At 40.2% G+C, this 144,179-nt stretch overlaps 1 protein-coding gene across 1 annotated transcript; it reads right to left on the minus strand.

The window, feature by feature from the left end:
* Nucleotides 1-6,602: 6,602 nt before the first annotated feature.
* On the minus strand, nt 6,603-80,511 carry LOC124605257 (kinesin heavy chain). The gene is made up of 19 exons (XM_047136817.1): nt 79,992-80,511; nt 67,982-68,069; nt 57,799-58,026; nt 55,625-55,768; nt 53,542-53,666; nt 53,192-53,445; nt 48,955-49,141; nt 44,806-45,051; nt 39,237-39,443; nt 33,125-33,271; nt 26,573-26,713; nt 25,261-25,429; nt 24,986-25,160; nt 24,536-24,637; nt 22,509-22,641; nt 16,968-17,156; nt 15,703-15,838; nt 14,843-14,998; nt 6,603-7,036 (listed from the first exon to the last, which is right to left on the minus strand). The coding sequence occupies exons 1-19, from the start codon at nt 80,148-80,150 to the stop codon at nt 7,020-7,022; spliced, it is 3,003 nt and encodes a 1,000-aa protein (XP_046992773.1). The 5' UTR covers nt 80,151-80,511; the 3' UTR covers nt 6,603-7,019.
* Between the last annotated feature and the right edge of the window lie 63,668 nt (nt 80,512-144,179).

A 144,179-nucleotide genomic window follows, 5' to 3' on the forward strand; every position in this document is an offset into this window, starting at 1 on the left:
GGTGGTGGGCAGGGGGGGGGGGGTCGTAGGTTGTGTGTGTATCTATGACAGATTGTAGTTAAAAGAGAAGCTAACATGGCTGCAAATTTGGTTTAAAATATGACAGGGATTCCATCAGTCTCCTGCTTTGTTCATTTGAAGGAGTTTCAGCTGTTTTGCAAAGCCACTGATTCTAATACCTACATCACTCATCTTTGCAGTGGTGCAACTATTAAATTGGGACAATATCCATGGATTATCCTCTGTAAACAAACATTTGAGAACATGAGTGCAGCATTTCTACTTTTGCTTTGCTACCCTCAATTTCTGTTCCTGTCTTGTCCAAGAAATGTCTGGGGACCAAGTTTGCTGCAAACATCCTGGCCTCTCGTGTGATTTTTCCGGATCACTATTCCAACCCTCATACAATAAGATACCTGCAGCAGTTATTGCAAACAGTTCATTGAAAACACTTTGAACGTTATCATTTGGGCTCCATTAAAGCCATCTCGTCAGATGGCACTTAGAAGATGATGAGACCTAAGTCAGACAGATCACTCAGTGGATGTGACAGCTGTCACAAGAATTACTTGCTGCAGGCTTTCAAGACATTGTCAAACAGTGGGATCAGTCTGACATTAACATCCTAGTACACACACTAGAGAAAAATTCTATCTACCAGAAGTGTGCCTTGTAATGTTGAAAGTCTTATGAAGATCTCTCAATTGGTAAAAAGAGTGTCTCAGTGTTCACATCTCTGTGAGGGGACCTCCAAGTGGGAGGAGACCATGAGAAAAAGACTGAAAAACTAGCAAATGGGTAACATTCTAGAGTCTGAGTACAGAATGTTTGGTCTGATTGTGTTATGGAAGCCACTAAATCTGGAAAGAGATATGCAAATGCTTGATTTTGATAATAATGTGAATCAATTGAGTGCAATAGAAAGACTATAAGGGATTCTGGTCATATGAATATATCTAACTACAGCAGCAGAAAATGTTATAACAGGAGCACAATTTGTTATGGATAGGAAGATACAGCAGAGTATATTACTATGAACAATCAGTAATAGGATAATGCATATCAGTACTGGCAGCAAACCAACACCAATACAAGACAGTTCACGCCCACATGCTGACATTACAACCAGAAGACAAAGAGGTAGAGTATAAGGATACTGAATGAGTAACTCGATACCTAAAGGAAAATTAAAGTCTAATAATCATGGGGGATTGTAACATTAGAGTTAGGGAAAGAAGAGAATAATATAAGCTTGTTATTACAAAAGGAGAAGTGAGTTCTACAATAAAGGTGACCTAACAAAAATTAATAATACTGTTCACTAATCACAAGTGGTGGTGGTATACATGGAAAAAGCATGGACACACCAGAAGTTACTGACTGGATTGAATCATCACAAGAGCTTCTAAATTCAAATACTGGGTTATATGTAAGAGTGGTGATGAAAACTAGAGTTCTGCTAGATGACCATCAGTTTGACTTCAGAAAAAGGTAAGGGGCCACAGAAGCACTTATAATGTTGAACTTGATAAAACAGACAGAAATCAAGTCACTTTTATAGGATTAGCCAGCTTAGAAAAAAATGATACAAGACATTTGAAATTTTTGTGACAATAGTTTAAAGCTATAGGGAAAGGTCGGTAATGCACAATAGTACAAGAACCAAGAGAGAACAACAAGAATAAGACCAGGTGAGGAGTACTCTGATTTTTAAAAAAAAAAAAAAACACACACACCTGCAACTTGAGGCTCATTCCATTAATGGAATCAAACCAGACATTCTTTGATCCCCAGCACATACAAAAACATTTCCCTCCGTACTTTCATTTATTCCTGTCCGTTGCTCAGATAACAAAGAAACAACTTTTCCTTTACTTACAAAACTGCTTTTAATTTTTTCCTTGTGTGTTATCTAGAATATTATACAATTAATTTAATAATTTTCTATCTGCTGCCAGTCACTTGTAACAACAAATCTCTTATAAAGTTATTGTAGCTTGCAGTACATCCTAAGATTTATTTGTTTATTCTTTATCTATCCATTGATTGATTAATTTTATTGCAATAGTGGTGCGAGTTTTTGCTTTAGTAATTATATGGACCATGAAGCAAACTAGACGAATCCCTAGCAAGCATCCGTTGGGTGAGATGTAGCTTGAGTACCACACGCACTTGAAGCCAAAGTGGCATGGTGTTACATTGCTAAGATATATTAAATGTGATATATGCAAAACGCTCAACTGAGAAAGTGCTTAGGACAGTAGTCATGAGGTGGTCTATTAGTGAATAATAATTTATACTGTGAATGTTCAAAATCCAAGGCAGACTCATGTCAGCCAACAGAGGGCACTCGAGCTATGAGAGTCAATGTACTTTGGTTGAATCCAGAATTAATGTCGCACAGTCACCAGGATAAACTATGAGTGAAGTTCAGAATCTGTGTTTCTGTAAATAATACGAATGCCCAACACTAACAAAATTTTCAGGTAAATCACAAAGCCTATCTTCTGTAGAGATCAGTGAAAGCTTAGACAAAAATTCTAATGCTAGTGGCACATACACAGAGAGGTGTGGGTGCGTGCTGTGTTCTGAGCATTAAAAATTTACTTTGATAGCACTTCTGCCTTTAGACTGTTGTGTTTACTATAACCTCTTTCCTTTGGTGTATTTCCCCCTTGGACTGAAAATGTCCCGCTCACAGTAATGGACACCAATGACAGCACTTATTAAAAAATACAGTATCGGCACAGTCAATTATGCGATACTGAATTTTCAATAACGATACTGTTTTATTTAATACCTGTTGTTCTGTGGAAACAGATTCATATGGACCCCTGTGATGCCAATACCTGAATAACCAATATCTTGTGCAATTAAAGCCAAGTTAATTGCCTTTGATTTCAAAATTTGAGGGAGAAGAGCAAAATACAAGGGAAATGAATTGTGCTTTCATCTGTTGCTCTAAATGAATATTTTTCCCACCTCTTTTTCAAGGACTTACAGTACCCAAATGAAGTTCACAATATATCAACAATGCAATGGTCATAATTTCCTTTTTTTTTAATAAAAAGTTCCACTGATACATTTTTTACACAAATTAATGGCAAAAATACATTTTATTAAAATTACAAATCATTTGAAAAGGGGAAGCAATAAACAGAAGTCACAAGTTAATGCAGGAGTCTTTTTAAAAATCTAAGTACCAATTAAGCCAGTTATAATGTTTCTGTTGAAACACAGTCAGCAAGTCAGCCACAGACTGACAAGATATTAATTTTTACTAAATCCATATATTTAGTCAACTTAAATTGCACATTTCTTGATCACTACACATTTATTTTTGAAATGCACTAACTTATAACATTACAGTGAAGCTTTAGATTTAATGGACATAATTTATCAGTTTCAAGTGAAAAACAATATTTTTGAATTGAAATCTTCATTACATTCCATTAAAAACAGTGCACAATTTTGTTGGCAACCCTGCACATGTGTATCTTGTGTAATGGAAGCACAATGTGCGTCCTAAATAATAAACAATGCCATGAGTAGTAAAGCTTATTGCAGGTTCTCAGTACAAATAAATCACACAAACAGCACAGTTAAACATTTACCATTTACACATTCCAGCTCATAAATAATTCCACGGGTACACACATGCAGCAATATGTCAACTTCTCAATAATAAATTAATAAAACAATTTCGAATTTCATCATGCATTTTATAGTAAGACACCTGTAAGTCTTCAATGCATAAACAATTTATTTTACACCTGATCAAACAAAATATATATAAATCAATGATGTATTTGTAGATATACATCACGCATTCCATGTAAATACGCATAAGAAAATTACAGCACAACTCAACCATACATTTCTTTTTAGAAAATAAAAAATGTATTGCATAACATTCTGCATAAAGCACACCGGAAGGTTCTCAACAAAGATACAGCTTCAAGATCATAGTGTTTATATACAGTAAATCCTTCCCCGGGACAACCAAGAAAGGTTATTTGCACAATAAATTAAGAACATATCACAAACTATATGAGATTACACTAATAACATAAATAAAGCACAATAATCACTAATACCTCATAGCTAAAGTATTGCAATGTAATGTATCCCACAACCCAGTTGTGAAGATAGTACGTAGACTTTGATGTAATTACCTAAAATACTAACACAAACCAAAATATTGCATAGCTGTATGCACACCAACAGCACAACCAACTAGTGGGTCATTAAAACATCTAATTAAAAATGGGAAGATTTCATCATCTGCTCCAATGGGCCTTATTAACGTACCAGCAGCAATGCAGCTTGTAACAATTGATGAAAATAGATGCTGATGATTTCCTTAATAGTTGTTCGCTCACAAGACTAGACCTTTTTAAGAATATCTGCATATTAATTACGTTTAACAAGACCTGTAATAAACAACAGGTCTTTCTTGACTGAATGAAATTAGTTCACTGACTAAATTTAATCCTAAGCATTTCAGTAACATGTGATCTCAAACATTCCAAATATAAACTGACTGACACATGAATTTTTTTTTCCTTCTGTTAAAAAGTTTCAAACAACCCATCATTGAGGAAATCGCTACAAATGAAAATAAATATGACAAAAAATTAACAATTTGAGCTATAAACAATTTCCTCATGGCCTGTTGCTTGAAATGGCTTATTTTAGACAGTATTAACTGAATTCCTAAATGTGAAAATTTCAGACGATAACTGTCTGATGATGGTATCTGTTATACACCTTGTAAAAGATGATTAAAGGGGAATGGTCTGAAAAGTTTGATAGATTCCATGGACTCTGCAGATACAACAACAGTGTGATTATGACAACCCCAATATACTTCTTAAACATAACATTACAATACTTGAGAACAGTATACTGGTTTACCTCAAAGATAGTAATGTTGGCCATTACTGAGATCACTTTTCTGAAATATACAACAAAAAATTAATTCTAAATTTTAACTGCATATATGAAATTGTGTCAGAAATTAAGTCCAAAGCTGCTCAGAATAATAAATAACAATTAGTCTGATAAATAACACTCTGAAGGGAAAAAAAACCACTTTAAATAAATATATTACCAAATCATAAATAAATACTATTTTGTATAATCTTATAACAGTACTGAATAAAATAAAGTTATGTTTGTCAAAAATTTACAGCAATGGTGTTTTGATAGACCTAGAAACAGAAGTGCGCATTCACAAACATATCTAAGTTTGTTCATCAAATAGTGTGCTACAAATTATGCGCGTGGAACTGGCTTAAGATGTTTTTCTCACAGTTGGAATGTACATACAAAGGAAATATTTCTGGAGTTCAAATCTATGACAAACTGGTGAATTACTGAATGGCTTATATCTCCAAAACTGCTGCAAAAGCTTTTAGGTACACTTCTGTGAGGGACATAATAAAAAGACAGTACTATTGGCCCAAACCAGGAGACAGATGCACAGTAACACAAACAAAACTTTAGCTGCACAACATATTGCATTCCACAATACCTATCCCCAGTCACAACTTAGCCCTTACAGAAGTGCTTATCAAAGCTTAGCATACATCTAAGCCAGCCTTCTGTTCCAGATGTAGCCTGCTTCCCACAAATGGGAGCTAATAAACAGTTCTCTGCAGCTTACTTGGACATTCTTATGAATGCCATGCTGAACCAAAGTGAGGCTTGTGGAATTTCAATCCATCCCTATACTTAATGTTTTTCTAAGAAGTAAAAATAATAAATTTTTGTGTAGCTGAAAAAAAAAAATGCAGATGACTACATCATCTACTGAGAATAGTATTTGTGTGTGGCTGCTATACTGATCTAACATTACACCTACAGTTAATGAATTAATTTGCTTTTTCTGCTTAAAAAAGCCAGGAACAAAATGGAAACATCTTTTATTACACAACTGCCCTCTCCTAACACTTAAAGAACTTGGTAGTACAGGAATATAAAATGAAGTGGGGCTGTCAGCACTAACGACAAATGCACAAATGCCAAGAATCTCAAACAGCGTGGCCACTGAATTAAAAACAAAACCATGTTAATCATACAAGTTTTAATAATTACAGCTATGACAAAGAACAAGCTGAAGTCACATTTTAAATGCACTTTTAATTTTATGGATACTGACTAGTTTGGAACTTTTGTCTTTATCTTCAAACTGACAGCTTTCATAATGAGGAATGTGTAAATGTTAAATTAGTTTTTGAAACTCCATGAAGCGTCTTACAATCAGCTGAAAACTGTGGCTTCAAGAGATTTAAAATATCACTATTTACATGTTTGCATATAAAATCTATAGGCACATCCTCGTCACAAAGGAAAGAATTGATGGATCACTTGGGTGACATATTGCATTAAATAAAATGCAGCATAATATACATGGCAAGATATTTTTATAGTCTTCTACAGCTGTAGTGCAAACATTCCCACTTCAAATTTGCACACGACCCCATTACAGCTCTTTTCCCTACTCTTTGGTTGCACGAAAGCCACAAAAAAAGCATAGCTGTAAATTGACACTGCATAAATATTACAGGAATACTAACCAACCAATTTTTTTTTTTTAAAAAAAAAGAATGTCATTTTGCTAATACTTTCCAATTTATACTGCACAGGCAGCATTAGTTCATGTTGTACACCAATGAAACCACAACACCAGCAACCTATGCACCAGGAACAATGTGTTTCATGATTTGCTTACAGCCAACTTGCTGCTTTGATTCTTGCAGCATCATGAATAACAAAACAAATGTACAACGTGAACTGATTTATGCTCATCAATGAAACTGGTGAACAAAGAAATAAAATGCTGATGACCTCTTCTTTTACATAAGCACCGAAGAATTAAAGAAGTACTGGTTACTTGTTACAACATTTGCGTGTTACATATTTCGGTGATTGATACTGTCCATTAATATTATTGAGTCATGTCAGGAATTAATTAAATCCTAATTTTCTTCTACAGCACCACAATGATTAGCTGTTCAGCTCTCATTCATTTCTGGAAAAAATTAAAGAAAATACTTACAAAACAGCAAAAAATATGAAAACACTAGAATATTACATGAAAGAATGGGACAGAACTACTGGCCAGTACTTCCGTAGAAAGCAAATTTTCACTACTGCCGATACACACACAGCAAAGTATGAAAGAACAAACAGCTTTAGTTGCAAAACTGGATTTTTATTTTATTTATCCCCCACTGACGTGTTTCGCCTTATGCAAGGCATCTTCACATTTGCTGGCAAAATATGGTGTTAAGCACATAGGACATCACGTGTACACATACCCCAGCAGGAAACCATCATGGACAGAATTTGAGAAACATTGTGCAGTGTCTGATACAGAAGATGATAAATACATGGCAAACCATGCCTAAAGCACATGAAAGCCGCAGCATGTAGCTGCTCTCGTCAATTAAAAAGGCCTCGTGCAGTGTTCTTGTCAGATATGTGGTGCTGTCCACAGGCACTAAAACAGGTTTAAACCTACATATAATGGAAAATCCAGGTTGGAATAATAACAACATTGAAAAGGATAGTTACTACTCACCATATAGTTCAGATGCTGAGTTGCAGATGGGCACAACTAAAAGACTGTCAAATAAAGCTTTTGGCCAAATAGTCGTTCATCAGAATAGACAACACACACGCATGCATGTGCGAAAACGCAACACTCACTCACTCTCTCTCTCTCTCTCTCTCTCTCTCTCTCTCTCTCTCTCTCTCACACACACACACACACACACACACACACACACACACACACACACACACAGTCTCCAGCCATGTCAGTCAGAGACTATGGTCTCGTGTGTGTGTGTGTGTGTGTGTGTGTGTGTGTGTGTGTGTGTGTGTGTGTGTGTGTGTGTGTGTTCTAATGATGGTTCATTGGTTTGGAGTGAAAGTGACTAAATTGCATGGTCATCAGTCCCTACATCTACATCTACATCCATACTCCGCAAGCCACCTGACGGTGTGTGGCGCAGGGTACCTTGAGTACCTCTATCGGTTCTCCCTTCTATTCCAGTCTCGTATTGTTCGTGGAAAGGAGGATTGTCAGTATGCTTCTGTTTGGGCTCTAATCTCTCTGATTTTATCCTCATGGTCTCTTCGCGAGATATACGTAGGAGGGAGCAATATATTGCTTGTCTCATCGGTGAAGGTATGTTCTCGAAACTTTAACAAAAGCCCGTACCGAGCTACTGAGCATCTCTTCTGCAGAGTCTTCCACTGGAGTTTATCTGTCATCTCTGTAATGCTTTCGCAATTACTAAATGATCCTGTAACGAAGCGCGCTGCTCTCCGTTGGATCTTCTCTATCTCTTTTATCAACCCTATCTGGTACGGATCCCACACTGCTGAGCAGTATTCAAGCAGTGGGCGAACAAGAGTACTGTAACCTACTTCGTTTTCGGAGTGCATTTCCTTAGGATTCTTCCAATGAATCTCAGTCTGGCATCTGCTTTACCGACGATTAATTTTATATGGTCATTCCATTTTAAATCACTCCTAATGCCTACTCCCAGATAATTTATGGAATTAACTGCTTCCAGTTGCTGACCTGCTATATTGTAGCTAAATGATGAAGGATCTTTCTTTCTTTCTATTCGCAGCACATTACACTTTTCTACATTCAGATTCAATTGCCATTACCCGCACCATGCGTCAATTCGTTGCAGATCCTCCTGCATTTCAGTACAATTTTCCATTGTTACAACCTCTCAATATACTACAGCATCATCCGCAAAAAAACCACAGTGAACTTCCGATGTTACCCACAAGGTCATTTATATGTACTGTGAACAGCAACAGTCCTACGACACTCCCCTGCGGCACACCTGAAATCACTCTTACTTCAGAAGACTTCTCTCCATTGAGAATGAGATGCTGCGTTCTGTTATCTAGGAACTCTTCAATCCAATCACACAATTGGTCTGATAGTCCATATGCTCTTACTTTGTTCATTAAACGACTGTGGGGAACTGTATCAAACGCCTTGCGGAAATCAAGAAACACGGCATCTACCTGTGAACCCGTGTCTATGGCCCTCTGAGTCTCGTTGACGAATAGCGCGAGCTGGGTTTCACACGACCATCTTTTTTGAAACCCATGCTGATTCCTACAGAGTAGATTTCTAGTCTCCAGAAAAGTCATTATACTCCAACATAATACGTGCTCCAAAATTCTACAACTGTTCGACTAACATAATACGTGCTCCAAAATTCTACAACTGTTCGACGTTAAAGATATAGGTCTATAGTTTTGCACATCTGTTCGACGACCCTTCTTGAAAACGGGGATGACCTGTGCCCTTTTCCAATCCTTTGGAACGCTACGCTCTTCTAGAGACCTACGGTACACCGCTGCAAGAAGGGGGCAAGTTCCTTCGCGTACTCTGTGTAAAATCGAACTGGTATCCCATCAGGTCCAGCAGCCTTTCCTCTTTTGAGTGATTTTAATTGTTTCTCTATCCCTCTGTCGTCTATTTCGATATCTACCATTTTGTCATCTGTACGACAATCATCCGTTAAGTGGCAAACCAGTAGTGGTTATCGCAGGAAGGAGGCGAAAGACAAAGCCTGGAAATCAAAAGTGTAACTAAAATAATAAAAAAACAGAGAAAAAACCCCGAAAAAGACAGCACAGACAAGTCATTAAAAGATCATTCATGACAAGGCATTAAAACCAAGAACCACGTCAGTCCTCTTGGAAGAGAGCTGTGGCAGTGATGTGGCTCTGTTGCTGTTCCCGTGTAGTGATTTGCGAAGATGGGGAGGGTGGGGGGGAGGGGGGAATTGAGCAGCGATTAAGTAGTGTGTCGGACCGAGACTCTAATTTGGGACCTTTGCCTTTCGCGGGCAAGTGGTCTACGTACTGAGCTACCCAAGCACGACCCGTCCTCACAGCTTCAATTCTGCCAGTACCTCGTCTCCTACCTTCCAAACTTCACAGTTTTAATCTGCCAGGAAGTTTCATATCAGCGCATACTCCACTGCAGAGTGAAAATCTCTCTCTAGTGATTACGTGCTTCATAAAGAAAGGTATGAAAGCGAAGAACATTCATGCCAATTTCCAGAATACACTGGGGGACTTTGCTCCTTCATATTCATTTGTTGGCAAGTGGACAAATGACAAATGGTTGGGAGAGCTTAGATGATGATCTGCACAGTGGTAGGCCAAGATGTGTCACTACTCCAGAAATCATTGCAAAAGTGCCCAAAATAGTCACGGAGGAGTGCCAATTAAAAAGTGTGTCAAATTGCTCATGCTTGCCAGATGTCATCTGAAAGCGTATATCACAGTTTAATTGAAGAATTAGAAATGAAACAGGCCAGGAGGAAACTCATTTTCACGATGGGATCAAGGCACTGGAACATCGCTGGACCAAGTGCATTAATCTATAAGAAGACTATATTGGAAAATAAAGTTTCAGTGATGCAAGTTATTTTTTTATGCCATTCCGAGAATGTTTCAAACCACCCTTGTAGAGAGGTGGAAAGGGTAGAGGCCAGGCTCTGCCACCAAGCAAGGGCTGCCAAGAGTCCTTGAGGGGGTGGGGGGCAGCAGGGGAGGGATGCCCCACCAACCTCTCAGGCGGTCAATGACACCAAAAAGCCCTACCTTGAAGGGATGAATAGCAACCACCTTTGCGGGCAAAACCTATCAGCAGATCAGCCACTTTGGCATTGTCTGCTAGCATCACAGGGCCTACTTGGCCAAAAGCTTTGTCCTGGCAGTCTTCTAGAAGTGCCTATCTGTGACTCAGCGTCTCCACTATAAGGTGAGTAGCAACTGTCCTTTTCAATATTCTCATTATTCAAGCCTACATAGATGTACCACATAGTAAATACGTAGGAGGTGCAGTTCCTCACACTACTGGCTGTGTAATGGCAGCACTGAAATTTCTGTTTCCTGGAGAGAAGTACTGGCTCTCAAAATTTTATAAATATTACATAAAGATATCTGGCATGAAATGGCTATTCAAAAAAATAAACCTTTTCTGTTGATAGCAAATATTAAAAACTTATGACTACCAAAGGCATACATCAGTATCATTCTGCATAATTTGACAAGCCATTTACAGTTTAATTATATGTCATTACTACAGTTTCACTTTAGACAACATGATATTGCAATGGAAGATAATTTAATGTAGAAACAGCAACATCTCATTCATTTTCATTCATCATTCAAATAAATACTTTTAACAATACATCTGTAAAATTAGTATGACACAAAAGAAATTATATTGTGTGCATTTCAAATCAGGTTACCATCATATTAATGTGCAAATGATTTATGACCTCTAACTGTGCTCTTGTTGTTGTGGTCTTCAGTCCTGAGATTGGTTCGATGCAGCTCTCCATGCTACTCTATCCTGTGCAAGCTGCTTCATCTCCCAGTACGTACTGCAGCCTACATCCTTCTGAATCTGCTTAGTGTATTCATCTCTTGGTCTCCTCCTACAATTTTTTCCCTCCACGCTGCCCTCCAGTACTAAATTGGTGATCCCTTGATGCCTCAGAACATGTCCTACCAACCGGTCCTTTCTTCTTGTCAAGTTGTGCCACAAACTCCTCTTTCCCCAATTCTATTCAATACCTCCTCATTAGTTATGTGATCTACCCATCTAATCTTCAGCATTCTTCTGTAGCACCACATTTCGAAAGCTTCTATTCTCTTCTTGTCCAAACTAGTTATCGTCCATGTTTCACTTCCATACATGGCTACACTCCATACAAATACTTTCAGAAACGACTTCCTGACACTTAAATCTATACTGGATGTTAACAAATTTCTCTTCTTCAGAAACTCTTTCCTTGCCATTGCCAGTCTACATTTTATATCCTCTCTACTTCGACAGTCATCAGTGATTTTGCTCCCCAAATAGCAAAACTCATTTACTACTTTAAGCGTCTCATTTCCTAATCTAATTCACCTGACTTAATTCGACTACACTCCATTATCCTCATTTTGCTTTTGTTGATGTTCATCTTATACCCTCCTTTCAATACACTGTCCATTCCGTTCAACTGCTCTTCCAAGTCCTTTGCTGTCTCTGGTAGAATTACAATGTCATCAGCAAACTTCAAGGTTTTTACTTCTTCTCCATGGATTTTAATACCTACTCCAAACTTTTCTTTTGTTTCCTTTATTGCTTGCTGTGCTCTTACCAGTCATCTATCTGGTGAATGGCCATTGCCAAGAACTTGGCCAAGACCACAGAGCTGACCATCGAGTGGTGTAACAAGCTGTTTAATACAACATACTCAATTACAATACTGCTTCATAGCCTGTGCCATATGGGTGCTCCTTAACAACAGCTTCACTTAACTATGTATCTGGGAGTTGTCCTTGCAACACATATTTTGTTCCCATAACCTTCATGGCCCCAGTTGCAACTAGCTCCCTGCTCCACACTCACCTCAACCCTCCCAAAGGAAATTAACTTCACTCCCCCTGCAACCACAGCATTTTCCCTGCAGTCTCCCCTTCCTCTGTTTTGTTACCCCTTCCCAACTCACTCCTCGGAGTCATTACCATAACTGATGCCCATGTTGCATTCCAATTCTGAGCATCTACTGCCTTTCTCACTCACATTCCCATCTCTCATACTTTTTGCCTCCCACCCAGCCACCCTTCTTCAACCCACTCTCTCCTCCTTGACTCCTTTTTTCTTTCTGGCAAAACTGTGTTGCCAGCACAGTATATTCAGCCAACACAATATAGTAAAGAGTGAGTGTGTGTGTGTGTGTGTGTGTGTGTGTGTGTGTGTGTGTGTGTGTGTGTGTGTGTGTGCTTTGAAAATGGTAGTTTTCAGGTCATCCTAAATTTTCAGTCTTGTCTACACTCCTGGAAATTGAAATAAGAACACCGTGAATTCATTGTCCCAGGAAGGGGAAACTTTATTGACACATTCCTGGGGTCAGATACATCACATGATCACACTGACAGAACCACAGGCACATAGACACAGGCAACAGAGCATGCACAATGTCGGCACTAGTACAGTGTATATCCACCTTTCGCAGCAATGCAGGCTGCTATTCTCCCATGGAGACGATCGTAGAGATGCTGGATGTAGTCCTGTGGAACGGCTTGCCATGCCATTTCCACCTGGCGCCTCAGTTGGACCAGCGTTCGTGCTGGACGTGCAGACCGCGTGAGACGACGCTTCATCCAGTCCCAAACATGCTCAATGGGGGACAGATCCGGAGATCTTGCTGGCCAGGGTAGTTGGCTTACACCTTCTAGAGCACGTTAGGTGGCACGGGATGCATGCGGACGTGCGTTGTCCTGTTGGAACAGCAAGTTTCCTTGCCAGTCTAGGAATGGTAGAACGATGGGTTCGATGACGGTTTGGATGTACCGTGCACTATTCAGTGTCCCCTCGACGATCACCAGTGGTGTACGGCCAGTGTAGGAGATCGCTCCCCACACCATGATGCCGGGTGTTGGCCCTGTGTGCCTCGGTCGTATGCAGTCCTGATTGTGGCGCTCACCTGCACGGCGCCAAACACGCATACGACCATCATTGGCACCAAGGCAGAAGCGACTCTCATCGCTGAAGACGACACGTCTCCATTCGTCCCTCCATTCACGCCTGTCGCGACACCACTGGAGGCGGGCTGCACGATGTTGGGGCGTGAGCGGAAGACGGCCTAACGGTGTGCGGGACCGTAGCCCAGCTTCATGGAGACGGTTGCGAATGGTCCTCGCCGATACCCCAGGAGCAACAGTGTCCCTAATTTGCTGGGAAATGGCGATGCGGTCCCCTACGGCACTGCATAGGATCCTACGGTCTTGGCGTGCATCCGTGCGTCGCTGCGGTACGGTCCCAGGTCGACGGGCACGTGCACCTTCCGCCGACCACTGGCGACAACATCGATGTACTGTGGAGACCTCACGCCCCACGTGTTGAGCAATTCGGCGGTACGTCCACCCGGCCTCCCGCATGCCCACTATACGCCCTCGCTCAAAGTCCGTCAACTGCACATACGGTTCACGTCCACGCTGTCGCGGCATGCTACCAGTGTTAAAGACTGCGATGGAGCTCCGTATGCCACGGCAAACTGGCTGACACTGACGGCGGCGGTGCACAAATGCTGCGCAGCTAGCGCCAGTCGACGGCCAACACCGCGGTTCCTGGTGTGTCCGCTGTGCTGTGCGTGTGATCATTGCTTGTACAGCCCTCTCACAGTGTCCGGAGCAAGTATGGTGGGTCTGACACACCAGTGTCAGTGTGTTCTTTTTTCCATTTCCAGGAGTGTATTTGTCTTTCGAGAACTCAACACCTCAACTAATTGACGAGTTGTTACCTTTGCTTTTATGTAGTGACACTCAAGAGTCTCATTAGGAAATTAACAATGGCCCAGAGCACCAAATATTATGCACTTACTGCAGTATGTTTGTAAGCATAAAATCCAAATCCTTAACACTTTGTATTAACCTGCAATGATTACTATGTACATGATGCACACCATTTTACTGACCACTTTAAAACATCTGATTTTGTGTTATCAAAGTTGTTTTTTAAGGTCTAACTGCATCGATATATTCGTCTCTGTTAGGCAGGTCTGCGGTTTACATTATGTGTTTCACATCAAGCAATGATGTCCTGGGATTTCTGAGTGAGTAAAAGTTTCTGTGACTTCTGAGTGAAGAGAAGTTTCCACCTCAGACAGATGCTGCTCTGCTGAACAAGAGAGAAGGTGGTAGGGATGGGGAGAGGGAGGGGGAAGGGGATGATGACAGGATTGGGCGGGTGGCAAAGGAGGGAAAGAACAGAATGTCAAATACTCACCTCTGTAGCCACCAGCCATAACTGCTTTCTTCTTGCGCATCTCATCGTCATTAATGAGTCTTGTAAGTGGCGAACCCTGTACAACACCGCCTCCTCGAATAGCAGCTGGGTTACCACTAAGATGTGTATGATGCTGACCAGCACGAATTGGTTTTGCTGTAATAATGGAAATATTCTATATTACCATACAGGAATAAAAAAATTAATAAGTTCTACAGTGAATTTAAATGCTTTCAAAAGAACCACTGTTCAAGATTAATTAATCTGAAAATAAATTTCCTCACATTTCTTATAAATACAAGCAGTTATACTGCTACAGGCACATTCCTTTAATGTGAGTCTGTTGATATAACAATGTTCTTAATATTTTATTTATTCTTCAAAATGAACAAATACATAAAGAATCCAGCGCACTACAGGAGATGCAAGTGTTTGTGTTTTGTGGAACATATTCATATTTTCGTTCTTAAACACTGAACACCATTTACTTTGTTTTTAATGCACTCCAATGAGTTGCTCATACAGCACAACAAGGAGTATTAACTTTCTAAACACAAAGTTAAGGAAAGGCTTGATACAATCCATGAGTAAAGAAAGTAGATGGCATCGTACAATCCAACAAGCCTGTGCGGCATTTTCTACATCAGTATGTGAAAATATAAGATCTGATAAAATGACACGACAAATGAAAAATTAAGTAAGAAATCCGAGTGAGTGAAGCTGTCATGTGTGTTCCTAACACCAATGGAAACAGTCACAAGAAATCAATTATGATGTAAATAATTTATCATTTAGCTTCCATTTTTATTTCCACCAGTTATGCATCAACCAAGTTATATGAACATTCAAACGAGACATACCAATCTGGGCACTGGGTCCGCGTCTTGCCAAGTTCTTCTGACGAACGGCTTCCTTTATACGGTCAACCTCGTACTGGTACCTCTTGCGGTCCTTCATAGCACCTTCCTTAGCATCCTTCAGTGCAGATTCTAGTGCCTGCAAGTAATTAATTTATTAAGATTACTCCCACCAGCTACTAAGTGAAGCTGCAATGGCTGCATAGTCGTTAAAGTACACTGAGCAACAATACTTAATAACAAATAATTTTCTTCATGGATTTATAAAATTTGTGAAAACATTGTTTAGGTATACAGTCATTCAAACCCCATAAACGGAAAGCTGATGAGGAAAACAGACAGGATGACAGTCCCTGGAAAGAAACATATCTATGAAATTTCTTACTGCAAATGACGATCTGTTGTCCTAAATTTCACAAATATAAAATGTTTCTAAAAAAACAGCAGAAGAAGCAGAGGTCAGTCTTTCGCAACTGAAGCCATTTTCATAATACTGTTACACTATCGTGTCATATATTCTGAAACCAAAATATTTCGTTTAAAGTTAGCTGAAATTTAGTCATGTCAGAGGGTTTGAAATGAATAATAAAAAAAAAAAAAAAAAAAAAAAAAAAAAAAAAAAAAAAAAAAAAACTATTTAATATGTGGTCTGTATCTCTATCAATATATATCAGTTAAGTGGTCAGAAATTACCTCAATTACTGAAGCTAATGAAACAGTCTTCTCTTCAAATCAATTAAAAAAACCTGAAATTAAGAAGTTCCAAACAAACTTCATTTACCTGCAGGACTGTATTTACTTAAAGTTATTCCATTACATAGAGCTTAAGGGAAGACAATGGACCAGTTACTTTGTAAATATGAGGAAGAGCCGCAATACTCCAAGGAACTACTTAACATGATGTGGCTAGCCGACTATCAGATGAATTAAAGCTAAATGACAGAACCACAATGTTGGCATTAATTTTATTCAACATAACAGTTTCCCTTCATAAGGAACAAACAATATAAAAATTATCATTCAACTAAAAAGATTTTTTTCTTTCTTCAGCATTCTGCCTTTTAATTAATTTTCCAGTATTTTACAGTTTCTTCTCAAAGAAAATTGTGAGGTGCCCATTATATCTGTACACAGATTACACTTGGCTGAAAGAAGAAACAAAAGTCGTGTGAACTTGAGAAGAAACTAATAAACTGAAGAGGAGCTACACTTGGGACCCATTCTACCACAATACCTAATCGAAAGATACTAAGATGAATATACAGTACCTTAACTCTTTCCATAGTAGCACGTAGCCTCTTTTCCAATTTAGGAAGTTCACACCGCAGGTCAGCATTATCCCTCACAAGCTGCTTATGTACTTTTGTAAGTTGATCAAGATTGTTTTCAAGGAAACTGATCTTCTGTTTCTGTGCAAGTGAACCACCATCATCTTCATTGTCTTCAGCATTTGCAGACTACAGAGAAAAGAACAATATTTATTAGTCACAAAACACTAATATATGATAAATCACAGACAGATTACCTCATAGGGGCACGCATAACCTGGTTCAAAATTACTTACAAGATAGAGCAAAATGCCAGAAGATTATTTGAAGAAACCTGTCACTATGATAGCCAACTTCAAGCAAATTCCTATACCACGAATCTGAATTATTTAATGAAAAAGCATATTCTAACTTTTTAACCATTTATTTACAGATGTACATAACAGCTGTAAGTATATACGCAAACATATTTTTGAAACTATCTCTCTAATTTTATACAAAATATTTGATCACAGAATTTTTAATTATTCATTGTTCCAGCACTCAATGTGATGATGATGATGATGATGATAATAATAATAATAATAATAATAATAATAAAAGATATCAAAAGAAAAAGTGTCTACAAATACACTAGTGCATTTTGGAACTAATTTTTCTGCAGTACGTTCTGGGGACCATTTCTGTTATCTTTTATTCCTTGTCTGAAGTTGATAATACAAATTGTCTTGGAATGTATTTAGTTTTCTATTTTTGTTTGTCAGAACACACAAGTATTTCCTTCTTAAGTACAACTTGGCAGATTCTTTGCTAGGCACGCAATGCCATTGCTTGAGCTATAATATGAAAGTGGCTGATTTAATGTTTGGAGCAGCCATACGTAACATTTTTGAAATTCCCTCTCATTTGATTCTCCGATAAACTGTTTGGTGGGAGAAGAGGAGGATGAGTATAAAGCTTTTGCACTGACAGAGGAACACCCAAGCTTACATGAATTGTGAAAGATGAATGACATAGTATTAGATCAAACAAATAATGGTGCATAGTTAGATAACTATGACATTACATGTTTTCTTACAAGCTGAAATTTAGACATTAATTTTCTGAATCCTATTGTTATAGGCTTTACTCATACGTACTTTGTTACCGTGACATGAAACAACTAGGATATTTACACTATACAGCAGCAGGTACCTCAAAAACTAACAGCACCAAAAACTATACCTTATGAAGAGCAAATATATTTAATTTGTGTGTGAACTGACAAATTAGATGGGCTAGATATTTTGCATTGTTGATCAACATGGACTCATAAACCTTATATGCAATTACAAACAGAAACATACCCAATTTGATCAGTGCTTGTAAAACCTAAGCAATTTACACCTATAATGGTATTTAAATCTGACAGGAGTTCACTTGTGATGATAATTCTCAAACTGCAAGCTTCCTGAACTTCTCTTTTATCCTATGAGCCCAAAGATTTCTACAGTATAACCCCACTTTTACGTTCCAGGAATTAACATTTTCTCGCCGTTTACAACATTTTTTTATCACTCCTGTGCAATTTCCTCTGTCCACAATGTTAATGCGCACCCGATTTTGCTTCAAGAAATTCAAAATCATCCTGCGATTTACACTTCATGAAAAAATGCTTGTGGAGAAAAAACTGACATAAAATGACAATGGCATGATGTTTGTCATCAAGTAGTGTTTACAAACATACATGATTAAGTTTCTTGACACCAGGGCACTCTACTCAGTGAATTTGACTGGTAAATTTGTAAAAGCTGGAACAATTCATGCCATATCTCCTGCCACTGGCGAGTGCTACTTGGCGTGGAGGCTGATGGGAGTAATTAGGTTTGGTCGAATAAAGATATTGTGACCAATCACAACCATTTCTAAACTGTCTCTACCGCATAAGTGCAGTTTTTTGATTGTTGTGATCTTCGTGACACCTTTATCGAACCATATTTAGCATGTTTCATTGTTTGGTCATTCGTAGCGCTAGTTGACACCTTCACTCACTTTGTGCTGCTCAAACGTTTTTGGTTTAAAAACAGCACCAATTGTGTATTTTTTCATCCTGAGCAAAACACGTCAGAGAATCTATCCTCATTGTCAAATGCAGTATTTACATATGTATTTTTTGTGATTTTACACACACAATGTGAGTGATAATTTGCGTGTGTGGTTTTCTACATAACTGAGGGGACACAGTTCCTGATAGCCTCAAAAGATGACTACAGTGCAAGTGATGCAGAACAACACATATGAATACACCACACGAAACACTTATGTAAATATTTGCACTTGACAATGAGAAAAAAATTCTCGAAATGCGTCATGCTCAAGTATGAAAAAGTACATAACTGGTGCTGTGTTTCATTATTTCAATAATGAATGACAACTGCAGGCTTTCCAAAATGTCAATTAACATGTATGAAATTAAATCCGACATTTCTGCTTCCCAGACAGTTATCAGTTCCAGTTACATAAATGGTTTTCATTAAATAAACCTTTATTAGATAAATGTACATAGGTGCAAAAATGCAAGGGGGTTATCTTATACATAACTTTTATGGGTTAAAACATTTCCTACATTTTCCCCAAGTCCCTTGCAAAGTGTAAAAGTGGGGTTTCACTGTATTTTCGCTTGCTGTAAAATGATGAAAACTAATATAAAATAGCTGATACTGTAGCTAGTAACAGTTCTTGGTAATGCTTTGAGTAGCAGTGATTGTGGAATAATTGATGAATCATAGAATATTTCATTTGCACCACAAGTGATCACAAACATGAGACATATAAAGACACTTCATGGAACAGCAGACACACTTTCCCTGCTATAGAGGGAGACATATAACACTAACAATGGCTGGCAGAAAATCTGGTTAAAGGACTGCGTGAAAAAGTAAAACAGGACAATGAAAAATTCACCAATGAGAAGCACACGCCATTAAAGGTAAGATGTGGAAAGTCTAGCAATATGGTATGTAGTTAATGCAACAGGACACTAATTTATTATATACTTTGCACACAACCGATAATCTATGCTTTCTTCTATACTTGAAAATTGTTTACTGTGATACAAATATACAAAAGTGTATTCAGCTAGTATTTAGGTGCAGTGGTGTACAGAGTAATAAAAGGGCACAGTAGTTTGTATAAAGCTACCCAAGGAGCAGTACCCCTCCCATAGTTCTGAATTATCAGCATCAATCTGTAAGTAAGAAAGACTATTACAAGATAATTATGAGATTTTATTCCTTTATAACAGAACAAGTAGTTTATTCTCAAAGAACATAACAGCAAACTTAGCTTATAGAATCCCAGAATTCAGAAAATACATCTTTGTTAGGCTGAGTTATTCTATCAGCTTGCCGTTGCATAAAGTTAATATACTGTATTGGTGAACAGGAATGGTTATTTTTAATCACTAACAGGATCAGGACTGATTAAGTTAAAAATCTTAAAATTTTTTGGAGTATTATGAGAAGGGTAGATCACAGATCATTGTGCTTGATCACAGAGTTTAATTCTTTGCGTGTTAGTGTCACTGTCTTTCTAATAAACTCAATAGAATGAAAAACCACTACAAGTTTCAAAAATTTTATTTTTAATTCAATGACTAGTTTCGGGCTAAGACCCTTTTTTAAATATACATAATGAAGTCTAATGTGTGATGCATATTTTCTGACATCTTTGGAAATGCCATTTTTGACTGTTACATTGATTTAAAAATGCCTTCACCCGACACTAGTCATTGTATTAAAAATAAAATATCTGCAATTTGCCCAGGTTTTTCATTCTACTGATAACAGAAGTTGCTGACTAAAGCTACTCCAGGATGTTGGAAGTTCACAAGTTTCTTATAACCTGTTCACATTCGCCACATTAAAACTTCTGTATGTTAAATGGAGACAATTACAACAGCACAGAACAAAACATGGCTGGCAAAAATATGAGGGTTGTCCATAAAGTAAGTTGTGTTTCTATTTCTATCTGCGACACTATTATAATTGCAGTTCCGAGTAAGTGCGGCAGTTACTCTGACTCAAGGAGAAGAAATGTATGTAAGTTTCAGATCGCTGCTGACTAGGTGTGCTTTGTAGTGCTTCTTTATAATGTCAGCCGTAATTGAAAATGCCGCCGCGTGTGAAATCAGATCTCCAATTCGTTTTCTAAACGCTAAGAAAGTTAAACCAATGGAAATTCATCAGCAAATCTGTGAGGTTTATGGACAAAACGCTATGAGTGATTCAATGGTTGGAAGATGGGTCAGACTGATCTGTGGTTACTGACCAACCGGTTCACACAACTGAAGAGAAGATTAAGCACAACTATAAGTTTACACTTAGTGCCCTCGCTATGGAAGTTCCGCAAATCTCACGATCATTAATTCATGAAATTGTTACTGCAAAACTGAACTTTCGAAAACTTGGCTCATGTTAGGTACCCAAAATTCTTAGTGAACAACACAACAACACAAAAAACAACAGGTGAGCAGTGTACTTCAGTTTTTGACACACTGCAATGAAGAAGGCAATGGTTTTCTTTCTCTGATATCATGGGGGATGAAACTTGGGTGCTGTAAAACACCCCTGGGGAGGAAAAAACACTGTCAATCAATGGAATGGATGCACACTTCATCCCCAACAAGGGTTAAGCCTAAGAAAATCTTGACACCTCGAAAAGTCATGCGCACCTATATTTTGTGACAGAAAAGACATTTTGCTGATTGATTTCTTGCCACAAGGCCAAACAATCAATGCACATGGTTACTGCGAGACCATTAAGAAATTGCGTTGCACAATACAGAACAAGTGCCGAGGATTACTGTCAAAAGGTGGTGTTTTTTTCCACGATAATGCCCGACCGCACATGGTGAATGTGACCAAACAATTCTTATGGGAATTTCACTGGGACACATTTGATCATCCTCCATACAGCCCGGACCTCGCTCCTAGCAACTTTCATCTCTTCTTACACCTAAAACCTGTCCTTTGTGTTCAGCACTTCAACGATGATAACGAGCTGAAAGAACACGTTACCACATGGTTGAATACACAGGCGGCAACCTTCTATGAAGAAGGCATACAAAAACTTGTGCCACGCTATGACAAGTGCCTACAAAATTTCGGAAGCACTGTAGAAAAGTAGTTTAATAGGTGTAGATTTTTGTACAATGAATCTCTTTTCTATATCTGTACATGTTTGTTTTATATAACCAAACAGAACTTACTTTGTGGACATATCTCGTAAATCAGAATAAATTATTTCTAGCAGGATAAAGAAAATGTGAACGATCCAGTAAATTTGAGTCAAGAAACCATGCTTTTTGGTGAAAGTGAAATAATGACTTAAGTCATAAAATAAATTTTGTTTGGTTGTTTGCTTGAAGTACTATTACTATTCAATATTTATTGGGGAGAGGTAATTGCCACAGTCACACAAACATTATTTGCTATGAAATATTTGATTTTAAACAACAAAAAATCTATTTATCTAAAATCTGGTAACACTTCTAAATCTTACCTTCTTGATGCGAGCCTGCAAATCTTGCACAAACAACTTCCTCAGGTTATGCAATGTCTGCAGTTCCTTCGCTACAGTGTCCTCAAGACCTTTAAGATCTTTTCGAGCCTGCTCTCGCCGTTCATTCGTAAGACTGTAAATTTGAGAAAATCATTTAACTTGCAACAACTGCTAAGAAGATTAGCTATACAACAGATTACTGCAAGGCACCACAGACAAGCAGATGAAATTTACACATGAAGTTGTTTAACAGTTTACTGTTTTATGACACTTCTGAGAATTAGGATTGTCACCTTCAAGCTATTGCAGTCACCGTTCTAATAGACTGAAAAAGACAAGTTTAATTCTCAAATAATTGTGATGATGAGACTGCTTCCCACATAATTAAATGCTACCTGCTATTGCTCAAATACCTAACCATGGATAATGAAAAGGACAGATTGTTACTTGCCACACAGGGAAGGCAATGAGTCACACACAGACACAATGAGAAAGACTACTAAACATTTAAGCTTTCAGCAAATCGGCCTTCCTCTCACTTAGGCCACAGCAGCCTGAGACAGTGGCTGTGTGCGTGTGCGTGCACGCGCGCTAATTCCAAAGAAGGCCTTGTGGCCAAAATCTTAAATGTTTAGCAGTCTTTTCATTGTGCGTGTCTGCAATTCAGTGCCTCCTCTATGTGGTGAGTAGGAGCCTATCCTTTTCATACTATTACTGTTATTCCGCCCTGTCCTTCCCACTGATTTCAACACAGGTTATCTGATTCATTAACTGTGTCCAAGCTGATTAAGAACAACATGAAACTTCCTGGCACATTAAAACTGTGTGCCAGACTGAAACTCAAACGCGGGACCTTTTCCTTTTGTGGCCAAGTGCTCTACCAGTTGAGCTACACAAGCACGACTTATGACCCGTCCTCACAGCCTTACTTCTGCCAGTACCTTGTCTTCTACCCTCCAGACTTCATAGAAGCTCTCCTACAAAACTTGCAAGACTAGCACTCCTGGAAGAAAGGATATTGTGGGGACATAGCCACAGCGCGGGGGTGTTCCCAGAATGAAATTTTCACTTTAATCTAACAGGAAGTTTCATATCAGTGCACACTCCGCTACAGAGTGAAAATTGCTTCCTGGAAGGACAACATGTTCTCAGTCACAGTGTTGTAACAATGATAGCCTAGAATGCTGAGGAAACTGTTGGTTTGTAAGAACTCATCAAGCTAAAAGTGGCCCCAAAAACCTGTCAAGCATTTTTACACATCTTTGAAACACATTTACATCCAATCAGATGAGCACAATTTTCACTACAAATATTCATAGAGAAAGAACAATAGACAGATTATGATTAAGGACAATTCACCAACACCAGGGGAACCAATCAAAACATATACAGAAAAAGATTTTAGGGAGCCAGTACAATGCTGTAAAACAAGCTGATCATAAAGAGTTGAGATATTCATATTTCTTAAAACACAGGGTTTTTCCTACTGACTGGTCATTTAGCATTAACAATAAATGAATGAAGAAAACATCCAAGGGTATACTACTAGCAGCAAAACAATGCAACAGAATTATTTAATGTTCCACGCAATGAAGCAGAAGCAACATCAGCCAACAGTTACTGATTTGACTGATGCAGCTGTACCTAATCTACATCTGTACTCTGCAAACCCTAGTGAGGTGTATGGCAGACGGTATGTCTCACTGTACCAATTATAAGGGTTTCTTCCTGTTCCATTCACATATGAAGTGTGGGAAGGATGATTGACTGAATGCCTCTGTGCATACAGTAATCATTCTAAGCTTATCCTCATGATCCCTATGGGAGCAATATGCAAGGAATATATTCCTGGAGCAATCATTTAAAGCCGGTTCTTGAAACTTTCTCAATAGACTTTCTCGGGATAGTTTACATCTCTCTTCAAGGATCTGCCAGTTAAGTTCCTTCAGTATATCTGTGACACACTCCCACAGATCTGTATGTGTTATTTCCCATACAGTCATCAAAAGAAAATCAATGATACGTACATAAGTTCCTGCAGCTTTTGGCTCTTTTCAGTCTCTTCTTGTTTCAGTTTCTCGTAGTCCTGCTGCATCTGCTGGTGTGCTAAGGTGAACTTCTGGTTTAAGCTGTAAATGGAAAGAAGAAAATTAATTATGATGATCGTATAATATTAGGTACAGATTTTTTTTGAAATGCACTTTGGTAGTATTGTAACGATTTACTAATTTTGTTAGCATTCAATGAAAACACAAAAGCACGCTCTATAACACACAGCAGTAAAAAAATAGTGGTACTGTGGTAACATTTATGGTAACCTTTGATACCACTTTTACCTTTAACACAGTGACTCCCCCTTCCCCTCTTTGTTACAGTACATTTATGCAAATTGTTACAGTACATTTATGCAAATTGTTACAGTACATTTATGCAAATTTAACATAAGCCAAATATGATGATCTTATGTATTCACTTACTCCTTGAGTTCATTTATTTGTGACTGCTTTTCCATTATCTCGTCTCTCAATGTTCCAACCTGCTTCTGGTGAGCATCCCGCAGTTGGTCCATTTGAGCTTCAAGTGCAACCCTCATTTTGTTTGCTTGTTCTTTTTCTTCTGCCTTCTCCTTGCTCGATACTGCATGCATTTGCTCTGTAATTCAATACATAGACAGATAAGTACATATGATGGCAGGGAAAATATTCTTTCTTAACTCAAGGGGCCTAAAAATGTCCAATTTTTAGCAACTTACCAGCTGCTTTCATTTTTGCACATTCCTCTCTCAATGCATCAACTTCTTCTTCAAGAGTGCGCTTCTTATTTTCAGCTTCCTGCATCGACTCCTGCAGTGTCTTCATCCTTGCTTCATGTTGAGAAATAAGCAGACGACATTCTGCCAGGTCTTTCTCGTATTCTGTTATCTGTTGTGGGGAATAGAAATAATGCAGATTAACCCCATAACACACATACTATTTGAAACTTTTACACTTCACTTTATCCACAAATATTCTATACTGTTGCAACTTATGAGTACACACAACAAACCAACCATGCTCTGCTATTGAGCTTACATTTAATACGGTCAGGTCTTTCTACCTCTGTTAAGTTTTAGTTTCACTTTATCCCACAACCCTTGTGGTATCATTGTCGTCGCCGTCATCATCTTTCTTGGCTGTTTTGATTTTGTAATTTAGTCATCTTCCAACGTCTGTTACTGATGCCTCTCTCTGAGACACACACACACACACACACACACACACACACACACACACACACACACAAACAAAGTTCTAATATTTTTATTACAGTCTGTTATGTCTTTACAAAGATAACTGGTTTCATTCATATCTGAATATGTTAGTGTCCACTATAATTGCAAAACAACCCATCAATCTTATTGCTGTGCACAACCTCTGTAAGTCACTAATTAGTCACTACAACGGATCAAGATGTTGAGAAATGAACAAAATCATTTTTGTAAAGACAAATGCACCAATAGACTGTAATAAAAGAACAGAGTAATAATTCAATTGGCACATATTTTTACCCAATTCACAAGTCAAGCTTTTGTATTTGTGTTAAGTAAATACTATTTCCAAGTGCTACACGAGTTTCCATTTACTTCTTTTTGTCATTCCACTCACTGAACCTCAATAAATTTAAAGTAAATTCCCATAACCAGTCAGTTCCCACTGCATTTTTTGATGCTAAAACTACAACTGAATGCTTGGCTCTCATTTCTTTGTTTAATGTTACCATTCCAAACCGCTGTTATTGTGGTAGATGATTCACATGTTCCAATCTCAAAACAAATTTTCACAGCTAAAAAAAAGTTAATTAAGAGAAAATTGTATACTGACTCAAATACCAAGCAACTGTCACATACTCTCCTCATTTCTTGCATAATGCTCATAAGTACTGAAAAACTTCAATTTGAATTTCAAAAATTTCCTGGCAATTTTGTGTGTTTAAACTATTCAACGGAATAAATCAGGTCACCTGCAAAAAGCCTTAGACCAATCTGATGTTTGGATGTAGCGTAATTTTATCATGCAATACCTTACCTTTTTGTTACAATCCATCTGATAGGTTTCTAGTCCTTGACAGCGCTGAACCAGATTTTTAACTTCAGATTTCATTTTCGAAATATACAATCGTGCAACAGTAAATTCCTCTTCTAACTTGCCATTGCTGTCTGCAGACACCTAAAAACATTTATTATGACACAGTTAATCACTTGAAACAGATACCAGAGTGAATATGAAATTAAATAAAACACTGATAGAAAAGATGATTCTACACTTTTAAACAATGGCCCATCTCATAAAAGTAAAAACAGGTTTCACTACCTGAACCTTTGTGACCTTAGTTTACTTGTTTCTCTGATCACGACACATGCCTAAATTTGTACAACTTAATAATAAATTAAGAAGCAGTTGGCTGCTTAACATATTGTATACAACTAGTTTGAAAGTTTACTTTGCAACGCAGATCAATATTAGATCAATGCACTTGTCAAGTACATCTACAGTTGACACAACCTCTTCATTGAACTCAGAAACACTTTCCAGCAACAATTTCTTTGGAGGAAAGGATAAGTGGAAGCAGGAACACATCACACCTGAAAAGCGAGGTAGATGAACCAAAATCCCATACTCAAAACCTGTTTTTCCAATTACAACATAGGTTTGCAAGCAGGTGCACTGTTTGTATAAATGAGGAATTTTTATCCTTCTCTTATTTTCTAATCCAGTACTGTTTTAGTCTTCGTGTGTAACCAACAAGAAGCACGCCTTTTGCAACCCATGACGTGCTGACCATAAACTTTTCAATAGACAAAATTAACAAAGGAAGGTGAAGTTAAGACTATGTTTCATTTCTTCTGGCATGAGGAAATAGAATCAGATCTCAAACACAACAACAAATCAGCACGAGTTGTTGAATGCTATTTGTAACAATCCAAACACTGCTGAAAAATTCATTTTTGCATTTGCTTTCAGTCTACATTCCACAAATGTGGCACCCACACCCACCAAAGCCTTCCTGTAATTAATTCTTCAAGTAAAGTATACTATACTCTCTCTCTCTCAATATTCCTATTGTGATAGCTATTTCTCACATTATAACTGTGATTCACACAATACCATATTGTGTATCTCATCGGTGTTTTCAAGTGTTGTTACAGTTGGGTGTGCTCTTTGTGTGGAACATATTCAAGAAATTTACAACCACATTTGACTTACGTTGTACATTTGTTAACTGTAGCATTTGAGAAACAAGACTTCTTACAAACTATAAAAAATAAATTACAACGGCATCAATGTTCTTTCTGTGCCTGGCAGGGAATTTTAACCTTGTCCTTTTATTGATGCACAAAATGCACTAAGTGGACAACAGTACTCAAAGAATATCTACCCAAAAGCTTTACAGTCCCTGCAAGCAGTGAGGGTTGAATACAATAAAGGAGGGAAAATAACAAGAAAAAGGTGAGTTTTTAGAACTAGTGTTCTTTATTCTGTCAAATATATTTACCACCACTGATGGAGGTTGTCCACAACTGTTTTACTCATTTATCACTGGCTAATGGCCAAGGGCTGAATCCAGTCGTGTAAGCAAAGGCATTTTTGAACAACTAGATCCGCCATTTAATAAAATGGTTTATGAAAGGCTCCTACATTTCCTTTTTAAATATTTTGAACCTGTTTAACGATTATTTACTGTGTTTTTATTATTGTCTATTAAACTAGTGGTGTGCATTTAGGTGCTCAGCCAACTCGTCATTCCCATTTTATTGCAACAACTTAATACCAGAAAGTAAACCAGTAATCAATCACATATACAAAACATGAAAAATCATTGTTACTATTCGCAAGGTTTTTTTCCTTTTTATTCCTCTATTATTTTCAATTTCCAACACTTTTCAAACCCATTGTTATTACTAATTATCTGTTTTGTTTACCTCATTTTATTATTCATTTCTAACCACCTCTCATCACCCTTCTTTTCAGTTTTTTCCTATTTTTCTCTGTCACATCAAGCTTCTTGTTTTTTTCCTCACATGTATTTCTGGTCAATTTTTCTCACTTTTGCATATCCCAAACCACACTCTAAATTATCAGACCTCAGAAATAAAATTTAACATAACTAAATTCCATCTATACCTGCCAGCTCACTATTGTAATATAGGTTTCTTTCTGTGTAACACTGCTATTACTGTGGACAATGTGAAGCCTCATAAAGGCAAGTGTCCACGAACTGGGTTAGTATGTTACAGTTCTGGTTTATGTACCCATCTGCCATTTAACAACTTCGATACGAGTGACAGAGGCCTCAATGATAAAGTACTACCACCGGCCGGAACATGTCATAAGTGTGATGCCCATACCCCAAATTACCAGCTATGCAAATTGGACATGATAGTGTTGTATACACAGGGGGCCACCTCTCATCATGCCAGGTCCTGGATGCCTACGATGATGGATGCAATCTGGCAACGTTTGTTCTCCTCTGAGCCCCCTACACACTAATACGTCCATCATAATGCTGTATAAATACATCCATCATAATGCTCTACACACAATCTGGACTGAAAACATGGCACAGTGCAACTCTTGTACCCAGTTCTGTCACTGCACCACTGGCTTCATGTTTTGCCTATGATGCCTCTTCAAGGGAAGCCACACCAACGATCACTTTGTTGACAAAGCCTTGATGGTCCATATGTTCTGGCACTGTCTGTCTTGAGTACTACTATTGTTGCAAACAATCCTATTTCCTGACACAAGATACATAAAAAGGCCTGAAGATCCTCGACAGGTGAGCAATCCATATACCTAGCTGTATGGGGCCACTGGGATCCTGCACAGTGTTGAGTACAGTCATCCAGAATCCATCAATTCCGTATCTGCCCAACACTAGTGGGATCCCTGTCAACGGAAGCAGCAATGTCGCAGAATCATAGTTCGCCACCTTGATAGGCCACAATCCTGCTGCTGTCTAATTCTGATCATATGCTTGTAGCCTCCTCTCCTTCCTACGTAATGCTTATCACAACATCTAACAACCAACCTACAACAGCAACAAAAATGATCAATTTTTGAAAATGTAAAATGTAATTGGATAGACAAAAAAATCTACTCATCAACGAGTGACAGGAGAACACACATATAAAAACATATTGAAATTTGCAAGCTTTTGGAGCTGATGGCTCCTCCTCCTGGCAGAAGAAAGAGGGCTGAAGGGAAAAGACTTGGCAAGGTTTATGCTTGGGGAGTGTTTGGAAAAGTCATCAAGAACCCCAAATTGAGGGAGACTTACCGTCCAGTTCTGCGTGACTTTTCCGATTTCTTAACTTCACCAAGTCCTTTTTCTTCAGCCCTCTTCCTTCTGCCATAAGAAGGAGCCACTGGCTCCAAAAGCTTGCAAATTTCAATACCTCTTCATAGGGGTGTTCTCCTTCCGCCACTTGGTGAGTGTATCCCGCAAGATTAAAATTTTAATTTTGATTGAGAAACTCACTACTTAACCTTTGCTTATATATAGAATAATGATGCTGTCACTCTTATGTACTTTGTGAGATGTGCTGAAATGTTAATCATTTGCATATCCAAGCATTCAGTACACATCATGCCCAGCTGACACTTGTTGCACGTAGCCTTCATGGCATTGCAATTTTCATTGCCAGCAGTGTATAAGCAACATCGGTGTGCTACTTTAATACTCTTTGCAGAACAAACAAGTCAATGTAGGTGCATACGTTACATTAATTAAGATGTCTTAATACAGGCAGATTCTACAAAAAAAAGTAGCATGGATGTGGAAGACAGATGGTGAAAGCAAATATACTTTCACTATCTCAAGTCATACAGGAATCAAATAACATAAGAAAATGGAGAAGAATACTCCAAACAGCAAACTGCTACTTTTAATCACTTCTAACTGCAGCAGTTCAAGAATAATTATGTTAGAATATGGAGAAGTCTTGTAGCACCCAAAGATCAGCACCACCCAAGTTTTTTGCTTTGCTTTTTTTATTTACTTTTTAGAGACAATATCCCAGTGAAATATTTTTGAGCTTCGATGTACCGGCTACATAAATTAGCTACTCCAGTTTCATATTACCTCACCTTTCAACAGCTGGTATAAAGAAACAACTTTAAAACCCAGCCAATCCACTTCTGTAACGAAATTATGTATCGTATAATCTTACATGAATAATGCTCGAACCCATATTATTTATCATCTTAGTACTGGAAGAATATCTGCCAGTTATGTATGCATCATTAGGAAACGGTAGTTTCAGAGAGACAGAATGACTGACCAATACTTATCTTCACAAGGTGAATTTCCTCGTACTACTGATAAACACACTAACCACTGAATGTGTGTTAACTGCACTGCCTTTTATACATGGATAAATACCACTAAACTGGCTGAGAGAATAACTGTCTTCCTTTGGGACACCCAGTACCTAGTTCCTCAGCATGCTCTGCAGCACAAGTCAAGTGACCCAAGTGCTTGCTGCACCAAGTAGATTGTTTAGTTCCTCCCACCTAAGTAATTTCCATTAACTCTTGAGCACTTAAGTAGTTTTCTTGAACTCTTGGGACTGGAACTTCCAAACAACCTCACATCCTGCCACCCTCCTGAATGCCTCCTTCAACATACCTCATCCCTTTTGGCTGATTTTCTTATTTACCGTATTTACTCGAATCTAAGCCGCACTTTTTTTCCGGTTTTTGTAGTCCAAAAAACCGCCTGCGGCTTAGATTCAAGTGCAAAGTAAGCGGAAGTTCTGAAAAATGTTGGTAGGTGCCGCCACAACTAACTTCTGTCGTTGAATATATGTAGCGCTACGCAGGCACAAAGACAAATACTGGCACCAAAACATCTGCGTCAGTAAATAAATAAAAAAAAGGTGGAAGACGAGCTTTTTTTTCTCCGCCCCGAGTTTCGACCACTGCATTTTCATACATTATCCAACGAAGTAAATACAAATTCCGTATTGTTCCTCTTCGAACGTAGCAGTATTTCAATGTACTACGAAAATCCGACTGGCAAGACTGTTTGGGATATTTGTCAATATGGCCTACTCTGCTTTCTGAGAAGAAATGGTTGCTAATAGGAACTTTTATGAATTGTGAATCACATGCAGTATTCTCTTCACCATAAGAATAATACGAATATAAACATTTTGCCATGTATTCTTTCGTGTTTGCTGCTATCTCATTTAAATCCTGTCCGCCTAATAAACTACGAAACTAGAGTGAGACAACAGCAGACGCGGAAGAATATACATACCATGTCATGTTTATATTCTTATTATTCTTATGCCTAATAGTGATACAGTCAAAAATGAAGCACGGCAATTGACTAGATTTTTAAATCTAAGATGACTAATTTCTATGCACAATGTAATGCACTAAAGAGGCGTCTGCAAAGATTTTCAAACGGAAAAAATTTTCGCTAAATTCTCGTTCAGAACATCTTCTATCATACGCAGTCTATTATTTGATTCTTGTTGATCATTATCAAAGAAACCAGCAGTGTAAGTAGCAACGAATAGCAGTCTCATGCCATTGTTTCGCTAATGAGACGATTCCTCTCTTTGTTTTTTTTTAATTGTAAGCGGCGGTAGCGTGCACAAAAGCAAGCCATGCCGCGAGCGGCGACAGGCCGTAAACCCTATTTTCAGAATGCGACAAACAATGCATGACACAGCACAGTAATGCATTTTCAGCTTTGAGTGACAGCAACACCTATAACAAAGAGAACTGCACTTGTCAGATCAAAGAAAAATAAGCAATCAATTCAAACCAGACGAAGCACGTGAAAAAGGAAGGGTACCCGTATAAATACGGATGGAGCGCCTGACGCATAACAACGGCTACCTGGTAAAGCTTAACTGCTAAGCTTACGACTCGAACCAAACTACTACAGCTGTATCGTCATGCATTCAACCTAAATTGTATCTAATATTACAATGGACCAAGTTTGTTTCGATTTGGAAGTGCGGCCTAAAACTTTTCTCTCCCCTTGAATTTCGAATCTCAGATTTCAGGTGTGGCTTAGATTCGGGAAAATTTTTTTTCCTCGATTTCGAGTCTCATTTTTCAGGTGCGGCTTAGGTTCGAGTGCGGCTTAAATTCGAGTAAATACGGTACTCAGTAATCTACTGTTACATTTCTTCCTTTTAATCTCTGTGTGTACACTTCACACTCTGTGGTTTATCCCAACCTCCTTTTCTGGTTCTCTTGTACTTCTTAGCAGCACTGTTCAGACGACTCTTACTCTGATGTCTTCCACTTTGTCTACAGGTCCCCTTGTTCTCAGTACTGGTGGGACCCCTCTCAATATTGAGTCTAAGTGGCCCGCCTCTCACTTCCAACCTTCCCTAACAAATTCCTCTTTCCTAATAGTTCCAGAAGACAATACTTTTTCAAAAAAATATTTGTATGTCTCAATAGACAGTAATTACAATCTCACACCTAAAGGTAAATATTAGCTGAATTGTTTCCTCATGGTTTAAAATTTTTCGCAAGTGAATTTTACTTTTTACATTATGAACTAGAAGTGCTTAACAATATAATACTAAATTCACCAACTTTAAAACAAACCTTCATATCATTATCACCTCCAATAGCAACACCAATTTCTCCTAGATCTTTCAACAGGTTGGTGAGCATTTCTGTTATGCGTTTCCTTTGGTGAGAGGACATATCTTTCAGTTGCTGAAGTTCTGATGATGTTGAGTTCAGCGCAGACTGAAAAAAAAAAAATATTTCAAATAGCAAGTGGTATTTTGTTACTGTATGTAGAGCAATGTACATTTCATAGTATATGTGTAATGAAGTATGATAAAATTACCCATTATATAGAAGTATGATAAAATACGCATATATATATATATATCTCTCTCTCTCTCTCTCTCTCACACACACACACACACACACACACACACACACACACACACACACACAGACAAAGGTGGCCCTGCTCCAATACAATACAATAACCAATCACTGCAAAAATGATTATGACTTGTTCTGACTGTTGCTTCAAGTAACTTTAAAGGTAATCCACGATATGTCTAACCTTGAATCAGAAATAACAGCCACCATACTAATCATAACGTTGCTGTTTCTGTGTATAAATAAAGCTGTACGTAGTAGATAACACAGAATTTTTCTGCTATACACAACACTACAAAGGCAGTTATGTACTATAATTAAGGATAAAGTATATGCGCGGAAGTATGGTTTTGAATAACTATTCCTGAAATATGTGCATGTTCGTGATCTTTTGTCAGAATGTACAACGAATTTTACCATTTGATGAAGATTAAAATATTCATCTAACAGCTATTTACAGTCCATATGAGGTACACCATAATATAAGCGAGTGATTAACAATCAATCTATCTGACTGCATGAAATTTAAACATTCGTGGTTTAAGATGAAACTTAAGAAATGTAGTTCTTATAGTTCTGCTGCTATTGCATTTTTAATGTCACTGTACCAGTAAGGGCAATGTACTAGAAGGCAATATTACGAAAATGGAAGAGGACATAGATGAAGAGGAAATGGGAGATATGATACTGTGTAAAGAGTTTGACAGAGCACTGAAACACCTAAGTCGAAACAAGGCCCTGGGAGTAGACTACTGACAGCTTTGGGAGAGCCAGCCGTAACAAAACTCTACCATCAGGAGAGCAAGATGTATGTGACAGGGAAAATGCCCTCAGACTTCAAGAACAATATAATAATTCCAATCCCAAAGAAAGTAAGTGTTGACAGCTGCAAAAACTACTGAACTATCAGTTTAATAAGTCCTGGTTGGGAAGGTAGTGAGATAGGGTTGTAGCCTCTCCCCAATATTATTAAATCTGTATATTGAGCAAGCAGTAAAGGAAACAAAAGAAAAGTTCGGAGTAGGTATTAAAATCTATTGAGAAGAAATAAAAACTTTGAGGTTCGCCGATGACATTGTAATTCTACCAGAGACAGCAAAGGACTTGGAACAGCAGTTGGACGAAATGGACAGTGTCTTGAAAGGAGGGTATAAGATGAACATCAACAAAAGCAAAACGAGGATAATGGAATGTAGTCGAATTAAGTCGGGTGATGCTGAGGGAATTAGATTAGGAAATGAGACGCTTAAAGTAGTAAAAGAGTTTTGCTATTTGGGGAGCCAAATAACTGATGACGGTCGAAGTAGAGAGAATATAAAATGTAGACTGGCAATGGCAAGGAAAGCGTTTCTGAAGAAGAAAAATTTGTTAACATCGCGTATAGATTTAAATGTCAGGAAGTCGTTTCTGAAAGTATTTGTATGGAGTGTAGCCATGTATGGAAGTGAAACATGGACGATAAATAGTTTGGACAAGAAGAGAATAGAAGCTTTCAAAATGTGGTGCGACAGAAGAATGCTGAAGATTAGATGGGCAGATCACATAACTAATGAGGAGGTATTGAATAGAATTGGGGAGACGAGGAGTCTGTGGCACAACTTGACTAGAAGAAGGGATTGGTTGGTAGGACATGTTCTGAGGCATCAAGGGATCACCAATTTAGTATTGGAGGGCAGTGTGGAGGGTAAAAATCATTGAGGGAGACCAAGAGATGAATACACTAAGCAGATTCAGAAGGATGTAGGCTGCAGTACGTACTGGGAGATGATGAAGCTTGCACAGGATAGAGTAGCATCAAACCAGTCTCAGGACTGAAGATCACAACAACAGCAATAGGTGTGTACTAAATTGCTACAACCGAAGGCCCTTTACTGTGACTTCATAAAGGCCGCTAGCTCAAAAATACTGTGCCCAGAGGTAAGTTGTTATTCCGAACTGGGATCCTCTGCCCCAATGCCAGCTGGATTGGGCTCAAAGGAACAAAGTTCTATAAGAGCCTGCAGTCTCCATTTTGAGAGAGAATGAAAGATGAGTAAAAAACAAAAAAAATTACAAGAATGAATGATAAGGGGCGGGCCACTGTCAGACCAATAGCAGGTCCGCATGTGGTCCACAGTTTGCACACCCTTGGTCTAGAACACAAATAATCTATTTACCCGATTATAAGATGAGGTTTTTTTCCCAAATTCGTCATTCGAAAAACACAAGTTTCTTCTTATACTTACAGACGAGACTACTACTGCTGAGGTAATTGTTTTTACAATGTTTAACAGATTAATACATGAGACGCCTTACATTTACAGATGTAGTTTTGGCCATAGAGCTTTTGTACAAATTTATTTTGAAGAGTTCAGAAGGGTAATGTTTAGCAAATAGTGTTTTCGTTTGAATAGGATCAAGATTTGTCCACATTTCACTCTCAACATTGTGGCAACTAAAATCGACCATACGGGAAGTATACACTATGGACTTCTACCTCTGCAAACTCTTCAAAACTTCGTGCAATGGTTTACTACAGTTAATGCTGCATAATAACTGCGTTGAACATCGAAACAAAATTAAGTCATTTATGGGGGGAAGGTATCAGTCAAGGAGACGTGTAAAAATCAAATTTTTGGGCCAAATAGTTTTTGTGAAATTGAATGATAAGTGTGTCAAAGCAGTGGGAACACCATGTGTCTGCACAGGCGATCAGTGCAGTGATGACAAAATCGCGCACAGCGCGGAATGCGGGGAGCACGTGTCTGCAGCAGCGAAAGGGTTAATGAAGAGACAAAGCACTAGAAATTTCAAAAAATTGCATTCAAACCAATATAATTCGTGAAGTAAGGCACTTCGATATTGCTTTTAAATAATGAAAATATTAACCACCGCATAAGGTTTGAACTCATAACCTTTCACGTAGAAGTCCAACACCTTAACCATTACGCTAATGCAGATCGCCTGCCTACAGAACACAGTGAGGAGTCTAACACGTTACGCAAAATACTGACAAACACTTTTGGTATGACTATGAATTACTAACGCTTCGTCGAAGTACAATAGGAAATAAACAATTACCGCTCTTCTTTAGTGCGAAAAAGCGGTTCGTGAGATTGATACAAACACCTTTCCTTCCTATCGCCTGAATTAGGAGTCTTATTGCTTGTTTGGTTTAATTAATTAATAGAATATGAAGCAATTGGTATAAAGAACGCTTTTTCCAAACTTTCTATAAAAGAAAGACATTGCTTTTGTTCTATTACTTTATTTATGACTGAATGTTTCTAATAATGAAGACACTCGTCCATGCTATGCACTGCAGTCGAGATCCGGCAATGTCGTTCTCTGTTCATTGGCTGACTGTGTTTTGTGACGTCAGATGCGCAGAACGAACCTAAACTCGGCCGCCAACATAAATGACGCGCACTTTAGCAGTAAAAAGCAGCTTGGGTGGCTGACTAGTGAGATAAGGATATCATATTAAACAAAGAGGGAATTATATCAAAATGTTAGCAGTCACAATCAAGCTACAGTGCCCATTACAAACAGTACTGCAAGGTGCTTAAAAATGTTATTAGGAAGACAAAGAGTATGTGGTACACAAATGGAATAGCTAACTGACAGGATAAAATTAAAACCACATGGTTAGTTACGAAGGAAGTGTCTGGTCAGCAGCACAAGGTCGACAATATAAAGTCAGTTCGTAGTAAAAATATTTCTGTTACTGATAAATCAGATATATGTGCAGTATTTAACAATCATTTTCTGAGCTTAGCTGGCAAATTAAATAAAAATTTAGTTTCTACAGGGAATCAAATAACACTCTTGGCAAATGCCTTTCCGAGATTGTTGTCTGAAATACTCCTCTATGATACAGACAAGGGGGAGACAGAGTCAAAACTAAATCACTGAAGACTAAGGACTACCATGTATATGAGGGAGCGTATAGCAGAATATTAAAGTGCTGTGCAGCACATGTTAGCCCTGTATTTAGCCATATTTATAATTTCTCCTTTAGGAATGGTCAGTTTCCCGAACGATTAAAGTACTCAGTAGTAAAGCCGCTTTATAAAAAGGGAGGGATAATGTAGACAATTTTAGACCTATTTCCATGCCATCAGTGTTTGTAAGAATAATTGATCATTTTATATCACACAATTTGCCATCAAATGTACAGTTCACCTTTAGAACTCGTTTAACAACTGAAAATGCTATTACCTCTTCTCTGTGAGGTATTGGACAGGTTAAACAAAAAGTTTCCAAAGCTAGGCACATTTTTTGATTTAACTAAGGAGTTTGATTGTATTGTTCACAAAATATTGCTCCAGAAGTTGGACCATTACGGAATACTGGGAGTAGCTCACAAATGGTTAACCTCTTACTTTAGCAACAGACAGCAAAAGGTCATTATTCACAATGTTGAGCATGGCTGTGATGTGGGGTCTGAGTGGGGTACAGTCAAATAGAGGCGCCCCAGGGATCAGTGCTGGAACCACTACTGTTCCTTATTTATGTAAATGATATACCCTCTAGTATTACGAGTAACTCCAAAATATTACTATTTGCTGATGACACTAGTATGTTGCGTGCAATATTGGGTCAGTTTCAAATAGTGCAGTTTATGACCTAAGGTCATGGCTTGTAGAAAATAAACTAAAGCTAAATCACAAGAAGACTCACTTTTTACAGTTTCTAACACGCAATTCAACAAAACCCAACATTTTAACTTCACAAAATGGGCATAGGATTAGTGAAACTGTACAGTTCAAATTTCTATGTGTTTAGATAGATAGTAAACTGCTGTGGAAAGACCACGTTCACATTCAGGATCTTGTTCGAAGACTTAATACTGCCATTTTAACTATTCAAACACTATCTGAAGTAAGTGACCATTCTACACAAAAACTAGTCTACTTGACTTATTTTCATTCACTTATGTCGTGTGGTATTGTATTTTGGGGTAACTCTTCCCATTCTAAAAGGATAGTTTTGGCTTAGAAACGAGCAGTTTGGGAAATAAGTAGTGTAACTTCGCAAACCTCTCGTCGAGCCCTGTTCAAAAGTCTGGGTATTTTGACATTGGTATACATGCCAGACTTGTGAACACACACACACACACACACACACACACACACACACGAAGAATAAACAGCTTTCACTCAGTTAACATGCGGCAAAAATCAAACCTGCATTTGGAATTGATGTAAACAATTTGTTTTTGTTTATTTTATTTCTCCTTGTATTATCAAAACATAGACAAGCAATAAATCGCATATGTTTAGAATAGGTGTAATGGTAACGTTTTAGGCACATACCTAACATCAATAAAAGTTTGTAGTTTTGATTAGCCAGAGTATGTTAAAAAATGAATTTTTCTCAAGGAGCCTCTTCAAAAATGGGGGTCTTATATTCAGGATTATCTTACACTCGGATAAATACAGTAAATATAGATTGTAGTAATAAAAACGAATTTCAATTTCTAAAAAAAATATTAGCCATATAGATTGTTTATCAAATGCATCTCAATTTGCGAAGTTATAAGATCATGTCAACATGCCAGACTCCTCAATGTAGGAAGCACTGCATTGTAATAATAATAATAATAATAATAATAATAATAATAATAAATAATGAATGATTGTTTGCAATCCAAAAAGATACCCAAATTTAATACTGACAAAGCACTTTAACTTTTTCCACAAAATAATCGTTGGCGTGAGTATCTGCAACTCCCTAACCATCCTTTTTGACAGTGAGAGATTAGAGTACTTGAACGATAATCCCAACTACGTTTTTATATCAATCAATGGAATTTGGGAAAGGAGGTGAAGTTTACCTGTTTCTGCATAAGTTCTTCTGTAAGGCTTTCATATTCCTTGTTTTTTGTTTCCACTTCTTGCGACTTTTGGTCATAATTAACTGCTAATTCTTCCAGAGCTTGAAGGACTTCTTTGACTTCTTCCTTTGCACTCTCGTTCTCCTGCTGGATCCGATTCATCTCTTGCTGGAGCAGTTCATAATCTCTCCTAGTTGATGCAATAAGCTGTAATGAATGAAGATATATTTGTCATGGCAATGCTATTACAAACAATGCAATGTTACTTGTTCATTTAGAGCAAATTTCAAACAATTACTGCAAATATTTGCCTCAAGATCATCATCACACTTCAGTTAACTTTCTTTAAAGTGTGGCAAACTAGAAAATTAGTGGAGGTGGATTTCTTTATAATACCACAAAATCAACATTTAACAATTTAGTTCAGTTTCTTGTGGCGTGAAACAGTGTTCTACACAATAACAATGAAATTTCACATATATTCCTTATTTACATGACACCACTAAAAATGAATGTGGTACATAGCATGGTATTTAAAAGAAAAATACATTTGTTAGTCACCAATGTTTGAGAGATTTCTAAATGCAGATCTACTGGACATATGTAGATTCACTTAAGCTGATTTATAATGACATGGATACTCCATGCCAATCTTGTTGCAAGTCTCCACACTACTGAAAACGGCAGTTATGCAATTTTTTGGAAATGCTTCACAGATGTGTAAGCACGGATGCAATTTTTTTTGAACACCCAATGAAATCCTTTCCTTAGTTCTGTTTAAGCAACATTACAGTTTGGATGTTTTGTGTTCTTCAAGATAATATATGTGGCATTAGTTAAAGTTTTAATTACCATTAGAGAAAAAAGTTATATAGTTAATTCTCCTTTTGTTTGCGGGTACAAGTCTGCAGGTCTCTTGCAAACTGAAATTCCCACACCACAGTAACATAAAACACAAGAGGGGCAGCCATTTAATAAAGCGGAGTATCGTAACCCCATTTTTTGCATCTGAGGGGGAAAGATGCTGCAACAATTGATACTGAGACCGTCGAACTGTACAGTAACAACGCATTATTGTACCCATTATTTTACCCAGGATTAATGAGGACACCACAGCTGTTTTAGTAAATATCACTGAAGAAAATATTCCAGCTAGCTGTATTTTTTGAGAAACTATTTATTTTACCATAACTAGTTTTGGGCATGAGCCCATCATCAGATGGTAGCGAGGCATTCTTGTGCAAATTAGAAAAGGATATATTAAATCTAGGATGGAATGTAACAATATTATGAAAACGGTAGTTGCTACTCACCATATAGCAGAAATGCTGAGTCACAGATAGGCATAACAGACTGTCACAGAATAAGCTTTAGGCCAATAAGGTCTTTGTCAAAAGTGGCTGCAACTTAACTTGTATGCCATATAAATGGTTGCACAGGCAGCCCTGCTTTAATGGGATAGGTGATGTTTGTGACATGACTGGAGTAGGTGGGTGTGGGAGGATGTATGGGACAGGTCTTGCATCAGGTTCTATTACAGGGATACGAGCCATGAGGTAAGGGGTTGGGAGCAGGGATTGTGTAAGGATGGACGAGTGTACTGTGTAGGTTCGTTGGCCAGCAGAATACAACTGTGGGAGAGGTGGGAAGGATAGTGGGCAGGACAGTTTTCATTTCAGAGCATGATGAGAGATGGTCAAAATCCTGGCAGAGAATGTAATTCAGATGCTTACGAGAGGAATGGTCCTCTATGGCCGGACGGTGAGACTTTGGGAGGTAATGGGTGACTGGAAAGATAAGGCATGAGAGATTTGTTTTTGACGAGGTTGGGAGGATAATTACGGTCTGTAAAGGCCTCAGCAAGACCCTCGGTATATTTCGAAAGGGACTGCTCGTTGCAGAGGATGAGACAACCACGAGAGGCTAGGCTGTGTGGAAGGGACTTCTCGATATGGAACGGGTGGCAGCTATTCAAGTGGAGGTACACCAGCAATACCTCCACACCACCTGCTGCTGCTGCTGTTGCTATGCCTATCTGCGACTCAGCATCTCTGCTATATGGTGAAATGGATAGATCTACTCACCACATAGCAGAGATGTCAGGTCGCAGACAGGCACAGCAAGAAGACTACTTAACATGTAAGCTTTTGGCGAAACACACTCACACTCACACACACGCCAAAATCACCATCTCAGACTGCCAAGATCATGTGTGTTTGAGTTGCATCTGCGTGCGCGTTTTATCCATTTCAGAAGGTCTTCTGGCCAAAAGCTTCCGTGTTTAGTAGTCGTTTTGCTGGGCCTACTTGCAGCTCAACATCTCCGCTATGTGGTGATGAAACTGTCATTATGCCACCCTGAAAAATCTGTTGTTTGTACAAATTTCACGTTGTTATGATCATGAGGAAAGGTTTTCATTTGTGCCTTACAGTCTTACAATACTATATTGTAATTAATAAACAAAATCCTTTACTCAAGAATGTAATGCTGTGAAGTTTGTACAAGAAATCCTCACTGCCATCTCACGATGGGCTCAGGCTCAAAACTAGTTACAGCAAAATAAATTATTTCTCAAAATGTGTGCCTGGTTGCAGTTTTATTTTCAGTGATATTTACAAAAGCACAACTTAATGGTTAGTGTTGCACGCAATTACAGTGACAAAGAACAAAGAGTCAGATCATCCCAGTGAAGGAAGTGAAGACCAGTCACAGATCAGTTTTCAACATTTTACATGGTATTTCAAACATGACAAATGTATTTGACCACCTGGTTCCACATCACCTCACATCCATCCAAAAACCCCACCAAACTGAAGTACCAGCTGAAATGTTACAGCTGTTCCAGACTAATCTGGACAACTTCTTTAGCCACATAAGTACCACGTACAAGTGCTTCAAGTACCATTATGATCCCAAGACAAAGGAGCAAAGCAAGCAGTGGAAATGTGAACTCGCCATCGAAGAAAGACCTCAATATTATCAGACAAAGTGATAATGAATGTTTTTTGGGGGGCTATCATAATGCGGAACTAACAGATTGTGCTCATAAGGGTGGCAAATTGTTGGAGGAGCATATGACAATCTCCCAACATGTTACTTTTGTTCCACGAAAATACCCCACTTTATTCTGCACAGGATGCAGACATACATTTTGCTTCTCAGAGCTAACAAATTTTGTCTCATCCCCAAGACTCTCAAGACATGACACCCAGCCACCATCTTCCTCTTTCCTCAGATGAAGGAACCATTATGTGGCAGGCAGAATATTTCCTCAATAGCCAGGATGAAGACTTACACAAACAATTTCTCCACCAAAGCAACCATGTAATTTCTCTTTGACTTGCATACTGACACAATTCCTCAAATGGCATAATGGTTAGCGATGTTAATAGTAGCTAGTCTGCTTTAACCTAGGGCATTTGAAAATGGGATTTATGTTGACATGATGGGAATTATACAAATTTTTAAAGTATCTATAATAATTACTTGTGTGTGTGTGTTTTAACAATTAAACACATTTATTGATTTATATGACAACTGACAGGAAAACCTCTCTCAGAGTAATAATGGCAAGAAAGTATAGTATCACCATTTTGCAGGCAGACCAACAAAGGGTGATTACGTGGGAGGGCGCAGGGCGGGGGGAGGGGGTAGAATTCCACAATTTCCGAGTCCAAAATACACTTTTCTGGGGTGAAAATAAACTATACCTCAGGTGAAAGCACATTTTTTGTCATGTTTAGTGACAACATAATTTATCTCGGATCTGTAAAACTTACAAATGCTTTGAATGTAAAGGTTTTATACACCAGTGTAGAACTTCTCTGCACTTTAGGAAACAAAACCCCGCAAAAAAACATGTTTTTGAAAGATCTCTGATGTGTGGCAATACGTACACTGCGTATTTCCTTGTTACGAAAGTGTAAATACAAACTTCGCTAAATACAGCATGGTAGCTTCCGATGAACTGAGATTGAGACTGCACTGCGCAGTGAGGTTTTGTCAACCAATCGTAGCCCATGTCATGTGGTCTTGCCAGCAAATGGAAAGCTGATATTCAAAGCTTATGACATGTGATGCCATTAGCCAAGCAACATCACTGTTAAGTAATGTGACTCAAAAACAGGAAAAGTTCATGGTTTAAATTAATATACCAAGGTGTAGTTAAGCATGGTCCTAAGAAACTAGCTTTAAGTGCAGCAGCTGAATATTTCTGACACGCATGACCATAAATAATTTCACTGCTGTGCACCAAACACTTCATGCATTGCCTGGCTGAATACATGTTCTGTGTAGTACTTTGATTTTTCCATACAAAAGCCCATTACATGTGAAACTGCTCACGAACTCACCTCGCCCTTTTTTTGAAGGATAATTATACCTTTTTGCCATCACTACTGCGTAATTTGTAATATACGAAAGAACTGAAATAAATATGAATAACCAAACTTAAAGTTTGGTCTTTTTTAGCATGTGTTATCATTTACGATATATCAAACACAAAGGTGCCAGAAAATGTTAAACAATGGCTCAAACAGGTGATTTTCTGGGCCTGAAATTTTTCTGAGTGGCTGGCCCACAAAGTGTTGGATTTCGAAAGGGTGTCAAATACTCTATGATTTAAGAAATTCATTGCACATTCTCGCACGAAACATAATTCATCTAGCATAAAAGGAAATATGCTTTGAAAATAACGTTCTTAAACCAACATTCACAATATTTTCCCATGGTCTGTTACAAATGTAAAATGTTCTGACGTAATGCTTATTGAAAGCAGTTTATTGTTACACAGTACTGCATAGTCTTTGCACTTAATGCCTCTGACACATTTTACTGTTGGCAGACGCTTGTGTTTGGATTGTGTATTGTGGTGGTAAATGGTGCATTTTCAGTGCAAAAAAAAGTTTTATTTTGGTGTTATTCTCATGTTTATGGTTTAGTGCTGCAGTATTATTCTGCAGTAGTAGGCCAAGTAAAATTCTTTGTTAGAGTATCAGTTCTTACTAGATAAATTTAAAAAAATGAACTGAAAACTGAAACAATGAAAAATTCTTTAATTGTAAAAGAATTCCAGGGTATTTCATGGATGAAAAACTGCCTTGTTTTCCCATGATTTCCTGGTTGTTAAGGGGTGTATAAACCCTGCAACAGATACCTTGAAGAACTGTAGATACCTCGGAATGTGGAGATTTTGGTAGAACAACATGAACTCATCAGCTAAACAGATTCAACTGCACTCCTCAAATAGACATAATGATACAAAAAAAGGGGTGGGGGGGGGGGGATGCCAAGGAAGTGATAACAGATCAATGGACATACGTTTTACTGAATAGGCTTACAAACAGCAACTAAAATGCTTGCTTTTATCTCAAGTAATCTATGTAGTAAAGCTCCACATTCTGGAACGTATATGACCTGAAAGAAACTAAAGAAAATTGCAGACCTAGTATGATTTCAATCAAAAAATGAGAGAAATTTTCAACTGCTAATGTCACTGGCCACAGGTAACCCTTTGACTGCAATCATTCTGAAGAAAGATTGCATTAAAGCAATTAACTGAAACTGTTACCTCCTCTTGTTCAAGCATCTGATCCTTTAACTTCTCTACAAGCTGACTCTGCTGGTTGATCTCTTCATCTTTTTCATCAAGTTGCTGGTACAGTTTCTCACGTTCCTCTTCCAATTTTTGCCTTTCTTCATTTGACAGGGATCCAATCATCACACCTCCACCTGGAGTTGCTGGCACTGGGCCCAAAACATCCTCTTTTTTAACCTCTATTGACTGAGTGATAGGTGTTGCAGCATCCAGAGGTTCCTAGAAAGAGACATTTTTTATACTAAATGTTCCAATGCAGAGTACTTTCATTTCTATACATCATCCCTTACTACCATTTAACTGTATGTAAACAAAAGCAATAGCTTGATAAATGCAATACAACTGAATTTTATATAATCCACAAAATTCGTGTATATAAATAGAGCCTTATAGTTTTAAATATAAATAATGTGAATGTAGCAAAACAATGTAAGTAAAATATTGTAGGAAATTAAAGTTAACTTCATTATGAAGAATCAATTGAATATGAATAAAAATGTGTTCTGAAACCAAATGCTGCATGAAAATAATTGCATTCTTTGTTATATCAAATGCTTAAAGTGTATTACGGACGGACACCACATTGTGAAACAGGGTTGATAGAAGGTAACAATCATCTACTGTCAGTTATCTGTGTTCACCATAACACTCAACTGAAACTCTGCTCCTCCAACCATATTACAACCCACGGAAATATCAACCCTAACCTCCATTTGGAACTGAAAAGCAAAATATATATGCTGCGTAAATCTGTGTGCCTTACAGAGCACTGGAAGACCTAAGTCAAACAAAGACATCTGGAGTAAGCAACATTGTCGGAATTATTAATATCCTTGGGAGAACATAACATGGCAAAACTATCCCACCCGATATATGAGACAAGCGTAATAACCTCTGACATCAACAGGAATATGATAATTCCTGTTTCAATGGTTGCACATGCTGACAGGCGTGAACACAACAGAATCACCAGTTTACTAAGTAATGACTGCAAAATACTGACACAAATTATTTACAGGAGATGAAAGGACTGCTACAAGCTGACCTCAGGACATTCAGTTCAGGCTCCAAAGAAAAGAAAGAAAAGAAGGAACATGAGAGAGAAATCTGATTCTACGACTTATCTTACAAGATAGACTGAAGAAAGGAAAAATCTACATTTTAGATTTAAAGATTTAAAAAATTTTTTTTATTTTGACCACTATACACATGGGAATTTTTAAGGTGGCAGGACTAACATGCAGGCAGTGAAGGGTTTTGTATGACATGTAGTGAGACCAGACAACAGTTATAACAATGACATCAAACGGAAGATGTAGTTGAAAAGGGAATGAGACAGCTCTGTGAGTGTTATTTAATCTGTACATTAAGCAAGAAGTAAAGGAAACCAAACAGAAATTTGGGAAAGAGCTTAAGAGTTCAGGGTGAAGAAACAAACACCCTGAGATTTACCTATGACATTTAAAGTCTATCAGAAGAGCCAAAGATGAGGAAGATTACTTGAACGGAATGGGTAGTGTCTTGAAATGAAATGGTAATACAAATATCAACTAAACTGAAACAAGGGTAACTCAATGCACTCAAACAGAATCAGGTGATGTTAAGAAAATTCTATTGGAAAATAGATGCTGAAAGTTGTAAACTGATAATGACTGAAGGTCTACAAAAGAATGCTGAAGATTAGATCGGTAAACAGATAATTAATGAAGATGTGCTTGTCCTGGGGAGAAAAGAAATATATAACATAAATGGAGTAAAAGAAGGAGATAGTTGAAAGGACAGATCCTGAGCACCATGGAATTGTCAATGAAGACACTTGCAAAGAATAGAGCAGCATCAAAGCAGACTTCAGACAGACCACAATAACAAATATGTTGTTGTCGTTGTTGTTGTGGTCTTCAGTCCTGAGACTGGTTTGATGCAGCTCTCCATACTACTCTATCCTGTGCAAGCTTCTTCATCTCCCAGTACCTACTGCAACTTACATCCTTCTGAATTTGCTTAGTGTATTCATCTCTTGGTCTCCCTCTACGATTTTTACCCTCCACACTGCCCTCCAATACTAAATTGGTGAGCCCTTGATGCCTCAACCCATGTCCTACCAACCGATCCCTTCTTCTAGTCAAGTTGTGCCACAAACTTCTCTTCTCCCCAAACCTATTCAATACCTCCTCATTAGTTACATGATCTACCCATCTAATCTTTAGCATTCTTCTGTAGCACCACATTTCAAAAGCTTCTATTCTGTTCTTGTCCAAACTATTTATCGTCCATGTTTCACTTCCATACATGGCTACATTCCATACAAATACTTTCAGAAATGACTTCCTGACAAATCTATACTCGATGTTAACAAATTTCTCTTCTTCAGAAATGCTGTCCTTGCCATTGCCAGTCTACATTTTATATCCTCTCTACTTCGACCATCATCAGTTATTTTGCTCCCCAAATAGCAAAATTCCTTTACTACTTTGAGTGTCTCATTTCCTAATCTAATTCCCTCAGCATCACCCGACTTCATTCGACTACATTCCATTATCCTCGTTTTGCTCTGCTAAGAAAACATTTGTTTTGCTTTGCTAACAAATATAACTTCTCCAAATCATGAACCCCAAAATACTCAGCTGCTGCTAAGACAAAGCTTCACACCTGACTCTTTTCATATTATTTTCCTCAATAACAATAACAATTTCATAACAGCTTTGGGGCAATACGTAGCTCTGACCTCTTCGAATTTCTTCATGTTCTGCAAATTGGGAATGAAGGTCTGATACCCTGATATTCTGCTGCTGTCAAACACTGGCACTATCATCATAACATTTGTGAGTGAGAATGGCACTTTGATGCCTAGGTATTAATGAAAGCAATGAATTGAGAAAACACCACCATCAATATTTATTATTTCACTATGCTTGCAACCTGTACCATAAATGATTTCCTGTCTAACATAGTAACAGTTACGTAACAACTATCATGTATGCATGAATGTTTAAACTCTATTCAGTTTCTGTAAATTTACAGTAATTTATACTACTTTAAAGACATATTTCCTCATGCATCAGTAACAGAACCAAGTGAGGTAAAGGCATTTATATTACAAAAAATTTAGCATCTCTCTCCCAAATCTCTTTTTTTTCCCCCTTCCCTCCATGTACCTATTAATCACCAAGTATTAAGTGAGTTGGTGTGAAAACAGCGCTACAGACTCTGCAATATTATTACATACTTCCAATCAGAGACAGACCACTCATATTATACAAGTCTGATCATCAGAACTATTCTTAATATATAAAAACTAAAGAACAAGTGGAAATAACTGACTTATACAGCTCATAATATTGATCATCTACACAAAAATTTCATTTCTTTGTAAAGCAGCAAAAATTATGTTTTTTCTCTTTGATTTGTCTAAACAAGGATATCATTCTTACAACTGTAACACACGACCCATTTTCTTCTCATCACACTACGAAAGAGAGAGGGTAGTGCCACTGATATTCACAATGATCATTTTGCTTCTTATTCTGCTGGTACTATTTATTGCCACACAGGAATCAAAAACCACCATTCAAAGTTTCATAAATGTTTGTGAGTAGCTATAAATTTGTTGCTGTTATCAGAGACAGGAGCCTTTTCCCCCTATTGCGTTGCTGTACATAATTTATTCAACCTAACTAGTGAAACTAAATAGAGTCTGTTTAAGGTCCAAGTGTTATCTGTGATGAGGTAAAATGTGACAACAGCATTTATATAACTATTTAAAACAAAGGGACGTGTTAAATTCAATAAGAAGTATTTCTATGGCTACCATGAAAAATTATAGTAACCTTTTGGTATAATACAAAGAAAACAGGAATACAACGGAGCCAACTCTCAGTAGAGAAAATTTAATATGAAAAAGAAATAAAAGCACTTCTGAACCCCATATAAAAGTAGTCTGATGTGGCAAGGGTAGACGAGTTGGAATTCAGTTATTAGGACTACAAAAAACAAATTTTACATACTTTTCAATACGTGACACTGAGTTACAGGAGATGTCTCAATCACTTAAATAAAACCACTGCAAGCAGCACACAAGAAAACACAAGGAAAAAAATCCACTATGCATTAATGCTCCATTACCTGCAAGTTCACCTGCTCATCTACGTTAACCGTTTCTCCCGAGCGCCACCTGCTGAGCTCCAATTCTAGTTTTTCCAGTTTCCCTTTCAGCCGTGCCACTTTCTCCTTCTCCTTCTCATAGCGTCGTTTCCATTCCTCAGCAGTTAACTCTTCATTCACACATACCACATTCTTTATAGTCTTTGCTCTAAAATAGTAATGGAAGAAAATCAGTAATTTAGTTGTACCTTAATTTAAAATCATTCTGTGACATTCGTATGCATCTTGGAACTGCCAGATGAATTTCTTTGCAAAAATACTTTCCTCTGAGTTGTAGTCCCAACAAATTATATCTCTATTTTCAGTTGTTTGAAACAATTCAGAAAAGTGAAATACATAATGATTTCCCCTTCATTGGAGACCACAGCTTCTGACATGTCTGAACAACAAGTTATGGTTGGAATATTACAACATATATGTGGTCATATGTGTTGGGGCAAGGTCCATGCCTGCCACAGCACTATTTTGGCTGTCCTTAGCATGGCATCATGTATGAAAGTGTGTCCACTGTGCATTCTGTTTCACCTTTGCACTTGATAATGACAATAACTCAGACTGTGATAGTGCGAAATAAATGACTAACGAAAACTTACATTCCAATGGTGAAATGGTGGGAAATTCATTAAAAAAGGTCATATTTTCAATCTATTAGTTCTCAATAACACAGCTCTTGTAGCTTTAGAGCCTTAACCCTAATTTCCTATCACTCCACAGAGGCCCATTTACACACTTTTATCCTCGTTATGGTTTTTCATTCATACAGTATATTTTCAAAATTATTTCTCCACCCTCATTTCCAAACTAATTTTCCTATGCACACCCAAATACTTACTTCCGACAACACATTTGTAGCTTGATTCTAATATTTTACACAAAAAACTGAAATTCTCAACAATACTTGAAAACAAGTTGTTGAATGAAAAAAGTATGAGAAACCACTGGAAACTTCTCTACAACTGAATGCCTATTTTATTAACAGCAAAAATAACTATGGCGTAAAATCTAACACAAACTAAATAACTATGTATAATAATGTGTGTGTCCATAATATACTAACTTAGCGGTCTAATGATCTTCAATCAATTCCAGTCATTATATGATAAACATCTCACCAATGAAGAAGTGTAAAGAAATTTTTATTTTTTTATTGATGTGCTAGTGTGCTAGTAATTAATTATGTACAATCAGCTATAGTTCTTCTCATAGAACAGAAAACACAGGATGATGTAAATTAATTTAAAATATTTTTTTTATGTTCAGATGATACTACTACTTCGTATAGCCAATATAGCTTCATAACTTAAGTAGCATCACATGGCTTAAACTAGCGTACTTGAAAAACAGACAAAGCAGAAAACCTCAAAATGTCTCTTAACAAATACACGGATGCGGCACACAAAGAAAATTACAGTATACATAGTTAAATCACTGTGCTTTGAGAGGTCAATACTATTTGGACTAATGCATTAATGACATACTGGTACCTGAATATGGTGCTATGCTGCTCAAATACAATGGACCACACCATTTTTTGTGATGAAAGTAACAAAGGGAAAAATTGTCGAATGCTACACAATTTGCAAAACGCAACCAAATGCACAGTAATATAATTAAGTTTACAGTTACATCACACTTTGTTCATCTGCACTACCTATTATTTACAGAACAATTAGATGGTTCTGTTTACACTTTTAATTCCTGGTTGCCTCATATCTGACTCAGAATTTAATAATGCCTGTTTCCCAAAATACTGATGCCACAGATTTCTGAACCGTGTGTTTTGTTTTTCTATTGTTTCTCAAGATGCTATGTAGTCTTACTGAATAAAACTTTTCTTCTAAGCAGTATTCTGACCTCATTTCCTGTATACATGTACAGGCAGTATATGTCACATTTCTCACACACTTCTGAACTTTTTAAATGCGAGAGATACCTATAAACTCCCTCCAACTATTGTTTCTTATCTGTTGTCTTTAACATTTGTATCAGCAAATCAAACTTCCTTGGGTGTACTGATACGTGAATACTGTTCTCCCTTCCTTTCACTCTCAGCTTTATGTGGCTCCATATTCCTCTCCTATATTTCCAGCCAGCCTTGACTGAATATGCAAAGCCCTCCACCCCGAAGCTCCTGTAAATTTCATTTTCATGTGAGTTTTCTAGTTCCTAGTGAGGGCCAATAATCTTTAACTGTCCAGTTTATAACAGTTCTCACTTAGACGAGAGTAACGCAACAGCATGTTCTCAATGAGACTTCATACGACATTAGTTTTGTAATCGATTCCACACAACATATTTCTCCCAAGACTTCAGTTTATTAAAACTACATCATTTGTACACCAATCAATAATTACTTATTTCAGATCCTTCAACAGCCTATGAGCCAGAATAAGATGAAAGAATGGTCTGTAAATCAGCTACACAACTATATCCTCTGAAATGAAGTCACATTTTCAGTGCTCTTTCAGGTAACTCCATCCAGCTGAAGTGCACTTTAGTCTCTACATTCAGCATTTCTTATACTATTCTTATACTCCCAGAATTAACATTTTCCTGCTGTTTATGACATTTTTGATTGCTCCTGTCCAATTTTCTATGTCGACAATGTTAATTCACACCTTATTTCGTGTTAATATATTTATAAATTTCCCATGATTTATGTTTTATGAGAAAATGTTCATGGAGAAAAGACTGGCATAATTGACAAAAAATGACACTAGCATGGTGTTTGCCATTAAGTCATGTTTACAAACGTTACATGGTTAAATTTCTTGACACCAGGGCACTCCATTCAGCACATCTGAGCCAGTAAACGGTTAAAAGTTGGAACAATTCACGTCGTATCTTTTGCCGCTGCCAAGTTCTACTCAGCATGGTGGCTGATGGGAGTAACTAGGTTTGTTTGAATAAAGATATTGTGACTATTCACAACCAATTCCAAATGGTGTCTACTGGACATGTGTAGCTTTGCAACTGTTGTGATATTCACAACACCTTGTGTTGAACCACATTTAGCATGTTTCGTTGTTTGGCCACTAGTTGACACATTTGCTGATTCTGCATTACTCAAATGTTTTTGGTTTAAACATAGCACCAGTTACATATTTTTCATGCTTAGCAAGACATGTTTTGAGAATTTATTCTCATTACCAAATGCAATATTTATGTACGTATTTTTTGAGATATTTCACAAACCAATGATGTGAGTTATAGTTTGCATACGTGTGGTTTTTACACGACTGAGGAGGCACAGTACATGATAACCTCAAAAAGATGATGATAGCGGAAGAGACGCACAACAACACATATGCAAACACCATACACAAAAATAATTACATAAATATTTGCATTTGACAACTAGAAAAAAATTCTCTGAACACATCTTGCTGAGCATGAAAAAATACATAACTTGTGCAGTGTTTCATTATCTAAATAATGAATGACAGCGGCAGGATATCCAAAAACATTATGATGTATGAAATTAAGTCAGACATTTCTACTTCCCAGTCAGTTACCAGTTCCAGTTACACCAGCAGTTTTTATTAGATAATCAACCTTTATTAGACAATAAACAAGTCACTGACAAGTATTTTGATGCCTATTATGTACATATATCGTACATAAAGACTGAAAAATGCAGAGGGGGGATCATGTATGTAACTTTTATTGCTTAAAATGTTATTTCCCACATTTCACACTTTCTAGCATATTACACCACTTTTTTTAAATCCCTTCAAATCCGTAAAAGTGGTGTTTCACTGTAACTTGTTCTATTTTTACTGTGTTTCAATATTAGAATTGTAATTCATAGTTACTGCACAGATACAAATATCAATATGCTATTAGACTGTTTATCTGGTTCAGTTATAGAAAACAAGAAGGTAGCAAATGGGATAGGTATCTTACCCCTGATGTATCTCGTATTTTTAGAGTACTTTCACTTTCATTGTTTAAATGTAACTACATTTTCAGTTTTCTCATTAGTAATACTGGAACACCATTACACTGATTTGTACCTTTCACAAACCATTTCCCTCTTACTGATTAACAACTGAATAACAGCTTAAGTTTAAAAAATATAAATGCACCATGAAAAAATATCTGACTATAAAAATAGAATTCATAATGTTGACATCTTCAAAAGAAGTAAGCAAAATAGAATTGTTAATGAATTCACATAAAAGGCACTCCAACCTACCTCTTTCCAAATTCAAGTGTTGATTTAGTTTCTGCTTCATTGAATGAAGCTGGGGAACAACATATTATAATGGTGGTCCTCGCATTGCCACCTAATGATTCCTGTAGAATCCTTGTCAGTTTGGAATCTCTGTATGGAATGTGGGTTTTGTTGCCATCAGCAAGTGCAGATATGACATTACCAAGTGCTGAAAGAGATTTGTTTATATTTTTTGCTTCATCTAAAACTGTTCCTTCAGCACCAGTTTTGCTGACCTGTTAAAAAATAAATTTAAAAATACAACAGATCTACAAGCTTTTTCTTAAGCATTGTGTCATTCTTTTATTACAAGATAATAGGGAATTACAGACCTTCTCACTGCCAGCCAGATCTACCAGGTACAATTTTCCAGAGAGTTTCTTTTGGTTCTCTAGGTTTTCTTGTTTCACATTTATTAGGAATACACTGTGTGAACGGGAACTGTGTTCATTCATATCTATAACAAAAATATAGCACAATTAAATAATAGCTGCATAAACTGACAAATACTGCATAGTTCTGGTAAGAATCCCAATAGATACGAAGAGCATCCCAATAGATACAAAGACCTACGAACAAAACACACAAATTAAACATTTATATAATGGAAGGAAACATTCCACGTGGGAAAAATTAAAAATAAAAACAAAGATGAGGTGACTTACCGAACAAAAGCGCTGGCAGGTCGATAGACAAACAAACACAAACATACACACAAAATTCAAGCTTTCGCAACAAACTGTTGCCTCATCAGGAAAGAGGGAAGGAGAGGGGAAGACGAAAGGAAGTGGGTTTTAAGGGAGAGGGTAAGGAGTCATTCCAATCCCGGGAGCGGAAAGACTTACCCTAGGGGGAAAAAAGGACAGGTATACACTCGCACACACGCACATATCCATCCACACATACAGACACAAGCAGACATATTTAAAGACCAAATATGTCTGCTTGTGTCTGTATGTGTGGATGGATATGTGCGTGTGTGCGAGTGTATACCTGTCCTTTTTTCCCCCTAAGGTAAGTCTTTCCGCTCCCGGGATTGGAATGACTCCTTACCCTCTCCCTTAAAACCCACTTCCTTTCGTCTTCCCCTCTCCTTCCCTCTTTCCTGATGAGGCAACAGTTTGTTGCGAAAGCTTGAATTTTGTGTGTATGTTTGTGTTTGTTTGTGTGTCTATCGACCTGCCAGCGCTTTTGTTCGGTAAGTCACCTCATCTTTGTTTTTATATTAAATTAAACATTTAAATACTTCTGGATTGCTGTAAAAATTTTTCAGGGGCCCAACACACAATTTTTTTACTCAATCTGGAAATGAAGTGCTAAGCAACTTTATTTATTTCAATTGGTGAACGAAAGTCCAGCAATCATCCGCTGTTGTGTTTATTGCAGCAGATCTGCATTTTGGTCACTGAGTAACTATTCTCAAATGCAACAACGGAAAATCCAAGATGGAATGAAACAATTCTTTTTGTTGTGCCTATCGCGACTCAGCATCTCCGCTATATGGTGAGTAGCAACTTTCCTTCTCTGGTATTCTCAAATGCAACAGATAAAAGTTAAATTTCAGTCACTATATGACATAGTTACTCTTTGACTACGAATGTCCAGAGTTCTTAGCTCTTCTAATCCCTTGACATGTATAGTCCAGGAAGGACTATGACAAATAACAGCTAAAATGAGTTAACTTGATATGGTGAACTGAAGATGGTCACTTAGTAACTAAACTCCCGACTGCTACAATAAACCACAAGTTGCAACTGACTGCTGTACCTTCTTTCACCAACTGACAAAATTTCCATATACTATTTTATTTCCTGGCCAGACAGGCCATAACTAATTAGAGCTGAATTTCAATATTTCCTGGCACTCTTCCATTACGTTGTGATAATGACTTTCACAACAGCTTGTTTTTGAAGAAATAAAAGTCAAGTCACATAATAAATGTATCAAAAAATTGTTCATATGCTTTAGTCAATTAATGTGTGACAGTAAATAAGATATTTACTTTGTTGTCCCTAACTATCTGAAAAACTAAAGCTTCAGGAAAGAATTAGTATATTATAAAGCCACGAGGATTATTGTGTTTTCCACAAAGATCTTGCTATTTATTTAGAGATTATATATGTCACAATTTAAAAAACAAGTCTTCCTAGGGACACAATATTCACAGATCATGCACTGACAGGAGTAACCTTGAATTAAAGTCAGTAAAATTACTTTCATTAAACAAACAAATTATCCAGATTAAGATATAACAGTTCATGATTAAGAAAACTAAATATGTAGTACTGTGTGCTGCATGATCGTCACAATACCAATAAGACAAGTTGTGATTTATTAAGTTTTGCCTATACAATATTCTTTTGGTAATTAGTAGAACACAAATTTCATTAATTAATAAGTATTATGACTACTTACTTGTGACTGCAATGTGCCTGTTAGCTTTGCCTTCTTCTATTACTTCAAATACTTCCTCTGGGCTTGAAACAAATCGTTCAGTTGCTCCTTTCACAAATGGTACCCTGTTCTTGTCTTCGTGGACGCTGAGGTTTACTTTGGAGACTAATGACAGAAAAAAATCATGCAAGTTACTACAAACTGAGTTGCAAGAAACTTATCTATATTTCTTATGTTGAATGAACACAAAATGTTGAATTTACTGAAGCCTTCAAACAAAAAGCCCTAAAAATACAATCAAGAATGTTTTAAAGAAATTATCTGATGTTAATAAATGATTAAAAGAAGCCTGCAGATACTACCCAACTATGATACTATTGCATCTGGCCTTCTGTGGTCATCATCAGAAATATGTAGGTGACATTACAATAAACAATTACAGTGATGAATAATGAAAATGCACCACACTGTGAATGATTTCAAGACAATTTGCCTGTTATCATTGCCTCCTCCTATTACTTCACATACTTTCACTATCAAGTGGTTTGGCATGTCCGCATGAAATATCACGATAAAAACAAACAATTAGGTGACAAAACACTCTCTCTTAGTAACTCAATTTTCGGAATCTATTCACTATCATCTGCCTACTCACAACCATCCACGCAGCGGAAGTTATGATAGGTCTTTGGGGGCAGTGTGTCAACATGGTGGTTTCTCAGCACTAAATTTTGTAACACGTCAAAACAGAAACAACTTGAATGATCCGAAAAAATGTACTTTAATACAACAGACTCACATAAATGATTGAAGAAGATTCAGTCAGTTAATAGTGAAGTGAATAAGCAAGCAAAATGGATCTAACACATTCGTAAGCTCTAAAACAAAGTAATTGTGCAACAGATGAACTACATCTCATTCTTCTGGATGTAAGAAATAAATTTCAATGTACAAAATCCAATATATCACAGATATCGAATTAACACTCTCAGTTCATTTATGAATGTGATACAAAGCCAATGAAGGGGCAAACAACTGACATTAGCAGTAACTTAAAACTGGCTCATGAATCTTGGCTCCAGACAGGATATCTGTCCTTCACAGGCACCGCAATACCAACTGAACAGCCTAAGTTTGCTCCACAGACTGACCCTAAGCTTCAACTTGCCATTAGTTCCTCCTCATATCTTCCAAACTCAATCAGCTGAACAGTTTTGAGTTTTATACATTTTAGAAATTACTGTTGTAAATGCACTGATATCGTAAATTATGCCCTAACGATGTATCCGAATTCAAACATTTAGAACAAAATCACGCACTTTCATTCTGGAATGTTTATATTCATTTCACTGTTAGCTAACAGGCAGAAACAAAAAGTTCATACTTTTATTGTTTTTAATACGTAAGTTACACAATCTGTAATGATTCCATGTGTCCATAAGATGTTGACATGAACTGTTGTTAGTGAAACACAAAAGAACATTGGTAAAATTAAAGAAACAGGCAAAAAAATAGCCTAAAAATATTTTAACTACTTATGACAGATTTTGTTCAAGTACACATGTCTAGTACATGTATTTTTTGTCTAGCAGTTGTGTTGTGTTGCACCTAATTAATGGGAAAGAATCTTGCCCTTCCGCACACTGACAATCCATCTTTATTACTGCATAGATTTTAAACCACCAGATAATGAAGTGCTGCTCTTTCACAGAATGAGCCTCTTCGTTTTTCCTATGTCCAATGTCTCTATATTACATCCTGAATATTATATATATTTTTAACATTTTTAGAACGCATAAAGTTATCACAATCGCATGGTTCAAACTAATTTGTCAAGTGTAATGTGCAGTTCAAGTAATTAATTATTATGTTTTAACAAGATGCTACAATCTGTTTCTTATTAACAAAAATATGTCACACACAGTTTCTTCAAAACTAATAACAATCTTTGTTAAGGTTGGAAACATTAGAATGTACAGGGGTATTCTGTTAGATTTTTCAATTTGTGGTAGCTATAACAATAAAGGTACAGCAAAAATGGCCGTTTCATTTATCATGGCTAGATAACAAAAGTAAATACATTACTCAGCATACAAGGAACTTTTTATAAGATGCTTGTACCAAGCACAGAAAAATGAATGTCAAAAAAGAAAGATGAAAATGAAACCTTTCCACAGGCAAAAATAGAAACTCACCATCTAATAAGTCCCTTATTTTGTCCATGTAAATTTCAAAGTATGAAACTTTGATGTGGAATTCCAGGTTTTCTTCCATAGCGTAAATGTGATTGAATATATCATTAACTATTCGAGGTATTATACCCTGCTTCACCGGGTCACCAATAACACCTTCCATCGTGTGCGTTTTGCCAGAAGAAGTCTGACCATAGGCAAATATCGTTCCATTGAAGCCAGAGAGTACATCTGCAAATAAACACACACAGTTTTGAAGTTATTTGTTTGTTTAGTTTAAGGGCACAAAACACTCAGTTTTGAAGTAATTAATAATATTATTTACTGCAAGCTGTACTGAATTTAGCTGTTCAAATACCAACTACATAAAAGCAAATCCCTGCATCTTGTAACATTAAATACAAAGAGTAAGTTAAAAAAAATTGTATTAAAAAACTAATTTTAATGGAACTTTACACACAAAATCTTTAACTCAGCTTTAAACTGAAAATATGTAAATGTACAATTAAAAACATAGTAATAAAACAGAACATGGGCTTAACTTATTTTGACTGGTCATGAATTGTGAGCCAAGTAGAATAAAGAAACAGAAAACACATACCAAGCCGGTTGCTTACATACTTTGCCCTTGTCAGCTGAATTGTCACCTTCTTTGTTTGTTGTTGACGTGTCTTACTGCCATACGCTGTTGCCTCAGACTGTGCCACATGAACTCAGTATAGCACAAAATGTGCTCACAGGAATGTGTCAGTTTTAATGATCCTAAGTTTGTTGAAATTTTTTGCAATGGCCAGAGGAAGATATCAGTGATATAGATCAAGAAAGAGCCAGAAAAGTTGACTTTAAAATAGCCAGTGATCGCATTTCTGCTAGTAGAGTGTCATTCAAAAGAACAACTTCAGGACAATTGTGATAGGTATCTCTGTTTCTTCAATAAAATACTTGAAGTGTTAGTTAAAATCAAATGTGTTCTCTGTAGTGATAAAATTTTTACATCCCAGCACTACATGTAACTTTTGCAGACCCAAGGACAGTTCTTATGAGCAACTTTAAACTCTAGAATTTAGTTTTATGTGAAAATTTACTTGTGACAGACATAGTATACCTTTCCACAATGTAAAATTCAATTCCGAAACAGTTTGTTGGTGTGTTCTATTTAAAAACTGCACAACATGGATGATTGTGTTTGATAAAAAGTAAATTCCTGCTGGCTTAATTTATCACAACAAGATCAACATGGAGTATTTAAACAACACTTCACTAATTCTAAATGTTATTTAACTAAACCAAAAATTTCATATGATTTGTGCCTTAAATCTCTGTTTAAACATACAGGTCCCAGAGACCCCACAGGGTAGTATACATTACAGGAAAGTCACATCTAGAGTTAACTCTACCTGATTATATACTGAACTTGTAATGTATCATAACATTTCAGTGGATGCTGTGGAAGCATCTTAAGATGAGGAACAGAAAACAAACACAAATCACAGACCAATGTTTTCAATGACAAATTTAGGCAGTGAAGAAATCCCTCACACCGTTATTCTTGCCTTTATGCAACATTGTACTTACAAAGCAAATTTTCAATAAAATTGTAACAATACTGCTTACTGTATTCAAAGTATTGACTACAACAACAAATGCAGCCATGCATGTGTGTCCAGTTGTAATGCTAGCAGCTCATTGTTATTACAGCCAAGAGAGCATGTTTCGACACCTGACTGTGCCAAGATGAACCAGCTTTACACATTGCTACATTATACAACAAGAATTAAAGACCACCACTTGGCACATGTGATATAAAACTAGAGACAAATATTTATTGCTCACAGTCGTGAAATCCCCTGACAGAGAGAGTTTATTTATTGTTACCAGGAAAAAGTCTTAAGTATGAAGTCAATACTGGAATCAGAATGCAAGATAACCCAGGTGAAGGTACAAGACCAAGAAGCACTCTAAATACCATGTCTACAAATTGGTGAAACCTTGTAGCAGCAAGGAGACGTAGTTTCAAAAATGTTACATATTATTATGTGCTATGGACAATTAAGGGGAGAGGCTACAACCCTGTCTCACTCCCTTCCCAACCACTGCTTCCCTTTCATGCCCCTCGACTCTTATAACTGCCATCTGCTTTCTGTACAAATTGTAAATAGCCTTTCGCTCCCTGTATTTTACCCGTCACCTTCAGAATTTGAAAGAGAGTATTCCAGTCAACATTGTCAAAAGCTTTCTCTAAGTCTACAAATGCTATAAACGTAGGTTTGCCTTTCCTTAATCTTCCTTCTAAGATAAGTCGTAAGGTCAGTATTGCGTCACGTGTTCCAACATTTCTACGGAATCCAAACTGATCTTCCGCGAGGTCGGCTTCTACCAGTTTTTCCATTTGTCTGTAAAGAATTCGCGTTAGTATTTTGGAGCTGTGACTTATTAAGCTGATAGTTCGGTAATTTTCACATCTGTCAACACCTGCTTTCTTTGGGATTGGAATTATTATATTCTTCTTGATGTCTGAGGGTATTTCGCCTGTCTCATACACCTTGCTCACCAAATGGTACAGTTTTGTCAGGGCTGGCTCTCCCAAGGCTATAAGTAGTTCTAATGGAATATTGTCTACTCCTGGGGCCTTGTTTCGACTCAGGTCTTTCAGTGTTCTGTCAAACTCTTCTCGCAGTATCATATCTCCCATTCCATCTTCATCTACATCCTCTTCCATTTCCATAACATCGTCCTCAAGAACATCGCCCTTGTATAGACCCTCTGTATTCTCCTTTCACCTTTCTGCTTTCCCTTCTTTGCTTAGAACTGGGTTTCCATCTGAGCTCTTGATATTCACACAAGTGGTTCTCTTCTCTCCAAAGGTATCTTTAATTTTCCTGTAGGCAGTATCTATCTTACCCCTGGTGAGATAAGCCTCAACATCCTTATATTTGTCCTCTATCCATCCCTGCTTAGCCATTTTGCACTTCCTGTCGATCTCATTTCTGAGACGTTTGTATTTCTTTTTGCCTGCTCATTTACTGCATTTTTGTATTTTCTCCTTTCATCAATTAAATTCAGTATCTCTTCTGTAACCCAAGGATTTCTATTAGCCCTCATCTTTTTACCTACTTGATCCTCTGCTGCCTTCACTATTTCATCTCTCTTAGCTACCCATTCTTCTTCTACTGTATTTCTTTCCCCTGTTCTTGTCAATCGTTCCCTAATGCTCTCCCTGAAGCACTTTAAAACCTCTGGTTCTGTCCGTTTATTCAGGTCCCATCTCTTTAAATTCCCATCTTTTTGCAATTTCTTCAGTTTTAATCTTATGTTTCATAACCAATAGATTGTGGTCAGAGTCCACATCTGCCCCTGGAAATGCATTACATTTTAAAACCTGGTTCCTAAATCTCTGTCTTACCATTATATAATCTATCTGATACCTTCTAGTATCTCCAGTTATGCTCTGTGCAAAATTCTACCAGGTGGCTTCCTCCTTCATTCCTTACCCCCATTCCATGTTCACCTACTATGTTCCCTTCTCTTCCTTTTCCTAATATTGAATTCCAGTCACCCACGACTATTAAATTTTCGTCTCCCTTCACTATCTGAATAATTTCTTTTATCTCATCATACATTTCATCAATCTCTTCATCATCTGCGGAGATAGTCGACATATAAACTTTTACTACTATCGTAGGCGTGGGCTTCGTATCTGTCTAGGCCACAATAATGTGTTCACAATGCTGTTTGTAGTAGCTTACCTGCATTCCTATTTTTTTTTATTCATTATTAAATCTACTCCTGCATTAACCATATTTGACTTTGTATTTATAACCCTGTACTTAGGTGAATATGGATTAGGGGGTAAGAAATGAAAAAGGAAGCCATCTGGTAGAATTTTGCACAGAGCACAACTTAATCATACCTAACACTTCGTTCAAGAATCATGAAAGAAGGTTGTATGCATGGAAGAATTCTGGAGACACTAGTAGGTATCAGACAGATTATATAATAGTAAGACAGAGATTTAGGAACCAGGTTTTAAATCGTAAGACATTTCCAGGGGCAGATGTGGACTCTGACCACAATCTATTGGATATGAACTGCAGATTAAAACTGAAGAAACTGCAAAAAGGTGAGAATTTAAGGAGGTGGGACCTGGATAAACTGAATAAACCAGAGGTTGTAGAGAGTTTCAGGGAGAGCATAAGGGAACAATTGACAGGAATGGGGGACAGAAATACAGTAGAAGAAGAATGGGTAGCTCTGAGGGATGAAGTAGTGAAGGCAGCAGAGGATCAAGTAGGTAAAAAGACGAGGGCTAGTAGAAATCCTTGGGTAACAGAAGAAATATTGAATTTAATTGATGAAAGGAGAAAATTAAAAATGCAGTAAATGAAGCAGGCAAAGAGGAATACAAACGCCTGATAAATGAGATCGACAGGAAGTGCAAAATGGCTAAGCAGGGATGGGTAGAGGACAAATGTAAGGATGTAGAGGCTTATCTCACCAGGGGTAAGATAGATACTGCCTACAGGAAAATTAAAGATACCTTTGGAGAGAAGAGAACCACTTGTGTGAATATCAAGAGCTCAGATGGAAACCCAGTTCTAAGCAAAGAAGGGAAAGCAGAAAGGTGAAAGGAGAATACAGAGGGTCTATACAAGGGCGATATACTTGAGGACAATATTATGGAAATGGAAGAGGATGTAGATGACTGATGAAATGGGAGATACGATACTGCGTGAAGAGTCTGACAGAGCACTGAAAGACCTGAGTCGAAACAAGGCCTCGGGAGTAGACGACATTCCATTAGAACTACTGATGGCCTTGGGAGAGCCAGTTATGACAAAACTCTACCATCTGGTGAGCAAGATGTACGAGACAGGCGAAATACCCTCAGATTTCAAGAAGAATGTAATAATTCCAATCCCAAAGAAAGCAGGTGTTGACAGATGTGAAAATTACCAAACTATCAGTTTAATAAGTCACAGCTGCAAAATACTAATGGGAATTCTTTACAGACGAATGGAAAAACTGGTAGAAGCCGACCACGGGAAGACCAGTTTTGATTCCGTAGAAATGTTGGAACACGTGAGGCGATACCGACCCTACGACTTACCTTAGAAAATAGATTAAGGAAAGGCAAACCTAAGTTTCTAGAATTTGTAGGCTTACAGAAAACTTTTGACAATGCTGACTGGAATACTCTCTTTCAAATTCTGAAGGTGGCAGGGGTAAAATACTGGGAGCGAAAGGCTATTTACAATTTGTACAGAAACCAGATGGCAGTTATAAGAGTCGAGGGGCATGAAAGGGAAGCAGTGGTTGGGAAGGGAGTGAGACAGGGTTGTAGCCTATGCCCGATGTTATTCAATCTGTATATTGAGCAAGCAATAAAGGAAACAAAAGAAAAGTTTGGAGTAGGAATTAAAATCCATGGAGAAGAAATAAAAACTTTGAGGTTCGCCGATGACGACGTAATTCTGTCAGAGACAGCAAAGGACCTGGAAGAGCAGTTGAACGGAATGGACAGTGTCTTGAAAGGAGGATGTAAGATGAACATCAACAAAAGCAAAACAAGGATAACAGTATGTAGTCGAATTAAACCAGGTGATGCTAAGGGAAGTAGATTAGGAAATGAGACACTTGAAGTAGTAAAGAAGTTTTGCTATTTGGGGAGCAAAATAACTGATGATGGTGGAACTAGAGAGGATATATAATGTAGACTGGCAGTGGCAAGGAAAGCATTTCTGAAGAAGAGAAATTTGTTAACATCAAGTATAGATTTAAGTGGCAGGAAGTCATTTCTGAAAGTGTATGTATGGAGTGTAGCCATGTATGGAAGTGAAACATGGACGATAACTAGTTTGGACAAGAAGAGAATAGAAGCTTTCAAAACGTGGTGCTACAGAAGAATACTGAAGGTTAGATGGGCAGATCACATAACTAACGAGGAGGTATTGAATAGAATTGGCGAGGAGTTTGTGGCACAACTTGACAAGAAGAAGGGACCAGTTGGTAGGACATGTTCTGAGACATCAAGGGATCAGAAATTTAGCATTGGAGGGCAGCTTGGAGGGTAAAAATCGTAGAGGGAGACCAAGAGATGAATACACTAAGCAGATTCAGAAGGAGATGAAGGAGCTTGTGCAGGAAAGAGTAGCATGGAGAGCTGCATCAAACCAGTCTCAGGACTGAAGACCACAACAACAACAACAACAACAACAACAACAACAACCACCCTGTATTCAACTGACCAGAAGTCTTGTTCCTCCTGCCACCGAACTTCACTAATTCCCACTATATCTAACTTCAACTTAACCATTTCCCTTTTTAATTTTTCTAACCTACCTGCCCGATTAAGGGATCTGACATTCCATGCTCCGCTCTGTAGAACACCAGTTTCCTTTCTCCTGATAACAACGTCCTCTTGAATAGTCCCCGCCTGAAGATCTGAATGGGGGACCATTAGAGGTAACAAGTTCTAATTTTCTTCTAAGGCTCTCTCACATATGATAGAATTGCTTGAGCAGCACAATGTGAAGCAGAAACCACGTCAAGCTGAAGTACATATTCTTCCACAGTGCAAAAAAACCCCTAGGATTTACAGAAACATGTAGCTTTGGATGAGTCCACCTTGCGCGAAGCTCTGTATTACTAACACCCACGTTTAACACAAATCTTAGTTCTTTTATAAAATCTACTAGTGACCCAGCCTGACTTCACCCGTGTAGCAGCAAGTACCAGTGGCCAGACGACCACTGCATAGAGTAATGAATACACTTTACAGAATGATGTTAAGTAACTGGATATCATCACTCCCACATAACTTATGGGATGCAAGCAATGTACAGCAGGAAAGCTGTCTGGAGGCATGAATTTTTCATGTTCCATACTATCAGACACTGGTTGAGGTGGCCAAAAAAAAAATCACGCATGTTTAGCTTGTGATACAGCATTCCTCTAATGAAGTTCTGTACACTTTTTAAGACTGGTTGCTGCAATTCTTTTTTACGGACGCTTTATGGCAGACTTCTCTGGCGTGCAATGCAAAAAATCATGCCTGTATTGAGACAGTACACCCTAGAAATGCCTAAAACAATTACAAAAACAGATGCAGCCATGCATGTGTGTCCAGTTGTAATGCTAGCAGCTCATTGTTATTACAGCCAAGAGAGCATGTTTTGACACCTGACCGTGCCAAAATGAACAAGCTTTATGGCTATGTTAATACATGCCAACACCTTTCATGCATGATGGTTGGCAGAGCTTTAAGTATGAGAAATCCTGACTGCAGGTCAGACAGCCAGAGACATATGGCGTGTGGTGGGAGAAACCTGACCGTTTGAATAAACTAAGGAAGGTGGCTGCCATGGCCAGTTAGTACTGAATAAAGAAAACATGAAATGAAGAGAAATTCTAAATAAAAACTAAACCAAATCAGTGACAGAAGACTGTCACACAGCTTTAATGACAGAAATTAGAAGAGTCTGTGATTTAAAATGTACCATCACAACAAGTTATTAAATGTTAAACATTATGAATATAAACTAACTTTAATAACTCACTATCACCTTAAGCAATTCACATGAATGTAGTGTCAATGGATAGGTCCCAGTATGTACGAACTGTTCTCATAGATTGTCTGTGAATATTACATATTTCAAATTACAGCCTAGAAAGTATATTCCACGCATGAAAAAGTGAATCTCCTAGTAAGTAATAAATGAAATAGTGAAAGTAGCAGTAGCATTAATAAATAAGGGTATTTAGAGATGTATGACAGGAATTAGTTTCCTTGTTTAATATCTATTAGTGATACAACGATGCAAAACGGCGTCCACATGAACAAAAACACTGCGAGAAAACCATTAAAGCTACATGAAAACTATGAGCAGCACTGAAAATCTGATGAAATTTATGTCCACATTTGTGTGTGTGTGTGTGTGTGTGTGTGTGTGTGTGTGTGTGTGTGCAAAATTCAGAAGGAGGTCTTTTGGCCAAAAGATTACTTGTTTAGCAGTCTTTTATTGTGTCTGTCTGTGACTCATCTCCACTATATGGCGAGCAACACACACACACACACACACACACACACACACACACACACACAGAGAGAGAGAGAGAGAGAGAGAGAGAGAGAGAGAGAGAGAGAGAGAGAGAGAGAGAGAGATAGGTACTTTTATGAACACTTTTGATAGTCAGAAATGTGAGAGGTTGACTCATGTCAGGGCGATGGTATAAGTAATGGCACCAATTTTCACACAGGATGGTCTTAGATCTTGGCAGTCAGTGGGAGTGGAGTTCGTGAATGGATAGGATGTATGTGAGACTAGAAGTCATCTCATGTGTGTGCTCTCAGGAATATTTTCTAAGTATCTGGTCATGCACTTGTAAAAAATGTGTGTGCAACAATCACAAGGAACTGAGGTATCTTTCGCTGGCATGGACTTAGAAAACTTTGTGTCACATGAACTGGCTGTTTGAAACTTCTAATATTTCAAGCATTTTGATTGTAAAGACTTTGAAACATTTTTTAGCATGAGGACTCTGAATAATTTTGAGTTAGACAACAGTCTAAACTTCTATGAACTGTTTTGCAGTTAACTTTGATGGTGAATGGCAATCGAAATATCGTTAGTTCGTGATAATAGAAGATCAACTTAGAAGTGTGCTGAAGCACTTTAATTTTCATGGATTTTCGAAAGGTTAAGTGAACTTGTGATGCTGGCTGGTTGACTTATTTAGGTTCTCACACTGACAAATATTACATTAATAATAATCTTATTGGGAAAAGTGTGAAAGGATATTTTACTTGTTTTTTTCTGTAATAATCTCAGTTTAGCCTATTAAAATATAAATCAGTGTGAAAAGTGAACATAATTTCACTGCAAATTCCTTCCTGTATATTTATTAAACTTGCGACCAATTTCATTTCGGGTTAATGCAATGGACACATTGGTTGGCCCCTGAACAATGACAGAGTGAATAATTTGAAGCCCAATCACATACTGGCAACCCTTTGAACAGTGTTTTCCTTGCTTTATTTAACACACTGATGCACGTGGAGGTTCATGAATCTATCTCTGGTGGAAGCAATGGTGGCTAACTTCACCATTTTTTGGACAGCAAGAAGTGCAGTGTGAACATTGCATCATCATTTAACATTTCCCAAATATTAGCCAATTATCCCACATGTTGCTCTTGTCCAGAGCCATTTATCAGCAGCAAATTTGAACAGTACTGTTGCAACACCTTGGCATGATTCAAGGAAGGAAGAAAGCTGGAAGTTGATCAAGTCATCTGCTGTGCTGCTAAAAGAATGTACTGTATGTAATGGAAGCAAAGTTACTCAAGTAGTTTTTCAGAAAACGTTTTACATGAAACATAAGAAAATAAACCACTACATATTCTGAATTCTGAGGGTGTTTCAATACCCAATTGTTCTCATAAAGTTGCAGAGAAATTGATGGTTAAAACTATGTGATTATTTTACACTGAAAGTCTTACTTTGCGGCCTGATGAGGTGGTTATCTTTTAGTTATTAGTCATATTTATTGTGATACTCAAAATTGAGCAACTCACTGCCCACTGCTTGAAAAATTTGTAGTGAATGTAAAGTGCAAATTTTGATTCCTAATCTGAGGGAAGCAGAAACTGGCAGTCTGAAACTATCGTCATTTGTCAAAATAGGTATCTTCACATCTCTGAAAAGTAATGTTAGGTTAAGAGCAGTGTAAAAAAAAGTGACTCAACCAAGATTTGATCCCACAACTTATCAGTTTCCAGCAACACACACTACTACAAGGCCACCATACCAGATTGAATTAGATTCCGCTTGCTGCATTCTCAAGACAATGCTGCCCTCTCGAGTTACAGCAACTATTCGCTACAAGGTAATGGCATTGTTTTCACAATCACGACTGGTCTGTATCCTTTAAACTAATAATCTGTGGAAGGAGAAATAACAGGCTGAGCAAATGTTTCACTTAACTGTAACTGTCATAACCATAGTTCAATAACGTTTGTTCTATCTTTATGACTATTCCTACAAAATTTCTATATCAGCAAAATGAAACCCAGCATTCAGCAATATCTACGAATGATACACTGTCTGACAGATAAATTTGGCAGCTACCAAAAAGCAAATACTTCGGGAGTCCAGATGGAAAGATAGTAAAAGCAACCTCCAACATACCTGTAACAATTGATTTTGCAGCTTCATTGTAGACTTTTTCCTGTGTTGCATTTGGCTTGAATACCTTGTCAAACAGGAAAACCTTACTCTGTAAAGAGAGAAATAAAAATTATATTTTCTATGTGGAACGAACTCTACACTTCCCTCACAAATATTTAATGACAATTTATCTACAACACACATAAAAATCATTCTGTATATGTTACTCAAATTCTTTTAAGTGAAAGAAAAGGAACACAAATGAATGTGTGCACTTTAAGTTTATATTTTTGAGCCTCTCATTTTTTTGACACTTGGAGCTGAAATGATAAATAGGGAAAAGTATAGACACAACACTAACATTGTCCAGCCTCCATATTACATTACACATACCACTTAAAATATCTCCTCTTTTCTATTTTAACTTTCAATGGAAGGAAATTAACATTATGGAGATCACTTCTGACTTCGTGGTCTCATTTTAATGAATAATGGGAAAAACTGAGTTCAACAATAAAAGAAGGGACTGATTCAGCTAATGTATAACTGGATAACACTGATAAAGATACGAAAGATAACAGCTTCTAACCCCAAAACGTTTATTTCAAAATACGTCTACATCAGTAAAAATCCTTTCTCAGTAACCTAAGGCTTTATGACAGGCAGATTGCTCTGATACAACTCATCTCACTAACTTCACTACTAATAACTTGAACTTCCCACGACTATGTGGTTAAAAGCTTCTTTTTATCATAGTGATCTGACCAAAACTTAATTACATCACAATTAAATATAAGGAAATCACAGCATTTCCTGGTTGGTCACAGCCTGTTTTCTATCAAGGCTTAAATTGCCCCAAGATACAAGATCTATGTTGTCTAAATGCTCACCCTCACCTTCTATAGAAGTCTGTCATCAACCACTTCACAATATGTTTACTGGGTACCACAACATACTTAAGCTGAGCCTAAGATTTACATCAACATGAGCGGCCTTGTCACATTTTATCCAGAAACCACTACATATTGTAGTTTTGTAACTGACAAAATAATGAACTACTTTTATCACAGAATGAGAAGTGGTGATCCAACAAATACACCTACCTGACTTATGTGAAACACATTAACACAACTTCTTTCACTACTCTTTTGCATCTCATTTTTCTGTGCAATCCTCTTGCCATAGATGTCAATAAGTACTGATCATATTCACTGTACATTATTTCCCAAAATTTTTGAGAAGGTTAAGTACTCTACAGTTTACACCTGTTTATTAATAGGTTACTTGGCCACATACAGTTTGGATGTCAAAAGAGTTGCTCTACTAAGGTTGCTACTGGTACAGTCACCCAGCAAAAAACAAATTCTTAACTGAAAAAATGTCGGCAATGGTGATAATCTGGGACTTTTTGAAACCATTTGACACTGTCAATCATAATATTGTATTAGAGAAATTCAGTCTCAAGATATAAAAGGTTCATCTCTTGTCTAGTTTGATTAGACTCAGGACGTAGAAAGTTACACCAGGATTTTCAAGTATTACAAACAAGGATGTAACATCTGCATAAGGAGCAACCACAATGAGCAGTTCAAAGGCTTGATTATGGGCTAGTTACTGCTGTTGCTCTATGTTGTGATCCACTATTTTATTTGAATCAGAAGTCAGAATTAGTCCTTTTAGTATTTGATAAAATAGGTATTGTCAGGCCAAGCAATAAAGTGTCAACAGGGAATACAGTGAATGATATTTTTGTTACAGATAGCTGATTTTACACAATTGGAGTGGTCTTAACTAATGGGAAAAAAAAGGATATCCCACCTCCCATTAATGCTGAAAAATTTACATTCAGCTACTTTTGGCATAACGTTAGATTAGTCCACAACTTCACAGCATTTTTGTTTTGCAAGGTGGTATTCCGGTTCCTAGGGGTTTATTTATCAATCGTCATTTTTTATTTGCGGTTCACTGTTGCTATTTGAGTTTACATATTGTCATCTGGGGATAGGGAGTGGAGCTGTGGATGCTAGGAAATGGAGTACCAAGTCGAGAAATCTCAACATTTCTGACATATTCTTCTGTTTGAATTCAGTAGAGGGGTACAGCAGCAGGGGCAGCAAGAAGCATTTGCGCCGTGTATAGGGATAACGCCACTGGACAGAGTACAGCAAGAAAATGCTTCTCTCATTTTACGGAGGATATTTTTGGCATTATTGACTCTTCATGTTCAGGAAGACATTTGGGGTTTGATTAAGATCATTTAAAAGCATTCATCCACAGTGATCGACGTCAGCATGCTCAGGAACTGGCAAATGTGATTAACTGTGATCATTCCACCAACATGTGATATTTCTATGAATGTTCAAAAATAGGGTGTATGGTTACTGCACGCTCTAAGCAAAAATCACAGACGGCCATACATGCATCTCTGCTAGCTTTTCATCAACTGGCCCATGAACAACACTGACTGTTCCTATCCTGTATTATTATTGGTGATGAGAAATGGTGCTTTAAGCTAACATAAGGAGAAGAAAGGAGTGGTTGAACCAAAACAAAGCCATACACTCTGCACAAAGACCCGTGTGCACCCACAAATGGCAATATTATGCATCTGGTGGAAAAATGATTGTGTAGTGTACTATGAATTGCTTCCCCAAGGCATAACCATCACTGCTGATATTTATTGCCAACAAATGAGACATCTTGCAGATGAAATCTAAGAACAATGACCATGAAGACTGTGCCATGTTATGCTACTTCACAATAATGCCCAACCGCATTCTGCTAGACTGACAAAAAACAACATACAGGAGTTGGGCTGGGAAGTCATTCCACACCCACCTTGTTCGCCTGATCTTGCGCCCTCAGATTTTCACCTTTCTGCACTCTCTATCAAACAATCTTCAAGGAACTTACTTTCTGGATGAAAATGCACTCTGAACATGTCTCGACTAGTTCTGTGCCTCAAAACCGTGCGATTTCTGCAGTTGCCGAGTCAAAAAGTTACCCTAGTGTTGGCAGACTTTTGTAAACAGTGAAGGAGAATATATTATTGATGACTTAAGTCTCTGAGTTAATTAAACTTTCAGAAAAACCCATTAACTGACAACTTGGGAGATCTTTATATCAGTAAATTAACCATTTTGTGTATTTTCATTCACTGGTTTCTGAGAAGACACTGTGGGGTGATACCTCACACATAGGTAAAAAGTATTCAATTCAAACAATAAAGTAACTAGAATTTTATGCTGGGTTCATACACATCTTGCAAGCATCTGATTTAGCATCTGGTAACATAGTTCACAGAACATTGATTCACTGATGAACTTCGTTGTAACAACAGATTACTATCTGTGAGTAATACAGCAATTCACAAATTAAATTCCAGAAGGAAAAACTATTTACACTTTCCTCTAACAAAACCAAACTTAGGCAAAGAAAGGAATAAAGTATAAAGCTACTTTTAGCTATAGTCTTTGTAGAACACATATACTTACCCAAAACATTCACATATTTGTTCTATATATTATAATTCAGTTGCTTATTTCGTTCAGACAATCTTGACAAGGAATTTCAACAATGGTATAGTATCTAATGACAAAGAGCTGCACAGAAATAATACAGGAGTCTGTGAAAAACTTATGCACATTATTTTGAACCTCTTTAGATTTAAATAAAGTTTTTAGTCACCCCAAGTGCCTCTCTTCTACAAACACACCTAATGGGAGCAATGGCATCAACACCTCAATTGTACACAAAATACAGGAGATTTCATGTCTTCTCAATGTTAGAGTTACTTAGTTTCATTTTCCCTAATACTATTTTTACAAGCCCGTTCCATTTCATATAACTTTGCAAACATTACGCCTAGATATTTAATTGACGAGACTGTGTAAAGCAGCACACCACTAATACTGTTTTCGAGCATTACAGGATTGTTTTTCACAATGATCTATGTTATTTCTCAACATTTAAGAGCAAGTTGTCATCCATTACACCAAACAGAAATTCTCTCGAAGTCTTCCTGTATCCTGCTACAATCGCTCAACAAAGACATTTGAGCGTACACTACAGCGCCATCAGCACTCACAGGCTGCTGCTCATCCTATCCGTCAAAATATTTACATATACAGAGAACATGGGTGGTCCTCAAGCACTTCCTTCCCTGGGACACTCCTGATCAATATGCTTGTTATGATGAACACTCGCCATCAAAGATAACAAACTGGGTTCTACTACTTGAGAAGTCTTAGAGCCATTCACATACATCAGTCCCGTATCTTCACCACTATACCATCCTAGCTTTGAACACTGCACAATGTCCACCTTCTCTCTGTATATGTGCAGCATACATTAGGGAGCTATTGGTATTATTCAGAAAAGTAGCAGGCCTACTGCTATAACGAAAAAAAATCAATGTCATATTCTTGACATGTAATAACAATGAAGGTTTATTTTATTTGCTTTTTATGAGCCTATCCACAATTACAGTAAAGTGTTCCATTCGACAAGAAACCCTAAAATGAAGTGAATGTCTGATTACAGTTTCTTTGGGAACTTCACATACAATTGGCCCATGCCCCCTACCTCTGTCAAATTTTAATCAAAGCAGAATACAATAAAATAATAATACAATAACATAATAATAGGAAGCAACTAACCTGTGCAAAATTTGAGCTAAACATATTAAAAATGTATGGTTTTAAGAGGCTTTCAGTAGGATGCTGCCAAATGAGCTGTATGGTGGTTTCGGCAAAACTTTAAGATGGCTTAGCATTTAAACCTACAGTAATCTAATGGTGATATTTGCATCTGATAATACCATTTTGGCTTTAACACAATGTTAAAATTACAATGCTGTGCTGTGCTGGGCATGACAACATATCCTGTAGAATATTACTAACACTTTCTGAGAAAATTACTTGAAACAAATTGTCCGAAAACACACACACGATATATCAGATCTAATGACAACCAATAAGGGCACAGATATTGAAACTTTTATCAGTATCCCTGAGGCAGCTGTAGCAACAATGATAAATAAAGAATGAAGGGCCACTAAAAACTGCAAAGATTTACAACTTCAGTAAGATAGACTAAGAAGGAATCACTTCATACAACACAATCAGCCACTCAAAACATCTACTCTTTCTCAAGTTTAAAAGAACAGTTCACAATAGGAGAATGCCAGGCACACTTCTAGAGAAACAGTGACTTCTGCACTATGGGTGTAAAATGAAGCAGAGAGATATGGCAGAAGGATGATGAAAAAGAAGCACTTTGTTGTCTCAAGGACAATGTATGAAGCCAACAACGAACACTGTAGCAGAATCTTATCAAAAAATCTCTCTCAAAATACAAAGAAATTCTGATCATGTGTAAAGGCAGTCGGTTGTACCAAAGTTAGTGTCCAGACGCTCCTGGGTGATAGTGGATTCGAAATTTGAAGCAGCCAAGCAAAAGCAGAAACACTGAACATTTTCAGACGGTCCTTTCAATAAGGAAAATACAGAAGTACCACACAGTTTAATCCGACACCACTGAAAAGGCGAATGATATAGTAATTGTCAGTGGTATTGAGAAACAGCTAAGCCCAGTGGTTGGAAGTACGCACAAGTCACACTTGTCTATAAGAAAGGGAGCAGAAGTGATCCACAAAACTACCACCCAGTCTCATTGACATCCACCTGTTTTAGAATCCTACAAAATATTCTGGGTTCAAACATAATGAGATATCTCAATCAGCAAGACCACACCCATGCCAACCAGCAAGGATATCATAAACCCAACTCTTCCATTTCTCATATGACATCTTCTAAGTTCTGGATCAAGTATGAACGCAATATTTCTTTACTTCCAAAAAGCATTTGACTCAGGACTAGACCATCTTTTATTAACAAAAGCATGCTTATATAGGTTATCAAACAGACTTTGTGACTGGTCTGAAGATTTCTTGGTGGGCAGGATACACATTATGTAGCATGGACAGTCCTCGACAGAAGTAATAGTAGCTTCCAGGATGTCCCAGTGAAATGTACTGGAACCCTTGTTTAATTTGCATACTGACCTGGCAGACGAGAAACAACATGCTTTTTGCAGATGATGCAGTTATCTATAATGAAGTACTATGAGAAGAAAGTAGCACATATATCCAGTCAGACCTTATGAAGTTATCGAAATGGTGTGCAGACTGGCAACAATGTACAGAAATGTAAAACAGTGTAATTCACAAAATGAAAAATAAAAGTAATATCATACGATTACAATATCAATGAGTCGCAACTGGAATCAGTCACCTGACACAAATTACTGGGTGTGAGGGTATGAAATGGAATAATGACATCGGCTCAATTGATTGTAATGCAGATGCCAGACTTCAGTTCATTGGCAAAATACTAGAAAAACGTCATTCCACAAAATAGGCTGCTTAAAAAAACTCGAGTGTGTTTCACTAACAGAAATGCTGATAAACCCGAAGCGACACACACTTTAAGATAGATGCAAACTATCCCATGGAAGCCAACTTCCGAAGTTTCAAGATGTAGCTGAAGTGAGGAATCTAGGAATATACTGCAGCCCAATACGTACTGTTCCTGTAGACACAATGAAAACAAGATTAGAATAATTATAGTGTGCAGAGTGGCATTTGTCATTAGTCCCAAACTACATGTGTGATTGGAACAGGAGGAAATTCAAACAGTCCGCACAGTGTGTATGTAGATGCAGTATTTCCAAGTTCTGTTTTCTAAACTTTGTCCAGAGCTTCTCCACAACAAATAGTACTTATGTAGTACAAAAATGCCTGCTCTTTCCAGTGTAAAAAAGCAAAACAAAATAGTGATAATATTCAGCAATGTGATATCAAACACATTTACAATGCTTTATCTGATCAGATGACATTCACCCACTGTTGTTTGTCCCATCTGTATGCTCAAGACACCATTTGCATTACTTAAAGCCAATGCAATGGAATGATTTTAAGACAGCTGTGCTAGGCTACCACGAATGTTTGCTGCATACACTTAACCCCAACTGTTTTGGAGGATATAGCTTCCTGTAAATATGTATTCACCTGTGATGGTATTTGGATTGCTGTTTTGTTCTTTCTGGGTACAACTTGTTTCAAAGCTCTTCTGTCTTGATCGGAAACCACTTTTGGCTATTTTTGTGGCTAGCATGTTACGTTCTTCCAGTTGGGCACAGGTAGTCATTACTATCAACACACAATATCTCCTAGAACCAATATGCATGTTTTTTCACAACTGTGGATCTGACAAAATGGACCCAGCAATAATGACTCTTGCAATCTGAGAGAGTTGTAATTAAATTCCAACATCGTAATACGTTCCATAACTAGTCTCTGTCATAGCTAATAAAAACCTATTGTGTGCATATTCTCACCAACAAAGTTGCACATTTGAATACTAAAGAGTCAGAGAACATTATAGGTTTCCTTTGAGAACTGTTACTGCACAGTCAACATTAATAGACCAGTCCTTGCACAACTGACCTAATAACGCTGAAGTACAGCAGTGGATGGCTACTCATCATAAGTGTCAGTCAATATAACAATATCGACAGAAACACACACAAAAATACGCTAGCAAGTATTGCAGGGTATCCTTTAATTCAGTTCAACAACAATGTCGAGGCTGAAGCAACTGGGATGTTTCCCGCTACCGAATTAACCAGAAAGTTCGATTGGTATGTGTAGAATATTTTATGGAGACACTCTGGTAACTTAAAGAATAGTTGTTAGCAGGAGACTACCTTCTTCCCAAAAGCTATTGGGAAAATTTGGATGCCTGTATTTCATGTACAAGGTGCAGAAAATTAATGATCCTGACAGCATATTTTATGGAGAGAACAAGATAGGAGAAATTAGTATATATACTGAGGCATAAAGTCCAGCTGTCGTCCATTCCCTCTTCCTACTCCATATGTAGCACAAAATGAAAGGCAACAATTAATAATGTAATTGAGTATAGTTTGAATAAAATAACTTTGACAAATTGCAGAGCATGGGGCAGTGTTGCCGGAGCAAACAGTCACACTCACGGAGCTGACGGAAGATCCACAACAGCTGCAGTGGGCTTGGCACAGCTACTTTGTGCACCTACCCCAACCAATCATATAACACGATTTCATATACTTCTCTACGGCAACACATTATTGTTGCAGCTCTAGAGAAGACTACTGTTTTACCTGCAGGCATCTGCGCTGCGCAATTTTGCTGGCAACAGCACTGTCAGGGACCTTAATTTGCCAACTCTACCAAAGACATGACTCAACTGTCAACCGCAGTGGGTAAGTGGAATTCAAGAAATAACTACTATTGGCTGGCAGCTGGGCCCTATTACTCAAATGACAAACATCAATTACAAAGGCATTTTATTTTGAGCAGACCTCCCTACTCTACAATATAAAAGCTTAAAGTGCATATGTGTCTATGCAGATTGACTACATTGACACAGTGGTTGGGAAGAAAAATTACTCTTGACAAATAGGATCTATGATTTGATCTGCAGGCAACATACTTCAGCTTACTGATTGCTTTGTCAAGTGGCCACAAGAAGAAAGGATGCAGCAAAAATGACATTACTACTTTTGTGATTTAACTGGAATGCACATTTTCTTCATGAGAGATAGGACATGGTCACTTACACTTAGCTGCATTTTTCTTATCATAGCTGGAAACAATCTTACATATACCATCAATGTCACAATGCATCTTCGTGTTTCTGGTGTAGAAAACTTCTCACACGTGTATGCTATCAATGAAGTTAACTGAGGAAAGCTTCACTACCATATCATCTTGGTGTTTACTATGCCACTCATCTTTAGTTTTGACTGGAAACATACGAAGGAATAAACAATGTGTTATGACGACATTGTTTTTGTAAGTTAAGAGACTTCTGGGTTGCAGGTTTCGCATAAATCATTAGCGAACTTAAGCAAGGTCATAATTGAATGAAGATGTGAGTACTACAGGGTATTGAACTATGTGGCAAATACAATTACATAATCTTACAGGCAAAACTGATGTCACTGATTCAAACAACATAGGAGAAGCTGTTCCTGTCATCAGACTTTGTGACAGCATTATTGGAACTGGCATAGCACAACCGAAGGACCAGTTTCTGAGGTGTATCCAGTGTGATGTCTTAACTTTTTGTTAATCTTCAGCTTTTTTTTCTTTTACAAGTACAGGTTTTAGCTGAACAGCTTCTTTGTGGGATGTTTCAACCTGCAATTTTTTGTTTTTTTGTGGTGAATTGCTTAGCTGAGGTTCACCGTTATTTAGGGTTTTCTGATTTCGCCTCACTTTTGCTGAATACAGAAGGCCACATGTTTACTGCCATGTGAGTGTTCTCTGTGTTTCAGTGTTCATTTTTTTTTTTTTATAGTGTGGGTGTAATATTGTTATCTTAAAGCAGATGAAACTTTCAGCAGTGTACTGCATGTTTATTTTCCTACTTGTCTTTGCTAGCAGAGGATAAGGTGTTGAAGCTTTCCTCAGTTAACTTCATTGTTAGTAAATGCATTCAAAAAGGTTTCTACAATGGAAATGCAAAGAAGCATTGTGGTTTTGCTGGTATCTGTAAGACTGTTTCCAGTTATCATAAGAAAAGCACAGCTAAGAGTAAGAGATTATGTCCTACATCTCATGAAGAAAATTTGCATTGAAGTTAATTCACCAAAGCAGTAATGTGATTTCTACTGTATTCTGTCTTCTTGTGGCCACCTGACAAAGGTATCAATTAGCAGCAGTATACTGCCTGCAAATCAAATCTTAAATTCTATTTGTCTAGAGCAACTGTTGTCGCCCAGCACTCTGACAATGTAGTCATTTAGTTCTGCATGCAACACCTTATTTGATTTAAACTATTCTAGTTCAATAGTAAAGGCCATGAAAACAATTACAGTATTAAAATATTAATACACTCTCAGAAACAAACAAACAACACTTTAGTGAACAACTGCTTTTACCCTACTGTTCCATGTGATTACCAATAAAAATATCTTGCTCTATAAACTTTCAATTTGCTTAACTGCCCAGATGAGAAGCAAATGCAAATATAAGCATAAGATTCCATGTGGTTCCCATTACAGGATAAACAGAGCTAGGTTGGGCAAAGGTTTAAAGCTCTGGAACTCCATTATAGAGGAGCTACGTTCAATTTTCCTTTAGCCATCAAGCTTTACTTCTTCTTGGTTTCCTAAACTGATTAAGGCGAAAAACATGATTGTTCCTTTGAAAAGTAACCAATTTCCATCCCAATACCATGGTATCCATACTTGTGCTCCTTCTCTAAGGATCTTGTCACAAATGGAACATCAAACCCTAACATAATTTCCTTTATTATTCCACAGACTGGTCAATGGAGTGTGAAGTTTTCATGTAGTTCTTGAGATCTACATAACTTCACACAAAAACTTTTTTTTTTCGAACTACGATAACACACTGCTTCAATGAACAGAGGAAGTTAATCTTCACCCATTAGCATCTAGGCCTACTCAGCTTACTGTATTATAACTGACAAGCATTATACAGCCCATAAAAAATAGTTATATTGGCTATGGTAGCACAGAGTAACAAAGTTGTTGTTGATTAACATGGAAGTTTTACAAACAAAAACCTTCATAATATGCTAAAATGCACGTTTCTGAATTTTCTCCAAAATAACTTTCATGCCATAATGAAAGGGTTATTGGTTGGTTTAAAATTGTTTGTTGCTACTATGCTGAAACACAGTCCAACACACAAGCTCGATTAGCTCAGTCCTACAGTGCACTGCATGAATTGCTGAAGTGAACAACAGAAATCTTTAAAAATCCTATCAACACTATTTACTAGTTACAGAAATCAGTCCCACTCTGGTATGCCACTTTGAAGTCAATATTTTTAATCTTCACTTGTAAACAAACGTAATCAGTACCTGTGGTAACGATTAGGAGGATGAAGACAAATGTAAATGAAGAAAGGAGATTTTTAAAATTCTAGAACGACAATTCAAGCAACAAAAACACATAAAAACAACCAATAACACAAAGAAGAATACAAAGAACGTGCTTTAGCGAACAATTTGGTCTTAGATTAAAGATATACATTATACTAGGTACTGAAAACTACTATTGGACTATAATACAGTTTCACGGTTAGTGTCTTCATCTGCACTAGTTGCTCGACGATTTTACAGCACTAGCATCTGCAGTTGCTTGAGTGAAATGTAAATGAAATTACGCTGTCGCCAGACGACCATAATCAGTTTAAAGGACATGACAATACTTTTATCACAAAACCTTGTGTACAATAACACGTTGCGGCAACAAAACGTCAGTTGCAATGGAAGTTGCAGGAGAAAGCACTGACCAGAGATTAGGCATCTAAAGCTATACTCTCGTGCTGGCTGTGTACGCACTAAAATACGATAGGAAACAGTAAATAATGACTCGATATACATTACAGACATTTAAAATACAGAACTAGCGGGCTACCTTTTTAAGGACAGCGTTACGATGAAAACTTGTCCAAGTTTCAGTAAATTCACGCCCTTCGACACTCTAATTGTGATGAAATACCAAAGAATCGCATCTGCGGAATCAATACTGATTGTATCAAAAGTTACAGCTGCAAAAGAGTATCTAAAGCTCAAAATTATTAAACATTTTCTTGATGTACTGGAAATAAGAACCAGAAAGTCGCGTATGACAGGATTCTAGAAAATGTATAAGAGTTCTGCACACCCCTGTCACGCACTGACAATTCGAACTCGGCAAAACCGCAAACAAAAACGTTCAGTACTCAACAGCTAGATGACTCACCACCTTTCAGTGCCTTAATGCTATAGTGATGAAGCAGACAATGCACTGCCAACATCAATCAAACACGACACACCTATTCATGAAACAGTCAACACACTGCAAATCTTTTTCTCACTCATGCACGACGAAGCGGTCAGTTTCCAATCTAAACAGCCATATATTACACACATGGTTTAGAAAACTAGAAAGTATATGTATTTGTACTTACCCCTATCGATATGCAATTATCCTCCGATCCAGAAGGAAATTTGCAAATGAATTTAGATCCAGCTCTCTCCTCTGAATCATTCAAGGGCCTAAATCGGCAGACGACTTTTATGCTGTCTTCTGCCGCAATTTCACGTTCAGGCCGTTGGTCGGTTGACATTGTGAATTTTCGTCGATAAAAACTTTATAGTGTTATATTTGAAAGCTGGAACTTAAAACCGTGCATAAATTACACCGAAAACTACTTGTAAATCTCCATGTAAGTAATTGACAACCTAACCCAAGATGGCTTCCATTTTCTGTACGCAGCGGTCCTCCGCACTGTGTGAACAGCTGACTGTATAAACTACGCTAAGCAGTCGCATTAAAACCGAAAATATTTACAATTTATAAAAATAAAACAAACAACACATCTGGTAAACTTGCAACGATTGCCGACTACCACTACTTCGCTGCCAACTGAGCGATTCTTGCAAAAATTCTCCTAAAACGAAAACAGTCCACACCACACTACCGCAACGTCCGTACAGGCCGATGGGAAATGTGCGCTGTGACGTCATCCCCAAGACGGCCATGCGCGGGAGCTATTGATCTTTGGAGCGTCATCCGTGATTCCAGTAAGGACTGTTGCCAATTTACAGGTCAAGATAGAAATGCGGAATTGACAACAATATATTTGTTAGCAATTCTCTAGCGTTGTACACACAATTTGAAGATCTTTCACAATTTACTTTCTTTGCCGTTGCAAAAGGCAGCGTTTGTCCAGAATTGGCTAGAAAAGGGAAAAAATGTTTTTTTTTCTGATTAACTGACAGTTTACGAATTACGCTCCTAGCTCAATTGCACATCTCCCGTATTTTAAAGTTTCCTGCAGAAATAATTATATTTTAGCTGGAAATACGCTACATATGTTAAAACCATCAGTCTGGTGAAACTTCTCACTCGAAAACTGTCGCAAAATGCGTAGAACACCAAACGAAGCTGATAAAGAAGTTACTGTCTAGTAATAAAAAATATGTATGTATACCGTGTACACAAACTGACCTTATTATCAATACTACTGCTTCTCACTGCAACGACAAACATTTATTTTTCGTTAGCAGTACTGTTTTAGAAAGCAACAATTCTCTAACAGTTGCCACCTGTAGAACAGTACAATATATTATTTTTAACCATATGTAAATTAAGAGAATATCTGAAGCAAGGTTAATAACCTTATTATCTGGAAGAGAAGTGATTTGTTTGTGTCGTTTGCAACAAATTTTCTCTCGTCTGTAACGATGGATTACAATGTACTCAGCGTGAATTCGCAATGGTTCAGGGCACTTAACAAAACAGCAACCGGTACTTACTCTATGATGTCTGAACCACGCTGTGTACAGACTGATTCGTAGGTCATTCCCTAGTTTTAATTAATTGTCATATGGTACTCAAACTCTGAGATTAGACATTTTGAAACGTGCAGTTTTGTTTGACATTTCCATTCTTTCTTTGCAGTTCAGTTATGGTACGTAAGCAAAGTACGCAAGAGAGCTCCAGTTTATAAGCCAGCGATATGGTTTGAGAACCTCCGGTAAAACATGATACAACGTTGGAGTGTTATGGTCTAACGTCCTGTCAACGATAGGTTCTTTGCCAGCTCGTAAAGGATAATTATGAGCAAAATATTGGTCAAGACTTTTTTTGAGACACGATCCTGGCGTTCACCTTAACAGATTTAGGAGAACATCGGAAAACCTTGATTAAGGATGGCCTGACGGTGATTTGAAAGGATTTAACGTCTGTTCTATGGCGAGATTATTAGAACAGAAGCTCGGGTTGCGGAAGGACGTGTTTTTAGCCAGTTCTTTCTCAGTATGAGTCCATTATCTTAATCACCGTATCACCTCGGGCGGTTAAAAGTGGAAATGGTGCAGGGCTAAACAAGGAACAATGGACGCCAAGAGGTTTTCAATTGTCACTCGTAAGTTCTTACGAGGCGTCGACACACATGCCTCCACTTCTTACAGTGCGGGCTCTGTAGGACCACAGGTAGCGCCTAGTCCCTTCATGAATTGCGTTTTCTTCTTCTTCTCCTCCCTGAACTTCTTCATCCTTTCTCTGCTTCTCCCCGCTCTTATTCGGATATAATTCAGCACCGTCTGCCCCACGGGTGAATCTCTATCCTTTCCCTGCTTCCTCCAACGCCGTTGATCTCTGACATATTGGTTGGTGCGTACTTGATTCTCCAGTTTTCCTTTCGTCTTACGTTGACAACCAATTCTGACCAATCCTTTCCGAGTTCCACAATCCACTTGGTTCCTGACTTTCCTCTGGACCTACCTGTTGTGTTCCATAATCTCTTGGACATTTTATCCATATTTATCCTGATCACATACCTTGCAAATCGAGCATATTTCAATCTGATTTTTCTCGGATTGTCCTCATACTACTATACAGCTCTTCTGTAGGTCTTCACATTCATCTCACACAACCTCTTTTGGAGCCCAGTATCTTCCTTAGTAATTTTCTCTCTTATTTCTCTAATTGTATTGCTCCTTGCTTTGCAAGTGATACCGTTTTCAGCCCATGTAGTGTGATGTTCCACATCTTTCCTTGTAGTGTCTGATCTTTGTGCTGTAGGTAAATCATTTTTGCCCTATACATCTCTGGCCATACAGAAGACTGACATTTTCTTCGTCCTTTCTATTTCTCCTTCATTGCTTCTGTTTCTTCCTGTTACACATTCTCCAAAGTATTTAAATTTGTCCGTCTTTTCCACGGTGCATTCTGGTGTTTTCCAACCGGAAGTGGTATTCAGTGTTATTGTCTTTTTGCAAGCGAACCTGAGTCCCATCCTACTGGTTGGCCGTCTTTCGTAAGTTGCCAAGTTGTTTGTCGCGTCTTCTTTCGTCTCACTTACTACGGCTGTCTCGTTCACATGGCACATGCAGTCCACTTATATTTTTTGATCCCCTCACGCTTCTACATACACACGGGTTGTACAAAAATAACGAAACCACACAAGAAATGCATGCTTGAACAGAAATGCAGATGCTAACCAAACCTGCAGGTTGTGCTGTTGTATTTGACCACGAGAGGCACCTGTGCAGTGTTCTCAATAAGTCTGATCTTATTTACTTACAACAGTGGCCTCTTAGGTATGAAAAGCTACGAAAACTTGGACTCAAAGCTATCCGCAATACGGCCAAGTAACTAACAGAGTAGTATTTTAAACCTTAAAGAACAATAACTTCCTCCAAATTATAATACGTCACCAACTGGTGCAGAAGCTGATCATACAAGGAGGCAGCAAACAAAATTCAGGTACTAGTTACGACTTAAAGTAAAAATCTCAATCAAAAATCAATCTCTCTCTATCTCTTCAAAGACATACACAACTGGCCATTAAAATTGCTACACCAAGAAGAAATGCAGATGATAAACGGGTATTCATTGGACAAATATATTATACTAGAACTGACATGTGATTACATTTTCACGCAATTTAGGTGCATAGATCCTGAGAAATCAGTACCCAGAACAACCACCTCTGGCCGTAATAACGGCCTTGATATGCCTGGGCATTGAGTCAAACAGAGCTTGGATGGCGTGTACAGGTACAGCTGCCCACGCAGCTTCAACACGATACCACAGTTCATCAAGAGTAGCGACTGGCGTATTGTGACGAGCCAGTTGCTCGGCCACCATTGACCAGACGTTTTCAGTTGGTGAGAGATCTGGAGAATTTGCTGGCCAGGGCAGCAGTCGAACATTTTCTGTATCCAGAAAGGCCCGTACAGGACCTGCAACATGCGGTCGTGCATTATCCTGCTGAAATGTAGTGTTTCGCAGGGATCGAATGAAGGATAGAGCCACGGGTCGTAACACATCTGAAATGTAACGTCCACTGTTCAAAGTGCCGTCAATGCTAACAAGAGGTGACCGAGACGTGTAACCAATGGCACCCCATACCATCACGCCGGGTGATACGCCAGTATGGCGATGACGAATACACGCTTCCAATGTGCGTTCACCGCGATGTCGCCAAACACGGATGTGACCATCATGATGCTGTAAACAGAACCTGGATTCATCTGAAAAAATGACTTTTTGCCATTTGTGCACCCAGGTTCGTCGTCGAGTACACCATCGCAGGCGCTCCTGTCTGTAATGCCGCGTCAAGGGTAACCGCAGCCATGGTCTCCGAGCTGATAGTCCATGTTGCTGCAAATGTCGTCGAACTGCTCGTGCAGATGGTTGTTGTCTTGCAAACGTCCCCATCTGTTGACTCAGGGATCGAGACGTGGCTGCACGATCCGTTACAGCCATGCGGATATGATCTCTGTTATCTCGACTGATAGTGATACGAGGCCGTTGGGATCCAGCACGGCGTTCTGTATTATCTTCCTGAAGCCACCGATTCCATATTCTGTCATTGGCTCTAGACCAACGAGAGCAGCAATGTCGCGATACGATAAACCGCAATCGCTATAGGCTACAATCCGAACTTTATCAAATTCTGAAACGTGATGGTACGCATTTCTCCTCCTTACACGAGGCATCGCAACAACGTTTCACCAGGCAACGCCGGTCAACTGCTGTTTGTGTATGAGAAATCGGTTGGAAACATACCCCATGTCAGCACGTTGTAGGTGTTGCCACCGGCGCCAACCTTGTGTGATACCGAGCGAGGTGGCGCAGTGGTTAGCACACTGGATTCGCATTCGGGAGGACGACGGTTCAGTCCCGGCTCCGGCCATCCTGATTTAGGTTTTCCGTGATTTCCCTAAATCGCTTCAGGCAAATGCCGGGATGGTTCCTTAGAAAGGGAACGGCCGATTTCCTTCCCTAATCCGAGCTTGTGCTCCGTCTCTAATGACCTCGTTGTCGACGGGACGTTAAACAGTAATCTCCGCCCCCCCCCCCCCCCCCATCCAACCTTGTGTGAATGCGCTGAAAAGCTAATCATTTGCATATCACAGCATCTTCTTCCTGTCGGTTAAATTTTGCGTCTGTAGCACGTCATCTTCGCGGTGTAGCAGTTTTAATGGCCAGCAGTGTATATAAATATTCATATTATTAAGATAAAAGTCATTTTATACCATCAGTCATTTACGAGACAAAATCGAGAGGTGTGATCGATCATAAAATCCTGTACAGGCAACACTTTCGCAATTATGGACGGCTATAGAGGGCAGCATTGCTCGATATTTCTGCAGGGGACTTCCCGGCGCTTGTGTAATCCATGCCACTTCGGGTTTTTGCATTAAACCGGGCAAAAGGACGTCCGATACGATATGACGAGGAATCCCATGACTTTCGATACCTCATGTACGTTCCAAGTGCGAAATACGGAGGGGGTTCGGTGATGATTTTGGCAGCCGTGTCGTGATGTTCAAAAAATGGTTCAAATGGCTCTGAGCAATATGGGACTTAAATTCTGAGGTCATCAGTCCTCTAGAACTTAGAACTACTTAAACCTAACTAACCTTAGGACATCACACACATCCATGACCGAGGTAGGATTCGAACCTGCGACCGTAGCGGTAGCGCGGCTTCAGACTGTAGCGCCTAGAACCGTTCGGCCACCCCGGCCGGCTGTCGTGATGTTCCATGAGCCCCATCGGTACTCTGAATAATCGCATTGCCGCCAAGGATTATGTGATCATTTTGGCCTATCATATCCATCCCATGGTACATTATTTGCTCCCCTGTGGTGATGTTGTCTCCCAAGACAACAGGCCGTGTTCACAGAACTCGCTTCGTTCAGAAATGGTTTTGTGAGCACGAGGATGGATTTTTGCGTCAACCTTGGCCATCACAATACCAGAAATCAGAATTATTGAACCTTCGCGGTCTCCCTTGGAGCGTAGGGTACGCGACCGCTGTCCACCTCTACCGCCGTTACCTGAACTTCTCGCTATTTTGCGGGAAGAATGGGCTAAGATTTTCTTGAAAACCACGCAGGATCTGTGGCTTTCGACACCGTTCCTCACAAGCGTCTTCTAATCAAACTGCATGCCTACGGAATATCGCCTCAGTTGTGCGACTGGATTCATGATTTCCTGTCAGAAAGGTCACAGTTTGTAGTAATAAACGGAAAGTCATCGAGTAAAACAGAAGTAATATCCGGCGTTCCCCAAGGAAGTGTTACAGGCGCTCTATTGTTCCTGACCTATATTAACGACATAGGAGACAATCTGAGTAGCCGTCTTAGATTGTTTGCAGATGATGCTGTCATTTACCGTCTTGTAAAGTCATCAGATGAGCAAAACGACTTGCAAAATGGTTTAGATAAGATATCTGTATGGTGCGAAAAGTGGCAATTGACCCTGAATAAGGAAAAGTGTGAAGTTATTCGCATGAGTACTAAAAGTAATCAGCTAAATTTCGATTACGCGGTAAGTCACACAAATCTGAGGGCTGTAAATTCAACTAAATACTTAGGGATTACAATTACAAATAACCTAAATTCGAACGATCACATAGATAATATTGTGGGTGGAGCAAACCAAAGACTGCGATTCATTGGCAGAACACTTAGAAGGTGCAACATGTCTACTAAAGAGATTGCTTACACCACGCTTGTCCGCCCTATTCTGGAGTATTGCTGTGCGGTGTGGGATCTGCATCAGGTGGGACTGAGGGCTGACATAGAAAAAGTACAAAGAAGGGCAACTCGTTTTGTATTATCGCAAAATAGGGCAGATAGTGTCACAGACATGATAAGTGAATTGGAGTGGCAATCATTAATACAAAGGTGTTTTTCGTTGCGACGGGATATTCTCATGAAATTTCGATTACCAGTTTTCTCCTCCGATTGCCAAAACATTCTGTTGGCACCCAACTACACAGGGAGAAATGAACATCACGATAAAATAAGAGAAATCAGGCCTGGCACAGAAAAATTTAAGTGCTCGTTTTTCCCGCGTGCCGTCCGAGAGTGGAACGGCAGAGAGACAGCTTGAAGCTGGCTCATTGAACCCTCTGCCAGGCACTTCATTGTGAATAACAGAGCAATCACATAGATGTAGATGTATATGTATTTATCCATTTCGAGATGACTGGAAGCTGTTTTGAATGCCAACAGTTTTCTTCATCCGTATTAGGCATGACAATATGTTATGTTTTTGGTGTTTTCGTATTTTCGTCCATCCCCTGTACATCTGTAACCTGTAAACCGCTGTAAAGTGCGTGGCAAAGGGTACTTTCCATTGCATCTCTTCACGATCCTTTGCGTGTGGGCCGGCCTGTGTGGCCGAGCGGTTCTAGGCACTTTAGTCTGGAACCGCGCGACCGCTACGGTCGCAGGTTCGAATTCTGCCTCGGGCATGGATGTGTGTGATGTCCTTAGGTTAGTTAGGTTTAAGTAGTTCTAAGTTCTAGGGGACTGATGACCTCAGATGTTAAGTTCCATAGTGCTCAGAGCCATTTGAACCATTTTGCGTATGGATTGCAGGAAAAATGATTGCTTAAACGTCTCGCCTAGCGCTAAAATCGGCATAATGTTGTCTTCGGGGTGACAATGGGAGAGATACACAGGGAGCTGTAGCATATTGCTACATTCATCTCTTAAAACTACTTGTGAAATTTTGTATTCGTGGAATATATGGCGTCTATTTTAAGTCGTATGCCAGTTCAGGTTTCTCTGCATCTTCGTGACGTTCTGAAATGGATCAAACAAACCTGTAATGTTTCGTGCTGCCCATCGTACGACTTGTTCAATATTCTCTGTTAGACCAGTTTGGTACGGTTCCCACACACTTGAGTGATATTCCAAGACTGTTGGTCACACGAGTGTTTTGTAAGCAATCTCCTTTGCAGACGGACTGTATTTACCGAACGTACTATCAAACAACTGAAGTGTGCCACTTCTCTTACATACGACTGAGCCTGTATTATCGTTCCATTTTGTATCCCTACAAACTTTTATGTTTGGTATTGCTATTTGATGACTTGATTGGTTCCAGTTGTAACTCATTGATATTGTAGTCACAGGATACTATGTTTTTCGTATTGTGAAGAGCAAAAGTTTTGTGTTTTCTTCGAACAACTGGGCACAGTTTTTTGTTGCAGGGATCTATAGTATATTTGAGTTTACCGTCCCGTCGACATCGAGGTCATTAGAGTACGGTATGCTAGGTTGAAAGAGGCACTAAATCAGCCGCATATGCTGCATAGATTCTAACATAGATTCCATCGGAACCAAAGCTTTGTTCAGTTCTACCGATTTCAGCTTCAGTATAGATAACAGCATTATCAGCGAAAAGTCTATTAATTTACTTCTAAATCTACTTATATACCCCACAAAGCACTGTGAAGTGCATGGCAGAGGGTATGTCCCATTGTGCCAGTTACTAGGACTTTTCCCTGTTGCACTCACGTATGGAGCGTGGGAAGAAAGAGTGTTTAAATGCCTCAATGTTTACTGTAATTAATGTCATCTTCCTTGACATTCATATATACCAACTTGAATAGGAAGGATCTCAATCCACTTTCCTGGAGTACGCCTGAAGTTACTTCTGCATCTATCGATGACTGCGCACCTAAAATATCCAGCCGCGTCTTGCGCGCCTATAAATCTTTAATCTAATCACAAATTTCGTTTGATACCCCATATTATCGTAATTTAGTTACACGTGATTGTGAAATACTGAGTCAACTGCTGTACAGAAGTCAGTAAAATAATGCATGCATCTAGCTACCGTGATCCGTGACTTCCAGGATGTAATGCGAGAAAAGTAGAGTTTGGTTTCGCATGACATATTTCTTCGCAATCCGTGCTGGACGGCATGGTTCAGATAAATCTGCTCAAGATACCTCGTTGCGTTTGAGCTCAGATGCAGTTGTAAAATTCTACAAAAGATAGATGTTAGAGAAATTGTACGGTAGTTTTGTGGATCACTTCTGCTACTCTTCGTGCAGATGTGTGTCACCTGTGTTTTCTTCGAATAACTGGGCACATTTTTGTTGTTGTTGTGGGGATCTGTGGTATATTTGGGTTTACTGTCCCGTGCCGGCCGCGGTGGCCTTGCGGTTCTAGGCGCTGCAGTCCGGAACCGCGAGACTGCTACGGTCGCAGGTTCGAATCCTGCCTCGGGCATGGATGTGTGTGATGTCCTTAGGTTAGTTAGGTTTAAGTAGTTCTAAGTTCTAGGGGACTGATGACCTAAGATGTTAAGTCCCATAGTGCTCAGAGCCATTTGAACCATTTGTACTGTCCCGTCGACATAGAGGTCATTAGAGTACGGTATGCTAGGTTGAAAGAGGCAGTAAATCAGCCGCATATGAGGCATAGATTCTAACATATATTCTATCGGAACCAAGAGCTTTGTTCAGTTCTAGCGATTTCAGCTGTTTCTCAACGCCACTGACACTAATATCTATATCACTGATCTTCACAGTGGTGCAATAAGTATACTGAGACAGTACCTCTGTGTCTTCCTTAATAAAGGGACATTTAAAAATGTAGTTTAGCATTTCTGTTTCTGCTTTCGTACCCTCAACTTCAGTTCCTGTGTCACCAAAGGGTGTTTGGATACTAACTTTGTTGCTACTGTCAGCATTTACGAATGACCAGAATTTCTTTTGATTTTGTGGAGATCTTTCGATAATTAGTTATTGAAGGCTTCACTTATTGCCCTTTTGACAGCCACGTTTTGTTTCGCTTAGCCTTTCTCAATCTGTAGACCTACGCTTCGTTTTACGCTTGGATAGTAGCTGCTTCTTTAGAAACTTCTTTGCATATGCTGTATACCATGAGGGTCCCTCCCATCACGGACCTTCTGCTAGTTACATATGCATCTAGTGATTCCTCAATTATTCTACGTGCTTCTGCCGATAGGTAAATTATTTGAATTCCGTTTTGAGATGTAACATTAGTGCCTCTTTATCCAGTTTACTGTATATGTCAATCTTTAAACTGGTTTTCGTTGCCCGTCGTACTTTGTTTGCAACAGTTGCCTTATGGTCACTTATACCAGTTCAAGCTGGACATTTTCAGAGACGTCAGGTTTCTTTATTGCTGTTAGATCCAATATACACTATGTGACCAAAAGTATCCGTACACCCCCAAAAACATACATTTTTCATATTAGATGCAGTGTGCTGCCACGTACTGACAGGTACTCCATATCAACGACCTCAGTAGTCATTAGACATCGTGAGAGAGCAGAATGGGGCGCTCCGCGGGCTTCGAACGTGGTCAGGTGATTGGGTGTCACTTGTGTCATATGTGAGTACGCGAGATTTCCACACTCCTAAACATCCCTAGGTCCATTGTTTCTGATGTGATAGTGAAGTGGACATTTGAAGGGACACGTACAGCACAAAAGCGTACAGGCCGACCTCGTCTGTTGACTGACAGAGACCGCCGACAGTTGAAGAGCGTCGTAATGTGTAGTAGGCAGACATCTATCCAGACAACCACACAGGAATTCCAAACTGCATCAGGATCCACTGCAAGTACTATGATAGCTAGGCGGGAGGTGAGAAAACTTGGATTCCATGGCCGAGTGATTGGCCATAAGCCACACATCACGCCGGTAAATGCCAAACGACGCCTCGATTGGTGTAAGGAGAGTAAACGTTGGATGATTGAACAGTGGAAAAAATGTTGTGTGGAGTGACGAATCACGGTACACAATGTGGCGAACCAGTGGCAGGGTGTGGGTATGGCGAATGCCCGGTGAACGTAATCTGCCAGCGTGTGTAGTGCCAACAGTAAAATTCGGAGGCGGTGGTGTTACGGAGTGGTCGTGTTTTTCATGGAGGGGGCTTGCACCCCTTGTTGTTTTGCGTGGCACTATCACAGCACAGGCCTACATTGATGTTTTAAGCACCTTCTTGCTTCCCACTGTTGAAGAACAATTCGGGGATGGCGATTGCATCTTTCAACACGACCGAGCACCTGTTCATAATGCACGGTTTGTGGTGGAGTGGTTTCACGACAATAAAATCCTTGCAATGGTCTGGCCTGCACAGAGTCCTGACCTGAATGCTGTAGAGCACTTTTGGGATGTTTTGGAACGCCAACTTCGTGCCAGGCCTCACCGACCAACATCGATACCTCTCGTTAGTGCAGCACTCCGTGCAGAATGGGCTTCCATTCTTCAAGAAACCTTCTAGCATCTGATTGAGCGTATGCCTGCGAGAGTGGAAGCTGTCATGAAGGCTAAGGGTGGGCCAACACCATATTGAATTCCAGCATTACCGATGGAAGGCGATCACATAGTGTATATAGACGATTCACCCGTACCTGGAATCGAGAATTTCGATACTTTTTGCATGCTATCGACACTGGTACTGGCGAGATGTCGGTCCCAGGGATTACAAGACTTTCGAGAAAGTTTTAATTTCAAGTATGAAATTGGATCACAAATAACAAAACAAATATTTTTTTCTTGTGATATTGTTACAAATTGACAACTTCCTGATTTTTTACTTGTGCAGTGAAACCTTTCTTCCTGGGACATTTTACGATTCTACGTCAACGAGAATTACCCTATATGTTTTATCGCGTTAGTTTGAGAGTATCAGAAGGTATGACATAAATGGGCGTATCTTTTGAATGCATTAATTTAGAATATTACCGGTTTTACACCACCAAAGACTATAGACCTTAGCATGTGACATAAATTTCAGCTCGATATGTCTACCCGTTTCTTACAAGGAAACTCCCTATCGCAGCCCCCCCTCAGATTGAGTGGTAAATTGGCCCAGTGGATAACCCGTTAAAAACTGTACGCACTGAACGCAGAACATGCTTGAAAACATGAAAAGGAAGCAAAATAGAAACAGTGAACGGTCCAAGTTAAAGATGTGCAACATAGAGCGGAGTGTAAGAATCCCAGCGTCGTTGCTGCGTGGTCACGGTGCTGGATTGCAAAGCGCGAGATCCGATCCAAATCTTGCTCGGGTACTATATATATTTTTTCACAAATTTATGAACTTTCCGTCCGGTCATTGACGCTTGTGTTGTCCTTCTGTAGTCTTGGCAGTTGCCACACTATAAATCAGTTAAAGAATATGATTCGTGTAGTATTAATATATTACCGTTGCAAGAAAATGTAATGAATAGTGAGAGCAGGCGAGATGCCGCATTATGAACTTTCCCTCGGGTCACTGACGTGTCTGTTCTGTTTCTGTAGTCTTGGCAGTTGTCATACTATAAATCGGTTATGTAATGTGATTCGTATGGTTAGAACATATTACCGTCGCAAGAAAATGTAATGAATGGTGAGAACAGGCGAGATTGTGCATAGACCTCTCACAGAAATGGAAACAACAAATAAACGGTTGTGAACTATGTTACAACGCAGGAATTCAAGAGTCAAAACTTCCAAATCGGAATGCAAGAGTCATAACATGTGGTAACTGTGTAGACCAAATAGGTACGTACGTCTCGAGGTCCCTCCCTTACACCTCGCTGTTGCAAACTGAAAAGGTACAGTAGTTTCCGCTCCACAAGCAGCAGGTTTCGCTGCTCGCTCGCTCCGGGAAATACAAACGTAGGCGGCTCCGCCACCAATTTTATTGCACAACGCGGCCAGCCGCGGGTGCAACTCAACCCATGTGGACGAGTGGAAAGAAATGTGTCAGGCATCATAATACGTATTTATATGTGTCGTGTATTATGCATTTCTTGTACGTGAATGTGAATCTGCACATTAACTTTGCTAATCCTCCTCACACCTTTCCACAAAGCGTGGCCAAATCTTAGTTGGGAAGTAGTTCTGTAGTACAGTAGTGCCAACCTTACTCCTGGGTAGGGGATCAGAGAGACAGCACAGGCAGGGCAAAGTCAAAGACGTTCCAGTGTCACAAGATTTGGGGTGGAGAGATTGTACGCAGCCAAGTGGTTCGACCATCCCCTCCACCGGGGCCCAGGAGGACCTCTGGGTGCCCGGGACATTCAGGGAGTGCTACAAAAACAGGGGAAGTGAGCAGACGTGCCCTCAGTGTGTCTGTCTCGATCTTCACGCGTGGAGGAGAGGTAGCTATTTGAATATTTGCATTAATTCTTTTATTTCCAGCTTCGGATTATGTAAGGAAATGAATGTTCTCGTTTAACTTCGGAAATTTGACCACCTTGTGCTAACGTATCTGGTCCCCAGTTTGCCCCTTATCCTCCTCATATAGTCGATGTCCCATGTAAAATATTGGGAGACATTGGTGGTATACATGTGGCCAACGCAATTCCGTCTTGCCCGTAGAAATGTGCGTGCTGATTAGTATATAATATACCCGAGCTATAAGTTGTAAAACTGTAATATCTGTAAAATGGATCAATTGCTGCAATCGCTGTAAAATCGAGTGATAATGTTTAAAATAAATAGGTAATCAATTGTCATCAATCTTTAACATACCCTAAAAGTCACAAAGAAGTCAAGTTAAAGAATTTATTTAAAATAAAAGCTATAGAATGCAGGGACCCACACATCAGCGTGTGAGCCCTCCAGCCCCTTGCCTAGTATCGTACAGAAAGGGCACGCTCTCTAGGTAGCGCTCTCAAGCTCCCCTCCCCAGTTATCCGTTGCGCAATTTTCATTCATGGCTTGACGATATCAACTTTCATCTGGCGTCCCTAGGCAAGGAGGTTTGACGGTAATCTTTCAAAACAAACGTTACACCACGACACACAAATTTGAATGCAGAACAGACGCTTCAACGACCGGACGAACAGTTCATAATTTTGTGTAAAAAAAAAAAAAAAAAAAAAAACAGAAACAAAAACAACAAAAACATGGGGCCACAAGCTGCGACATTGTCGCGAGAGAACAGTGACCCGTGTATGTAATAAGTTTCCTTTAATTTACGTCTATTGTCACAAACATTTGTTAACAGATTACCGGTTTCGGTCTTTTATGAACATCATCAGATCTGTTATTATGAATTTATGAAACTAATCTGATGATGGTCATTAAAGACCGAAACCGGTAACCTGTTAACAAAAATTTGTGACCATAGACGTAAATTAAAGGAAGCTTAAACAACATGGGGCACGAGGTAGATTTGAACACAGATCTTCCCATTCATAGTCTAACACTCTGACCACATAACTACCAAACGGTTGCTATTCAGCTTCTCTCGATGTTGCGTGTCTTGAGCTTGGACCGTTCTCTGTTTATATTTTGCTTCTTTTTTCCACAGCTCAGTACATCTTCTTCCAGGTTTCATGCTTGATCTGTGTTCAGTTTCTGACGGGCTATCCACTGCGCCATCTTGTCACTAAATCTGAGGGGGTGGAATGGGGAGTTTCCCTTGCTAGACAAAATCGGTCTTAACAGACGGACAGACGGACAGTCTGATAACAAATGATAAAAACTTTTTTTCGTCTTATGTAATTATAAATTAACAGTTTTCCGATTTTTTCCCGGGGTTGCAACGTGAAACCTCGCTTCTTGCCAAATTTCGCGATTGTAGGTCCACGGGAGATACACTGTAGTTTTTCATGAGTGAGTCTGCGAGAATCAAAATATTTGACATAAATGGCCGTACTTTTGATCGGATTGACTTAGAAGCTTCACTTTTCTTGTATTTTCTTAGTATATGTCATGAATTTCAACTTGACACGTCTGTCCGTTTTTGAGGAAAAGAATTCCTAAAAAAGTCGGACAGACAGACAGACGGACAACAAAGTGATCGTATAAGGTTTTTATTTTTTCCGACTGAGGTTCAGAAGTCTAGAAATGTCGACTGCTTTCGCGAAACCTTGTAGGATACGTTTACAGAACCTGTGTTCGAGGAAGATTGTGTGATCATTTCAAATGGTTCAAATGACTCTGAGCACTATGGGACTTAACATCTGAGGCCATCAGTCCCCTACAACTTAGAACTACTTAAACCTAACTAACCTAAAGACATCACACACATCAATGCCCGAGGCAGGATTCGAACCTGCGACCGTAGCAGTCGCGCTGTTCCTGACTGAAGCGCCTAGAACCGCACGGTCACCGCGGCCGGCATGTGATCATTCTGCTGCACTATCGTTCATCGTGAGTTTCCATCATAAGAGAAGATAGAGCCACGACTGCGTGGGCTTTCCGACCGTGGCGTTTCTGGTAGCGATACCGTGGGACTTCCGAACAACCAATTTTTCACCGTGGGTTTTCCGACCAGAGTCTCCACCACTACTGATGCACGCCAGTCGTTCAACAGCGGATGTGCTGTCACCGTCAGTCATGTAGTGCCCTCGCCGATGGCCTTCGCTTCTGTACGGTTTTGAATTCTGGTCACTGAGACTAATGGAAATAGGAGGGTTGGAACTTTGATAGTGGCTACTATTTATTTACAGCTCGTACAAAGTTTTACCGGCCTTCAAAGTAGCCACCAGCATTGTGTAAAACCCGTTGCCAGCGATGTGGAAGTCGTAGGATACTCTTAGCAGTGTCAGTTGTGATGACAGTTCGAGCGGCGCGGTCTATTGCCCGACGAATTTGTAGCAGTTCTGAAGCGAATGCTGTGAAGTGTTTCCTTCAGTTTAGAAATCGAGTTGAACTTAGAGGGCTTAAGAAGGGGGAGTGCAGTAGGTGGTATAGCACTTAGCAGCCCCATCAGTCAAACAAATCAGTACCAGCTTGCACTGTACGTGCTTGAGCACTGTCCTCCAAAATGCAGGTCAGGTCCTGCAGAAAGTGTCATAACTTCTGTCTCTAAGCTTGTCGTAGGTTGTGTTCCAAAAATAAACAGCATGGAGACAGAAGTGATGACACTTTCTGAAAAATGAACAGCATGGAGACAGAAGTGATGACGCTTTCTGCAGGACCTGACCATCATTTTGCAGGACAGTGCTCAAGCATGTTCAGTGCAAGCTGTTACTGATTTGTTTGACTGATGGGGCTGTTAAATGCTATACCACCTACTGCACTCCCCTGACTTAAACTCTCGTAAGTTCAACTCGATTTCTAAACTGAAGGAAACATTTCACGGCATTCGCTTCAGAACTGCTACAAATTCGTCGGGCAATAGACCGCGCCGCTCGAACTGTCATCACAACTGACACTGCTAAGAGTATCCTACGACTTCCACATCGCTGGCAACGGGTTTTACACAGTGTTGGTGACACTCTGAAGGTCAATAAAACTTTGACACACGTTTCTATTTTGTGCGAGCTGTAAATAAACAGTTGCCCCTATTAAGGTTCCAACCCTCGTAATTACAACAACGACATGGCAGCCGTGTGTTCTCAACACAACTGGCACTGCTAAGAGCATCCTACGACTTCCACATCGCTGGCAACGGGTTATACACAGTGTTGGTGACACTCTGAAGGTCAGTAAAACTTTGACACACGTATCTATTTTGTACGAGCTGTAAATAAACAGTTGCCCCTATTAAGGTTCCAACCCTCGTAATTACAACAACGACATGGCAGCCGTGTGTTCTCAACACAACTGGCACTGCTAAGAGCATCCTACGACTTCCACATCGCTGGCAACGGGTTATACACAGTGTTGGTGACACTCTGAAGGTCAATAAAACTTTGACACACGTATCTATTTTGTACGAGCTGTAAATAAACAGTTGCCCCTATTAAGGTTCCAACCCTCGTAATTACAACAACGACATGGCAGCCGTGTGTTCTCAACACAACTGGCACTGCTAAGAGCATCCTACGACTTCCACATCGCTGGCAACGGGTTATACACAGTGTTGGTGACACTCTGAAGGTCAGTAAAACTTTGACACACGTATCTATTTTGTACGAGCTGTAAATAAACAGTTGCCCCTATTAAGGTTCCAACCCTCGTAATTACAACAACGACATGGCAGCCGTGTGTTCTCAACACAACTGGCACTGCTAAGAGCATCCTACGACTTCCACATCGCTGGCAACGGGTTATACACAGTGTTGGTGACACTCTGAAGGTCAGTGAAACTTTGACACACGTATCTATTTTGTACGAGCTGTAAATAAACAGTTGCCCCTATTAAGGTTCCAACCCTCGTAATTACAACAACGACATGGCAGCCGTGTGTTCTCAAGGATGGTCATCGGTAACAGCTGCACTGAAACTCTGATTAGTACACTGATGGGCCAAAACTTCATGACCACCTGCTCCATAGCTTGTTTGTCCGTCTCTGGAACGAAATGCATCGCTGATTCTGCGTAACGGGGGTCCGACAGTTTGCTGATAGCTTTTTGGAGGTGTGTGGCATTATATGTCCACGCACAGACCATGTGATTCGTGTAGCGACCAAGATGGATTCCATAAGATGTACATTAGACGAATTTAGTCGTCGAGACACCAATGTTTGTTCGCTGTAATGCTCCTCAAACCACTGTAGCACGGTTCTGGTTCCGAGACACGGACAATTACACTGCTGAAAGATGACATCGCCGTCGGGGAAAATATCAAACTTGAAATGATGCAGGTGGTTCGCAGCCGTCAGCGTCCCATACAAGAGCAGGAGAATGCCTCCCATAACATAATACTGCGCCCACCAGCCTGCGTCCGTGGCGCGCTGCACGTTTCGAGCCGCCGTTCACCTCGATGACGGCGTTTGTGGAAACGACCATCGATCACTATGGATCAATGGGAATGAAAGTAAATTTAATCTAATCTAAACCTAGTGTAGCAAAAATATGATTCACTTGAAGAGGCGCCACGTTTACACTGATCGACGGTCGAATCCCGATGATTCCACGCCCGTTGTAATCGTAGCTGACGATTTCGTTGGGTGAACATGTAGGGTAGTCTATTGGGGAGCTCCAAGTTCAACAGTGTACGACGAACGGCGTGCTCTGAAACGCTTGTGCGTTCACCAGCATTGTGCTCTTTCGGCAGAGATGTCACAGATCACCATCTTCCTACTTTACGGAGCACGCTCTGTGAAGAATCGTGGGCGTCCAACCACATAGCATCTAGTGGTAGTTTAACTGTCCTTCTACCTCTTTCCCAAGGTGCTCACGACAGAAGCACGTGACCATTCGACCAGCTTCGCCGTTTACTAGATACTCGTTCCAGGCGCTGCGTAATAATAATCTGCCCTTTGTCAAAGTTGCTTATCTCAATAGATTTCCCTACTTGCAGCACATTTCTTCCCCCGTGTCTGCTCCAATTATATACACTACTGCCCATTAAAACTGCTATACCAAGAAGAAATGCAGATGATAAACGGGTATTCATTGGACAAATACATTATACTAGAACTGACATGTGATTACATTTTCACGCTATTTGGGTGCACAGATCCTGAGTAATCAGTACCCAGAACAACCACCTCTGGCCGTAATAACGGCCTTGATACGCTTGGGCATTGAGTCAAATAGAGCTTGGATGGCGTGTACAGGTACAGCTGCCCATGAAGCTTCAACACGATACCGCAGTTCATCAAGAGTAGTGACTGGCGTATTGTGTCGAGCCAGTTGCTCGGCCACCATTGACCAGACGTTTTCAGCTGGTGAGAGATCTGGAGAATGTCCTGGCCAGGGCAGCAGTCGAACATTTTCTGTATCAAGAAAGGCCCGTACGGGACCTGCAACATGCGGTCGTGCATTATCCTGCTGAAATGTTGGGTATCGCAGGGATCGAATGAATCGTACAGCCACGGGTCGTAACACATCTGAAATGTCACGTCCACTGTTCAAAGTGACGTCAGTGCGAACAAGAGGTGACCGAGACGTGTAACCAATGGCACCCCACACTATCACGCCGGGTGATACGTCAGCATGGCGATGACGAATACACGCTTCCAATGTGCGTTCACCGCGATGTCGCCAAACATGGAGGAGACCATAATGATGTTGTAAACAGAACCTGGATTCATCCGAAAAAATGACGTTTTGCCATTCGTGCACCAGGTTTGTTGCTGAGTACACCATCGCAGGCGCTCCTGTCTGTGATGCAGCGTCAAGGGTAACCGTAGCCACGGTCTCCGAGCTGATAGTCCATGCTGCTGTATACGTCGTCGAACTGTTGGTGCAGATGGTTGTTGTCTTGCAGACGTCCCCATCTGTTGACTCAGGGATCGAGACGTGGCTGCACGATCCGTTACAGCCATCCGGATATGATCTCTGTCATCTCGACTGCTAGTGATACGAGGCCGTTGGGATCCAGCACGGCGTTCCGTATTATCTTCCTGAAGCCACCGATTCCATATTCTGCTAACAGTCATTGGATCTCGACCAACGACAGCAGCAATGTTGCGATACGATAAACCGCAATCGCTATAGGCTACAATCCGAACTTTATCAAATTCTGAAACGTGATGGTACGCATTTCTCCTCCTTACACGAGGCATCACAACAACGTTTCGCCAGGCAACGCCGGTCAACTGCTGTTTGTGTATGAGAAATCGGTTGGAAACTTTCCTGATGTCAGCACATTGTAGGTGTCGCCACCGGCGCCAACGTAGTGTGAATGCTCTGAAAAGCTAATCATTTGCATATCACAGCATCTTCTTCCTGTCGGTTAAATTTCGCGTCTGTAGCACGCCATCTTCGTGGTGTAGCAATTTTAACAGGCATTAGTGCAGTTTTGGCTTATCAGTGTATACGAATTGTCGGGTGTGAATGCCGAACGGAGAAAGTACTGAGATTGTTTAAACATTTCAAATGGCAGAATCATGGTTGAACAGCAACACTCTTACCACCTGACGACGAAGCACATGTGCAGATTACGAAACGATTGCATAACTGCAGGAAAAAAAACCCACGATGAAAAGACAGTGCCTGTTTTCCAGATTTTTAAACAGGAATTTCGAGATCTGAAAGATATATATTTCGTCGCGAGTATGTCAGATTATGAGAACCCTAAGAGTGTACTGTGTACAGTAAGAACGAAAATTACTGGGGCGACCCAGAGTCGCAATCCTGGCATTAGATCGGAGATTCAGCTAGCGAAGACATTTTGAAATTAACAGAAGGTAACAGTTTTTTGAAAACTGACGATGGATCTGTTCCTAACAGTAGAATCCTGGTGTTCGATTGTGACGGAGCGGAGAAAATCCTGTGTGAAAATAGAACTATTCTTATGGACGGGGTACCTGACAGTTGTTCAAAACATTTGAAACAATTGTAATCCATACATGTTGACATCGGAAGCACAGATGAAGAGAGGAACGTACTTCCTGTTTTGTTTGCTTTTTTCTCAGACAAAAGTTCACATACACAGGAAAGACCTTTTATTCTGGAATGAAAAATAAGATGTCTCGATGATTACCGAAATCTGCAGTGCTACACTTTGAAATGGCTACAATTAAAGCTATGAGACCTGTGTTTCCAGAAACATCCCTTCTCGGTTGCAATTTTAACTCCAACCTACAGCTGTGCAAGGCGATACAAGAATGGAATCAACGGTCGAATAAAGGGATAGAGAAGAGGTCTGACTGTTGTAACGCATGTCTGCTGCAGCGCCATATCTTACACCAATCAGTGTTGACAAAGCGAGGATGGTACTAATGGAGGAAATGCAGAATGGAGAAAAGCTCATAAAATTCGCAGACTGTATGGTCAATCAACAGATGGGAAATCCTAGTACAACAGCTAGAATCTGGAATGCTTTTAACCAGTGGCACAAGACCACGGATGATGTGAAAGGCTGGCATAAGAAACTAAACTCCCCAATAAATCAAAAACATTCTAAACGTAGAAAGCAAACTTTCTGATGAATAAGCTGCAGGAGGAAGCATTAAACGTTATATTTGAAGTTAAGAAAAATTCCATTGGTCTGTCTCTTCAAAAAAGACGAACAAGTACACAGATCTTGACAAGAGGTCAAAGGACATTATAAGAATATACAGCGTGCTTCAGGAGGAATGATCAGTATTGAGGGATGTGACAGGAATGATCATTCGAGGCAAAAAAAATCTATTGAAGATGAGCTCTAAAACGCATACCTTACCTATTACGAAACTTCATATTCAAGACTGTGAAACAAATATCTTCATCTGCAAGTTCTTCGCTTTCTTATTTTGGAAAGAGGTAGTATGGACCAAACCAAGAAAGAATTGACTAGTAAAAATGGGCTCTAAAATACTTACTTTAAGAAATATGAACGCTTGTTCAGTAGAAGAGATGTGTTGCGCAGTAGCATAGGTATTTACAGCTCTTAAGGTACGCACTTTAGGGTCCATTTTTACTGGTTATTTTTTTCCTGTTTTGGTCCATACTACCACCTCTCAAAATATGGAAAGCAAAGAGCTTGGAGTAGAAGAGTTTTGTTGCACAGTATCAGAGATGAAGAAGTCCTCATAGATTTCAAATGTACATGTTTACCAGACTTTTTTGCTTTGAATGATCGATCCTGTAACGTCCATGAACATTGACAGTTCATCCTGGGACACCCTGTATAACGACTCAGGGGATTTACAAGATGTTTAAAATCTCTGGTTTTGTTATAAAAATGAGTGAGAAATTAAGATTCATAAAATAACACAAGACATTTAATTATCTGCTTCAGTAACGTAGAAATAAAAGAGGTAAAAAAGTAAATACATATTTTTGACATGTCAGTGTTCTACGTGCACAGCCAGTTCTAAGCCTGAATAAAACGTGAAGAGCTGATCTTTCTTTAAAAAAAAAAAAAAAAAAAAAAACTCGTACGTCACAAAGTCCATGACACATAGAGGTTAGGTCGTGTACTGCGGCGCATGGATGTTCATTTTCCCCCCTCGGTCAACACGCTAACGGAATAAGACAGGAAGTCGATAATATCGGTACAAACTACCCACAACCACGCTCTCTTCATTTCCTTGCAGAATGTATATTTAGACGTAGCATCGACACGCAAGTGAAAGTCAGACAGTCCTACTAATTTATCGATGAAGTTGTTATCCTTGTTCTACGCTTTCAATGTACTATACGAGGTGTGACAATAAAGTAATGAGACTGATGTGAAAAAAAATGTTGCTTACCGTTTTAGTCAAGTTTAGTGTTGTCTCCTTCAAAGTAGTTCCCTTCTGATTGCACACAATTTTTCCAGCGCTTCTGCCATTGATGGCAACATTACCGGAACTCATCTTCCGTAATATTCTCCAAGACCCTCGTCACAGCTTTTTGGACATCTTGTGTTGTTTGAAAAAGATGTTCATTGACTGCCGTTTTGACTCTTGAAAAGAGAAAAAAGTCGCACGGAGCGATATCTAGTGAATAAGGTGCCTGTGGTAGTACTGAAATTAGCTTTGAGGTTAAAAATTTCTGTACTGACAAAGCAGTATGGGATGGCGCATTATCGTGAAGCAAGTGGAATCAAAGAAGCACACAAGCATGCATTTCACTTTTGACGTTGACATGTGAGCTTTTTTGGTCTGGGTGATCCCTTTGCGCACCATTGCGAACTTTGGCGTTTTGTCTCTGGATAGTACTGAAAAAACCAACTTTCATCACAAGTGATAACACGGCTCAACAATTCTGGATTGATTTCCGTTTGCTCTAACAGATCGGCTGCCACATTTTTCCGTGTTTCTCGCTGTTGTTGTGTGAGATTTTTGGGGACCATTTTTGCACAAATCTTTCTCATACCAAGATCTTCAGTTATTATTAGACGAACCGTTTCTCGATTGATGTTCAGTTCTTCTGCAATCATTTTCATGGACAATCTTCGATCAGATCGCACGAGTTCACGCACCCTGGCCAAGTTGACATCCGTCCGTGAGGTTGATGGTAGTCCATTGCGGTCTTCATCTTCAACATTCGTTCTGTCTTCAGTAAGCATTTTATGCCAACGAAAAACTTGAGCTCTTGACATAGCCTCCTCTCCAAAAGCCTTCTGAAGCTTACCGTAAGTTGTCGTCGCGTTTTCACCCAATTTAATGCAAAAAGAAATGGCATACCATTGCGCAGTATTATGCGGTTCCATTTCCATGATGAGAGGCAGAAACACGTGTTAACTTATTACAGCACAACTCACGACTGAGCAGTTGCACCGATGTGCCGCTTGGACTAGAAGCAGCTTAGAGACCAAGGTCAAAGATATTGTGCCTATGCAAGCCTACAGGGTTGCCACATCTTGCAAAGAAAATCAGTCTCAATACTTTATTGTCGCACCTCGTATACTGAGGTGACAAAGTCACTGGATAGTGATATGCACATATACAGATGGCGACAGTATCACGTACACAAGGTATAAAAGGGCAGAGCATTGGCGGAGCTATCATTTGTACTCAGCTGATTCATGTGAAAAGGTTTCAGACTTGATTGTGGGCACAGGTCGGGAGATAACAGACTTCGAACGCGAATGGTAGTTGGAGCTAGATGCACGGGACATTCTATTTCGGAAATCGTTAGGGAATTCAGTATTATGAGATCCACAGCGCCAAGAGCCTTCCGAGAATACCACACTTTAGGCACTACCTCTCACTGAGGACAATGCAGTGGCCGACGGCCTTCACTTAACAACCAAGGGCAGCGGCGTTTGTGTAGAGTTGTCAGTGCTAACAGACAAGCAGTACCGCGTGAAACAATCGCAGAAATCAATGTGGGACGTACGACGAACGTATCCTTTAGGACAGTGTGGCGACATTTGGCGTTAATGGGCTATGGCAGCAGTGCCTCTGATAACAGCGCCTCTCTTGGGCGCTCGACCATATCCAAGACGACTGGAAAACGGTGGTGTGGTCGGATGAGTGCGGAATTCAGTTGATAAGAGCTGATGGTAGGATTCGAGTGCGGCGCAGACTCCACGAAGCCATAGACCCAAGTTGTCAACAAAGCATTGCCCAAGCTGGTGGTGGATCCATAACGGTGCGGGCTGTGTATTCGTGGAATGTACTGGGTCCACTAGTCCACTGAACCGATCATTGAATGGAAATGGTTATGTTCGGATACTGGGGGGCCATGTTCCCAAACAACAGTGGAATTTTTGTGGATGGCAAGGCGCCAGACCACAACTGTTCGCGGCTGATTTGAGGAACATTCTGGGCAATTCGAGCCAGCGAGACCGCCCGACATGAATCCTGTCGAACATTAGTGCGTCATAATCGAGAGGTCAGTTCGTGCACAAAAGCTTGCACCAGCCACACTTTCGCAATTACGGACTGCTATAGAGGCAGCATGGCTCAATATTTCTGCAGAGGACTTTCAACGACTTGTTGAGTCCATGCCACGTGGAGTTTTGCAACACAACGCCGGGCAAATGGAGGTCTGATTCGGGATCCCATGAGCTTTGTCATCTCAGTGTATACGGTATGTGATCAATAGTATCTGGACAGGCCTATGCAACGCGCAGTTGAAAACTAGTCGTCATGATAGATGGGCCAGTACAAAAGGAGGCGGGAAGTATTGTGTTGGCACCACAGAAGCTGTAACAGTAGAACGAGTCGGTCAGGAGAGATCAGTTTTCTCGAACGTGAGCTAGTCGTTGGATGCCATCTGACAAATCCATCACGACATTTCAGTTGTTCTAAAGCTGCGTAAGTTGACTGTTGGTGATGTGGTTGTGAAATGGAAACTACGACTGCCAAACTGAGACCATGCAGACGTCACGTACTGACAAGGGAACCTCCCCATCGCACCCACATCAGATTTAGTTATAAGTTGGCGCAGTGGATAGGACTTGAAAAACTGAACACAGATCAATCGTGAAAACAGGAAGAAGTTGTATGGAACTATGAAAAAAATAAGCAAAATATACAAACTGAGTAGTCCACGTGCAAGATAGGCAACATTCAGGAATGTCTGAGCTCAGGAGCGCCGTGGTCCCGTGGTTAGCGTGAGCAGCTGTGGAACGAGAGGTCCCTGGTTAAAGTCTTCCCTGGAGTGGTTTAATTTTTTTATTTTCAGACAATTATCAAAGTTTAGGCTCTCACATATAAAAAACTTCGCTCTCCAAAATTCAGATTTGCTTGGACATATACAGGATTTGACGGTCAACACACGGAAAAATCTGAAAACGTTAAAAACAAATGTTTTGACAGAGCACAGGGAAAACTGTGCGACTGTGAAACTGTTGCATTCATTTGTTGCAGTTAATGTGACAAACTCTTATGTTTTCATCACTTTTTTTTACCCATTCGTGAAGTGTATAAGTTAGGTGGGTCGACAACATATTCCTGTCATGTGACGCACATGCCGTCACGTCACCAGTGTCATGTAGAATATATCAGACGTGTTTTCCTGTGGAGGAATCGGTTGACCTATGACCTTGCGATCAAATGTTTTCGGTTCCCATTGGAGAGGCACGTCCTTTCGTCTGCTAATAGCACGCTTTTGCGGTGCGGTCGCAAAACACAGACACTAAACTTATTACAGTGAACAGAGACGTCAATGAACGAACGGACAGATCATAACTTTGCGAATATAAAGAAAGTAAACTTTCCACTCGAGGGAAGACTTGAATCAAGGGCCTCTCGTTCCGCAGGTGCTCACCCTAACCTCGGGACCACGGCGCTATTGAGCACATAATATCCTTGATGTTTCCTGTCTTGCACATGGGCTACTCAGTTTGTATATTTTGCTCATTTTTTCATAGTTCCACACAACTTCTTCCTGTTTTCTCGATTGAACTGTGTTCAGTTTTTCAAGGCCTATCCACTGTGCCAACTTATAACTAAATCTGAGGGGGGTGCGATGGGGAGTTCTCTTGTGAGGCCAGCGACCGTCGAGCATTGCGGACGGTGGTTGTACAAAATCGCATGAAATCAAAGGAAGGAAGCACTCGTGAGCTAAAGTACTAGTAGCAGTCCAGCTAGCACAATGTGCACGGGGAGTTAAGGCTAAATGTGGAAGGGATGTGATCACATTTTAGAGCACTGTGTACTGCGTACAGTAGAGCAACGGTTCGGAGAAGATGACTGTCTGAATGATAATGACAATGCACCCTGTAATAAAGCAGCGTCTCTGAGGCAATGGTTTAGTCGACAATAGCTTTTCTGAAATGGACTGACCTGGCAAGAGTCCCGACATGAACCCAATGGAACATCTTTCGTATGAGTTAGAGCGTCGACTTGGCTCCAGCCCCAACGTCCGAAATCAGTACCTTCTCTGGTTTCGTGTCTCAAGAGGGCAGGACGTCAAAAATATTAAAAAAACATCGATTTTTTACCGCACATCTTTCTAGTTTGATGTATAAAACATATACACTACTGGCCATTAATATTACTAAACCAAGAAGAAATGCAGATGATAAACGGGTATTCATTGGACAAGTATATTATACTAGAACTGACATGTGATTACATTTTCACGCAATTTGGGTGCATAGATCCTGAGTAATCAGTACCCAGAACAACCACCTCTGGCCGTAATAACAGCCTTGATACGCCTGGGCATTGAGTCAAACAGAGCTTGGATGGCGTGTACAGGTACAGCTGCCCATGCAGCTTCAACACGATACCACAGTTCATCAAGAGTAGTGACTGACGTATTGTGACGAACCAGTTGCTCGGCCACTATTGACCAGACGTTTTCAATTGGTGAGAGATCTGGTCAGGGCAGCAGTCGAACATTTTCTGTATCCAGAAAGGCCAGTACAGGACCTGAAACATGCGCTCGTGCATTATCCTGCTGAAATGTAGGGTTTAGCAGGGATCGAATGAAGGGTAGAACCACCGGTCGTAACACATCTGAAATGTAACGTCCACTGTTCAAAGTGCCGTCAATGCGAACAAGAGGTGACCGAGACGTGTAGCCAATGGCACCCCATACCATCACGCCAGGTGATACGTCAGTATGGCGATGACGAATACACGCTTCCAATGTGCTTTCACCGTGATGTCGCCAAACACAAATGCGACCATCATGATGCTATAAACAGAACCTGGTTTCATCCGAAAAAATGACATTTTGGCATTCGTGCACCCAGGTTAGTCGTTGAGTACACTATCGCAGGCTCTCCTATCTGTGATGCAGCGTCAAGGGTAACCGCAGCCATGGTCTCCGAGCTGATAGTTCGTGCTGCTGCAAACTTCGTCTAACTGTTCGTGCAGATGGTTGTTGTCTTGCAAACGTTCCCGTCTGTTGTCTCAGGGATCGAGACGTGGCTGCGTGATCCGTTACAGCCATGCGGATAAGGTGCCTGTCATCTCGACTGCTAGTGATACGAGGCCGTTGGGATCCAGCACGGCGTTCCGTATTGCCCTCCTGAACCCACCGATTCCATATTCTGCTAACAGTCATTTGATCTCGACCAACGAGAGCAGCAATGTCGCGGTACTATAAACCGCAATCGCGTTAGGCTACAATCCGACCTTTATCCAAATCGGAAACGTGATGGTACGCATTTCTCCTCCTTACACGAGGTATCACGACACCGATTCACCAGGCAACGCCGGCCAACTACTGTTTGTGTATGAGAAATCGGTTGGAAACTTTCCTCATGCCAGCACGTTGTAGGTGACGCCACCGGCGCCAACGTAGTGTGAATGCTCTGAAAAGCTAATCATTTGCATATCACAGGATCTTCTTCCTGTCGGTTAAATTTCGAGTCTGTAGCACGTCATCTTCATGGTGTAGCAATTTTAATGGCCAGTAGTTTATATTTGAGAGATTATAAGGCACGTTATTTGTTCTTAAGTGTAACAAGATAAAGCGCCGCACCCATTTGCACAGCATTCTTCTGTCATACGTAAGTTTATTTCGCTCTGTAGAGTTCGAATGTTTATATTTGCACCAGGGACTTTCATACGTGAAACAAAGGACTATTAATATCGATACTTTCTCTGCTGCTATCGACATACATTGGTTTGATCTCTGATTTTGTTTGTTCGCTGTTTTGAAAGGCTTGCAGTGTGGTGGTGTGAATTTCGAAACGATTTATATTATGGCTTGGCAATAAGAAGGAACACAGGGGACTTGGAAAATATGAGGCAAGCACTTTGGGCCTTATACTTCCACAAAACGTCCACAGACAATAACCCTATCCATAATTTGTGCCCAAAAGGAAGTGAATCATGGTGTGGTTACCAAAGATCAGTTGCTGGTGGTGAAGAATATCACCACAGGAATTGTCTACCAACTGCTGTAATGGAAGCCATACAACTCATATTCAGGGACCTTGCAAATGAAAACTTATTCAAGAAATGTCTTCATGGCGGTACCCAAAACCCAAATGAAAGCTTAGCAATCATATGCAACAGCTCACTTGACGAAAGGTCTGTTCCTAAAGACTGGAAAGTAGCATGGGTCACACCAATATTCAAAAAAGGAAATAGGAGTAACCCATTGAATTACAGACTCATATTACTGACCTCAATTTGCAGTAGGATTTTGGAGCATATACTTTACTCGAACATTATGAATCACCTTGAAGAAAATGACTTATTGATACATAACCGACACGGATTCAGAAAATATCGTTCTTGTGCATCACAGCTAGCTCTTTATCCCCATCAAGTAATGAGTGCTGTCGACAAGGGATCTCAGATCGGTTCCATATGCCTAGAATTCCAGAAGGCTTTTGATACCGTTCCTCACAAGTGACTATTAATCAAATTGCGACCATATGGAGTATCGTCTCAGTTGTGTGACTGGATTCGTGATTTCCTCTCAGAGGGGTCACAGTTCGTAGTGATAGACGGTAAATCATCGAGAAGAACAGAAGTGATATCTGGCGTTCCGCAAGGTAGTATCATAGGCCCTCTGCTGTTACTGATTTACATAAATGACCTAGGTGATAATCTGAGATTTTTAGATTAGATTTTTTGCAGATGACGCTGTAACTTACCGTCTAGTAAAATCATCAGACGAGCAGTTCCAAGTACAAAATGATCTAGAGAGAATTTCTATACGGTGCGAAAAGTGGCAATTGGCACTCGACAAAGAAAAGTGCGAGGTCATCCACATGGGTAATAAAAGAAATCAGATAAATTTTGGGTATACGATAAATCGCACAAATCTAAGGGCTGTCAGTTCGACTAAATACCTAGGAATTATAATTACGAGCAACTTAAATTGGAAAGACCACATAGATAATATTGTGGGGAAGGCGAAACAAAGACTATGCTTTGTTGGCAGAAAACTTAGAAGATTCGACAAACCCACTAAAGAGAGCCTACATTACACTTGTCCGTCCTCTACTGGATCCTTACTAGGTAGGATTGACGGAGGACATCGAAAAAGTGCAAAGAAGGGCAGTCGTTTCGTGTTATCGCGGAATAGGGATGAGAGTGTCACTGATATGATACGCGAGTTGAGGTGGCAGTCACCAAAACAAAGGCGGTTTTCTTGCGGCGAGATCTATTTACGAAATTTCAATCACCAACTTTCTCTTCCGAATGCGAAAATATTTTGTTGACACTCACCTACGTAGGGAGAAATGATCATCATAATAAAACAAGAGAAATCAGAGCTCTAACGGAATGATTTAGGTGTTCCTTTTTCCCTCGCGCCATTCGAGAGTGGAATGGTAGAGAAGTAGTATGAAAATGGTCCGATAAACCCTCCACCAGGCACTTAAGTGTAAATTGCAGAGTAACCATGTAGATGTAGAACCAATGTGTATTGGAAAGACTGCCAAAAACAATTTTTGTGGGAAGAAATCTACTTGCTATTGGTGTTTAAGACGCAGTTTCATGTTTCAATGATGGTGTCCAAAGAAGGAAATATGTTTTAGATAAAATGGGAACTAAGCCCGGAGTGAACTGTATCACAGTTTTGTATGCGATAGACAGAGAGCGTTTAGTAAAAACACATAAATCATTTTTGGAGGTACTAAAATTCGAGAAGAATGCATCATAGGAGTGTGAAAAGGAAGAAAACTGATTTAGAAAATGAAAACGAACCTGCTTATAGTGCTGGACAGTTGTAGAAGAATGGCAAACACAAGCAGAAACTCGGCGGGGTCAGGGATTTTCTCTGCCTCGTGATGGCTGGGTGTTGTGTGATGTCCTTAGGTTAGTTAGGTTTAAGTAGTTCTAAGTTCTAGGGGACTGATGACCATAGATGTTAAGTCCCATAGTGCTCAGAGCCATTTGAACAAGCAGAAACTTTAATGGCCATTTTCTGCAAAACACAAATTTCTGCACTTAGGTACTTGCAACGTCCAAAATAAATATCCTAGTACTTTCAAACTTGGTATGCTTATTAAAAACAAACTCGTTCATGCAAGCTCTAGAGTTTTCCACGTCTATTAAAAACTGTGGTGAAAATTGAGAAAATAACTATAAAATTTGAGTTTTTTCTAAAGTTGAAGTTTAAAATGTAACAGCTCATCCATTTTCATAAATCAAATAAATTCTAGAGTTTCAGACACCTGTAAATATGGTTTGTATGATGTGCAAAATTCATTGTAGAAAATATCTTACATATGAAGAAAAGTTTACCTATAGCAACAAATGCAGCCAACAGTAAGTGAAAAAAATGATGAAATTTCACATGTGAAAAAATTTATTTTCTTATATTTTTGAACTTCCACTGCTGTGCGTGTGAACTTGGATCGTTCCTGGTCATGCTGACAAAGTTTTATGAATTTATTTGTAAATGTGTAGACAATGGAAATTAAAATGTTCTGGGGTCCCTCTCCTGCTCCAAGTTGGCCCGTTTGACGTCCTGCCCCCCTTAAGGAGGAATTGGCTACCACTCCTCCACAGACATTCAGGCACCTCATTGAAAGTGTACGCAGCAGAGCAGGTCATTAGGCCGAAGGGTGGATACAGCTCGTTGTTAATGTCTAGCAATAGGTGTTCACATACTTTTGAGAAGACAGTAAAAGATGTACCAGCAGCGATTGACACATTTACTCAGCCAACGATACAATTCTGAAGAAAATATTCAGAAATTCTATACCTGCCATCAGACTTAATCTAGACAATGGGAAATCGAGAACTGAAACAGAGGTCAGCCTTATTTAAATCGAATACTGCGACACATTTTATTAGGTTTTGCAGCGTTTTTTTTTTTTCGATAGACGTCTTAATTACGCTACCCCAGAAACTTGGCGTCCGGCACTCAGTCTGTTAACGTCATGTGCGTCCCGCGGAATTTCAGTGCGCGCTCTGAGAAGGATGAAAGGTGGACATCTATGATTCTGCTGTGTGCATACACAAACTCTGAGTCTGAGATATTATTATCGCGAGTAGCAGCGAGCGAGCAGTTGTCGAGGGGAGTCAGAAGTCAGACGCATGTTGCGGTGGACAAAAGCCGCGCGACATGAGAGGTCGCAGCTTGCCGTGATCGTGCTACTAGCGCCGTAGGAGACTTTGGTATTAATTGGGCATTTTTGGTAATCTGCCCTTTCGTTGCCCGTAGCTGTTGGCTACTTGCACGCTGGAGGGATTTTGTCAGATTTATGTATGCACACACTCAGAGCAATATCCGTATCTTTGTTGTGGCCAGAACCGTGTTTATTGAGTATAGACATTGTGGAATAATTAAGTCTGTGTAAAGTTCGTCAGCATTTAAGTCATTAACAGTCTGAACATAGTAAATTAAAAGTTTTTTTTGGTTTCTTTCATTTTTCTTTGCATCGTTTAAGGTTAGTTGACCAAGTCTCTCCTGATGGTTCAATTTTTATGTATAAAGATATGGCAGTAATTGTTCTAATTAGTCCATGCATTGCACTCTGCATGGATCGCAATATTGCTTTTTTAAATGTTTTAGCATGTTCATACAATGTAGGCTTTCACGGCCGGTGTTGTCTTCAGTTGAAACTTCCGGGCTGAGAGGCCGTGGTCGATGTATAAAATTTACACCTGACGTTTCGTCCCCATTACACAAGAGGTGGCCAGATATCGCGCCTGCTTGCTGCAACCACACATCGGCAGAACGGACAGTTACATTAAAAACTCGGCGCATTTTATTGAAAAACTGAGGGAGATTAACGTCAGCCCAAGCGATATTCTTGTGAGCTTCGATGTAGTGTCATTGTTTACCATGATGCCTGTAAACGAAGCTATTTCATATATAGCAGATATTTTTACGACTGACATAGTGGCTTTATTTAAACACTGCCTGACGACAACTTATTTCCAGTATAACAAGGAGTTTAACGAACAGACCGACGGTGTAGCGATGGGAAGCCCTCTCAGCCCAGCTGTTGCCAATTTATTTATGGAGATCTTCGAACAGCGAGCGCTGCAGACTGTCAGTAAAAAGCCTGCTAAATGGTACCGCTATGTTGATGACACATTTGTAGTGTGAACTCATGGTGAAGAAGAGTTGGATGTCTTCTTGGTGCACCTGAACAGCATTAACCCGAAGATACAGTTTACCATGGAGAAAGATAGCAACCGCCAACTCAATTTCCTGGATGTGGCGGTAATCAAACGGGTGGATGGGACGCTGGGCCACAAGATATATAGAAAGAACACTCACACGGATCGATACCTCCACAAGGAATCTAACCATCATCCTCGGCAAAAAAAAAGAGGTGTGATGAAAACCTTGGTGGACAGAGCCAACAAAATCTGCGATCCGGCTTACTTACAAGATAAACTGAATCACCTACGGTCAACCTTCATGAAAAACGGATATACCAGCAAGGAAATTGATCGAGCCCTCCATCAAAGAAGAAAAGAAGCCAGAAGTCCAGAGCAACAACGGTCACCTACTGGAAAAGTTTTCCTACCGTTCATTAATAAGGCCACGGACCGTATCGGGAAAGTTCTGGCCAAGTATGGGATCGAAACAGTCTTCAGACCCACCAAGAATATTAAGGAATGTTTAAGAACTGCAAAAAACGCCCGACATCCCCTAGCAACACCTGGGGTACACAAAATTCCATGCAGTTGTGGAAAAGTATATACTGGAACAACGAAAAGAAGTGTAAACACCCGCTCAGCCGAACATAAAAGAAACTGTTGCTTAGGACACATCGAAAAATCGGCCGTAGCTGAGCATGTTTTTCGAGATAGGAATCACGAAATTAAATTTAATGAGACAAGCGTTCTAGCACGAACATCCCATTATCATGCGCGCATGTATAGAGAAGCAATAGAAATTCACAAACACCATAAGAATTTTAATAGAAAAGAGGAAGTTTTAAAGTTGGACAAAATATGGATGTCGACGTTGCGCCAGCAGAATGACAATCGATTACTGTTAATCGAGAATGATGACGTCTTCCAAAGACAGGCACACCGTTGGCATCACGTGACGAATGGTGGTGCCCTTTATGAGCTCTATAAATGCGAGAATACCTGGAGCCTCAGTGGCAGATGGAGACGAAATGTCAGGTGGAAATTTCATACATCGACCACGGCCTCTCAGCCCGGAAGTTTCAACTGATGTTTTAGTATGTTGCTGATCATGCAGTTGCGGCGGCAAGACGAGGTAAGCTGCCTGTTGTGTACAAGAGCATTCCAGAACAGTTGTTAGGAGACGTTAAAGAATATTTTAAAATTCGCAATCAAATGCTTGAGAACTGATTTCTTTATAATTCGTGGGAGGAGTACTTAATTCCCTGTACCTGTCTCTTTTTGTTCTCAATGAGAATCCAGTCTTTGTTGAGACGGAACGTCACTCACGTATTTCCGCACATCTTTTAAAATAATACACACACGAATTCCTTGCAGAAGAATGGAAAAACTGGTAGAAGCTGACCTCGGGGAAGATCAGTTTGGATCAGTAGAAATGTTGGAACACGTGAGGCAATACTGTCTCTACGACTTATCTTAGAAAATAGATTAAGGAAAGGCAAACCTACGTTTCTAGCATTTGTAGACTTGGAGAAAGCTTTTGACAATGTTGACTGGAATACAGTCTTTCAAATTCTTGGTGGCAGGGGTAAAATACAGGGAGCGAAAGGCTATTTACAATTTGTACAGAAACCAGATGGCAGTTATAAGAGTCGACGAGCATGAAAGGGAAGCAGTCGTTGGGAAGGGAGTGAGACAGAATTGTAGCCTATCCCCGATGTTATTCAATCTGTATATTGAGCAAGCAGTAAAGGAAAGAAAAGAAAAATTCGGAGTAGGAATCAAGATCCATGGAGAAAAAAAAAACTTTGAGGTTCGCCTATGACATTGTAATTCTGTAAGAGACAGCAAAGGACCTGGAAGAGCAGCTGAACGAAATGGACAGTGTCTTGAAAGAAGGATATAAGAGGAACATCAACAAAAGCAAGACGAGGATAATGGAATGTAGTCAAATTAAATCGGGTGATACTGAGGGAATTAGGTTAGGAAATGAGACGCTTAAAGTAGTGAAGGAGTTTTGCTATTTAGGGAGCAAAATAACTGATGATGGTCGAAGTAGAGAGGATGTAAAATGTAGACTGGCAGTGGCAAGGAAAGCGTTTCTGAAGAAAAGAAATTTGTTGACATCGAGTATAGATTTAAGTGTCAGGAAGTCGTTTCTGAAAGTATTTGTATGAAGTGTAGCCATGTATGGAAGTGAAACATGGACGATAAATAGTTTAGACAAGAAGCGAATAGAAGCTTTCAAAATGTGGTGATACAGAAGAATGCTGAAGATTAGATGGGTAGATCACATAACTAATGAGGAGGTATGGAATAGAATTGGGGAGAAGAGGAGTTTGTGGGACAACTTGACAAGAAGAAGGGACCGATTGGTAGGACATTTTATGAGGCATCAAGAGATCACCAATTTAGTACTGGAGGGCAGCGCGGAGGGTAAAAATCGTAGAGGGAGACCAAGAGATGAATGCACTAAACAGATTCAGAAGGATGTAGGTTGCAGCAGGTACTGGGAGATGAAGAAGCTTGCACAGGATAGAGTAGCGTGGAGAGCTGCATCAAACCAGTCTCAGGACTGAAGACCACAACAACAACAAGCCGACTTCATTTGAAAGTCGGTGAGCCGCGCGGTCAATGGCGTCACGGTCCGCGCGGCTCCTTTCGTCGGGGGGTTCGAGTCCTGCCTCGGGCATGGGTGTGTGGGTGTGTGCTGTCCTTACCATAAGTTAGTTCAAATTAGTTTAAGTAGTGCGTAAGCTTAGGGACCGATGGCCTGTGCAGTTTGGTCCCATAAGACCTTACCACAAATTTACAAAGGAGGTGACCGTCAAAGGACGTAGCGCCCCCGGGAGTCGAACCCGCCTAGAAATAGCTGCACGACACCAAGGTTAGTACAAGGCTGTTTCCATGGGTGTAATGAGGCCACTGCAGCCAACACTTATCAAACATGGTTAGATTTTTCCAGAAACGTTGCGGCAAAGGTCTAGGTGGGTGGGGCACAACACAAGGATTGAGAATTGCATAGCAACCCAAGGCCGCAGAGGTCAGATGTAAGTGGGAGCGGGGGTCGAAGACAGAATAGGAAACAAGAGAACGATTCATTTGAAACGCTTGTCGCACGTGATGTGTACACATGGTGTACGACACGAATACTGCTCTAATGTCGCATCGATGCTCGATGTCTGCACAGTCAGAGGACACGCGTGCCTGACACCGAGGGAGCATTGATTGCCGGACACGCCCGAACACACCGGGAGTTTCTACGGTTGTATCAGCTGTGCAGATGATTTTTGCGACGAGATCCATTTCAGACTTCACAGACTGGCGATACATCAGAGATTTCATGGCTACCCATTAGGGCAATTAGAGCCAATACAGAGGCTTACCGACAATCATTCTTCCCACGCACTATTCGCGAGTGGACCTATACTTGAGTATTGCTCATCAGTGTGGGATCCGTACCAGGCTGGGTTGACAGAGAAGATAGAAGAGATCCAAAGAAGAGCAGCGCGTTTCGTCACAGGGTTATTTGGTAAGCGTGATAGCGTTTCGGAGATGTTTAGCAAAGTGGCAGACTCTGCAAGAGAGGCGCTCTGCATCGCGGTGTAGCTTGCTGTCCAGGTTTCAAGAGGGTTCGTTTCTGGATGAGGTATCGAATATATTGCTTCCCCCTACTTATACCCCCCGATGAGATCACGAATGTAAAATTAGAGAAATTCGAGCGCGCACGGAGGCTTTCCGGCAGTCGTTCTTCCCGCGATCCATACGCGACTGGAACAGGAAACGGAGATAATGACAGTGGCACGTAAAGTGCTCTCCGCCACACACCGTTGGGTGGCTTGCGGAGTATAAATGTAGATGCAGGTTGGAGGGATAAGATAGTGTTACCGAAAGTACTCTCCGCCACACACAATTAGGTGGCTTGTGGAGTATGATGTAGATGTAGATGAAATAAATCATGGCTCGATAAATCTGGTGAGCGTGGGGTCCTGGGAAACGGTCCACCACGCCCAGTCTATCGATGCGGAAATGATCTGTCCAAATGCCAACGGATTACTAGTTCAAAATGAACCGGCGCCCCATCATGCTGGAACCACATGCTGCGCCCCACATATGTTGCAACATCTTCAAGCAAGCCAGGAAGAACTTGTTCCACAAAGGTCTGATAGTGCGCGGCGGTCAAGTGGGATGGTAAAAGGTAGGTGCCACTAAGCAGTCGCCGACCAAACCTGTCCACACATTGACTGTGATGCGATGCTGTGGCGTGTGATGCCACACACCGTGGGGGCTTTCTGGTGCCCATAATGGCTCATTATGATGACTGAATACGCCATCACTAGTGAATGAGGTTTCATCAGTGAACAACACATAATTGAAAAGGAAAAGCAATAGTTAATAATCTGGAGACCAGTCAGCGGGTCCACATAACAGCACAACTTGCATCACCTGAAGTAAATGGCTGCATCGGTGATCGAAACATTTTGCATAAAAATAACTTGGCTCAACATCTGAAAACACGCCATGTGTAATAAGGTTTTGAGCAATACTCCACAGACGTGAGAGTATGTCTGAGGTCACATGAACAATTTTTTTTGAGGATATCTTGGATGCCATTGTGCAAAGTGTGTGTGTGTGTGTTTTACGGATCCAGATCCAAGCATTCTCAATGAGCTGTTGACGGCCGTTGTGCGATCCTAGGTCAATATGTAGCCCGAAAGCTAACAGTGTCTCGTCGAATGCAAGCCGACGTGTCACCGTCATAGCGCATGGATGTGATACGCTCTATTGCGTAGGCGTCTCTAGTTCAGTTACTGGCGAGAATAAGTGAGAAAGAAGTTATTGGAAATGTAAGGACACAGCACAGTACTGAGTTGAAATGGAAACGTAGTTCAGCGCTGGTTGCTCATTGTAGTCTGGATTTCTCTGTGGTTGCCACTGCACTTAGCAGCTAACGTGATAGAACACGACGGAAAGAGGCAGATGCTCTAACATACATAATTCTTCAGAGCTTTTATGTTGAATTAAGGGTCACAACTTGTTGCTACCCAACCGATGTAATTATTGATCACAAATCAAACTTCAGTATTTTATTTTACAGCTCTTGATCTGCGTCAGTATCAGGTACGTTACTTAAGGACACCTTAACTCTCATACAAAGTCTGCAGGCTTCCTTGAGCATTGTCACTGAACTGAAAATCTTCTGGGTTGTTAGGCCGAGTCATATTTCTTATAGCCGACTGACGTTTCGACCCCTCTGCTGGGATCTTCTTCAGGATCTTGTGGTATCCTCTGCTGATAGAACATTGTCAGAGACCAGTGTCGCGTTCTCTTATAAAGGGGAGTTTTCCGCACTGGAGAAGCGGCATTATTGGGTAAAATTCTTATGGATACCAATGATGAGCCACAGTCATTGGATAGTAAGTGAAGTGTTCCCGCGCTGATACCGAAGAAGGGGGTTGTTGGCTAAATCTCTTGTGGCTGTCACTGTTGGGCCATCGTCATTGGATAGTATGTGAAGTATTCCCGCACTAATGTCGAAGATGAGGGTTATTGCCTAATCTGTTGTGGCTGTCATTGGTGAGCCAACGTCATTGGTTGGAAAGGGATTTTTGCACACTTGTGCTGGAGAAAGGTTATTGGTTAAAACTTTTCCTGCTGCTACTGCTCGACCATCATCGTTGGCTAGAAGCGAAATGGGCTGAGCAAGAGAGGGGGAACGTTTATCCAAAATCTTATTGTCCGCAGAGATGACTTCCACGACATTATTTGTATTTCTCGCAGGCCGCACGCATTGCTCTAAGAACCCACGTAATTTCAATAGAGAGCACGGCTGTAGATTACCGGCATTGTGGATCCTCGCCATCATTGAAGTGAATACTTGGCCGCAGCGTGCGAGCAATACAAGCAGCTTCTGCGGACAACAGAGAAATTGGACAAACATTTCCCCTTTCTTGCTCTAGCCAACGATGACAGTCTACCAACAACAGCAGGAAGAATTTGAACCAATAACCTTTCTCCAGCACAAGTGCACAAAAATCCATTTCTAACTGATGACGATGGCCCACCAATGGTAGCCACAAGAAATTTACGCAATAATCTCTCTTTTACAGCACAAGCGCTGGAAAATTCCTCTTTTTAAGAGAAGAGGACGCTGGTCTCTGACCAGTGTTCAATCAACAGCGGACACCACAAGATCCTGATGAAGGTCACTTCAGTGGGGTCGAAACATCGATCGTTTATAAGAAATATGTCACGGCCTATCACCCCAGAAGCTTTTAACTATAATGCATATTGCCGCTGATTTCTTGCTACCGTCCTACCATTCTGAAATTGAAAACTATTACGAACGCCACCTGCGAGTGGTCACGATACCATGTTACCGATCATTTAGCCTAGAGAGTGCTTCATTGATGACTGCAGGCACATGAGTGATATCGATTGTTGGTTCCAGCCACGGCTTCCTTTGGCTTTCGAACAAAGACTCGATCCAGTCACCCATAGTCTGCGATTTTCGTTATTGTTGCTGTTGTTGTTGTTCTCGCTGTCGTCGTAGTTGTTGTTGTGGTCTTCATGCCGAAGATGATGCCTCTCTACATCCATACTCCGCAAGCCACCTGACGGTGTGTGGCGGAGGGTACCTCGAGTACCTCTATCGGTTCACTCTTCTATTCCAGTCTCGTATTGTTCGTGGAAAGAAAGATCGTCGGTATGCCTCTGTGTGGGCTCTAACCTCTCTGATTTCATCCTCACGGTCTCTTCGCTAGATATACGTAGGAGGGAGCAATATACTGCTTGTCTCCTCGGTAAAGGTATGTTCTCGAAACTTCAAAAAAAGCCCGTACCGAGCTACTGAGCGTCTCTCTTGCAGAGTCTTCAACTGGAGTTTATCTATCATCTCCGTAACGCTTTCGCGATTATTAAATGATCCTGTAACGAAGCACGTTGGATCTCTTCTATCTCTTCTATCAACCCTATCTGGTTCGGATCCCACACTGATGAGCAATATTCAAGCAGTGGGCGAACAAGTGTACTGTAACCTACTTCCTTTGTTTTCGGATTGCATTTCCTTAGTATTCTTGCAATGAAAGTCTGGTATCTGCTTTACCGACGATTAGTTTTATATGGTCATTCCATTTTAAATCCTTCCTAATGCCTACTTCCAGATAATTTATGGAATTAACTGTTTCCAGTTGCTGACCTGCTATATATACATATTGCAGCTAAAAGATAAAGGATATTTCTTTCTACGTATTCGCAGCACATTACACTTTTCTACATTGAGATTCAATTGCCATTCCCTGTACCACGTGTCAATTCGTTGCAGATCCTCCTGCATTTCAGTACAATTTTCCATTGTTACAACTTCTAGATATACTACAGCATCATCTGCAAAAAGCCTCGATGAACTTCCGATGTTATCCACAAGGTCATTATGTATACTGTGAATAGCAACGGTCCTACGACACTCCCTTGCGGCACACCTGAAATCACTCTTACTTCAGAAGACTTCTCTCCGTTGAGAATAACATGCTGCCTTCTGTTATCTAGGAACTCTTCAATGCAATCGCACAATTGGTCTGATAGTCCATATGCTCTTACTTTGTTCATTAAACGACTGTGGGGAACTGTATCTAACGCCTTGCGGAAGTCAAGAAACACGGCATCTATCTGGGAACCCGTGTCTATGGCCCTCTGAGTCTCGTGGACGAATAGCGCGAGCTGGGTTTCACACGATCGTCTTTTTGGAAACCCATGCTGATTCCTACAGAGTAGATTTCTAGTCTCCAGAAAAGTCATTATACTCGAACATAATACGTGTTTCAAAATTCTACAACTGATCGACGTTAGAGATATAGGTCTATAGTTCTGCACACCTGTTCGACGTCCTTTCTTGAAAACAGGGATGACCTGCGCCCTTTTCCAATACTAGCCTGTCCTGAATGAGGTCTTCATCTCTGCATTACTACTGCAACCTGCATCCTTCTAACCGGTTCACCGTTTCCGATTCTCGGTCTTTGTCACTAATTTTTTCTCAATAATTTTCCCTCCATTACCAAATTGACAGTTTCTTGATGCCTCAGCCTGTATCTCATCAATCGATCTCATTTTCTACTCAAATTGTACACTACATTTCTTTTTCTTCCTCGATTCGATTCAGCACCTCCTCATTAGTTATTCGTTCTACTCATCTGATCTTCAGCAACATTGTATCGCACCACATTTCAAAACATTCTGAACTGTTTCTTGTCCTCGTTTCACTTCTGTACAGAACCACACTCGATTCAAACACCGCCAGAAAAGCTTCGTGACTCTCACATTCGATCTTCACGAAGTTCCTTCCGCAGCAAACCATAGACGTGGCTGAATGGTTCCACAATATAGAGAGCCGTATCCTAGGTACAACGTCATCAGAGGCTCACTATGGAGAGGCCAGTCAAACATGTGGTTCCTGAAGAGTGGCAGCAGTCTTTTCAGTAATTACAGGGGCGCTGGTCTGAATAACTCATCAATATGGCCTTGCGCCACTAGCCAACGTAACGATGCTATGATGGAAGTGCGAATGGCTGAAAGCACAGTGGAAGTACAACTATTATATTTAATTTACTTAACATGTAATGTCCTTACTGATATATGTAATGCATCACTGGCACAGGCAATTTTTAAGACAGTAAAATAATCAGCTGTTAAGCCTCTTTATTAAAAGGTAACACGAAAGACTTGAATTATTGTCGTCCAATTTCCTTACTGATATCTTTTTCCAAAATATTCGAAAAAAATAATGTACTCAAGTGTTGTCCCACATTCAAGCAGAAACAATTAACATAGCGTATCACATCTGGATTCCAGAAGGGTTGCTTGACTGAGAATTATATTTATACATTCATACACCACATATTAAAAGCCTTAAATAATAAAATATCTCCAGCTGGTATTTTTTGTGATTTTCCAAGGCATTTGATTGTGTAGATGGTATTACTCACTGTGAAAAAAACTTTTAAGGAACTGATGGCTTTACACAAAGCTGCCTTGAATCTACTTCTACATCTACATTTGCATCTACGTGATTACTCTGCTATTCACAATAAAGTGCCTGGCAGAGGGTTCAATGAACCACCTTCATGCTGTCTCTCTACCGTTCCGCTCTCGAACGGCACGCGGGAAAAACGAGCACTTAAATTTTTCTGTGCGAGCCCTGATTTCTCTTATTTTATCGTGATGATCATTTCTCCCTTTGTAAGTGGGTCCCAACAGAATGTTTTCGCAATCGGAGGAGAAAACTGATGATAGAAATTTCATGAGATGATCCCGTCGCAACGAAAAACGCCTTTGTTTTAATGATTGTCACTCCAATTCACGTATCATGTCTGTGACACTATCTCCCCTATTTCGCGATAATACAACATGAGCTGCCCTTCTTTGTACTTTTTGGATGTCATTCGTCAGTCCCACCTGATACTTATCCCACACCGCACAGCATTACTCCAGAGTAGGGCGGACAAGCGTAGTGTAAGCTGTCTCTTTGGTAGACATGTTCACCTTCTAAGTGTTCTGCCAATGAATCGCAGTCTTTGGTTTGCTCCACCCACAATATTATCTATGTGATCGTTCCAATTTATGTTATTTGTAATTGTAATTCCTAAATATTTAGTTGAATTTACAGCCCTCAGATTTGTGTGACTTATCGCGTAATCGAAATTTAGCTGATTTCTTTTAGTACTCATGTGAATAACTTCACACTTTTCTTTATTCAGCGTCAACTGCCACTTTTCGCACCATACAGACATCTTATCTAAATCATTTTGCAAGTAGTTTTGATCATCTGATGACTGTACCAGACGGTAAATGACAACATCATCTGCGAACAATCTAAGACGGCTACTCAGATTGTCTCCTATGTCGTTAATATAGATCAGGAACAATAGAGGGCCTATAACACTTCCTTGTGGAACGCCGGATATTACTTCTGTTTTACTCGATGACTTTCGGTCTATTACTGCGAACTGTGACCTTTCTGACAGGAAATCACGAATCCAGTCGCACAACTGAGACGATACACCGTGGGCACGCAATTCGGTTAGAAGACGCTTGTGAGGAACGGTGTCGAAAGCCTTCTGGAAATCTAAAAATATGGAATCAGTTTGACATCCCTTGTCGATAGCACTTCATGAGTATAAAGAGCTAGTTGTGTTTCACAAGAACGATATTTTCTGCAACCGTGCTGAGTATGCGTCAATAAATCGTTTTCTTCGAGGTACTTCATAATGTTCGAATACAGTATATGTTCTAAAACCCTACTGCAAATCGATGTTAGTGATATAGACCTGTAATTCAGCGGATTACTCCTACTTCCCTTTTTGGGTATTGGTGTGACTTGAGCAATTTTCCAGTCTTTAGGTACGGATCTTTCTGTGAGCGAGTGGATGTATATAATTGCTAAATATGGAGCTATTTTATCACCATACTCTGAGAGGAACCTGTCTGATATACAATGTGGACCAGAGACCTTGCCTTTACTAAGTGATTTAAGCTGCTTTGTTACACCGAGGATATCTACTTCTATGTTTCTCGTCTTGGCAGTTGTTCTTGATTGGAATACAAGAATATTTACTTCGTCTTCTTTGGTGAAGGAGTTTCGGAAAACCGTGTTTAATAACTCTGACTTAGTAGCACTACCATCAGTGACTTCACCGTTGTTATCCCGCAGCGAAGGTGTTGATTGTGTCTTGTCACAGGTGTGCTTTATGTATGACCAGAATCTCTTTGGGTTCTCTGCCAGATTTCGATACAGAATTTTGTTGTGGAAATTATTAAAAGCATCTCGCATTGAAGTACGCGCTATATTTCGAACTTCTTAACGAACAGTATGCAAAAGGTTGTGCTGAATAATTCAAACCATGTTGGAAAGAGCAGAAATTTCAGTGACTGTGGAGAAGTCACAAAGCGAGTCTCACAGGGTTCAATTTTGGGTCCATTCCTACTCCCTACATGTGTGATACAGTTTACACTTAACATTCAATAGCAGAATTAGAGAGCAAGCAATAAAAGTCATCGTTAATGATGTTGTTCAAAAATTATTAAGTGAACTGAAAAATGGACTCTCCCTACGATTTGAGAAAACACCCTATATTCTGTTCCGAACAACAGTCATCCCAGCAAATGATGCAGCACATGAACAGGAGTCGGTAGATAGGGTAGAATTTTTGGGTGTACATATTGATGAAATCTTGAACTGGAAGAAGCGTACTGCCGAGTTTCTCAAACAGTTAAGTTCAGTTACTTACTAAAACATGACTGCAACTTACATTTTATGTTTGAATGCAGTAATGTTTGTCTGTTATTTTGTTGATGGATGACGAATTCAATGTATCTTCAAATGACAAAAAGATATTATTTGTGATGCAATTATAATTCAGCAAGTTTCACATATTTTACTGTACTTGTACTGTGTAACCGTTCTTCTTGCCGAATTTCATGATTCTAGATCAACGGGAAGCACCCTTAAAGGTTTTGATGAGGGAGTTTGCGAGTTTCGAAACATGTGACATAAATGGCCGAATCTTTTCATCGCAATGACTTAGAAGCTTAGAATTTCACTCCACCAAGGTATCGGTTTTGGTGAGTGAGATTGCAAATTGCAAAATATGTTGCATAAGTGGCCATGTCTTTTGATTACAAGCACTTAGAAGCTTAAAATTTTTTCTCTGCCGAGGGACCATAAATCTTAATATGTGTTATAACTTTGAACTTGATACATATAACCGTTCCTGAGGAAAAGGGTTCTTCACAGGTGTACAGACGGACAACAAAGCAATTCTGCTGTATAAGGATTCCGTTTTTACAGGTTGAGGCACAGAACCCTAAAAATTACCTTTAATACCCATTATTAAGGCTGTCAATAGCACAGGAAGGAGTTCAATATGCAGCAACAAAGATGTTTGATTATTTTACTAATAAAATAAAATAAAATCTCTGACAGGTAACAAAACAAGTTTTAAATATAATCAAAAGTCATTTCTCCTGCACAACTGTTTCCATTTGATTAATGAATTTCTATTTAAAACTCGTAGCTTGTAAAAAAAAAATTGTGGTTTTTAATGTGGTTGGGTAACTATGACTAAAAGTAGCGGATTCTTAATGTTAACACTAGGCATAAGTACAGAGTCTGTAAAATGACTCATTTCACGGCATTTCAGTAAAAGAATCGTTCAAATGCTCTTTGGAATATACAGTGAACTAAGTAACTAATTTTCCCAAGGGCCGGCCGGAGTGGCCGAGCGGTTCTAGGCGCTACAGTCTGAAACCGCGCGACCGCTTCGGTCGCAGGTTCGAATCCTGCCTTGGGCATGGATGTGTGTGATGTCCTTAGGTTAGATAGGTTTAAGTAGTTCTAAGTTTTAGGGGACTGATGACCACAGCAGTTAAGTCGCATAGTGCTCAGAGCCATTTGAACCATTTTTTTTCCCAAGGACATGAAGCTCTACTGTAAGGCTTAATGATGATGATGTATCATAGTGCATAACATATTCCGGACAGAAAACCGTCCTGATCTCAGCGAGGGAGGGAGATCTACTTAGGAGGAAGCGTTCTATGGGACAAAGTGTAGAATGTTTAATCCCTTAATCGGGTAAGCATGTTGGAGAATTTCAAAAGGGAAATGGATAGGTTGAAGTTAGGTACGATGGGAATTAGTGAAGTGTGGTGACAGCAAGAACATGGCTTCTGGTCACGTCAGTACAGCATTATCAACACAAAATAAAATAAAGTAACGCAGGAATAGGCTTAACCTGTTATCTATTGTTATATGAAGGAGAGTATATATATATATATATATATATATATATATATATATATATATATATATATGTGTGTGTGTGTGTGTGTGTGTGTGTGTGTGTGTGTGTGTGTGTGTGTGTGTCCAGAACTGGGATCTTCTCCAAAACCCATGGATCGATTTCTAATGACAGCAGGTCTCACTAGTACCAACACTGTGGGATTTATAGTCTCCTGGCTCCAAAAGGAATGGAGAGCCCTTTGCAACAGCATGTATGGGAACAGAATCGGTATGCCTTACTGTCCTACTTTCCAATCAGCCTACACATCAGGGGCAAGAAACGCTTCTCTATCAGGTGATTTGTAGGTTGCCCTGTAAGACAGATGTGTTGTGTTGGAGTGCTACAGACCTGTCTTATTGTCCAGCTTTGCAGAACAGCCTACATGTCAGTGGGAAAAATAAACAGTTTTCAGGCTGCTGATTTGTAGGCAGCCCAGCACGACAGTCATGTTGTGGCAGTAGTATTGTCCTGCTTTATAGACTATTTTTCAGGGGCTGTGTGTATGGATGGTCATACCTGAGGAAAGTCTGAGATGGACAGGGGAGGGGCAGGAGAGGATGGATAGAGACTGAGGGGAGCAGGAGGGGTTGGACACTGAGGGAGCAGGGGGGAATGGGAAATCAGGGGTTGAAATGGACAGACAGAGTAGGTTTCAAATGGTTCAAATGGCTCTGAGCACTACGGGACTTAACTTCTGAGGTCATCAGTCCCCTAGAACTTAGAACTACTTAAACCTAACTAACCTAAGGACATCACACACATCCATGCCCGAGGCAGGATTCGAACCTGCGACCGTAACGGTCACGCGATTCCAGACTGTAGCGCCTAGAACCGCTCGGCCATCCCGGCCGGCACATAGTAGGGGAGAAGGGGCAAGGATAGAGGGGCAAGAGCAGGAACAGAGAGAGAGGGAGGAAGAGATGATGGGGGATGGAAGACATGAATAGGATGAGGTGGAGAGGAGGAGGCTTAAGGAGAGGGGGCAGGACGAGATGGGTAGGGAGTGGGGATGGAGAGGGGGAAATAGAGTGAGATGGGGGAGGAAGAGTTGGAGAGTGGAGGGAAGAGGGGGAGATGGCTAGAGAGAAGGGAGCAAGACGGGCTGGGCTGAGATGTGGGGGGGGGGGAGGGGGCACAAGAGGTAGAGGAGGAGATGGCCAGATAGAGGAGTAAGAGGTTTACATGGGCAGAAAGGGAGGTAGGGAGTTGGGGGAGGGAGATATGTTCGAAGAGTTGGGTGTAAGAGATGTACAGAGAGGGGGAGGAGGATACGAAGAGGCAGAAAGGGTATGGAGGAGGGAATGGACAGGTAGAAGTGAAAGAATGAGGTGGACAGATTGGGGGGGGGGGGGGGGGAAGAGATGGATACAGAGAGGGGGGAGATGTGTGCAGTATATGTACGCAATCGAAGTCATGGGGAAAAGGCTAATAATGAATAAGAAAATGGTAATGTGGCTAAGCTACTATGAACAGCTTAGTGAACGCATTATAATAGCAAAGAGTTATATAAAGCCAATATCCTCCACAGTAGCATAAGTTTACGTGCCTACTAGCTCTGCAGAAATAAACATAGTGTCTACACAGTGTGTTTCAAAGTCTGTGAGACTGGTGTCTAGTAGTGATATTTGTATCACGCCATGGGGTGGAACTATTGTTAGAGACAAACTGTTTACCGAGGCTTCCCAGCGATCACGGGCGTCGCTTAAGACGATTCAGTGCGCCTGAGAGGCGATAGGGCGTAGGTACTTTGCTGCGTTTGTGTACAATGTGTGTCGTCTATCACCCAGTCATCTGCTCCGAGTTAAAGGCGGTAGGCCGCTCAAAATTGAAGTTCCTGATTCGCTTCTAAAATATCTTTCTCCACATATACTCATTATTATGTTTTCCTTGCTGAACGTCACAAGATTAATTTACTGAGATAGATATGACGCTGCGCAGCTGGTTAGTAGACCCTGTTCGTCGGTCAGTTTAGTCGTCCTAGGACCGTGAAATACAAAAGGACGTCTTCCACAGCTGGGAAAGTTGTTCCCCCGTGACTGGACCTATCGCCCCTAGACGTTTGTCACAAAGATTTTAAAACACACTGTAAAATGGAAACAAACTTGAAGACAATACTGAAGGAAGAGAAGAGGCAGTAAATGAAGATGAGAAGGGAGAAGTGATACTGCGAAAACACGAGAGAGCAGTAAAAGACTTAAATCGAAACAAACCCTGTGCTAGATGACATTTTCTTAGAATTATTTAGATCCACGTGAGAGCCAGGCATGACGAAACTGTTCCATCTGGTATGCAGGATGTACGAGACAGGCAAAATACCCTTAGACATCAAGAAGACCTATCACCCCTAGACGTTTATCACAAATACTTTAAAACACACTGTAAAAAGGAAAGGAACTTGAAACCAACTCCAAAGACAGGAATTGCTTACCTAGAGAAAGTTCTATAAGTTTTGGTACAAAAATGCTGACACGATTTATTTACTGAAGAATGGAAAAACTGGTAGAATCCGACCTCAGGGGAGATCAGTTGGATTCCTTATAAAAGCAAGAACACACGAGGCTGATGTTATTCAGTCTGCACGCTAACGATTCAGTGAAGGAAACTAGGGATAAATTTGGAAAGTTGAGGGAGGTGAAAGAAAAATCTTTACAGCTTGCCGACGTCATTCTAATCCTGTCAGAGACTATGGAGATCTTGCAAGAGCAGTTGAACAGAATTCATGATGTGTTGAAAAGAAGTTATAGGACGAATACCAACAAAAGTAAAACAGGGGATGTGGAAAGTTCTCCAGTTTAGACTAGGAAATGAGACACTAAAAGAAGTCGATCAGTTTTGGTATTTGGGCAGCAAAGTAACTAACGATGACCGAAGCAGAGAGGACGTAAAATGCTGATCGGCAATAGCAAGAAAAACGTTTGTCAAAAAGAGAAATTTGTTAAAAATTAATATAAATTTGTGTGTTAAGAAGTCTTTGAAGGTACTGCATTTTTATGGATTGTATCCTTGTATGGAAGTGAAACGTGGAGGATAAGTAGTTCAGAAATGGAAGAGTGAAAGCTTTTGAAATATCGTGCTACAGGAAAATGTTGAAAATGAGATTGGTGAATCGAATAACCAATACAGATCCTGAAATTCTTTCCCAGTTTCAATGACGAAACAATTTCATAAGCGAATTTTATCGTTGGTATCCTCTCTCCGTGAATTTTAATCCCGTAGCTGAGCTTTCCTTTTATTTCCGACATTGCTTCTTCAGTGTGTAATCTTGGGTTACCGTTAACATTTTTACCATGCCATTTATACATAACATGAACTGTAAGGGATCCAACACACTTCCTAGGGGCGTACTTGAAGTTAGTTCTGCCTCTGTCCTTGACTCTCCATCTAAAGTAACTTCTTGAGTCCTCTGTACCAAGGGATCCCCCAGACTAGTCACAAATTTAGTTTGATACACCATACGATTACACCTTCGTTAGTAAGTGTTGATCTATCCCTGTGCCAAATATATTCTAAGGAAAAAATGGTTCAAATGGCTCTGAGCACTATGGGACTTAACATCTGAGGTCATCAGTCCCCTAGAACTTAGGATTACTTAAACCTAACTAACCGAAGGACTTCACACACATCCATCCCCGAGGCAGGATTCGAACCTGTGACCGTAGCGGTGGCGCGGTTCAGGACTGAAGCGCCTAGAACCGCTCGGCCACACCGGTCGGCTTCGAAGGAAAAAAAAATAAAAAACAAACCACGGAACACTAAGGAATCATCATAATGGGGCGGAAATCGGTAAATATGATATGAATGCACAGAGAAACAAATGTTACAGTTTCAGAACAAAGTGATAATTTATTGATGAGAAAGAACTTAGCAAATTGAGCAAGTCAGTACCGCGTTCGTCCATCTCTGGCCCTTATTCTAGCAGTTATTCGGCTCGGCGTAGATTGACAGAATTTATAGATGTCCTCCTTAGGGATACTGTGGCAAATTCTGTCTAATTGGCGTATTAGAGCGTCAGAATCCTGAAGTGGTTGGAGGACCTTGACCGTAATGGTCCCAACGTTCTCAACTGGGAAGAGATCCGGCGACATTTCTGGCCAAGGTAGGGTTTGGTAAGCACGAAGACAAGCCGTAAAAACACTTGCCGTGTGCGGGAGGGCATTATCTTGCTGAAATGGAAACCCAGGGTGGCTTTCCATGAAAGGCAACAAAACGGGGCCTAGAATATCGTCGATATTCTGCTATGCTATAAGGATGCTGCGGTTGACAATCAAAGGGGTCCTCCTATGACATAAACTGGCACCCCAGACCACCACTCACGGTTTTCGGGCCATTCGGCGGGCGAAAATCAGGTTGGTAGCCCAATGGGGCATCTCCAGACACGTCTTTAGCCTGGACTCCTAAAGAGTCGGATAGAATTGTCTTCAGTCATGAGCTACCCTGCAAACAGAGCCCCAGTGAAGACATACCTATGCCCAACTAAGAGCGTTTGGAGACTTATGGGCAAGGCCAGCTCTTGAGTTTGACGATGTAACGCGCCGATTGGACAGAATTTAGCACGATGTCCATTAGGAGGGCATGCAGCAACTCTATCAATAAATGCCAAGTCGAATAACTGCTTGCATAAGGGCCAGGGGCGGATCTCGCGTTCATCGGCCGTCGTAATTTAATTTATTATTTACTACAGAAATTGATTGATAATGGTGATTGTTGCCGACTTACGTGGTGGGCCTTAATCAAAATGACATGTCATTCAGTTTTGATTTACAATTAAATGATTTTGTGAAGTTCTCTTTTTTAACAATATTAATCTTCAGTGGAAATTATTTGTTACGTTTATGAACGTTAGATTTGCTGAATCTTAAAACATGAGAATATTAGTTGAACAACGGAATAAACTTTTCATATTAATTTCCTCGGCTAGTCAGTTCACTTTAAAGCAAAAAATCTTTAGTTATTAATTACAATCGCGGCACACACACGCGTGAGAGTATTTTTTCTTACCTCCGTTAACCATTGCATTGTAGTCGGAGTCCTGGCTCTGGCTCTCGGCTGTTGTACTGAAAATAAGAATCTTAAAGCTACGTATTTTCTGCAGCGTCGGGCGGCAGTGGAGAAAAATGTATATTATGTTAACGGCGAGCGAGTTTTTCGCTTCCGCTAATTTTTATAAGTTAATTCGCCACGTAATGGCGTCGTTGGCTGCATCGGCCGCTGCGATTGTTGAACTGTAAATTACTCGAATGCAGGTTAATTCAGGGAAGGCGGACATGAAATCGGGATCACCTCTTACAAATTAAAAGTGAACTATAATATTAAATCAATATATTATCTGCTTAATTAGTACAAATATGCTTACATTTGCCAGCACTCGCAAGATGTCCGTCTACACGCAACCAAGACAAGAGAAGAAGTGAAGATGACTACAAAATTAAGAAAAGAGCGCATCTTGTCGTATCTTTAGATCATTTTGTTTCGAGTGCATCTTTGCCCTCGAAACTTACGCACAGAAATTATTACAATTTTTAAATGTCTTTTCTTTGTAAATACTGTTCTTAAGTCTTTTCTTAGTATTTCACTGGGGACTGTATATGGACCAACGCGTTATTGACTTGCTCAATTTTTGCAGCCATTTCTCTTGAATAAGTTATCCGTTTTTTCTGAAATTGTAATCATTTGTCTGTCTGTACATGTATGTACATCACATTTATCGGTTTCCGTCCCATTTGGATATTCCTTCGTGGTTGTCGTTTTTTGTTTCCTTCAGAGTACATTTCGAAACTCAACAAATACCTCAACTACTTGACCGCTTTGATTCAGTATGTCATGTGTAAAGAAGATCAAGTTGGGCTTCGAATATCCGATTTCTTCAGAGTCTGGTGGTCGGACATGGATGACATCATTCTGTTTGAGATTGATCTTTACGTTTTAGCTCCGCGTAAGTTCTAAACTGTATGTCAGTGACCGTGGTCAGTAGTTTTGTGGATCACTTCTGCTACCATTCTTGTAGTCAGGTGTAATCTTTGCTTTCTTCTAGCAACAGAAAGGAGTTGTCAGCTTCCACAAATTGACTGACAGAAGCATGAATACAAATCGCCCCTGTCTTTTATGCATATGCAGAATTAACTACAAATGCAAGTGCCTCAACGGCTGTCAATTGGACGCCATTTCGACAAGTTGCGTGTTCTTAATGTACCCCAGTTATCCAACCAGGGAAAGGAGACTTACAATTGACGTGGAACCGGAACCACCATTGAGAGGTGAAGGCTACATTACAGGCGGACTGGAAATGTCCGTGGTCCGACCGGGATTCGACACGGCGACCTGTCAGTTGCGGGGCGCACGGTTTTCCGCTATCCCACCAGAGCCGACGAGAGAGAGCTGTTGTTGGTGGGGAAGGTTCAAAAAGTTTTGCACAGTCGTCTCTAATTTTTTTATTTTTTGCAGGAGGAGAATGAATTGTTTTGTGAACATACTTGGAACATGTAGCTATAAGTTGGTATATAATAGTATTTTCTTTTCTTTAGAGTTGAGCTATAATGTAGCGTGAAGTAGAAGTCAGGTTGCGACAACGGTCGGTGATGGAGTTCCTCTTCAAGACCGGCGATGACTCTGCCACATCGATTCACAGCAAGTTGCTCCCTGTTTATGGGGAGGACACAATGGATCGCAGCAGTATCCAGCGATGGTTGCAGAGGTTTAAAGAAGGTAATTTCTTTCTACTGGACAACCCACGATGCGGTAAACCATCGACGGCAGTGAGTGATGAGAATAAGGAGACCATTGATCAAATCATCCAAAATGACGAATTTGCGACGACACGACAGTTTGCTGAAATGACTCGTTTGTCATTGGGTACTGTGGTATCACTGGTACAGTCACTAGGTTACAGAAAAATCTGTGCATGTTGGGTGCCTAGATTATTGACAAGAGAAAGGAAAAAGCTGAGGAAGAATGTGTGCGAGAGTCTCATGAAGACCTTTACTGAAGAGTGGAAACAGTGTTTTGATGGCGTCATTAGCCAGGACGAAACACGGTTGTTTTTGTCCGAACCTCAGAGCAAAACCCAATCCATGGAGTGGCGTCATCCGGGTTCCCCTCCTTCTTCTGGGATCAGTGTGGAGTCATTTTCATTGACTTTTTGGAACCTGGCTCCACGATTAACTGGAACCGTTACTGTTTGCCATTGGACAAGCTGCGACGTGCCATCAAGACCCACAGACCACAGCTTCAGGGTCAGCCAGACTACACCATGACAATGCCAAACCCCATGCAGCCATTATGACGCAGTTCAAAACTAGGAAATGGGTTGGAAAATTGTTCCTCATCCTCCCTACAGTCCGGACTTGGCTCCGTCTGATTTTTACCTCTTTGGTCGTCGGAAGGCCCACCTGAGCGGTAAAACATTTGATAGAAAGACCTTATTTCCTGTGTCAAGTGATGGTGTAAAAGTCAGTCCCCAGAATTTTACCAAAGTGCATTTACATCATGGAAAGAACGTTGGGCCAAATGTGTCACAGCTGGTGGAGGCTACATTGAGTAGGCACAATGTATAGCTAAATGTTCCAATTATGCCCACAAAAAATTTCATTCTCCTCCTGCAAAACATAAAAAACTTAGAGACGACTGTGCAAAACTTTTTGAACCGCCTTTGCAAGTGAAGTAATGATTGCAATGAATGAAATACTTGTCCATATGCAAAAGGCTAGGGCTATTTTGAATATTTGCGCTGTTTGCACAAGTACAGTTGAGACCGTTGTATGAACAGGCGAACGCTGAAAAATTATGAATGCGTTCCCGTGCGAAAGACCTCATAGAAAGTTTGTTTACGTCTGTGTCTGTGGTTCTATTACCAAATGCCAGCAACAACAGCGAGGGGATCAATGCCGAAGTTCAAGTGGGCGATTGACACCTGGTAGTTTTCATACATACGCACTAATTACACTCCTGGAAATTGAAATAAGAACACCGTGAATTCATTGTCCCAGGAAGGGGAAACTTTATTGACACATTCCTGGGGTCAGATACATCACATGATCACACTGACAGAACCACAGGCACATAGACACAGGCAACAGAGCATGCACAATGTCGGCACTAGTACAGTGTATATCCACCTTTCGCAGCAATGCAGGCTGCTATTCTCCCATGGAGACGATCGTAGAGATGCTGGATGTAGTCCTGTGGAACGGCTTGCCATGCCATTTCCACCTGGCGCCTCAGTTGGACCAGCGTTCGTGCTGGACGTGCAGACCGCGTGAGACGACGCTTCATCCAGTCCAAAACATGCTCAATGGGGGACAGATCCGGAGATCTTGCTGGCCAGGGTAGTTGACTTACACCTTCTAGAGCACGTTGGGTGGCACGGGATACATGCGGACGTGCATTGTCCTGTTGGAACAGCAAGTTCCCTTGCCGGTCTAGGAATGGTAGAACGATGGGTTCGATGACGGTTTGGATGTACCGTGCACTATTCAGTGTCCCCTCGACGATCACCAGTGGTGTACGGCCAGTGTAGGAGATCGCTCCCCACACCATGATGCCGGGTGTTGGCCCTGTGTGCCTCGGTCGTATGCAGTCCTGATTGTGGCGCTCACCTGCACGGCGCCAAACACGCATACGACCATCATTGGCACCAAGGCAGAAGCGACTCTCATCGCTGAAGACGACACGTCTCCATTCGTCCCTCCATTCACGCCTGTCGCGACACCACTGGAGGCGGGCTACACGATGTTGGGGCGTGAGCGGAAGACGGCCTAACGGTGTGCGGGACCGTAGCCCAGCTTCATGGAGACGGTTGCGAATGGTCCTCGCCGATACCCCAGGAGCAACAGTGTCCCTAATTTGCTGGGAAGTGGCAGTGCGGTCCCCTACGGCACTGCGTAGGATCCTACGGTCTTGGCGTGCATCCGTGCGTCGCTGCGGTCCGGTCCCAGGTCGACGGGCACGTGCACCTTCCGCCGACCACTGGCGACAACATCGATGTACTGTGGAGACCTCACACCCCACGTGTTGAGCAATTCGGCGGTACGTCCACCCGGCCTCCCGCATGCCCACTATACGCCCTCGCTCAAAGTCCGTCAACTGCACATACGGTTCACGTCCACGCTGTCGCGGCGTGCTACCAGTGTTAAAGACTGCGATGGAGCTCCGTATGCCACGGCAAACTGGCTGACACTGACGGCGGCGGTGCACAAATGCTGCGCAGCTAGCGCCATTCGACGGCCAACACCGCGGTTCCTGGTGTGTCCGCTGTGCGACACCCCCGGGATAACAAGGCCGTCCAGCAGTGTTAGTGACGTCACACTAAGCGGCCCATAGCCGACGCAGCAGTCCACGGACACCTCCGTACAGACGCGCCTGATGCTAACGATCTTCTGTCCGTCATACAGAAAGGAGCGAACTATAATTCGAACCAAAGGCCAAATTACATATATTCTTGTAAACAGCATAAAGGTTTATACCGAAATACCGATTACATATATGGGCAGGAATAGGTTCTACAACTCCTCTGAAAAGTGTTTATCTTCAGTACCAGAATGAACATCAAATTGTCAGGTTTTCTAAATAGAAAAGCACTTTGTTAGTAACAGACAGCAATAATGAGACTTGCAGTTGGTGATTTCTACGTGGAAAAGGAAATAAGCTGTAGAGGGATTGAAAATGGTAAGTGAAGAGAGCCTCAGCCTTTTGCTCACATTCTTACATGTAATGCACTTGGTTGTTTTTCATTTCCGTACCTTTCATAACATTTTTAATATTGTTTCAAGAAGTGTATCTTCAATAGCAGAGTGAACTTCAAATTGTCAGGCATTTCTTAAAGGAAAAAGCAGTCGCTTAATATCACAGTGCAAGACAGAATCTTGTGTTCAGTGATGTCTATGTTAAAAGGAGAATATTTGATATCTATCTTTTGTTTCCATTCTTTATTATTGGGGATACGTTTGTAAAAATTCTTGAAAAGAGCTGTCACCATGAACATATGAGTAAATTCACAATAGTCATGTGTTTTATGAGATAAAGCGAACTCTTGTTGCCTTATTGTAAACGAAAGTTGTGAGGGTTTTGCTATGTATGACAGTGTTTAAGATAACTTACTTTCAGTGTAATAGCTTGAAAATGTTAAGTCCTGCTGTCAGTTGGCATTTGCCACCACCTGTATGCGAGTTTTAAAGCTAAATAGTGTTCTGACAATTATAAAATAGAGGCAAAGTTCCTCAATCGATTAAACTTATTCCTGCCCGTATATGTAATCGGTATTTCGTTATGAACCTTTATTCTGTTTACAAGAATATATATAATTTGGCCTTTGGTTCGAATTATAGTTCGCTCCTTTCTGTATGACGGACAGAAGATCGTTAGCATCAGGCGCGTCTGTACGGAGGTGTCCGTGGACTGCAGCGTCGGCTATGGGCCGCTTAGTGTGACGTCACTAACACTGCTGGACGGCCTTGTTATCCCGGGGGTGTCGCGCTGTGCCGTGCGTGTGATCATTGCTTGTACAGCCCTCTCGCAGTGTCCGGAGCAAGTATGGTGGGTCTGACACACCGGTGTCAATGTGTTCTTTTTTCCATTTCCAGGAGTGTAAAATCGTTAGAGAAGGAAGACACCCTTCCTCATTCACACAGCAGCTTAGGAAACCGTGCCGGAAATGGCAACAGCTATTAGCTAGCTTCAACGAATGAACGGAGTTGCATGCAAGAGTCCTCCTAGCATCGGAGTTGGGCAGCGGGAGCTCATGTTGGTTCCGCGGAAGTCTTTTTCTTACTAAATGAAACTCAAAAGTATTGATTTACAGGTAGCTACTGCTTACAGTGCACTTTACTCTAAGTCATGCAGCTAACGTTCAGATATAAACATGCAGAAACTTCAAAACAAGATATTCAGAACATCTCAGAGCTTCAAAAAGCAACAGCTCCCATAGAACATTTGCTTACCACCTTGTAGCCAACAATCACCACCCAACCACAATAGAAACAGACTTAGTAATGCTAAAACCCAGCCACAGCCTATACAGCAAACTGACCATTGAGGAAAACTACCATATACAGAAGGCAACAGAAGGAAAACAGGTCTTAAACGAATACACAACACTCTGCAAGGGCACACTATTTAACACATTAAAGGAACTTTACAAATATAAACAGCACAAACAGATAAAGTCTACACACACGCACACACACACACCACACACACACACACACCCGCCGACCCACCCACCCACACACACAAAGGTAAAATGCAAACAAAATTCAAATTTGGCGCCGAACTCTCTGGTGAACAAATGAACACTGACTGGGCTGGGACACATAACAAACCACAATCACACTGTGTTCTGGTGCAGTGAAAAGTGTTTTACTACGTTATTTGAGGAAAATACTTGTTGTAGTTACGTGTGCATCACAACATCTCAGCATGATGCGGAGAATGTAAGTGCTTGCCACACAAAAACGTAAGTAAATGAGAAAATAGGCGCTAAAACTATGCGAAAAACTAAATTACAGTCTACAAGATAGGTTAACTCCCAGCGAAAAACTTTCTCATCAACATCGTTTGGGCCGGCCGCGGTGGTCTCGCGGTTCTAGGCGCGCAGTCCGGAAACGTGCGACTGCTACGGTCGCAGATTCGAATCCTGCCTCGGGCATGGATGTGTGTGATGTCCTTAGGTTAGTTAGGTTTAAGTAGTTCTAAGTTCTAGGGGACTGATGACCACAGCAGTTGAGTCCCATAGTGCTCAGAGCCATTTTTTGAACATCGTTTGGTTGCAGATGACAAGCTACCTGTAGCAATTAACACAAAAGTGATCCAGAAAATTCATGCAGACCAAATGTAAAGGTATTTACAAAAAGAAACGATCTCTTGTTTGAACTAAAAACGCACATAATTTTATAATCATTTAACAATAATGTTCACATTGCAGAATAAATAAAAACGAAAACCCACTGATGATGACAGAGTGGTGCCGAAACATGTTTGGGTACTGAGAAAAACGGTGTTTTGCATAACTGGCGGACCTCACATCCAACAATTTTTAACTGCAAACACGGCCAATACAAGGAGCTGCAAATCAAAAGATGGACATGCCAATACTTTCTGCACCTACATTTTTACTGGGTTTTGACCATTAGATAGTAATATTAGAAACCGAATCGTCTTGAACGCTAATAGAAGAAACTAATAGGAGAACAGGAAATCAAAATTGTAGATAAATTTAAATATTTAGGCGAAATAATAACATACAATCTAAATGAGAAGCCATCATGGCAGAACAGAATAAAAAAACGGAACTACGCAAATTACATTACCAAAAATACATACAACAAAAAAGCCTATCTATAGATGCAAAATTAAAACACTACAAAACAGTTACACAACCAGAAATAACGTATGCAGCTGAAACTATCTTCAAAACTACTAATGGTTGGTTGGTTGTTTGGGGAAGGAGACCAGACAGCGTTGCCATCGGTCTCATCGGATTAGGGAAGGATGGGGAAGGAAGTCGGCCGTGCCCTTTCAGAGGAACCATCCCGGCATTTGCCTGGAGTGATTTAGGGAAATCACGGAAAACCTAAATCAGGATGGCCGGACGCGGGATTGAACCTTCGTCCTCCCGAATGCGAGTCCAGTGTCTAACCACTGTGAACTACTAATGCAGCAGAAATTGACAGAATACTAAAAATAGAAAGAAGAATAATTAGGACATGTATAAATAAACAGTATAAAATAAATGGACATTGGAGAATAGCATCAAATGAAACAGTATATAAGAAAATAGAACCAGTCATTAACACGATCAGGAAGAAACGCATCTCATTCTTTGGACATCTGATGAAAACTCCAGAAAACAGAATTACTACTACTACTACTACTACGTGATCAGGCTCAGTGGACCGCACGCATCTACAAGTTTCCTCCTCCACTGTATTCTGTCCATTGCTGCTATCCGCCATTCGTCCACATCTATTGACATTTGTTTTAAATCTTCATGGAGTCCATCCCTCCAACGCTTCTTGGGTCTCCCTGGAGGTCTCTTTCCTGTAGGTGTGAAATCCAGGAGCTTCCGAGGCCATCTGTGATCCTCCATCCGGGCCACATGGCCGGCCCACTGCACTCGTTTGGCTTTGACAGCTCCTGCTATGTTGGGCTGCTGGTATAGTTCCTCAAGCTCTTGGTTGTATCTGATCCTCCATTCCCCTGTATCTGCATCCAGAACTGGACCGAAGATCTTCCGAAGCACTTTTCTCTCAAAGACAAGGAGCTTATGGAAGTCCTGTTTCCGGATACTCCATGTCTCACAGCCATATAGAAGAACAGGCTGGATCAAGGTTTTGTACAGTCGAATCTTGAACTGTCTGGAGAGAGATTTGGACCGAAGCAGTTGTGCTAGGCTGTGGTAAGATCGGTTTCCTGCTTGTATTCTGGCATTGATCTCTGCTTCACATGACGAGTTCTCAGTGAAAAGTGCCCCTAGGTATTTGAATTCTTGCACTCTCTTGTAGGAATGGTCCCCAACCTGCAGTGGTTGTAGATGATCAGCAGTCTGACAATGACCACGCGTCATAACGAGGTACTCTGTCTTAGCTTCGTTTATGTTTAGCCCAAATTTGCTGGCAGCCTCCTTTAGTGCTTTGGTCATTTGCTCCAACTCCTCTTCCGACCTAGAGAGTAAGCAGATGTCGTCTGCATAGGCTAAGTATGCCAGTCTCTTTCCTTCGATTTCAATCCCTTCGTTCTCTTGGAAGGTCTCGCGTATGATCTTCTCGAGGGCAAAGTTGAACAGGATAGGGGACAACCCATCTCCTTGCCTGAGTCCTGTCACAATTTCAAATTCCTCAGTAACGCGATTTCCCATCTTCACCTTTGCATGTGTTTCGTTCAGACAGATCTTTATCAGATTGATGAGTTTCTCTGCTATGCCAAACTCCCTTAAACAGTTGAGCAGGCTCTTGCGATGTATGCAATCATAGGCCTTCTTAAAATCAACGAATAAAATATGCAAATCTTTACCATATTCACCCAGTTTCTCAGTGAGCTGCCGGAGACTGAAGATGTGATTTACTGTTGACCGTCCTGGCCGGAAACCTCCCTGGTACTCCCCAATCACCGATTCTGCCACTGGCTGAATTCTATGTATGAGGCAGCAGAGCTGTTTTCCATTCTCCTGGTAGTTCTTCTTTGGTCCATATTGCCTGTATCAGTCGGTGTATTTTTTCTGCAAGTTTCTCTCCTCCTGCGAGGATCATTTCAGCCTGTATTCCATCTTGACCTGGACTCTTATTCTGTTTAAGGTGTCTGATTCTGGTTTTTATCTCATCCAGGGTAGGTGGGGGATAGTCTGCATCGGCTGTAATTGGGTACTGGAAATCAAACTGCAGTTCGGGTTCATCACAATTTAGCAGCTGTCGAAAGTACTCTTTCCATCTCTCAGCTATGTCCCTATCGTTCGTCAGGATCTTATCACGGGAATCTTTGACAAATTTCTGCTTGGCCTGGTGACCTTTGCAGAGGTACTTCACCCTCAGAAACATTTCCCTCGTCTTTTGTCCTCTGAAGTCTGTTTCTGCTTCAGTGATGATATTCCTTATGTATTTCCTCTTTGCTCTTCTCAGAATTGCTTGTGTAGTCTTTCGGACCTCCTCAAATTGTGCTTTGGCCTGTGCCAGATTTGTCCCCTTCAGCCATTTGTTCCTGGCTTCCTTTCTCCTTTCCAGGGCATCTGCACATTCCTTTCCAAACCAGATCTTCTTGCCCACTGGGTTTCCCATGAGTGTTTCCTTTGCTGTATCCCTAACTGAGCTCTGGATGTTTCCCCACATAAGTTCGAGGTCCTGATTCGCGTCCACTTCGCTGAGTGCTTCAAAACGGTTACTAAGTTGCAACTGGTATCTGGTCTTCGTTGCCTCATCTTTTAGTTTCTCCACATGGTACCTTGCCATTCTTTTTAACTTAGGCCCCGTTCTTCCTTTACACTGTATGTTTAAATGGCCTCTGACCAGGAAATGATCACTCCCACCTTCGGCACCCCGCGCTGTCTTAACGTCTAACACCCATCTCTTGGCTCTGAGATCAACGGCAACATGGTCTATTTGATTCACAGTTCTCCCATCTGGTGATACCCAGGTTCCTTTATGTATGTTTTTCCGCTGGAAGTTTGTGCTGGAGATGAACAACCCTAATGATGTCGCGAAGCTGATGAACCTAACTCCATTGTCATTGCTTAGGTTGTGTAGACTGTGCCTACCTGTTGTGTCTTGGAATATTTGTTCTTTCCCAACCTTAGCATTCATATCACCAAGGAGGATCCTCAGGTGTCCATTTGGTATAGCGTCCATCACTGCCTCTAGCTGTGCATAGAACTCGTCTTTCACTTCACATTCGCTCTCCTCCGTGGGAGCATGACAGTTCACAAAAGTCGCCTTAATATGCTTTACTTCCCGTGTTAGAACAGATATTCTTGGGTTGATTGAAATGAATTCTGAAACAGTAGTGGCCAACGTCTTACTGACGCAGAAACCAGTGCCGAACAGATGACCTCGTTCACAGACTCCATACAGAATTGTACAGTTTTCAACATCAATGCTCCCAGCATCGTCCCACCGGATTTCTTGCAGTGCAACTAGGTCTAGTTTGTACCTCTGAATTTCCTTGACCACACTGATTGAAGCTCCTGTCTTGTACAGACTCCTTACATTCCACGTTCCAAATCGTATACCGTTTCTTTGCCATTGACGTCGTCTATTTTTGTCAGTAATGTTCCGAGGCTTACTTGTAGTCTTGAAAGCATGTTTAATTTTTTACGGAGAGAGGGTGCTGGCCTCCCGTCCAACCTGCGGTGTTACCATCACAGCTCACAGGACTGCTGGCTTTTCTTAAGGGTTGGGCTCCCCTCAGGAGTTGGGTTATAGGAAGGAATAAAAAAATTGGAAAGACGCCCTCGGGCCTCGAAACCTAATACCGTTGGGGTCGAAAAAGCAAGAGTTGGCCAAGGGAGGCCGACAGGGAAGGAGAAAGAAGGAGTCTGACACAAGTAAGTGGAAGCAATGTCAGACTCAGCTCGGGTCCCCGCGGTCACCACCCGCGTACTTCTAGCTGAAGCCCCTGGGGTAACAGAATTAGTAAAAAAATAATACAAAAATTGTGGTACAGCAAGAGCGACATTAAATGGATCACAGAAATTAGGGAAGATATAAAAGAACTCCAAATTACCGTAGATGACCTAAAAAACAAGACAGAGAAAACCAGAATACTGCAAGACCCGCAAACCAGACTACAAATGAAAAACAATAAAAGGAGTACAGGAAGAGTGGTCTCAGATGAAGAAAGAAAGAAAATATCTGAAAGAATGACGAAATATTGGCCAGACAGAAGAGCAAAACACCTTTCATATAAGAATAGACTCTAATAATTATATTACCTAAATATCATATTAAGTTATTGTTGAGCCATATTGTATCCCTATGTAACAACTTGTTTACAACTTTGTATTTTTGATTAGAGTGGTCCAATGAAGGTCATAAAATAAAAAATAAAAAATAATAAAAAAGGAAGCTTTTAGAAGTCAGAGCAGAGAATAGCGGCGAACGGAGGTACATTTTTGAAATTTCACGACTAATAGCAATCAGTGCACTCGCCGCTAGCCTGTATTTACGTTCTAGCTTTCTTCAAACTGACAACTGATTCGTTTCTGCGTGTGTGGTGCAGCGCAAGATTGCTAGTACGGTTTGCGAAAATAATTATTTTTAGGTTTCCGTAAGTCAGTCGGTAAAAACGGAACCTTAATAGCATCACTTTGTTGTCCGCCTGTCTGTCTGTCTGTCCGACTGTTTAGAATCTTTTTTCTCGGAAACTGGTTGACGTATCAGGTTGAAATTTATGTCATACACTAGGGTCTACAGTCCCTTGGCGGTGTAAGAAATGTGATCTTCTAAGTCAATGCAATCAATAGATTCCAGAATGAGTTTTTCGCTCTGCAGCGGAGTGTGCGCTGATGTGAAACTTCCTGGCAGATTAAAACTGAGTGCCGGACGGAGACTCGAACTCGGGATCTTTGCCTTGCGCGGGCAAGTGCTCTATCATCTGATCTACACAAGCACAACTGAAGTCCCGTCCTCCTTTCTTACAGGAGCGCTAGTTCTACAAGATTCGCAAGAGAGCTTCTGTGAAGTTTGGAAGGTAGTAGACGAGGTACTGGCAGAAGTAGAGCTGTTAGCTTGGGTAGCTCAGATGCTGAAGCACTTGTTCGCGTAAGACAAAGGTCCCAAGTTCGAGTCTCGGGCCGGCACACAGTTTTAATCCGATTGATGTTTGATGTTAACTTTGAATCCGCAATAACCTTAAATGAGGAAGAAGCATGGGTATTATTCAAGCAAGTCGTTGATAAGTTCTTAGGACATGAAAAAGACCCAGAATATGTTTCTGTTATAGCTACAATGTTAAAGAAGTTTAAAACTTTAGGATGTTTAATGAGCCTGAAAGTTCACTTTTTGAACAGTCACCTTGATTACTTGCCGGACAATATGGGAGATGTAAGCGTAGGCTTCCGCGGCCGTTGTCTTCTTCAATAAAATTCTTCAGGGTATCAGACCGCATCGTCATAATTTTAAAATGCGCCAACGTTTCGGCCAGCGTTGCAGCTAGCCTTCATCAGGGCCTTACGTTAACTGCTAAATGAACACACTTGGTTCCTTAAATAGCTGCACGAGAAAACCGTGTCATTACTTGATTGGCTGTAAAAGGAGGAGGAGGAGGGGTGAAAGGTATGCTTTATTGGTGTTTCCTTTATTATCTGTCATTGGCTGTAATAACTGTTTTCTGTTGGTCTTTATAGTAATCCACCCCATTGGAGGAGTTGGACGAATAGCGAACAGGTGATGGCTGTGACGTCACACTGTTTCCATGCTGTCCAGAAGCCGGCTGCGGCGTGCCATTGCTTCGTGTGCTCGCGACCACTACTGCGGCTCTCCGCGTGTCTGCATGGGCCGCCACGGCTCTGCCGCCGCTCCGTAGCCCTGCTATTGCAGGCAGCCAAGACCTCGGAAGCTTGTACCCGTCCTCTCTATTCATGTTGGCGGGCCTTTTGGCTATTTCTATCGCCTCTCTAATCTTTCTTTTGAAAGTGAGAGGCTGTTTCGCCAGGACGCGGGCTTCTTGAAAAAATATTGGTTTCCCGCACTCGTCTCGGTGTTCCGCCACTGCTGACTTAGTGTGTTGTTTCAGGCGGATATATCTTTCATGTTCCGAGAGCCTTGTGCTAATCGGACGTCCCGTCTCACCTATGTAGACTGATCCACACGGACAACCAATTTCATACACGCCAGCTGTGTGCAGTTTGTCAACTGCATCCTTGGTAGAACCGAGCATGTCTGATATTTTGTTTCTGCTTCGGAAAATTGGTTTGATGTCGGCTTTTCGTAGAATTTTGTCAATACGTTCGGTGACCCCTTGTACATATGGTAACACAGCAATGCTCTGTGCCTCCTTCTCCTTGGCGCATTTTAAAATTATGACGATGCGGTCTGATACCCTGAAGAATTTTATTGAAGAATATGGGAGATGTTAGCAAGGAGAGCTTTTTCACCAGGACATGAAGGTGATGGAATAATGCTACCAAGGCCGCTGGATCACCAACATTATGGAGGACTACTGTTGGTCTCTTCACCGAGAAGTTCAGCAAGCGACTCATCGTAGAAAAAGCTACACGAGACGCTTCAAAGAAAAAAGAGAAAGAAAATACAAACCAATTCCAGCTGACAAGTGGAACTTATTTTAACACATTTCATTGTTTTGAAGTAGCTTACTGTAAATACAAACCACGCTTATCTTGTAACAAAGCGTTCCGTTAAGTTCTCTAGCATAGGATTTTTCATATTGCTCCAAAACTATGGGTGATACAAAAAAACTAAGCTTATATTTGGATTCAGCTCATAAAAATCTATAAAAATCAGGTATCAAAGTAAAGAAAAAGGTTTTTTAAAAAAAATTTACCTTGGCCTGTGTTATCAATATGACTTTGGCCCCCTCTGTTCAGGATGCGGGAGGAGGGGGGGGGGGTTGAGGGCGCTCTCGACATCATGGTCATCAGCGCCCTGACGAAAAATCAACAGGAAATCTCATGGGTGGGGACGAAGGCTGTCCCCACAAGCAGAGCAGATTATAACGTACTAAAGTCTGCCGCCCTTCCCCACCAGTACCAGTTTAGGGATGAGGCCTGATAGTTCACAAAATTTCACCACTCTGTTAACACTGGTATTGGTATCTGCGAGAACGGTGAGCATATCTCCAGCGAGACCAAGGGCTGCCCTATTACCAGTATACAGGTCACACGTAGCCACAATATGCTGAACTGAAAGCGGCACGCCCCAATTTCA

Source organism: Schistocerca americana, chromosome 3, assembly GCF_021461395.2.
Source record: "Schistocerca americana isolate TAMUIC-IGC-003095 chromosome 3, iqSchAmer2.1, whole genome shotgun sequence".
NCBI classification, from domain to species: domain Eukaryota; kingdom Metazoa; phylum Arthropoda; class Insecta; order Orthoptera; family Acrididae; genus Schistocerca; species Schistocerca americana.

Bases quoted from the DNA above. Each gene is read 5' to 3' on its own strand.
- LOC124605257 (XM_047136817.1), bottom strand. From the start codon at position 80,150: ATGTCAACCGACCAACGGCCTGAACGTGAAATTGCGGCAGAAGACAGC. The intron at 53,667-55,624 runs GTAAGTAGTCAT...TTTTTGTTATAG, and splicing joins CAGGCACATTGCAGTCACAA to ATATGAATGAACACAGTTCC. The intron at 53,446-53,541 runs GTCTGTAATTCC...ATTTTTTAACAG, and splicing joins ATCTGGCTGGCAGTGAGAAG to GTCAGCAAAACTGGTGCTGA.